This window comes from Neoarius graeffei, chromosome 26, assembly GCF_027579695.1.
Source record: "Neoarius graeffei isolate fNeoGra1 chromosome 26, fNeoGra1.pri, whole genome shotgun sequence".
NCBI classification, from domain to species: Eukaryota; Metazoa; Chordata; class Actinopteri; order Siluriformes; family Ariidae; genus Neoarius; species Neoarius graeffei.
This window is the reverse complement of record NC_083594.1, coordinates 20,162,970-20,307,148: the sequence shown is the minus strand read 5'-3', so window position 1 is coordinate 20,307,148 and position 144,179 is coordinate 20,162,970. Positions and strand designations below refer to the sequence as shown.

General features: G+C 41.7%; 2 protein-coding genes across 6 annotated transcripts; one reads left to right on the top strand and one right to left on the bottom strand.

The window, feature by feature from the left end:
• Positions 1 to 37,639: 37,639 nt before the first annotated feature.
• mmp19 (matrix metallopeptidase 19) lies at positions 37,640 to 56,339 on the top strand. The gene is made up of 9 exons (XM_060909951.1): positions 37,640 to 38,166; positions 38,324 to 38,415; positions 38,663 to 38,796; positions 39,932 to 40,141; positions 44,187 to 44,432; positions 44,842 to 44,967; positions 45,055 to 45,219; positions 49,789 to 49,916; positions 54,021 to 56,339. Exons 1-9 carry the CDS (start codon positions 38,071 to 38,073, stop codon positions 54,255 to 54,257), a joined length of 1,434 nt encoding a protein of 477 aa, XP_060765934.1. The 5' UTR covers positions 37,640 to 38,070; the 3' UTR covers positions 54,258 to 56,339.
• Positions 56,340 to 59,526: 3,187 nt separating this feature from the next.
• LOC132874445 (transmembrane protein 198-like) lies at positions 59,527 to 139,103 on the bottom strand. 5 transcript variants are annotated; one of them, XM_060910628.1, is made up of 10 exons: positions 139,046 to 139,103; positions 138,883 to 138,945; positions 87,142 to 87,290; positions 82,863 to 82,985; positions 80,021 to 80,229; positions 74,919 to 75,193; positions 67,660 to 67,963; positions 65,724 to 65,872; positions 62,024 to 62,195; positions 59,527 to 60,216 (listed from the first exon to the last, which is right to left on the bottom strand). In XM_060910628.1, exons 4-9 carry the CDS (start codon positions 82,874 to 82,876, stop codon positions 62,046 to 62,048), a joined length of 1,101 nt encoding a protein of 366 aa, XP_060766611.1. In that variant the 5' UTR covers positions 82,877 to 82,985; positions 87,142 to 87,290; positions 138,883 to 138,945; positions 139,046 to 139,103; the 3' UTR covers positions 59,527 to 60,216; positions 62,024 to 62,045. The 5 variants fall into 5 exon arrangements, with proteins under 5 accessions (XP_060766611.1, XP_060766610.1, XP_060766614.1 ...); XM_060910627.1 differs by having other exon boundaries at positions 59,527 to 62,195; XM_060910631.1 differs by having other exon boundaries at positions 59,527 to 62,195; positions 65,792 to 65,872.
• Positions 139,104 to 144,179: the final 5,076 nt, after the last annotated feature.

Here is a 144,179-nt window from a genome sequence, read left to right as displayed (position 1 = left end):
TCTCCTTAGAAAGTAGAATCTTTGCTGCAACTTGTTGCACAAATAATCCACATGAGCATTCCAAGAGAGGGCACTGTCCACATACACCCCTAAGTATTTGAATGAATCAGACTGTTTGATAATCTCCTGATGGATGACAACTGGAGCAATGGTGAATTGAGGTTGGGCAAATATGACCTCCTCAGTCTTAGCTAAGTTTAAAATGAGTGCATTCTGATCACACCAGTTGACCAGACTCCTGACACAGTCATGATACAGACCCAGTTGTTCCCTCTCTGATAGTAGTGCCACCAATGCTGTGTCATCTGAAAACTTAATAAGATGATGGTTAGGCACGGCGGCATGGTGGTGTAGTGGTTAGCGCTGTCGCCTCACAGCAAGCAGGTCCGGGTTCGAGCCCCATGGCCGGCGAGGGCCTTTCTGTGTGGAGTTTGCATGTTCTCCCCGTGTCCGCGTGGGTTTCCTCCGGGTGCTCCGGTTTCTCCCACAGTCCAAAGACATGCAGGTTAGGTTAACTGGTGACTCTAAATTGACCGTAGGTGTGAATGTGAGTGTGAATGGTTGTGTCTATATTGCCGCTTTTCCACTACAAACGCGGCTGAGTCGAGCTGAGTGGGGCTGTTGGAGTTGCATTTCGACTACAACCGCGCTGAACCGTGCTGGCTGGAAGTGGGTGGACACATTGGGTGGAGTTAGCGAAAGTGGGTGGACGTCAGGTGATGTCGTTAAGCAGCGCAAACAGTGACATCAGTGATCTTTTAAGCGGTAGTCTCACGACCCGGAGAGTAAACAATAAACATGGAGTCGTTAGTGTGGCTGGTCTTGGTGCTGTGGCTTGTTGTCACCGACAACGCGGACAGATACTGGCAAGAGCGTATAGATGAGGCGAGGCGCATAAGGCTTCAGAAATTCTCGTAATTCGTAATTCTTCTCCTTCCGGGTTTGCGGTGTTTACAGATCCCAGCACGCTCGCGGGGCGTGTGTGGGCATGTGAGGACACTCCTCCTCACCAATCAGTGCACAGGGGAGTGTCTGCTCATGCCCCCAACCTCACTCGGCACGGCTTGGCTCGCTTCAGCCCCACTCCAAAACGGTGCGAGTTTTAGGGGCTAAGCAGGGCTGAAATGAGCTGAGTCGTGCTGGTTTTTGGTAGTCGAAACGCGAGCCATGTCGGGCTGAAGTGAGCTGAAAAAGGGTAGTGGAAAAGGGCCATATGTGTCAGCCCTATGATGACCTGGTGACTTGTCCAGGGTGTACCCCGCCTTTCGCCCGTAGTCAGCTGGGATAGGCTCCAGCTTGCCTGCGACCCTGTAGAACAGGATAAAGCGGCTAGAGATAATGAGATTAGATGAGATGGTTAGGCTCCTCTATGGCACAGTCATTAGTGTAGATGGTGAACAGCACAGGGGAACTTATACATCCCTGTGGGACTCCGCAGTTTGTACTGGTCAGGGAAGAATGTGTGTTGTTAATTTTGACCAACTGTAGTCTGTTTGTAAGGAAGGAGTGGTACCAGTGGATGAGGTAGGAGTTGACCCCAAGAAGGTGCATTTTTGAAAGCAGAAAGTCATTTTTTATTGTATTGAATGCAGAGGGAAAATCGATGAACAACACTCTTGCATATGAGCTTTTGTTTGGTGCATCTAGATGTTTTGACACCAGGTGCATGAGGGTGTCCACTGCATCCTCTGTATTCCTCTTCTGTTTGTATGCAAACTGATAAGGGTCTAGTTTATCCTGGACTGAGTGAATAAGCAAGGACATAATGATTTTTTCCAGCGACTTAATTAAGACTGAGGTTAATGCCACAGGTTGAAAGTCACTGCATTCTTTAGGACAGGTTTTCTTTGGGAGTGGGATTACCTGTTATGTTTTCCAGGCTGTGGGGACAGTGTGTGTGTCCAGTGATTGCTGAAATATAGGCTGCCACGCTACAGCAAGTTCCTCACTAAAAGTCTTTAAAATAAAGCCACTGATGCTGTCTGGGCCGGAGGACTTCCGCGCATTAAGATGTCTAAATGTGCTGGCCACTTGTGTCACTGAAATTATCACTGCTTCTTCAGGCTGTACTGGGAATGGATCTGTTTTCAGTACAGGGACATTTCTAGAAACCGCACCGATTTAGCAGATAGAGAATAGGTTGAAAAATACTAGAGTATTGCTTTAATTTAACAGTCTTCGTACCTAAATGATGTTTTGAATCTGTGTTTAGTAAATAATGATTTCAGTGATGATAGTTTGTATCGCATATTCACATATTCCATAACAAATCTGGATTAAAATTCTATAAAATCTGCAAACAAAAATTCATCCATGGTCACTGGACAGTAACTATTCATAATCATACCCATTATTAATAAGCTTATCATCAAGTAATGATGACATATATTTGAAACCACCAAGAGACATTCATATTAGTGCCAAGAAATGACAATAAGATCTCTCTCATACACACACAGTGAGAGTGGACCCAAGTAATGATATTTTACACTGGATTTGTGTTACAGTTTTTGTAGTATTGCTAGCTCCATCTCTCTCTCTCTCTCTCACACACACACACACGCTTCATGGAGTCATTAGCTGCACATGTGACTGTTCATGTGCTGATCAGGAGAGTTTGACTTGCCCTCTCCATTCACCCTTTAAGGCACCTGATCAACCACACATACGTGCACACTCACACTCTCTCTCACACACACACACACACACACACACACACACACACACACACACACACACACACACAGCTAACCAAATAGTATGCATATTCACACACACTTGGAAAGCCTCATATACAGTACTGTACAAAAGTCTTAGGCACCCTATTTTTTTCATACAAACTTTGTTACAGATTTCTATTTTATGACTTCTACATTATCGAGTCAGTACAAAAACATTAGAGTCCAAACGTTCGTTTTCCAACACAAAATTAATTAATTAATCGGGGCGGCATGGTGGCGTAGTGGTTAGCACGGTCGCCTCACAGCAAGAAGGTTCCGGGTTCGAACCCAACAGCCGGCGAGGGCCTTTCTGTGTGGAGTTTGCGTGTTCTCCCCGCGTCTGCATGGGTTTCCTCCGGGTGCTCCGGTTTCCCCCACAATCCAAAGATATGCAGTTAGGTTGACGTGGGGCGGCCTTGGGCTGAGGTGCCCTTGAGCAAGGTACCTGACCCCTGACTGCTCCCCGGGCGCTCTGGTGTGGCTGCCCACTGCTCTGGGTGTGTGTGCGTGTGTTCACTGCTTCAGATGGGTTAAATGCAGAGGATGAATTTCACTGTGCTTGAAGTGTGCATGTGACGAATAAAGGTTTCTTCTTCTTAAATGTTACAGGAAAAAAAATTTGTATCTGAGTAGTATATTACATAAGAGAGCACTTTTCAGATTAAAAAAGAAAACATAATGAAGGCTGCTGGATTTTGGTGCAAAATGAAGAAGTGAGTGTGACAAAGTGTCCAGAAGAACTGTGGCTGGTTCTGTAAGATGCTCAGTAAAACCTACAGCTCATTTCCTTATAAAACTGCACTCGTCGTACCTGAGACTACTTTTTTTTTTAAAGCAAAGAGTCATCTCATAGCAAATATTGACTTTGTTTCATTTATTATGGCTTACTGCTGTTTATAGAATTTTTTTTAATGTTGAAATATTTAATTTCATTATTTTTTTAAGTGGGCGGCGCGGTGGTGTAGTGGTTAGCGCTGTCGCCTCACAGCAAGAAGGTCCTGGGTTCGAGCCCCGGGGCCGGCGAGGGTCTTTCTGTGCGGAGTTTGCATGTTCTCCCCGTGTCCGCGTGGGTTTCCTCCGGGTGCTCCGGTTTCCCCCACAGTCCAAAGACATGCAGGTTAGGTTAACTGGTGGCTCTAAATTGACCGTAGGTGTGAATGTGAGTGTGAATGGTTGTCTGTGTCTATGTGTCAGCCCTGTGATGACCTGGCGACTTGTCCAGGGTGTACCCCGCCTTTCGCCCGTAGTCAGCTGGGATAGGCTCCAGCTTGCCTGCGACCCTGTAGAAGGATAAAGCGGCTAGAGATAATGAGATGAGATGAGATGAGGCTTTTACACCATGGAGGAGGCTTTTACACAAGTGCAGGACACAAGTACTTCCTAAAAATTAATTTAACTCTGGAGTCAAAACACAGGCGAGTAAAGTAATCCAGCTAAACCTAGCAACAACAACAATGAAACAACAAAATTGTTTTGACTGGACAAGAAATTATGACTGTAAAGCATCTGTGTTTTGTTGTCTGTTTGTTTTTTTCTTGTGACAAAGTGACCATTGTTCTGGATTAAATGTGGCAGGACACTCAAAACCATTTTGAGGCCAGTTTCAGTGTTACTGCATTTAATATGGCTCACCTTTGTAGGGCAGTATAATCGACTAGTTGTAGAAATGGTTGTTGTTTTACTTGTAACCGCTTATCCTGTGCGGGGCAAGCTGGAGCCTATCCCAGCTGACCATGGGCGAGAGACACCCTGGATAAGTCGCCAGCTCATCGCAGGGCTGACACACACATAGAAACACAAACAACCATTCACACTCACAGTCAATTTAGAGCCACCAATTAACCTAACCTGTATATCTTTGGACTGTGGGAGGAAACCCACATGGACACGAAGAGAACATGCAAACTCCACGCAGAAAGGCCCTCATTGGCCGCTGGGTTCAAACCTTCTTGCTGTGAGGCAACAGTGCTAACCACTACACCACCGTGCCGTAATAATCAAACGAATGTCACAGTCCAGTAGCTGCAAATTTACTGTAACACAGTAAGAGTTTAGTTTAGATTCATACCCATTGCCACATGCCCTCATTTTTTTCCATTGACCAATACAGAAATGCAAAAACTGTAAAAAGTTAAAACAAACAAAAAAATTGGGCTATCTGTTGTGTGCAGCTCAATGTGTGCGATATAGGTGAGAAGATCACAAAATACTATAGGTCTACCAGTAGTTCTGTGCCATGCTCGGTAATGTATCTTACAAACTGCACTAAACTTTATTTTGAAAATGTTGTGTTAAAATTAACTATACATCTCCAAATATTTCAGCTCAAGCTGTTCCTCATTCCATGATATTACGTTTTAAAATATATTTACACCAGCATCACCACTAGATGACATACAAGACCAACCTGCATAACAGAATGATATTTATATCAATCGAATACATGTCGATTGTGACGTCATTCACTTTTAGATTGATTAAGATTGATGACTATTAAATAAGCTCAGTTCTATAATATCCTACTTCTCTGTTACAAATATAGCAACAACATCTCATCTCATTCTCATTATCTCTAGCCGCTTTATCCTGTTCTACAGGGTCGCAGGCAAGCTGGAGCCTATCCCAGCTGACTACGGGCGAAAGGCGGGGTACACCCTGGACAAGTCGCCAAGTCATCACAGGGCTGACACAGACACAGACAACCATTCACACTCACATTCACACCTACGGTCAATTTAGAGTCACCAGTTAACCTAACCTGCATGTCTTTGGACTGTGGGGGAAACCGGAGCACCCGGAGGAAACCCACGCGGACACGGGGAGAACATGCAAACTCCACACAGAAAGGCCCTCGCCGGCCACGGGGCTCGAACCCAGACCTTCTTGCTGTGAGGCGACAGCGCTAACCACTACACCACCGTGCCGCCCTTATAGACCCTTTTCAGTCATGTGACCTTCGTAAACGCAACCGCCATTTTGGACATGTAGTGGACTTCGGCTCGAATCAGTTTGAATGCGAGGAAGGCGACAAACGAAAAACATAAAAGAAAAAGGAGCGAGATGCAGAAAACACATTCACTATCCAGCGACGTAGGGCATTTACAGGGCGAGCAGAGGGAGAGGTATTTGCAAAAATTGAGGTTAGCAGGCTTAGAGAACGACGTTTACCTGCTTCCACCAGGATTGTTCACTGACGTACGGAAGTACACGAAGCCCTCGTCTTTACCTGACTTCGGCCCACATGATCTGTATACCTATGTCGTTAAAAACCCATCGCCATACACATACACGCTAACGTCCGAGGTTCCGGAGCGCGCGCCGGCTTGCTCCAGGAGTGCTCCGGCCGAGGTTCCGGAGCGCACTGCTTAATTTGAGGGCAACCTCGGCCGGAGTGTGCTCCGGAACCTCGGCCGGAGCACTCCGGGAGCAAGCCGGCGCGCGCTGCTTAATTTGAGGGGAACCTCGGCCGGAGCACTCCGGGAGCAAGCCGGCGCGCGCTGCTTAATTTGAGGGAGAGCAAGCCGGAGCGCACTCCGGAACCTCGGACGTTGGCTCCGGCAGCTATTTACACTGGATCCGGTGTAAATAGCTGCCGGATCATAATTACAGTAAACTAGTAAATACAGTAAAGGAAAAACTTGAGACTGAAAGGTTTTAACAGTCATCCAAATGACTGAACGTAAACATTGCTACAGTAACATACCAGCTACTTGTTGACATTAGCTAGTCAACAATAGCTACTACAGAAGAACAAAGAGGTTACAATGGGTTATTTTAGCCTATTTGGTTACACACTCGCCGCCACAGAATGTTAACAGCAATGTAATGCCTTTTCTGGCTAATTTTATTCGTCTTACCTCCAACAAAGTGGTCACTACACAAGCGTTGGTATGCCGAGGGCTGCCAATCTGTTAATGGCCGCTATCCATCTTCTCCGTCGGGATCCGATAAAATGATAAACCTTGCCTTGTTTGTTGATGGTTGCTACATCCAGGTGCACAACAATATAGTGGCATGATGGAAGTCTTGCTGAAAATAAACACTTTCTTTGCTGCCGTTCCTCAATGCTGGCTGTGGTAAACTACTGGTAGTACACGTCCAAAATGGCGGCCGCGTTTGTCGTGACGTCACGTGAAAAGGGTCAATAGCAACAACAAAATCAAATAATTCAAACTTGAGCTACCGGTAGCTCCTGATTTGTGGAACTGAAAAGTTGTTGGGAGATTGCAAGTTTGAATCCCAACAATGCCACAGCCACCTGCAAAGAGGCCTGCCCTCAGCGTGTCTTGGAGGAAGCATGCATTAGCCTTCACTCTCCCCAGTTGATAGTTGTTGCCAAATCCTACCGAGCTAATCGGTGGTAGTAGTGGGAATTGGCAAGATTTTCATCTTATTAGTAGTGATGAATATCTTGAAAACAAATATTGGTTTTGACGCTCCATTCATCTTCTGTATGCACTTGTTCCTGGTCAGTGTTGTGGTGGATCCCACTATGAGATGAGAACACACTCTGAATGGGACGCCAGTCCACAGGGTGCAATACACACACATTCACAATTTGGGGAAATTTTGTATAGCTAATCCACCTACTGGCATGTTTTTGGGAGGTCAGTCAAATGATTCAACTTGCACAGTTCAGTTCACATAAAGTGAGTCACAATATTGAGGATTATTGAGGAGTCAGTTTCTAGCTGAACTACTTGGGCCTGATGTTTTCTTAACATCCTCACATTTCACTGTTCTCTCTGTGCAAAAACAAAGAATTTTCTAATGCTTGGATTGACTCATGTTTTAGACTCATGTTAAAGTGGGTCCCTAGTTTGTGGCACAGCGCGCGTGCGTGCGTGCGTGCGTGTGTGTGTGTGTGAGAGAGAGAGAGAGAGAGAGAGAGAGAGAGGAGATGGAGCTAGCAGTACTACCAAAACTGTAACACAAATCCAGTGTAAAATATCACTACTTGGGTCCACTCTCACTGTGCGTTTATGAGAGAGATCTTATTGTCATTTCATGGCCAAATTTTTAATTAAAGCCTTTTGTGTAACACATCCAGACTGTAGGCATTCAATATGCTGTAATTTGCAACCATGGACATTTCAATTTTGTTCAAGTTCTGTTTTATTCAGATAGTTATAAAGCAATGTTGAAGAGGTCTTACTAATATCTGCATTGGTATAAATGCTGAAATTTGAGAATTCTTTGTAATGTGTATACAGTATAATATAAAGCATTTATACTATATGTAATATTAAGGCACTGCCTAAAAGTGGAACTCCTGATGAGTGTATGAGCAAAATATTTGCAAGGGCACTAAATGAACCAGAAGAGAATAATAATATTATAGCATATGAACTATCGAATTGTGTATTTCGTGTCGATAAATCGCTGCGTTGTCTTGTGACAGTGATACCAATAAATGCTACGCATCGCAGTTACGAATACATATTTATTCCTTTCTTTGACACCACGTGCCATGTGTCAGAAACAACACCACAACATTTATTAATGTGTGACTCTGCTGGGTGCCTGGTGGACAGCCGTGAACCAGCGCTTTCACTTTACATCATTATGATATAGTTACAATTCAATATTATCAGACAAAAGAACTAATCAATATCAATCTGTGGTAGTTTTAGATTATTTAAAACTAAGGAAATATGTTCATAATTGCTATTGACCTACATAATAATTATGTTTACAAGAGTGTGCAGAGTAAGAAATTGCTGAGGTAAAAAAAATCATACAATGCAATGATATGTTGCCCACTGTGGAAATACATCCATCCGTTATCTGTAGCCACTTATCCTGTCCTACAGGGTCGCAGGCAAGCTGGAGCCTATCCCAGCTGACTACGGGTGAAAGGCGGGGTACACCCTGGACAAGTCACCAGGTCATCGCAGGGCTGACACATAGACACAGACAACCATTCACACTCACATTCACACCTACGGTCAATTTAGAGTCACCAGTTAACCTAACCTGCATGTCTTTGGACTGTGGGGGAAACCGGAGCACCCGGAGGAAACCCACGCGGACACGGGGAGAACATGCAAACTCCGCACAGAAAGCCCCTCGTCGGCCACGGGGCTCGAACCCAGGACCTTCTTGCTGTGAGGCGACAGTGCTAACCACTACACACACACACACACCACACACACAGGTAAGTCAAAAAGTGTGAAAGACATCCCCCAGAATTCTACAAAGAAAGAATTCTCCAATGGAAACACCGCTTGCAGAAGTGTTTAGACTTAAATGGAGGATATGTAGAGAAATAACTTTGTTATTTTCATAAATACATTTTTTTCAATTCATCTTAGAACTTTTTGACTTAAGCCAGTATCTCACTGGGCTGCGACAGCCTGCGACTAATTGGAGACACAACAATTGCGATAAAATATGCGAATTAGCGACAATTTTCACTTGGAATCACACTGAATTGATATTCGCATATTTTATCGCAATTGTTGTGTCTCCAACTAGTCGCAGGCTGTCGCAGCCCGGCTTTCCCTCGGCAGGCAGGGAAGTAGAGGAAGCCCATACATGTCAACCTATACGGAATGTCCGTATTTTATACGGATTTGATTCAATAAACGTAGTATACTGGTGTATAAATAAAGTTATACGGCTTCTTTTAAAAAACTTCAATATTTATTTAGAGCTATAATCAATTCCCACGATGATAAAAGAGCGCATAACATTTACAAACGTACTGTACACCACAGACAGCCAGTAAAGAGTCTTATGAAATCGCACCTTATCTTGTGGTAGCGAGACTTCGTTCCACTTTTGATCATGCGCACACCGCATTGCGAGAATCCCGCCAACCGGGAAGTCATAGACATATAAACATAGATGCCGCCTTCTGCGTAGAATCATACGTCATCCTCGCCGCCATATTGGATGTGGCAAAGTGGAGATTCTTCAACCATCTCTGGTATAGCGTCTACTGTAGTAGCAGAGAATAAAGATGCCTCATTCATGTGCTGCGTTTAACTGTACCAACAGGTTTACCGTCCAAATGAGATCACATGGGATTACCTTTCACAGGTGAGACTGGAAAAATACTTTTCATTGTATTTGGTCATTATAACGTAATTTTACGAACAGATTTTCCTGACTTTGTGGCTAATATGAAGTCTTGTGCATAATAGCCGCTCGGTGAAACCTGTCTCCAAACAACGAAGTATTTCCTTCGTAACTACGCTGATAACACTTTGCGTTTTTGTCAAACATTGGAGCTTTGTATTCATTCTGAAGGTTTATTGTTATTAATATTGAATAAAAAGTAACTGGGATATATCATTGTTAATTATCATTCAAATTTTAGGTAAATTATTTTAATTTGCATCTTATATGAATTTTATAAGGGAAATATGGATTTTGGAGGTTGGTTATACAGGTTTGATTGACCAAAGGTTGACATGTATGGAAGCCTCACGGAAACTGACTTGAGAAGTGTTCGCGACGGCTTTGCGACACCAGCGACACGTGGCTATTTTGAGAGAAATTTTGTCGCACAAATTTTTTGAACGTGTTCAAAATTTCAGTGACAAAGGAGCAACACTTTGCAACTCATGCAAGGAAATTGAGAAGCCCCGCGAATGTTTCAAGACACTTTTGAAACTCTCTCGCGAATGACGTTCGCAATTTGTCGCAAGCTGTCACAGCCCAGTGAGATACTACCCTTACCCTCATATATATACAGTGGGGCAAAAAAGTATTTACTCAGCCACCAATTGTGCAAGTTCTCCCACTTAAAAAGATGAGAGAGGCCTGTAATTTTCATCATAGGTATACCTCAACTATGAGAGACAGAATGGGGGGAAAGAATCCAGGAAATCACATTGTAGGATTTTTAATGAATTAATTGGTAAATTCCTCAGTAAAATAAGTATTTGGTCACCTACAAACAAGCAAGATTTCTGGCTCTCACAGACCTATAACAACTTCTTTAAGAGGCTCCTTTGTCCTCCACTCGTTACCTGTATTAATGGCACCTATTTGAACTCGTTATCAGTATAAAAGACACCTGTCCACAACCTCAAACAGTTACACTCCAAACTCCACTATGGCCAAGACCAAAGAGCTGTCAAAGGACACCAGAAACAAAATTGTAGACCTGCACCAGGCTGGGAAGACTGAATCTGCAATAGGTAAGCAGCTTGGTGTGAAGAAATCAACTGTGGGAGCAATTATTAGAAAATGGAAGACATACAAGACCACTGAAAATCTCCCTCGATCTGGGGCTCCACGCAAGATCTCACCCCATGGGGTCAAAATGATCACAAGAACGGTGAGCAAAAATCCCAGAACCACACGGGGGGACCTAGTGAATGACCTGTAGAGAGCTGGGACCAAAGTAACAAAGGCTACCATCAGTAACGCACTACGCTGCCAGGGACTCAAATCCTGCAGTGCCAGACGTGTCCCCCTGCTTAAGCCAGTACATGTCCAGGCCCGTCTGAAGTTTGCTAGAGAGCATTTGGATGATCCAGAAGAGGATTGGGAGAATGTCATATGGTCAGATGAAATCAAAATAGAACTTTTTGGTGAAAACTCAACTTGTCGTGTTTGGAGGAGAAAGAATGCTGAGTTGCATCCAAAGAACACCATACCTACTGTGAAGCATGGGGGTGGAAACATCATCCTTTGGGGCTGTTTTTCTGCAAAGGGACCAGGACGACTGATCCGTGTAAAGGAAAGAATGAATGGGGCCATGTATCGGGAGATTTTGAGTGAAAACCTCCTTCCATCAGCAAGGGCATTGAAGATGAAATGTGGCTGGGTCTTTCAGCATGACAATGATCCCAAACACACCGCCCGGGCAATGAAGGAGTGGCTTCGTAAGAAGCATTTCAAGGTCCTGGAGTGGCCTAGCCAGTCTCCAGATCTCAACCCCATAGAAAATCTTTGGAGGGAGTTGAAAGTCCGTGTTGCCCAGCGACAGCCCCAAAACATCACTGCTCTAGAGGAGATCTGCATGGAGGAATGGGCCAAAATACCAGCAACAGTGTGTGAAAACCTTGTGAAGACTTACAGAAAACGTTTGACCTCTGTCATTGCCAACAAACGGTATGTAACAAAGTATTGAGATGAACTTTTGTTATTGACCAAATACTTATTTTCCACCATAATTTGCAAATAAATTCTTTAAAAATCAGACAATGTGATTTTTCTGGATTTTTTTTTCTCATTTTATCTCTCATAGTTGAGGTATACCTATGATGAAAATTACAGGCCTCTCATCTTTTTAAGTGGGAGAACTTGCACAATTGGTGACTGACTAAATACTTTTTTGCCCCACTGTGTGTGTGTGTGTGTGTGTGTGTTTTTTTATATATATATATATATATATATATATATATATATAAATTTTTCCCCATCAAAATTTTCCATAAAAATGTGTCAGTAAAAATCCTATTTTTTTCAAAAGCAAGTTAAAAATAAGCACTAGATAAAAATCCACCTATCTTATATAAATAAAGATACAAATTTCATTGTCTGGTGGTCACGTGTTTATAAGGTGCCTTGTACTTATGATCGGGTACCCAGTGGTGGTACACCGTTCATATGTATGTATGGATGTTGTACAGTCGCAAAAGCCATTAAAAATCAGGTTGATGCATGACCATATTCTCTTAAGTATGGAGCTTCACTTTTCATTTTTTAAACACAAAAGTTAAGAACTGTTGTTTACATGGCTAACACAGATTTTTAAAAATGGTGGTTGTATGCAAAAATTCATTCAGTCCGAAAGCACCTAAAGAGTTCATCCTACAGTAGGTGCAACTGAATGATGTTTGAGTGTAGGATTGTGGTTGACTTGTCATGCTGGATTAAAAAGCCATTCTTTTCTCCAACTCTTATTACTTCCTATATGAGTTTTTAATAGCTCACTGGGATGACTGGTGAGATAGTGGCTACTTCCACTTCTGTGTTCCTCCTTTTCTTTTTCCCACTGTAAAAGCATTCATGCAAAACCACAACAGCTTTTCCAAAATTTCAAAATTTCCTGAGTCTACACCGGAAGGCAGTTACCACATATGTTCCACATACCCAAATATAACAAAACAATTTTGAAAACTCAGTTTGAAGGTTACATTTTATTTTAGTACATATACTGTACAAAAATAGAAACACAAACGGACATAAATCTAATTTGACCTGAACATTTTTTAAGAAAGAGGTTCCATTACTGTCTACTGTAGGATGAACTATTTGATCATTTCCTGGATATTGCAAATTTACTGTATTTTGCAGTAGATTTTAAAATTTACTGGTAACAAAGTTGTTTTTTTTAATTGTTGGCAGTGATTTCGATTGTATCAGTGTCTGTGAAGAACAAATCACAGTGAAGACTTGTTGCGAAATCTTCAATTATTTTGAGAATAGGGGCTATTTGTTAATCTTTATTTAAAAATAAGATGTAGAATGTAAGAACATGCTGCCAATTCTTCTTAACACATCCATATTAAATATACAGCCCCCAAATCAGAAAAAGTTGGGATGGTATGTTGAAATTTAAATTAAAACTAAAAACAATGATTTGTAAATAATCTTTTGCCTTTATTGCGCTCAAAACAATAGAACAGCACCTTATTTGATGTTTTACCTCAAGAATTACAACCCCGATTCCAAAAAAGTTGGGACAAAGTACAAATTGTAAATAAAAACGGAATGCAATGATGTGGAAGTTTCAAAATTCCATATTTTATTCAGAACAGAACATAGATGACATATCAAATGTTTAAACTGAGAAAATGTATCATTTAAAGAGAAAAATTAGGTGATTTTAAATTTCATGACAACACATCTCAAAAAAGTTGGGACAAGGCCATGTTTACCACTGTGAGACATCCCCTTTTCTCTTTACAACAGTCTGTAAATGTCTGGGGACTGAGGAGACAAGTTGCTCAAGTTTAGGGATAGGAATGTTAACCCATTCTTGTCTAATGTAGGATTCTAGTTGCTCAACTGCCTTAGGTCTTTTTTGTCGTATCTTCCGTTTTATGATGCGCCAAATGTTTTCTATGGGTGAAAGATCTGGACTGCAGGCTGGCCAGTTCAGTACCCGGACCCTTCTTCTACGCAGCCATGATGCTGTAATTGATGCAGTATGTGGTTTGGCCTTGTCATGTTGGAAAATGCAAGGTCTTCCCTGAAAGAGACGTCGTCTGGATGGGAGCATATGTTGCTCTAGAACCTGGATGTACCTTTCAGCATTGATTGTGTCCTTCCAGATGTGTAAGCTGCCCATGCCACACGCACTAATGCAACCCCATACCATCAGAGATGCAGGCTTCTGAACTGAGCACTGATAACAACTTGGGTCGTCCTTCTCCTCTTTAGTCCGAATGACACGGCGTCCCTGATTTCCATAAAGAACTTCAAATTTTGATTTGTCTGACCACAGAACAGTTTTCCACTTTGCCACAGTCCATTTTAAATGAGCCTTGGCTCAGAGAAGACGTCTGCGCTTCTGCATCATGTTTAGATATGGCTTCTTCTTTGAACTATAGAGTTTTAGCTGGCAACGGCAGATGGCACGGTGAATTGTGTTCACAGATAATGTTCTCTGGAAATATTCCTGAGCCCATTTTGTGATTTCCAATACAGAAGCATGCCTGTATGTGATGCAGTGCCGTCTAAGGGCCTGAAGATCACGGGCACCCAGTATGGTTTTCCGGCCTTGACCCTTACGCACGGAGATTCTTCCAGATTCTCTGAATCTTTTGATGATATTATGCACTGTAGATGATGATATGTTCAAACTCTTTGCAATTTTACACTGTCGAACTCCTTTCTGATATTGCTCCACTATTTGTCGGCGCAGAATTAGGGGGATTGGTGATCCTCTTCCCATCTTTACTTCTGAGAGCCGCTGCCACTCCAAGATGCTCTTTTTATACCCAGTCATGTTAATGACCGATTGCCAGTTGACCTAATGAGTTGCAATTTGGTCCTCCAGCTGTTCCTTTTCTGTACCTTTAACTTTTCCAGCCTCTTATTGCCCCTGTCCCAACTTTTTTGAGATGTGTTGCTGTCATGAAATTTCAAACGAGCCAATATTTGGCATGAAATTTCAAAATGTCTCACTTTTGACATTTGATGTGTTGTCTATGTTCTATTGTGAATACAATATCAGTTTTTGAGATTTGTAAATTACTGCATTCCGTTTTTATTTACAATTTGTACTTTGTCCCAACTTTTTTGGAATTGGGGTTGTAAAAAAAAATTAAAAATAAACACATTTCAATTTTGATGCTTGAAACATATTTCAAAAAATGTTGGGACACTTAAAATATGTTTAGAGACTGAAGACATCAAGTGATGAAGCCTTTCAGGTGTTATTTTTTTCTCATTCTTCCTGCAAACAGCTCTTAAGGTGTGCAGTAGTCCAGGATCATTGTTTGCCACACGTTCTCTATTGGGGACAGAGGGCACAGGCACCCTCTTCTTTCACCGCCATGTCTTTGTAATGAGTGCAGAATGTAGTTTTGCATTGTCTTGTTGAAATTCTTCTTCAGACTGCTCCCACTAGGGGTCACCACAGTGGATCATCCTTCCCAATTTACGTTCCGCATACTGTATTTGATTTGGCATAGGTTTTTACTCTGGATGCCCTTCCTGATGCAACCTTCTCCAATCTATCTGGGCTTGAGACTGGCACGAAGTATGCACTGGATTGTACAACCCCAGTGGCTGGGTATTTTTACCTAATATGCATGTATTTGAACTGTAGGAGGAAATCGGAGCACCCGGGGGAAACCCATGCAGACACAGGGAGAACATGGAAACTCCACACAAAAAAGGCCCCGTTGGCCATGAGGTTTGAACCTGGAACGTTCTTGCTGTGAGGTGACAGTGCTAACCACTGCAGCACCGTGTCACCAATAAACATCATCTTGTTGAAATATACCTGGAAAAGATGTCACCTTGAGGGCAACATATGTTGCTCCAAAATCTCAATGTATGTTTCTGCATTAATGCTGCCATCACAGAAGTGTAAGTTACCTTTGCCTTGGGCACTGACACAACCCCATACCATAACAAACCCTGGCTTTTGGACTTGTTGCTGGTCACATTCTGGATGGTCCATTTCATCTTTTCTCTGGAGCACAGTGTTTATATCTCCCAAAAAAAACATGAAATGTTGATTAATTTGACCACAAAACATGTTTTCACTATGTGATGGTCAATCCCAGATGCCTCTGAGCCCAGAGAAGTCGACGGCACCAATAGGCACACTTAACATAAGGCTTCCTTTTTGCACAATAAAGTTTTAACTGCCATTTCTGGATGTAACTCCATATTGTAGTGTTTGACAAAGGTTTGTCAAAGTAACCCAGAGCCCATGTGGTTATATCAGCTGTAGATGAATGACAATTCTTGATGCAGTGCTGTCTGAGGGATCATAGATCAAGGGTGTTCAGCTTAGGCTTGTGCCCTTGCCCTTTAGGCAGGCCACATATAAGTATTTCTCATGTAAAAACACATGAGTAGAGCACCTTACAACACCTGAGCTCTTTGTAAACAAAAACAGATCCCCCCACAGCATCCCTCCCTGCTTGTTTTTTTTTCCCCTCCACAGTGTATTCCCTTCTTAAACTGGTATGCATAAAGCAGTCAGTTAGGGAGTTAGAAATCTTTTGTTTAATCTCAAAAGTAGTTGGTTTTCAAAATTGGAGTCATTCAGTCTCGCTCTTCTTTGGCTAAAGACTAATCCTGCGATACTAAAAAGCCTCTCGCAGGCTGCTGATGCTGGAAGGGGTGTTTTTAACCTAACAGACATCTTACACACAGCTGGAAAAGACTTGAGCAAGTCCATGTTATCTGCTGAACAGGACAAGTACGCATCTAGCTGTTTGGCGCCGTCTTGTGCCTTTGAACCCCTCATGCCAGAAAAAAAGTCGTCTTCATCAGATGAGCTTGACCTGTCGACCTCACCAGACTGCAATGAGAAGTCTTCAATGTGTTGTTTGATATAGTCCATTCCTAAAATATAAGAGTACATTATAAACAATAATAGTTTCAACCAGTCATGACAGTAACCACAGATTTAACATGACAACATTGTCAGTAAGAAATAATGATTTTAATGGAAATGATGGCTTTATACAGGCTAAGAAAGGGCTAATGCACTACTAATATCCATGTTAGTAAGCACTTGGTGTATGATTAATATGGGAATCTTAATTGAAAGTGTTCCCTTTCTTACCTATTTTGATTGTCTCATCTTCGTGTGTCCAATTTGTCCGGAACTTTGGAAGCAGAATAACAGCGGCCACCAGCTCTGGGTCTTCCATCATAGGGCCAAAGCGATCCTCAATGCCCACCTGCAGAGCATCGACAAGGGGCTTGCAGTATTTTAGCGGTAGCTTGATCCTGTCCAGCTTAATTTTCAGGAGCTTGACGGTTGGGAGCAGCCACCCCATCTGGACATTGGTTTCAGCTTGCAAGATGTTAGTTGCTTGGGTGACTGGAGTCATCACAACAGCAAACTCTGACAAAGTTTGGCTGGATTAAACCTGTGATGAAGACAAGAACATATTTCATTAACACACAGGATTAGGTATTAGATGATTAGGTGTAACAATAAGAGACAAAAAAACAGCATTGCTACATGATCGGCTCATTATCATGCAATGGAATGGTTCATCATTCAATGTTAATCATTCAATTCAATTGTTGTACAAGTAGACAATATGTACCAGAATTGAGCTTGAGAGAAAGAGTACAATATGATTTTTTTTAAAAACTTACACTGGAACGTTCAAATCTGTGCAGACAACTCTCATGGCTGCCTCTCCCTTCTCTTTGACGATCCTAAGCAGTCTCTCCACAGCCATGAACACAGAGTTCCACCTTGTTGCAACCGGTCGCACAAGCTGGAGGGAGCAAGCATCTTCCACAGTTTCAGCTGCTATTGAGGATCTTGACCACTTATTCCAAAGTGCATTGCACTTGCCAAATATTGAATAGTATAATTTCTTGTATGTGTCGTTGGACACTGCCATGCTGGCATCGGTAGTGGCTATTAGGTTAAGAATGTGGCATGCACAATGCTGGTGCTTTGGAAGCTGGAACTCAAAACCATCATCTTCATCCAAAAGTGAAGATACGTCAACAAACTCTACCTCCTCCTCATCTTGGTCTGCTTCTTCCTCCTCCTCCTCCTCCTGAACTTGAGCACCAGCATTGTTATTTTCATCTTCAGCGAAGACTTTGAAGGCTTTGATGAAGTTGGAGCCATTGTCCGTGGTTGTTGTGACTATCTTCCCCCGAATTTCAAACTCAGCATGGATATCATTAAGTGCGTTTGCCAGAAGGTCAAAAGTGTGAGAGCCTCTTAAACTTTTACAGGCCAGGGCCACAGAGACCCTTTTTAAACTTTCGGGGTCCAGCCAATAGGCCGTGACCCCAATGAAACTACGTCGCCTGGCTGACCAGCAGTCAGCGGTTGTTGCGATGTGGTCCACAGTTTTCATGGCCTCAATCATTTTGATCTTCATTTGTTTGGCAGCATCATCAATCCTAGATGTGAGTGTGATTCTTGACATTATTTTAGTATTTGGCACCAGGTTGAACACAAAGTCCCAGAAAGGTTCTTGCTCTACGATGCTGAAAGGCTGAAGTCCTCGGACAACATAATTCACAATGGCCTTGTCAACGGATCTATGGGGCGCTGTCCAGCTCTCTAATAATGTGGGCTGCTTGATGGAGGGGAAGGGAATTGCAGTCTTCCTCATTCGTTTAACTGATGTGAGGTCCTCATATCTTTTCAAGTGGCAGTCATGCTTGCTCTGAAACAAGACAAACATATATAGCTTTACTTTCTCAGAATTATATCATGAGCAACATAGGTGACTGTAGTGACTGCTGTGATACTATTGATAAAAGCAAAATTAATTAAATTTAAAGGGATTTATCCACTATAATTCTACATTAAAAGACTTAAGCAAGCAACCCCATAACCAAAAATCCATGATTGGTACTCTAATAATCTGTCTACTTGCAAAACCCTGTAGTGCTAGGCCTAACTTGATACATCCAACAATGCATCATGAGAAATGGGAATGTGCGAGGACCACTTGAAATGCACACTAGTTGAGATGCTTTGTTCGTCATCACTTTGGGTTCATTACCAAAAAAGTCGGAAGAGAAATGGTCATAAATTGACCTAGGCTACATGCATCACAAAATGCCCAAACAAGCCATTAGCCAAATAGCAAATTATAACAGAGTAACAGAACGTAGCTGCTAGCAGGCTAAGGTTCAAGGTCACATTCACGGCATGTCGGGGCATGCTGGTCACGCGAACGGATAACATCAAGTCAAGAGGCTACATTACAAATCGTAAAAACAGAAATCCATTAATAGGCCTACTGCCCTGCATTTACCCGCAGCAACTTTGCAACAATCAGTTAAATTCATCTAGCATTAGTTATGCCAGTACCACAACCATTAGCTAACCCTATACACTATAAAATAATGGGCTATGGGCATGTGATTAGGCAGCACGAAAAGAGACATGGTCCATGATTTATATTTGACAACAGGAGGCTATATGCCATAAAATAAGAGAAAGTTGACATTAGTGATGTGTCAATAATAACACCATTCAGCGTGGCACAGCTAGTCAGCCAGGCTTGTTCTAGTTAACGTTAGCTGCTATGTGCCAAGTGAACACAGCAGAACTGAACCTCTGTTAGCTAGTTAGCTAGCTGCTAGCGCTTACGGATAGCTCAAGCTGATGTGTCATTATGTTTCTCATCTCATTTCATTATCTCTAGCTGCTTTATCCTGTTCTACAGGGTCGCAGGCAAGCTGGAGCCTATCCCAGCTGACTACGGGCGAAAGGCGGGGTACACCCTGGACAAGTCGCCAGGTCATCACAGGGCTGACACTAATGGCCCTTTTCCACTACCCTTTTTCAGCTCATTTCAGCTCGCTTCAGCTCACTTCAGCCCGACACGGCTCGCGTTTCGACTACCAAAAACCAGCATGACTCAGCTCGTTTCAGCCCTGCTTAGCCCCTAAAACTCGCACCGTTTTGGAGTGGGGCTGAAGCGAGCCAAGCCATGCCGAGTGAGGTTGGGGGCGTGAGCAGACACTCCCCTGTGCACTGATTGGTGAGGAGGAGTGTCCTCACATGCCCACACACGCCCCGCGAGCGCGCTGGGATCTGTAAACACCGCAAACCCGGAAGGAGAAGAATTACGAATTACGAGAATTTCTGAAGCCTTATGCGCCTCGCCTCATCTATACGCTCTTGCCAGTATCTGTCCGCGTTGTCGGTGACAACAAGCCACAGCACCAAGACCAGCCACACTAACGACTCCATGTCCTCCATGTTTATTGTTTACTCTCCGGGTCATGAGACTACCGCTTAAAAGATCACTGATGTCACTGTTTGCGCTGCTTAACGACATCACCTGACGTCCACCCACTTTCACTAACTCCACCCAATGTGTCCACCCACTTCCAGCCAGCACGGTTCAGCGCGGTTGTAGTCGAAATGCAACTCCAACAGCCCCGCTCAGCCCGACTCAGCACGGCACGGCTCAGCCCGACTCAGCCGCGTTTGTAGTGGAAAAGCGGCAATAGACACAGACAACCATTCATACTCACATTCACACCTACGGTCAATTTAGAGTCACCAGTTAACCTAACCTGCATGTCTTTGGACTGTGGGGGAAACCGGAGCACCCGGAGGAAACCCACGCGGACACGGGAAGAACATGCAAACTCCGCACAGAAAGGCCCTCGCCGGCCCCGGGGCTCGAACCCAGGACCTTCTTGCTGCGAGGCGACAGCGCTAACCACTACACCACCGTGCCGCCGTCATTATGTTTATTTGCTATATTTGTAACTTACCTTGATATGTTTCTTCAGATTCGAAGGTGAATTTTTGAAAGCTGTTATTTTGCAATCTTTCAGGAGGCAGAGTAGACATTTCATTCGATACGAATTGTCTTTTGGTCCGACAAAGGAAAACATGGACTCTAAGTAGGGCCAGGGGTGGTCGCTTTCATCACCCTCGCCACGATCATTCGAAGTCGAAGAACTTGGTGTTGATGGTGGTGTTCCTGGGTCTTCTTCCATCTCGAAATAGAGCAGTAGACTGACGCTAAGTGTTCCCAATGCATGCAGGCAGCAGTGAGAAAGGCGAAAGGGGAGCATGCGGTCTTTTTATATACAGCTTGATCGCTTGAATCGCCCAATGATGAGCCAGCTTCATCAAACCTGGTGACAGAGCCATCTACTGCTCTGGCATTGATACTATGGGTTTGGTATGATTCGTAACGTTTTTATAATAGTAACGAGTAACGATTCAGCACATGAAAAATGTATCGGAGTAAAAGTATTAAATTCATCAAAAATATGTAGTGAAGTAAAAGTGGAAGTAGGAGAAAAAATAATACTCCAATAAAGTACAGATACTGCATTTTAGTACTTAAGTACAGTACTTAAGTAGAGTACTTAAGTAGTTCCACTTCGTTACTATACATCTCTGTCAAAGTCTGAGATCTCATTGAGCTTCCTGAAGTCCTTGCACCGCCTTGATGGGGCTTGACCATGGGCTGGTGGACTCTTCGATGATGCTGTCTCACCTCTTCTACTCACCTCTTCCTCTAAAGCCCAATGGTGTGCCTCTGCAATGTGATAGGGCCATCCTCCCTGGGAGTAGGGATGGGGAATGATGTCATGTTGGATCAGGTGGGTCCAACCTGGTTCTGCTGAAAAGACATCCTCAAGCTGATCCAGCAGTTCTCCCAAGCCTTGTCACTGTTTGGCAGTGAGGTCTTCACCCTGTCATACCAGGGTGCACCTTGGAAGTTCTGTGGGCACAGTTGCCAAAACTGAGAGTAGCAGAAGTGGTTCTATCCAGCATTTTAGAAGGTTATCATTTTAGGGCTTACACACTCCACCACCATGAAAGGCCCTTGTCAGCATGTGAGAAACTTGCAGTTGGTAGATGGGATCAGCAGGAGGATGTGGTTGCTGGGCTGGAATTTTTGGGGCTTGGCAAGGCAGTTGTAGATCCTGCTTTGCTCAGCCTGAGCCTCAAGCATGTTCTGGTGGACAATTGGTGCTACCTTGTTGATCCGTTCTTACATCTGTTGCACATGCTTGATTGTGGTGCAAAATGGGGATGTCTGTTTCTCCCAGGCCTCTTTCATAACATCTAGCAAGCCCCAGGGTCTCCTTCCAAACAGGAGGAGCATGAAGCATGAAGCTGGTGGAAGCTTGGTGGAAGCTCTCATGTACTACAAACAAGATGTAAGGAAGAAGATCCCAATTCCTGATGTCCTCATCTACCACATGCCACAACATCCTCTTCAGGGTCTGGTTAATGCATTTGAAAAGACCATCAGTTTGGGGATGATACATTGATGTGTGAACCTGTTTTACCTGCAGCAAATAGTAGACATCTGCTATCAGCTTTGACACAAAGGGCGAGCCCTGGCTTGTGGAATGTCCTTTGGGACACACATGCAAAAATAGCAGGATCATTTCTCCAGCAATGTTCTTGGAAGACACTTTTCAGAGGGGGACTGCCTTGGGGTAGCAGGTAGCATAATCCATGATGACAAGGATGTATTCATGTCCCCGGGCAGATTCCAGCAGGGTACCCACCAGATCTATGCCCACTCTCTCGAAGGGAACTTCGATGATGGGTAGGGGAATGAGTGGTGCTGGGGTATTTTTCTTTGGGGAAGTGCGCTGACATTGGAGGCAGCGGTGACAGAAGTTTTGCACTTCTGCATCCATCCCTGGCTAGAAGATTTGAGCCTGGATCTTTTCAAGGGTGCTCTGCACTGCCAGGTGACTGCCCAAGGGGTGGGAATGGAGGAGATGCATTCCCAGATCCACCATCAAGTGAGGTAAGAGGAGTAGCTCAGTGGGCTGGCCCTGATGCACCATGTGGTGGTACAACAGTCCCTGGTGGATGAGGAAATAGGAGGCTGGGGGAGGCAATCCCAGTTGTTAATCCCTGCCCTCAATGAGTTGTACCTGCCACCAGCAATGTATTTGTCACTGATCCTGCTTTTGTCCTCTTCCAGAATTCCCTTCCTTGGTCACATACTGAAACATACGCAAGAGTGGTTTAGTGAGGGTGTTTGACTCACCTTCAGTGGTTCTGTCAGTGTTGTTCTCATGTTTGCCAGCCAAGCACATGTCCAGGGGATGATGTGCAGTGGGATCCAGACCCCCGGCGCAGCCATCAGTGTCTCGTCCTCTTCATGGCAGGCAGCAGTTTGGGGAAGCTGGGACAATCTCACCCTCGGAGAACAGGGACAGGTAGGTCAGGAATCACACCTACAGTCAGCATCCACTGACTTCTTTCATCACAGACCCAGACGTTAGTGGCGGCCACCTCTCATGCACCCCCATGCACACAGGTGACCTTGATGGTGCCACTGTGTCCTGCAGCCTCAGGCAGGATGGGGGGGGTGGGCTAAGGTGATGGTACTGCTGGAGTCAAGCAGGACTCACACTGGACATCCCTCCACCAGCACAGTGACAATCAGAAGCAGACGGTTCTGGGGTGTGTGCACCATGTAGCCAGTGAGCCAAGGCTTCCAGGCCTGGTCTGGCAATGGTGTCTCGGGAGCGATAGGCATGGACTCTTTTCACAGGGGCATGGATGGGAATGGTCGGACTGGAGGCTTTGGCGCATCCCAATTAACCCAGAGGGGGGATTAGGAGCATTGCAGAGAAGCTGAATGGCTCTGGGAACCTCGGACTGAGTGATCTCCATTGTGGTAAGGGCACACTCCAAGGCCTCAAGTAACTCTGGGTGTGACTGATGACCCTCATCCCGATGGCCATTCACCTTCAAAAACCTCAAAGAGCCCTCAAAAACCACTCCATGGTGACCTGAATGACCAAGAGCTGGTCTGGCTAAAGCCACCTTTTGGTAGTCCTCAGCAGGGCATCTATTTGAGTGCAGGAGTTTATGTCAGCTTGATATCACCAGTGGTAGTACTCTGCTGCAGCCTGGCAGACTGAAAACCCACAACGGTTGAGAATTTGCCCTTTTACTTGCATGTAGTCATCTGCTGAGGCTGGGGGGGGGGAGACACTTAGTATGACAGCTGGGCCTCCCCAGTTAGCAGAAGATCCAGGCTCTGGGCCCACTCCTCCTCAGGCCAACCATCCCTGATGGCCGTCTGTTCAAAGATGTAGATGTAGGACTCAATGTTGTCAGCAGGGGAGCGCTTTGGCAGGAGACGATTTGGGGTTGTAAATATGTACTGGGCACAAAGTTATTGCTCCTTATCAGAATTAGAATCACTTTTATTGCCAGGTATGTGGACACACACGAGGAATTTGACTCCGGTTACACTTAGCTCTCATAGTACAAAACAGATAAAAAGTGTATACACAAAACAAACAAACCAAAAAAATGGTGCAATAGGTGCATAGTGCAAAGTAATCCAAGTAAGTCAAGTATGAAATAGATAAATATAATGTATAGAGTGTGCACAGAATGATGGTATGAGTGTGCAGATACAGTATTTTACAAGTGATATTACTGATATATGAATCTGGATTTTAGCTGTTCATCACAGAAAGGATTTTCCCTTTTGGCACAATATGGTGCATAGTGCAAAGATGAAATAGTAAATATAAATAAGTATAAATATAAATATAAGTAATAGTGAGCACAGAATGACAGTATGAGTGTGCAGATATTTTGCAAGTGATATTACTGATACAGTGGGGCAAAAAAGTATTTAGTCAGCCACCAATTGTGCAAGGTCTCCCACTTAAAAAGATGAGAGAGGCCTGTAATTTTCATCATAGGTACACTTCAACTATGAGAGACAGAATGGGGGGAAAGAATCCAGGAAATCACATTGTAAGATTTTAATGAATTAATTGGTAAATTCCTCGGTAAAATAAGTATTTGGTCACCTACAAACAAGCAAGATTTCTGGCTCTCACAGACCTATAACAACTTCTTTAAGAGGCTCCTCTGTCCTCCACTCGTTACCTGTATTAATGGCACCTGTTTGAACTCGTTATCAGTATAAAAGACACTTGTCCGCAACCTCAAACAGTCACACTCCAAACTCCACTATGGCCAAGACCAAAGAACTGTCAAAGGACACCAGAAACAAAATTGTAGACCTGCACCAGGCTGGGAAGACTGAATCTGCAATAGGTAAGCAGCTTGGTGTGAAGAAATCAACTGTGGGAGCAATTATTAGAAAATGGAAGACATACAAGACCACTGATAATCTCCCTCGATCTGGGGCTCCACGCAAGATCTCACCCCGTGGGGTCAAAATGATCACAAGAACGGTGAGCAAAAATCCCAGAACCACACGGGGGGACCTAGTGAATGACCTGCAGAGAGCTGGGACCAAAGTAACAAAGGCTACCATCAATAACACACTACGCCGCCAGGGACTCAAATCCTGCAGTGCCAGACGTGTCCCCCTGCTTAAGCCAGTACATGTCCAGGCCCGTCTGAAGTTTGCTAGAGAGCATTTGGATGATCCAGAAGAGGATTGGGAGAATGTCATATGGTCAGATGAAACCACAATAGAACTTTTTGGTAAAAACTCAACTTGTCATGTTTGGAGGAGAAAGAATGCTGAGTTGCATCCAAAGAACATCATACCTACTGTGAAGCATGGGGGTGGAAACATCATCCTTTGGGGCTGTTTTTCTGCAAAGGGACCAGGACGACTGATCCGTGTAAAGGAAAGGATGAATGGGGCCATGTATCATGAGATTTTGAGTGAAAACCTCCTTCCATCAGCAAGGGCATTGAAGATGAAACATGGCTGTGTCTTTCAGCATGACAATGATCCCAAACACACCGCCTGGGCAATGAAGGAGTGGCTTCATAAGAAGCATTTCAAGGTCCTGGAGTGGCCTAGCCAGTCTCCAGATCTCAACACCATAGAAAATCTTTGGAGGGAGTTGAAAGTCCGTGTTGCCCAGCGACAGCCCCAAAACATCACTGCTCTAGAGGAGATCTGAATAGAGGAATGGGCCAAAATACCAGCAACAGTGTGTGAAAACCTTGTGAAGACTTACAGAAAATGTTTGACCTCTGTCATTGCCAACAAAGGGTATATGACAAAGTATTGAGATGAACTTTTGTTATTGACCAAATACTTATTTTCCACCATAATTTGCAAATAAATTCTTTAAAAATCAGACAATGTGATTTTCTGGATTTTTTTTTTCTTATTCTGTCTCTCATAGTTGAGGTATACCTATGATGAAAATTACAGGCCTCTCTCACATTTTCAAGTGGGAGAACTTGCACAATTGGTGACTGACTAAATACCTTTTTTGCCCCACTGTATATGAATCTGGATTTTAGCTGTTCATCACAGAGACGGCCTGAGGGAAAAAAAAAATTCTTGTGTCTGGTTGGTTTTGCATACAGTGATCTATATCGCCTCCCTGAAGGGAGAAGATTAAACAGATTGTGACCAGGGTGTGATGGGTCCACAGAGATGTTACCTGCCCGTTTCCTAACTCTGGACAAGTATAGGTCTTGGATGGAGGGCAGGCTGACACCAATAATTTTCTCTGCAGACCTTATTGTCCGTTGCAGTCTGTTCTTCTCCTGTTTGGTGACCAAACCAAACAGTGATGGAAGAGCAAAGAACAGACTGAATGATGGCAGAGTAGAATTGTGTCAGCAGCTCCTTAGGCAGGTTGAACTTCCTGAGCTGGCACAGAAAGTACAACCTCTGCTGAGCCTTTTTGATGATAGTGACTGTGTTGGTCTCCCACTTCAAGTCCTGAGAGATTGTGGAACCCAGAAACCTGAAGCTTTCAACAGCAGTCACAGTGTTGTTGGTGATGGTGATGGGCAGCAGGGGGGGGGGGGGGGGGGGCTCCTCCTAAAGTCCACTGTCATCTCCACAGTTTTGAGCATGTTCAGTTCCAGATTGTTCTGACCGCACCACCAGACCAGCCGTTGAAACTCCCGTCTGTATGCAGACTTGTCACCATCTCGGATGAGGCCAATGACCATTGTATCATCCGCAAATTTCAGGAGTTTAACAGATGGGTCTCTTGAGGTGTAGTCGTTGGTATAAAGGGAGAAGAGCAGTGGGGAGAGCACACACCCTTGGGGGGCACCAGTGCTGATAGTCCGAGTGCTGGATATGATGCTCCCCATCCTCACCTGCTGCTTCCTGTCAGTCAGGAAGTTTGTAATCCACTGACAGGCGGAGGAGGGCACAGTGAGCTGGGTGAGCTTGGTGTGGAGGATGTCTGGAACAATGGTGTTGAATGCTGAACTGAAGTCCACAAACAGGATCTTGGCATACGTCCCTGCAGTGTCAAGGTGTTGCAGGATGTAGTGTAGACCCATATTTATTGCATCATCCACTGACCTGTTTGCCCAGTAGGCAAACTGCAGGGGGCCCAGCAGGGGGTCTAGCAGGGGGTCTGTGATGCCCTTCAGGTATGACAACACCAGTCTCTCGAAGGACTTTGTGACTACAGATGTGAGGGCAACAGGCCTGTAGTCCTTCATCTCATCTCATCTCATTATCTCTAGCTGCTTTATCCTGTTCTACAGGGTCGCAAGCAAGCTGGAGCCTATCCCAGCTGACTACGGGCGAAAGGCAGGGTACACCCTGGACAAGTTGCCAGGTCATCACAGGGCTGACACAGACACAGACAAACATTCACACTCATATTCACACCTACGGTCAATTTAGAGTCACCAGTTACCCTAACCTGCATGTCTTTGGACTGTGGGGGAAACCAGAGCACCTGGAGGAAACCCACGCGGACACAGGGAGAACATGCAAACTCCGCACAGAAAGGCCCTTGCCGGCCATGGGGCTCAAACCCGGACCTTCTTGCTGTGAGGCGACAGCACTCACAGCAAGTCGTCACTGAATGACAACGCTGTAGTCATTCAGTCCTGTGATATTACTGTGGAGCATTTGAAGCATGAGGGGACTTCACACAGCTCCATGGATCTATTAAAGATTTGGGTGAAGATGGGAGCCAGCTGGTCAGCACAGACCTTCAGACAAGAGGGTGACACACCATTTGGGCCAGATGCCTTCCTGATCTTCTGTCTGTGGAAAAGCTGACAGACATCCTCTTCACAGATCTTGAGTGCTGGTGGGGGGTCAGAGGCGGGGGGTGGCAGAGTGGCAGGGGGCGTAAATGGGTCTTTAATGACTGTAGGTGGGAGAGGTGTGAATGTGTCGTATCTGCAGTAAAACATTCAGCTCGTCAGCCAGGTGATGGTTCACTGCAGTGTTGGTGGATGATCTCCTATAGTTAATAATGTTCTGCAGGCCTCTCCACACTGACGTCGGATCGTTTGCTGAAAGGCTGTTGTAACACTTCCTGATGTGGGTGGAGCACAGAAGCACGGCAAGCGAGAGGTGATGTTTATCCAAAACTTTATTGAGCTTTTCAGCTTCCTTTTATCACTCAATCACTCACTCACTCACACACACATGCATTGTGGTTGGGGAGAGAGCTCCCTTTCTCTGCTCTTTCTCTCCTTTTATGCTCCGTCCCTGTAACAAACAGTGACACACACATTAATTGACAGCAGGTGGAATGACTTAACCACTTACCTTCCCTGACCCCACCCTCCATTCACAGACTGCTGCTTGGCCACGCCCCCACTGCCACATACCCCCACCGCCCGACTCAGGCCAGTGAGCCGTCTGGCCTGAAGCTGACTCCCCCCCTCCCCCAACGGGACAGGAAGTCCGCCACCACCATCTGCGCCCCTGGCCTGTGGATCACCTCGAACTTAAATAGCTGGAGGGCGAGATACCAACGGGTGATTCGCGCATTGGCATCCTTCATGCGGCGGAGCCACTGGAGGGGTGCGTGGTCTGAACAGAGAGTGAAAGGGTGCCCCAGCAGGTAGTATCAGAGGGCGAGGACCGCCCACTTGATGGCGAGACACTCCTTCTTGATTGTGCTGTACCTGCTTTCATGCATCGAGAGTTTCCGGCTGATGTACAGCACAGGGCATTCCTCACCCTCCACCTCCTGGGACAAAACTACCCCCAGCCCTCTGTCCGATGCATCAGTCTGCAAAATAAACAGGAGAGAGAAGTCAGGGGAGTGTAAAAGTGGCCCCCTACACAGTGCAGCTTTTACCTCAGAGAAGGCCTGTTGGCACTGCTCCGTCCACTGGACCGGATCTGGAGCCCCCTTTTTAGTGACATAGGTTAGTGGGCTGGTGACATCCAAATAATTAGGTAGAAACCTACGATAATAGCCAGCCAGCCCCAAGAACCGTCTCACCTCCTTTTTGGTCTTGGGCCTCAGGCAGGCCGCAATTGCTGCAGTCTTGTTAATTTGGGGATGCACCTGCCCATGGCCCAAGTGGAACCCCAGATACCGTACTTCCACCTGCCCAATCACACACTTTTTTGGGTTAGCTGTGAGGCCCGCTCGCCTCAGCGACTTTAGGACAGCCCTCAGGTGTTCCAAGTGCTGCGGCCAATCATTACTGTAGATTACAATGTCATCTAGATAGGCAGCCGAGTAGGCAGCGTGAGGGCGGAGGACCCTGTCCATAAGCCGCTGGAATGTAGCGGGCACCGCAAACAACCCAAAAGGGAGCGTGACAAATTGGTGTAATCCAAACGGTGTGGAAAAGGCCATTTTCTCTCGGGATAGAGGAGTCAAGGGGATCTGCCAATATCCCTTTGTTAGATCCAGTGTCGAATAAAAGCAAGCAGCGCCTAACCGATCAAGCAACTCATCAATGCGAGGCATTGGGTATGCGTCAAATTTAGACACTGCATTGACCTTTCTATAGTCCACACAGAACCGGATCGACCCGTCGATCTTGGGAACCAGGACCACTGGGCTGCTCCAGTCACTGTGGGACTCCTTGACTATGCCCATTTCGAGCATGGCCTTGAGTTCGTCCCGAACCACCTTTTTCTTGTGTCCGGGCAAGCGGTAAGGGCTGCTACACACTACCACCCCTGGGGTCGTTTCGATGTGGTGTTCTATGAGGTGGGTACGACCAGGAAGGGGTGAGAACACGTCGGAAAATTCCTTCTGCAACTTTGCTACCTCTGTGAGTTGGGCCGGTGAGAGGTAGTCTCCACAAGGAACTGGAGTGGTCCGAGATGTTATCTTTTTTACTTCCAGCCCCAGCTCCGCCTTCTCTGGGACTACCAACGCCAACACCACGGGGACCCCCTCATTCCAGCATTTTAAAAGGTTGAGGTGGCAGATTTGCCGTGCCCCACCCCTATCTGTTCGCTTCACCTCATAGTCGATGTCCCCAACTCGCTGTGTGACCTCAAAGGACCCTTACCACTTGGCGACTAATTTAGAACTCGACGTGGGCAATAATACGAGCACTTTGTCTCCCAACGTGAACTCTCTATGGCGCATGCCCCTGTCATACAGCTGGCTTCGACGTTCTTGTGCCTGCCGTAAATTCTCCTGGGTTAGGTGCGTGAGGGTGTGGAGTTTTGCATGCAGGTAAAGAACGTACTGGATTTCATTTTTACTCGGTGAAGGTCCCTCATTCCAATTTTCCCATAGCACGTCCAGAATGCCATATGGCTTATGCCCATATAATAATTCGAAGGGAGAAAACCCCGTGGAGGCTTGCGGGACCTCTCGTACTGCGAACAACAGGGGCTCGAGCCATTTATCCCAATTACGCGCATCTTCACTTACGAATTTACGGATTATGTTTTTGAGTGTCTGGTTAAATCGCTCTACTAAGCCATCCGTTTGTGGGTGATAAACACTGGTGCAGATAGACTTAATCCCCAGTAACCCATACAGCTCGCGCAGTGTGTGTGACATAAGCGAAGTGCCTTGGTCTGTCAGGATTTCTTTCAGAATCCCAACCCGGGAGATAAAGCGGAAGAGTGCTTCCGCAATACTGCGTGCTGAGATATTGCGGAGAGGCACTGCTTCCGGATATCGCGTTGCATAGTCCACTAGAACTAAAATAAAGCGATATCCCCATGCTGACCGATCTAATGGCCCAACGAGATCCATCCCAACTCGCTCAAATGGGGTCTCGATTAGAGGAAGAGGGCACAAAGGCACTTTTGGAATGGCCGCGGGATTTACTAATTGGCATTCACGGCATGCCGCACACCATCGACGGACATCCCCACGAATCCCTGGCCAATAGAATCGGGCCATTATTCAGGCTAGTGTTTTATCTTGCCCCAAGTGTCCAGCCATGGGATTAAAGTGAGCCACATGGAACACGAGTTCCCTACGGCTCTTTGGGATTAACAACTGGGTTATTTGTTCCTTGGTTTGAGTGTCCTGAGTCACTCGGTACAATTTATCTTTAATAATGGCAAAATAGGGGAAGGTCGGTGCTGCGCTTGGCTGAAGAGTTTGACCATCGATTATTCTCACTTGGTCAAACACATGCCACAGAGTCTTGTCTCACAACTGCTCTAAAGGGAAATCCCCAAGGGAATCCCCGAGGGAGGAAGGAGGAGCTGGCTGCTCCTCACTGTCATGGTGTTGATGTAGACGGCTCTGCGACAGCTTCTCCAGTCAACACCACACCGGGACCTTCCCGTGACCTAATAGTGCAGGACCCACTGCGTGTTAAATATTCCATTAGGTTTTTAAATCCCGGCCAATCAGTACCCAAAATCAACGAGTGGGTGAGACAGGGACTAACCGCCACCTTTATTCTATGCATTTGGCCCCGGAATAGAATTTGGACAGACACTAGAGGGTAATGGTGAACATCCCCATGCACACACAACACTTTCACTGCTTGTGCTCCCCCCAATGCCTCACCTTGCACCAGGCGTTGGTGAATTGAGGTCTGATTGCAACCAGAATCCACCAAAGCGTGATATGTAGCCCCTTGGATACTCACCGGTATGCAATACGTTCCGGCCCGATCGGGGGTGGTTTCTGGCACGTCGGGGATCCGAATTACAGCACCCACATCCCTTGCGGGGCTTTGACCTTGGAGATGCTCCGATTCCCCGCCGCGCCAGCACACCAGCCCAGGCTTTCCCTCTGCACTGGTGTTATGGGTGTCACTCACCTGAGGGGGAGACAACACAGACACAGGAGAGGGAAAGGGGAGGACACCACAGGTGCGACGGGCCGGCTGGGGAGGAGCCAGCCGCCACCTCCGTGGCAGGGGAACGGGGTGGGGAGGGGGGCGAGAGACAGGGGGAGAAAAGAGAGAGAGAAGAGAAGCGAGGGGAGATGCCTCATCTGCCTGCCATCGGAGCCGCCTCCAGATGGTCCTCTGCCAGCTCGATGGTTTGCTCCAGCGACGCCGGGTGATGACCCTGGACCCATTCCGCCGTTCCTTCCGGAAGTCAAAAGACAAACTGCTCCAGTGCCACCAGATCGATGATCTTGTCGGCGTCGCGGTTTTCCGCCCTCAGCCACCGCCGGCAGGCATCCCGGAGTTGCTGGCCGAATGCAAATGGCCGGCCAACTTCCTCCAATGCCAGTTACCGGAAGCGCTGGTGATGTTGCTCCAGGGAGCAGCCGAGCTGCTGCAGGATGACTTTCGTTAGGTCAGCATAGACCAGCCGGCTGTCAGCAGGGAGCTGCTGCACTGCGAGCTGTGCCTCACCAGTCAGGAGTGGGAGAAGGCGCGCCGCGCGCTGCTCCAGCAGCCACCCCCACGCCTCGGCTGCTTGCTCGAAAAGAGAGAGGAATGCTTCCAGATCGTCCTGCTGTCCCATCTTTGTGAGGGTGGCAGCAGCGGTGGTCAACTCCCCTGCTGACGCGAGCCGGTGCCGGAACGCCTGGCAATCTTCCTGCTGGGCCAGCATCAAGGCTTCGAAGCATTGCTCCTGCTCCTCCTGTTTGCATATTGTTTGTTTGCCTCTTTTTTTTTAAAAAGACATTGCACAGTATATCTACCTCTATGTTTGCACATTGTTTGCCTCTTTTTTTAAATGTTATCTTCATTTTTCACTCTACCTTTATATGTTGCATTCCATATGCACTTTATATTTTATATTTCATATATATATTTTGGTAAGCGTAGTTTGGTCGGGCAGTTGCAAAATAAGAATTTCATTACCCAATAATAAACCACTGTGTCTGTTATTGTGTATATGACAAATAAAAATCTTGAATCTTTCGGAGGGCAATCAGTGCTTGATGCTGGTTCTGCTGGGTGGTAACGAGGGCAAGGATGAGCTCTTCAAATGGTGGGGACTCCATGGGGTGGTTCTCTTCTGTGCTCCTGGGTTTCGGCACCACTGTAATACTTCCTGATGTGGGTGGAGCACAGAAGCATGGCAGGCGAGAGGTGATGTTTATCCAAAACTTTATTGAGCTTTTCAGCTTCCTTTCATCACTCACTCACACACACATGCATTGTGGTTGGGGAGAGAGCTCCCTTTCTCTGCTCTTTCTCTCCTTTTATGCTTCGTCCCCGTAACAAACAGTGACACACACACATTAATTGACAGCAGGTGGAATGACTTAGCCACTTACCTTCCCTGACCCCGCCCTCCATTCACAGACTGCTGCTTGAAGTTGCCTGAGTTTTGCAGTGAACCAGGGTTTATTGTTATTGTATATGTGGAAGGTTTTGGTAGGCACACACATAGCCTCACAAAAACTGATGTAAGATGTCAGAGTATCAGTCAGTTCATGCAGGTCTGAAGCTGCAGCCTCAAAAACACTCCAATCAGTGCAGTCAAAGCAGGCTTGTAGTTCCACTTTGGCCTCATCGGACCATCTCCTCACCGTCTTAACTACAGGCTTAGCAGATTTCAGCTTCTGCCTGTAGGACAGGATAAGATGAACCATACAATGATCAGATAGTCCCAAGGCTGCATGGGGGACAGAGTGGTATGAGTCCTTTAAAACAGTAACAATGGTCCAGAGTGTTAGAGTCCCTGGTGGGACACTTAATGTGCTGTTTATATTTTGGCAGTTCATGGCTGAGGTTTGCTCTGTTAAAGTCCCCCAAAACAATGAGCAAAGAGTCCGGGTGTTTTTTCTCCACATTGTTTATCTGGTCAGCCAGGTGTTGTAACGCCTCATTAATACACACCTGAGGGGGGATGTAGACTTCAACCAGAATAAACAAGGAAAACTCTCGCAGAGCATAAAACGGTTTGCAGTTTATGAATAATGACTCCAGATGAGGACTGCACGATTTGTTTAGAACTGTGACATCAATACACCAACCTTCGTTAATATAAAAACAGATTCCGCCTCCCCTCGTTTTCCACGTGAGCTCCGCTTCGTGGTCCGCTCGGTGCAGGTGAAATCCAGGCAGATGGAGAGAAGAGTCTGGGATGTGCTCACCGAGCCAGGTTTCGGTGAAGCACAAGGCAGCAGATCTGTTAAAATCCGTGTTAATTGAGTTGAGGAGCAGCAGTTCGTCCATCTTATTGGCCAGAGAGTGAACATTAGCCAGGTGAATAGATGGGAGCGCAGTGCGAAACCCCCGCTGCCTCAGTCTGATGAGCACGCCGGCTCGCTTCCACCGGTGTCTCCAGCGTCCTCAGCGTAATCCATAGAGAGCTGCTGCTCCTTCAAGAAGTAGCTCTGGAAAACTTTCCGGATCAAAGAAAACCGATGAAAAACTTTACTGGTGGTATTCCAATGTTTATAAGTTCTTCTCTGGAGTATGTGACCAGCGAAGGAGTGCAAAAAAACACAACAAATACACAAAAACATAGAAAGTACGAGAGACCGAAGTACCAAGGCAACCATCCGCGGCGCCATCTTGGGTGTGCTCATGCTACCTGCCATTTCTGCAATAATGGCTATAACACAACCACCCTTAAGCGTACAGAATTAGAAGAGAGTTGTCTGTGCCGAGTTACTTTGTTGGTGGTTATCAAGTTTACCAGGTTCGTGAAAAAAATCAAACAGTATATTATTCATAATATGCTTCAGAGCCATGTCATTTGATTGCATAGGCAGATGAGTATTTTAAGACCAAGGAAAATGTTTATTATTTATAATATACTAAAGAACAATGCTATTGCACTGATGTTATAGTCAAATAGGCAGTGTTTCATTATTCATTAAGATGAGGGCCCTAAAACACCTTTGCAAGATATTTCATCTGTAAAAGGACTTAGAGTACTGTGCAAAGAAATGCTGTAAAACAAAGATGCCTTCAAAATCATGAAATTAAATGTTTCTTCATTAAAAAATAAATACTTTAAAGAGCATGAAACAGTAATAAACTAAACAAAGTCAGTATTTGGTGTGGCAAACTTTTATTTATTAAATAAAAGTCTCAGGTACAATTTGTGCAGTTTTTAAGGAAATTGGCTGATAAGTTTTACTGAGCATCTTGGAAAACCTGCCAAAGTTCTTCTGGAGATTATGACCATGACACTTATGTAATATGTCTCTTATGTAATATGTTGCCTTCTTTACTGACATACAAACATTCTCCTGTATCTTTTTTTTTTAAATAATGCTTGGAAAAATATATTTTTGTACTGATTGAAAAATGCAGTCATAAAATTAACATCTATAACAAAACTTGCACTACAAAAGTAATTCTATCATTAAATTAATATCCAGAACAAGTGATTATTTGGCATTACAATGCTAAGAATATGATATAAAGTCTAAATCATGTTTGACTGATCCAGGATGAATCTGATGATCTAACAGGATTTCACAGCATTACAGATGGAATGTAGGTGCGTGTTTTCCCGAAACAGTTACAAAAGATTAAAGTTGATTCATTTGCATCGAAGCATTTTGATTTTTGACAAAATTAATTTAACATGAATGTTTGTGATTACCACGCTTGTTTTCTGCACTGGCAGACAGCTGAAGTTGAAACACTTTGTGACTCATGCACCCCACATACTTCAATCAGCAGGAATAAATCAGGCTCTCAAATACACTTCTGTTTCTTATGTTTAACCTGTGGTTTAAAATGACTTATTTGTGTATTGGTGAGAGTTCATCCTTGTGAGTAAGAACAGTTTCCTGCTAGATTTATTGTGTGATGGTAGCAACATAGATTCAAGGGTTTTTTTTGGGGGGAAATGGATGCTGAGGCTGGCAAATTTAGTAGTGGTGATTCATTTCAAAAACTCCTTAAGATGCAGATGGGCAGCTAGCAGTATTGCTGGTAGCATAGCTAAGACCCTGGACAAAAATGTGAGAAGTTGGTGTAAACCAAACATTGTGGAGAAAGCCATTTTTCCTTGAACTTTGGCAACAAGAGAAGCTGCCAATAGCCTATGGTTAAATCCAAGGTCAAATATGCAAGCTGCATCCAGCTGATCCAGGAGCTTGTCAATATGTGGTGTTGTATAGGTATCAAATTTAGAAACAGATGAAGACATTGCCACATATCTCGATTACTGACCTGCACTTTGTATGTTTCTGCCAGATTGGGAACAGCCTTGGAGAATAGATACTAAGAGCACGTATTCCATCTTCATTTTGGAGAGTTGGCCAGAAAGTGCCCCACAAACTTGCCTGGGCTCCGTTCCAGCTCTTTGGGGATCAGATGTGGTACTCTAGGGAAGAGAGGGGAGAAGACACAGACAGGTTAATATGGGCGGGAAAAACATAGGTCAACCATTGCAGAGTGTGAGTATCCAGCGTATGTGTGGGTGCTATTGCATCATAAGATGTAATGGCCTCTTAGTCTCCAATGTACCAACATTACCATGGGAAAGGGTGTAAGGTTGGGGGCATTTCCTATTTGCAAAATAAAATTTAGATTTTGTTTTTGATAAAGTTTAAATCGAAATTCTCTGATTACATTTTACATGGATCTGCAATATCACCCAATTAGTTATATAATATAAGAAATGTTTACAGTCTTCAAAGATAGTTTTGGGTAGTTGTAACATACCCTTCATGAAGTTAAAATAATAAAGTTCAGATTCTGCTCAGGGCGGCACGGTGGTGTAGTGGTTAGTGCTGTCGCCTCACAGCAAGAAGGTCCGGGTTCGAGCCCCGGGACCGACGAGGGCCTTTCTGTGCGGAGTTTGCATGTCCTCCCCGTGTCTGCGTGGGTTTCCTCCAGGTGCTCCGGTTTCCCCCACAGTCCAAAGACATGCAGGTTAGGTTAACTGGTGACTCTAAATTGACCGTAGGTGTGAATGTGAGTCTGAATGGGTATCTAAGTGTCAGCCCTGTGATGACCTGGCGACTTGTCCAGGGTGTACCCCGCCTTTCGCCTGTAGTCAGCTGGGATAGGCTCCAGCTTGCCTGCGACCCTGTAGAACAGGATAAAGCGGCTAGAGATGATGAGATGAGATTCCGCTCATCTATTCCCCCTGCACATTTTAGTGTTTTCCTGCTCTACCTCACATTAATACACTCAAACAAGGCTTGTTAATGAGTTAAGTCCAGTGTATTTGAGTAGGAAAAACAATAAAACATGAACTGCATGAGGCCTAGAGGAACAGTATGGGGAAACATAAGAGAAGAAGGGTCTAGAAGAGAAGACTAAGCTTTGAGATGCTAGAAACAGAAGATTAGAAGCTTCTGTTTATTTGCTTTTACAGCAGTAGCACAGATTTTTAGGGGTTGAACAGGTGGATTGAACCCACCTATGGTTTTGTGGCTATTCTGCAGGTCTGAACATAGAGAGAGGTTTAAATAATAGTACAAGTCACATATGGAACCTATTTAACAATGATGCTTGGGTAATTCAGTTTGTTTAAGTATGGGCTTTCTTGTCGATTTCCATGGTGGAGGCTCAAGCTACGCTTCATGGAAATGACAGCTTTGAAGACCAAATCAAACAAGCAACATAAAGGCAGCTACTTTAGCTGAAGTTATAGTGGACTGAGCTTAATGTGTGGAAATAAGGTCTTCAGTTGGCAACAACCATTCCACGTTTCTGCAAGTCCTAACACGTGGACACAAGCCCTAGCTTGTAAATCTCTTTCAGCGCTCGCTGGCTCTGCAGTCTTCCTGCTTTTTCTCTGCCAGATAAAAACATTGGCTCAAGTTTCCTGGAACTCATTTACGAACATTTCCATCAAAGAGAAATGGACCATTTGCGTAAATCAGTGCAAACCCAGCTTTATGCTCAGAGTGTTAATGTGTAACTCAGTTGCTGTGGATGTTCTGGGTTTCAGTAAGTGTTGTAAGAAAATATTTTTATTCCTGCTCTCTCCAACTGGTCAGGCAGCGTGTGGAGGAGTGAACTGGGACAGTGTAAGATTTTGCAGCTGTTCATGTCTTGGAGTGCATAACTGCTTGTAGTCATAGGAAATGCATCACTGCAGCTCAGCAGATTGGCGATGACTCACTGCGCTCTTTAACATATAAACCTCTGGAGGAACCGCTCACTTCTTGTGGCTGCACATTCTCACAGGCTCTGTGTGTCCACCCGCAAAAAAAACTTTGCCGTATTGTCCAACATTGGAGTATTGAAAAAATGAAAAACTTGTATTTATCAGTATTGCTTTTTACTATGTTCTCTGCAGTTTCCTCTTCTGTACTGCAGAGACGGATGGAATTTGTTGAGGCAATGGTGAGTACATCATTTTAATGATGGACTATTTGGGATATCATTACTGCCTTACATGATTTTCAGAGTGTTTGCCTGAGTGTTGGAGGATGAGTTGTGTAAGCAGTTATGCTTAGAATGTCATGGATAAGAAGTTCTCATGTGTGTTTGTGCAATCCAGACTTACCTGAGGCGGTATGGTTACCTCAACACACCACTGGACAAGGAGTCACAGGTAGACTTGAGTGAGGAGGCTATAAAAGAAGCCCTGAGGTAACATATCAAAAAATGCATGAATTTCCCAGTGAAGTTAATAAATATAACAGTAAATAGCATTTTACAAAAAAATATTGACAAACAATGAATTGATAACATACCATTATAGTATCTAAACAGAGCATTTTGTTAAGATATTATAATAGCAAAAATAAAGAAAATTTAACAAAACACTAACTCATAAAATTTGTTTTTATTGTATCAGATGTTGGTAATTATCTAAACCTTTTTGTGTTCATGTCAGTCTTTTTCAGAGAGTGTCAGGTTTGCCAGTCACTGGAATGGTTGACGAAGCGACAGTGTTGAAAATGAGGCAGCCACGCTGTGGGGTTGAGGATCCTTTCAATCAAAAATCCAATAAATATAGGCGATTTGGTGGTAAGCACTATTTTCCGTAGTTTATGTCCCTGGTTGATTCGCTTTATAATTGGTCCATGCCATTTCTAAAACCCGTAACTGGTAATTTCTTGGGGTGGCACGGTGGTGTAGTGGTTAGCGCTGTTGCCTCACATCAAGAAGGTCCTGGGTTCGAGCCCAGCGGCCGACGAGGGCCTTTCTGTGTGGAGTTTGCATGTTGTCCATGTGGGTCCCCTCCGGGTGCTCCGGTTTCCCCCACAGTCCAAAGACATGCAGGTTAGGCTAATTGGTGGCTCTAAATTGACCGCGAGTGTGAATGGTTGTCTGTGTCTATATGTTAGCCCTGCGATGACCTGGCGACTTGTCCAGGGTGTACCCCGCCTCTTGCCCATAGTCAGTTGGGACAGGCTCCAGCTTGCCTGTGACCCTGTTAGACAGAATAAGCGGCTACAGATGATGGATGGATGGTAATTTCTTACATCGATTGCATTTTTTTAAACCTGAACGGTCTGTAACATTTCCTACGAAGTGTCATAAACTATAAAATATTTGCTATGAACAATCATTTAGTTTTAATGAAAGGAGAACCTCTGGACAAGTAAGGTGCTGGAAGTCTTAAATGGTCAGTTATTTATTCCCTGTGGAAATTAAAATACCACATGAATGTTAACAGACTACTTTGTATTTCATTACAAGATAGAAATAACATTAATTTCAGTGAGGTAAATGGCATTTTACATATTTTAAGTGAAGGTGCAAAGCTAGAACATTTTGGCTCGGAAAACATGGAGTGTCTTTAATAATAGTGTATGTGGACTTCGATATGGTGAGAAAAACAAGTGTGAATGTAAACTGTAAAGTTTTGCTAAACTATCCATTTTTTTCTTTTGCTCAAAGCAAGATTCACTCTCAGCTAGTGAAACCTTGACATGTTTATAAAACAGCTGTTAAGAGAAGTGCTCTGTGCTAGATTCTAGGAAACTGACTCATCGAAAAGTGTGAGACTTTTTTTTTTCTTTTTACCTGTTGACATTTTCAAGATGGCAGGTTTGTCCTCTCAAAAATACACTTACAAAGTTGCAACGTTAGAAAGAGAACACAGTGTTTCAGGAGTTTTTCCACAGTGTCAGTTTACCATGCTGTTTTCATTTTTCAGGAATTTGGAGAAAAAGGAGTCTGACATATCGTATATACAACTACACACCTGATTTGGGGAAGGCTGCGACTCAGAGGGCCATTAGATTGGCTTTTAAGTACTGGAGTGATGTCACTCCATTAAGCTTTAAGGAGATTGAATATGGGCGTGCAGATATTAGGATCTCATTCCATGCCAGGACTGGCTGCCTAGCACCTTTTGATGGACCAGGTATGTCCCAGAATATAACCAATTCAATACATTATACTTAAAGAAACAATTTTGGGGGAAAAAAACTGAACTTGATCAGCTAAAAATATTTTGAATACAAAGTTTACTTACTTAGTTTTGTACTGGAGCCATGAGGCTAATGTAGGCAACAAGTAATGAAAGCTTACAGTATAACTACTAGTGTAGCACTATTCACAGGATATTTAAATTGTTACACACTTACCTTAAAAGACACAGGTTGACTCAGTAATACCATTCATACATTAACGGTTAATAAAATAACAGAATAATTCCAGCGTATGAAGATTCAGACCTGCAGTTTACAGCGTCACTGGCAGCTTCCTTTACTTTTAAACTACATTAACAAACCTCACATACCAAACATGTTCTGCTACATCTGTTAGAAGGGAAATATTGTGTAAATTTTACTTCACTATTTTATTTTTCATTAAACTATTCACATAGCCTTTAGAATGTCCATTCATGCTATATATTGCATTTTTCTATATCAAATTTGTAAATTTGTAGACATGCAGTAATTTTGCTGAGACTCACTTATGTTTTTGGAGGATCTTCTGCTGTATATTTCTTCTTTTTAGGGATTGCATAAAAATGTCACCCTGGAAGGGGAATAAAAAATAATTTAATGGTACAGGGTGTTGTTCAACAAGGCTCTAAAATGGGTTTATTTTACAAAACCATTTGACCAAGGATTTAGAGAAGTAGCGCTATATTATTTTAGAGTCAGTCAGACGTCTTGGTTGGAAAATGCAAAAGCACCAGAGTTAGCTGCTTTCCGCAAAACCAATGTTTCTTAAACGATGAGCTCAGACAGTCGGCTAGTGCCATTGGCTAACCTCTGAGAATCTTGATTAAAGGACTAGGGATAACGGAGCAAAGCCATTTCATACAAGGGTACTATTACCTTACCTGAGGGGAAAAAAGTCAGTGGTTTAAGGCCTTTAAGCACAACCTTCTCACCAGGTCTAATATTCTTATTAACCTAATTGACTACTTGGTAATTATCAGTCACATTGCTGCAGTCCTAGCAATACAACTGTAACATTAAAAAAAAACCACCCAGAGATAGTAAAAAAATTTTTTTTTAAAGCCATCTCAGTGTTGATTAATATGAAAAATTCCAATAAAAACGGAGCCTCAAAAGTCCTTCCCATGCTCATGGTAGCACAATAGTGTACACAGTAGTGATAAGCTTCATGAGTCATCAAAGGTGGAAAAAGTATGGAGAAATTATACTTATAAAAGTAAAAGCATAGATAATGGGTCAAAATCTTACTCATTTAAAAGTAGACGTATCCAGCAAAACAATGTACTCAAGTAAAAGTCAAAATGTTTCTACTTTGAAATGTACTCTTCTTTATTTGTCATGAGTGTGCAAGTATTCAATTTCAGTGACACTCAAGTAAATTACAATACTTAGAAATAGTACTTAAGTAAAATAAGGAACTAAAGTATTTTTCACTTATGAGTCACTGATTCAGCAACTCAGTTTTTAACAATTCAGTTCTTTCAAGCAAATCCACTGAAAAGTGGACAATTTTGATTGGTTTGATTCAGCATGACACTGGCTAGAACAAGTATAGAGATTTTTAAATTTAATTTTTTTGTCATATATATATATATATATATATTTTTTTTTTTTTGGGGGGGGGGGGGGGGGCTTTTTTTCACCTTTATTGGATAGGACAGTGCAGAGACAGGAAATGAGCAGGAGAGAGAGATGGGGAGAGATCGGGAAATAACCCCGGGCCGGAATCGAACCCGGGTCCCCGGATCCATGGCACAACGCCCCATATATATATATATATATATATATATATATATATATATATATATATAAAACATCAGAAAAACCTATCATTTTAATGCAGTGTGTACACTTTTTATATCATATATACACACCAGATGCCCTTGCCGAGTCCTACCCCTGGGACTGTTTTGTGTTATATATATGATATGAAAAGTGTACACACTGCGTTAAAATGATAGTTTTTTCTGATGTAAAAAAAAAAAGAGACCACGATAAATAATTACAAAACTTTTCCCACCTTTAATGTGACCTATAACCTGTACAATTCAATTGAAAAACAAACAAATCTGTTAGGGAGAAAAACATAAAAAATGTACAGTAAGCTGGTTGCATAAGTGTGCACACCCTTAAACTAATACTTTGTTGAAGCACCTTTTGATTTAATTACAGCATTCAGTCTTTTTGGGTCGGAGTCTATCAGCCTGCCACATCTAGACTTGGCAATATTTGCCCAAGCGCTCCAAATCTCAGATTGCGAGGGCATCTCTTGTGCACAGCCCTCTTCAGGTCACCCCACAGATTTTCAATTGGATTTAGGTCTGGGCTCTGGCTGGGCCGTTCCAAAACTTTTTGGGGGTCATTGTTGTGCTGAAAGATGAAATTCCGCTTCATCTTCAGCTTTCTAGCAGACACCTGAAGGTTTTGAGCCAAAATTGACTGGTATTTAGAACTGTACATAATTCCCTCCACCTTGACTAAAGCCCCTGTTCCAGCTGAAGAAAAACAACCCCAAAACATGATGCTGCCACCACCATGCTTCACCGTGGGGATGGTGTTCTTTTGGTGATGCGCAGTGTTGTTTTTGCACCAAACATACCTTTTGGAATTGTGGCCAAAAAGTTCAACCTTGGTTTCATCAGACCGTAACACATTTTCCCACATGCTTTTGGGAGAGTTGATGTATTTTTTTGCAAAATTTAGCTGGGCCTGGATGTTTTTCTTTGACCCTACCTCATAGTCCAGACATATGGAGAATACGGGAGATTGTAGTCGCATGTAGTACACACCCAGTACTTGCCAGAAATTCCTGTAGCTCCTTCAGTGTTGCTGTAGGCCGCTTGGCAGCCTCCCTGACCAGTTTTCGTCTTGTCTTTTCATCAATTTTAGAGGGACGTCCAGTTCTTGGTAATGTCACTGTTGTCTCATATTTTCTCCACTTCTTGATGACTGTCTTCACTGTGCTCCATGGTGTATCTAATGCCGTGGAAATGTTTTTGTCCCCTTCTCCTGACTGATACCTTTCAACAATGAGATCCCTTTGATGCTTTGTAAGCTCTCTGTGAACCCTGGCTTTTGCTGGAGGATGCAACTGAGTAAATGTCTGAACTTTATTTGGGGTTAATCAGAGTCATTTTAATTGATGGCAGGTGTGAACCCAAAAAGACTGAATGCTGTAATTAAATCAAAAGGTGCTTCAACAAAGTGTTAGTTTAAGGGTGTGCACGCTTATGCAACCAGCTTATTGTATGTTTTCTATTTTTTATGTTTTCTCCCCAAACAGATTTGTTTGTTTTTCAGTTGAAGTGTACAGGTTATAGGTCACATTAAAGGTGGGAAAAGTTTTGAAATAATTTATCGTGGTCTTATTATTATTTCTTTTTACATCAGAAAAACCTATCATTTTAACGGGGTGTGTACATTTTTATATCCACTGTAAGCATGTGGAAGAAATGTTTTATTGAAATGTTACTGGATTTTATTGGAAATTGCAACAAAATATAGTAGAATAACAAAATTTCCGTGGCAGAACAGACAGAATAAATGGCTAAAACAGTAAAGGTATATCCTGGCGACTTGTCCAGGGTGTACCCCGCCTTTCGCCTGTAGTCAGCTGGGATAGGCTCCAGCTTGCCTGCGACCCTGTAGTACAGGATAAAGCGGCTAGAGATAATGAGATGAGATGACATCTTGTACATAGTTGGAGGCAGAATGGAGATGCCTTTGTGTTGTGTGAACATACATTAGACTGTGGAAAATTTTATCATCATGGCTATGCATTAGTGATGTCCCACATTAGTTGAGCTCTTAAGCTGGTAGATGTGTGGGCAATGTCCCCAACTCATTACAGTCCTGTTTAATGAACTTTACTACCATACACACTATCTAACTATCTCATCAATGCTGACAATGAAATTAAACTTCTTAGTTTGAACAACACTGTTTTGACCTGAACATAACCCAAGGTTAATCAGCATAATCCCATCTTGTCTGTAGGTAATGTACTTGCTCATGCCGAAGCCCCTCCATCAGGGATCGTACATTTTGATGAGGATGAGTTGTGGACTGAAGGAAAATACTATGGCTCTAACCTGCGAATTGTGGCGGCTCATGAGATCGGCCATGCACTCGGTTTGGGTCACTCTCAATACAGTGACGCGCTCATGGCTTCACACTACTCTGGCTATAAGGTCAACTTCAGACTGCACCCTGATGACATCAGAGGCATCCAGGCATTATATGGTGAGGTTAAGGTTGTACATTTTGTCATATAAATGCAAATTTAATTAATTAAAGCCTTCAAAAGCCACCACCACGGTACAGTGGTTAGCACTGTTGCCTCATAGCCAAAAGGTTCTGGGTTTGAGCCCAGCGGCCAACGGGGGCCTTTCTGTATGGAGTTTGCATAAATACAGAGAGGAATTTCACTGTGCGTATGTGTGAAATAAAGTTGTTCTTGTTATCTCAATATTTAGCTACAAAAAGCATTTTTATGCAAACAGGGGTTAAGGGACATCTTGTTTGTGAATCACAATGATATCACACCTTGACAGGTCCCACAATAATCCCAGACATTTGTACAGCGCCTTTGTCATTGAGTAGGTTTGCAATTTTCTGGAAAATCTGAATAAATTCCACTTTCTCCATTCAGGTAAAAGGACCTCCAATACCATCACAGATGAGGACATTCATGCCTTGCGCCCCACAACCATACCACCTTTCCCACGAGTTGATGTTCCAGATCCATGTGATGCCAAACTTGATGCCATAATGCTAGGTAGGAAAGGGTGCCCTCAATTACACCAAGTTTACAGTTGAGAAGTCTAATTTAATGACAGTTAAATATCATCTCGGTTTCTGTCAGGTCCTTGGCGGAAGACCTTTGCTTTTAGTGGGGATTACATGTGGACGATCACAGATATGGGACATAATGCTCCAATAAAGATCAAGCAGCTGTGGAAAGGCCTGCCAGGGAACCTGAACGCTGCCGTGTACTCACCAAGAACCAACAAGACTTACTTCTTCAAAGGTAGCACATACATAATGTTGTTTTTATCACAGAGTGAAATTATAATATGGCATCATTCAAACAGCAGTTGGAGACACAGACAGACACTCACTCACTCATACTACATGGCCAAAAGTTCATAAACACCTGACCATCACACCCATATGGGTGGTATGGTGGTGTAGTGGTTAGTGCTGTCGCCTCACAGCAAGAAGGTTCTGGGTTCGAGTCCAGTGGCCAACGGGAGCCTGTCTGTGTGGGTTTCCACCGGGTGCTCCAGTTTCCCACACAGTTCAAAGACGTGGTTAGGTTAACATGGGGCAGTCTTGGGCTAAAGTGCCCTTGAGCAAGGCACCTAACCCCCAACTGTTCCCTGGACACTGCTCTGGGTATGTGTGTGTGCTCATTTGTGTATGCATGCCTGTTTTCATGGCTTCAGATGGGTTAAACGCAGAAGACAAATTTCACTGTGCTTGAGTGTGCATGTGACAAATAAAGTCGTCTTCTTCTTCATATACCCTTTGAACATCCCATTCCATATTTAACCCTACTTTGCTGTTATAAATACCTCTACTCTTCTGAGAAGGCTTTCCACTAGATTTTGGAGCATGGTTGTGGAGCATCACCCATTCAGCCACAAGAGAAGTAATGAGGTCAGGCACTGATGTCAGGCGAGGAACCCTGGGGCATAATCACCATTGACAGCTCATCCCAATGGTGTTCAATGGGGTTGAGGTCAGGGCTTTGTGCAGACTGCTCGAGTTCTTCCACTGCAACCTTGGCAGTCTCTGAAACTGTACTGGGGGGATGAACATTGTTCTTCCAAAAGATTGTTGGTATTTAGCGCTGTCTAACACACCATTCCAAAATTTCCCATCGGCGTTCATTTGGTGGAAATCTGGTGACTCTGAAGGCCATAGCAGATGATTTACATCATTTTTACTTTCGTCAAACCATTCAGTGAGCCCTCATTCCCTGTGAACTTTGTTGTTCTGTCACTCTGTTGATAGATAGAAAGGTAGATAGACAGATAGAAATAGATGAATATATTGGATAGAGAGGCAGACTAGATAGATAGCTATATTATTGTTTGTGCAACCGAGTTATATCTATCTGGCCGTTCATCAAAAACTGGTACATGGATGATAACTGTCTATAACCAGAAATTATTATTTTGTTAGAAAATTAGCCAGAATTATAAAAATATAGGTAGATGTATAAACAAGTTCCAGTCAGCATACCTACTAAACAGGATGTTGTGAATAATAGTTCTTGTGCCATGGGAAACGTAGCCAGGCTGTGTTCCCCAAACTTTGCGTCTCAGGAAGTTTATATGATTATTATTTAGCTGCATAATGACGAACAGATGTGAGTCACTGTGTTTCTGGATGCTATGTCCAAAACTCTGTCATGACTCAGAGATGTGTCAGAACAGAAAATGTGAATCTCATAACTGACTAAATACCCGGAGACGGACGACTGTAGTGCGCCGGGTCTCATTTATTGCAATGGAAATATTTATATGGGAAAATGAATAAACATGGGCGCTCAGACAGCAGGGTTAAATCCTAATGCAAGATTCAGGGGCTTCGTACAGCTGGGTTACAAATTTACAACATATTCCCGTCAGAGACACAACATCTGTTTAGGGTAACAAGATAAGATTTTTAGTTGATATATAGACAGATTCATGGAGCAATTGGTAAGAAAGGCTGAGAGATAAAAGACAGTCTAAAAGATATATAGGCAGATAGACAGAGACAACCACGCTTACAGATGGTCCAAAACGCTGCAGCTAGGCTCCTTACTGGTACAAAGAAAAGGCAACACATTACTCCCATCCTAGCACAGCTACACTGGTTACCTGTGAGGTATAGAATTGATTTTAAAGTATTGTTGTTCGTTTTTAAAGCCTTAAATGGTCTGGCCCCTCAGTACATTTCTGATCTCCTCACACCTTGTTCTGGTCCCATATCCCTCAGGTCTTCATCACAACTTCTTTTTTCAGTGCCCCGCATACGCCTAAAAACCAAAGGTGACAGAGCCTTCTCTGTTGCTGCCCCTAAGCTCTGGAACAGTCTTCCTATATATGTCAGATCCTCTCCCACCATTGATTGTTTTAAATCCAATTTAAAGACGCATTTTTTCTCCCTTGCTTTTGGCACAATCTGAGGTAGTAATTTCTATTTTCATTTTTTAATTTTGATTTTATTTTCAATTTTAATTGGTGATGTCAAGTCTACCCTTTTTAATTATTTTAACTACTTTTATAAATTGTTTTGTTTATTTATCTTTATATTTTACATATTTATGCCATTTTTCTACACTTTCTTGGTAGCTTCGGTTTTAATCTAGTCCAATTTTGCTATTTATTCTGTTTCCTTGTAAACGTTGTTCCAAATCTTGTGTTATGTTGTGAAGCACTTTGGGGCCAACTTTGTTGTATTTAAATGTGCTATATAAATAAAATGACTTGACTTGACCATACAAGTAGATGGATAAAAAAATGAACAATATGCAGATAGCCCTGTGATGACCTGGCGACTTGTCCAGGGTGTACCCCGCCTTTCGCCCATAGTCAGCTGGGATAGGCTCCAGCTTGCCTGCGACCCTGTAGAACAGGATAAAGCGGCTAGAGATAATGAGATGAGATGAGATGAGATGAGATATGCAGATAGGTACACAAAGACAGATGGATGGGTCAAGACATGCCAGTAGATAGACACATGTATTGAAAGAATCTGTGCTAAGGTGCATTGAAACTGTTCTTGCAGCTTGTGGTGACCCTACAGTAAATCTCTCAAAGACAGTGTGTAATTTTTCATCTTTCTGTAGAAGGACATAGACAGAGTAGTAGACAGAAGTAGACAGAAAGAAAGATGATCATGATGATGACAGACAGATATATAGACCAAGATATAGGGATAAAGTACAGTACTGTGCAAAAGTCTTAGGCACATGTAAAAAAATGCTGTAGACCAAAAATGGCTTAAAATTATGAAATTAAATGTTTCAACATTTTAAAAAAAATACTATAAACAGCAGTAAGCCATAATAAATGAAACAAAGTCAATATTTGGTGTGAGATGACCCTTTGGTTTAAAAAAAAAAAATTAGGTACAATGAGTACAGGGCGGCACGGTGGTGTAGTGGTTAGCGCTGTCGCCTCACAGCAAGAAGGTCCTGGGTTCGAGCCCCATGGCTGGCGAGGGCCTTTCTGTGCGGAGTTTGCGTGTTCTCCCCGTGTCCGCGTGGGTTTCCTCCGGGTGCTCCGGTTTCCCCCACAGTCCAAAGACATGCAGGTTAGGTTAACTGGTGACTCTAAATTGACCGTAGGTGTGAATGTGAGTGGTTGTCTGTGTCTATGTGTCAGCCCTGTGATGACCTGGCGACTTGTCCAGGGTGTACCCCGCCTTTCACCCGTAGTCAGCTGGGATAGGCTCCAGCTTGCCTGCGACCCTGTAGAACAGGATAAAGCGGCTACAGATAATGAGATGAGACAATGAGTACGGTTTTATAAGGAAAGGTTTTACTGAGCATCTTACAGAACCAGCCACAGTTCTTCTGGACACTTTGACTGTCACACTCGCTTCTTAATTTTGCACCAAAACCCAGTAGCAGAAGAAAAGTGCTCTCTTATGGAATATGCTGCTCAGATACAAACTCCCCCCCGTAACATTTAATTTTGTGCTGAAAAACAAACGTTTGGAACGCTAAAATGTTTTTGGACTGACTCGATAATGTAGACATCATAAAATAGGAATCTGTAACAAAGTTTGTATGAAAAAATAGGGGGCCTAAGACTTTTGCACAGTACTGTAGATAATTAGATAGATATGCAGTACAGGTAAATATAGTGTCAGATACACTACCGTTCAAAAGTTTGGGGTCACCCAGACAATTTTGTGTTTTCCATGAAAAGCCACACTTTTATTTCCCACCATAAGTTGTAAAATGAATAGAAAATATAGTCAAGACATTTTTCTGGCCATTTTGAGCATTTAATCGACCCCACAAATGTGATGCTCCAGAAACTCAATCTGCTCAAAGGAAGGTCAGTTTTATAGCTTCTCTAAAGAGCTCAACTGTTTTCAGCTGTGCTAACATGATTGTACAAGGGTTTTCTAATCATCCATTAGCCTTCTGAGGCAATGAGCAAACACATTGTACCATTAGAACACTGGAGTGAGAGTTGCTGGAAATGGGCCTCTATACACCTATGGAGATATTGCACCAAAAACCAGACATTTGCAGCTAGAATAGTCATTTACCACATTAGCAATGTATAGAGTGGATTTCTGATTAGTTTAAAGTGATCTTCATTGAAACGAACAGTGCTTTTCTTTCAAAAATAAGGACATTTCAAAGTGACCCCAAACTTTTGAACGGTAGTGTAGACAGACAGATAGATAAAGAAAAGACAGATATAGACAGGCAGGTAGGTACAGACAGGCAGATTTTTGTGATTAAAAAACATTAAATCATATTTTTGTTATTGTTCTGCATAGTTATGAGAAGTTAATCATATATCTACACTCAGAGCTGTGTGTCAACTCCTCAGGTTTCTGATTATTCTCTGTTCCTCTGTAGGTGATAAAGTTTGGCGCTACACAAACTTCCAGCTTGACTTCGGCTACCCCAAACAGTTGACCAGAATCCCAGCTAACATTGATGCTGCTTTGTACCTTGAGAAGAACAAAAAGATTTTCTTCTTCAAGGTAACGTGAAGCAACATGCAAATGTGGCCCTTTCAATGCCTTCCTGATTTATCTGATTAAGTAAAACCCATGATCACAAGGGGGCAGTCACATTCCAGGCAGAAAACAGAAAAAAAAACCCTCACTCTGGATTTGGGCCTTCAGTTGAGTCTGAGCTCCACTCAGTGTGATTATTTACAGAGTGAAGTTAGTGTAGTGTTTTATTGCTCGTTCCCCGCCACACACATTACTAGGTGTTTGTCAGTACAATTTACTAGTTTTTATGCCACTTTTGTTTCAGAATCAGTGTCCTTTTTTATTTTCCACACAGTGCACCATTTTAATGATTTTTCCAAAAATCATATTCACTGAATAATACATAGGTCTAGCATTTTCCTACAGAGCTCAGGATACACATTACTTTTAGAATGAAATGCTGGACCAGTCAAAAGTTTTTGACTTTTAATTCAATGGGTTTTTTTCTTTATTTTTAATTAATGAAAAGACACTTTGGGTGGCACGGTGGTGTAGTGTCGCGCGCTCATTCTCTTTTGTGTTCTTGGTCTCAGAGCTGCACGAAACAGACACAGAAGACAGAATCAACGTTTAACATAATTAACAATGGCGGCACGGTGGTGTAGTGGTTAGCTCTGTCGCCTCACAGCAAGAAGGTCCTGGGTCCCGACGAGGGCCTTTCTGTGCGGAGTTTGCATGTTCTCCCCGTGTCCGCGTGGGTTTCCTCCGGGTGCTCCGGTTTCCCCCACAGTCCAAAGACATGCAGGTTAGGTTAACTGGTGACTCTAAATTGACCGTAGGTGTGAATGAGAGTGTGAATGGTTGTCTGTGTCTATGTGTCAGCCCTGTGATGACCTGGCGACTTGTCCAGGGTGTACCCCACCTTTCGCCCGTAGTCAGCTGGGATAGGCTCCAGCTCCCTGTGCCCCTGTAGAACAGGATAAGTGGCTACAGATAATGGATGGATGGATGAAAAGACACTTCATATCTTAAAGTAATGATGGATGTTGTTTCTGTATTTAGTTGTTTGGTTCTTGACATAATACAGATTAATACAGTTGTGTTATAGAGCTATTTACTGTATATTTACTATTTGGTCTCAAATGCACTAAGAAGGCAAGAAGTTCCACTAATTAACTTTTGACGAGGCACCTGTTAATTGAAAAGCATTCCAGGTAACTACCTCATGAAGCTGGTTAAGACAATGCCAATACTGTGCAAAGCGTCAAGGTAAACGGTGACTACATTGAAGAACCCAATATATGAAATACACAATGTTTTTATCCACACACACAAGCCATAAAATTAAAAACACTGACCGGTAAAGCGATTATGTTGTTACAGTGGCACTTGTCAAGGGGTGGGATATATTAGGCAGCAAGAGAACAGTCAGTTCTTGAAGTTGATGTGTTGGAAGCAGGAAAAATGGGCAAGCGTAAGGATCTGAGCGACTTTGACAAGGGCCAAACTATGATGGCTAGATGACTGGGTTTCCAAAATGACACGTCTTGTGGGGTGTTCCCGGTATGCAGTGGTTAGTACCTACCAAAAGTGGACCAAAGGAAGGACAACCGGTGAACCAGTGACAGGGTCATGGGTGTTGAAGGCTCATTGATTCACATGGGGCATGAAGTCCAAACCTACAGAAGAGCTACTGTAGCACAAACTGCTGTAAAAGATAATGCTGACATCTTTCTGCTTTAGCCAGCATTGTGTGTATGTGTAATGTAATATATATATATATATATATATATATATATATATATATATATATAAAATAAACAATTTTTTTTTTACACAGACAACCTCAAATCAGAAAAAGTTGGGACAGTATGGAAAATGCAAATATAAAAGAGAGCACTGATTTCTAAATTTACTTTGGCTTCTATTTCATTGCAGACAGTATGAACCCAAGATATACTGATATTTTTTTTTTTCCTGGTCAACTTCATTCCACTTGTTTATATCCCTTCCTGCATTTCAGATCTGCAACACATTCCAAAAAAAATTGTGACAAGGGTATGTTAGGGCTAATAATGAGGTAAAACAAGTAGTGATGTGAAACAGGTGATGTCAACAGGTAATTGTAATCATGAGTTAGTACAAAATCAACATGCAGGAAAGGCCTAGTCTTCGAGGAGCCGAGGGCCAAGGATCTCCAGTTTGTCAACAAATGCATGAGAAAACTATTGAAACGTGTAAAAGCAATGTTCCTTAGAGAAAGATAGGAAGGGATTTGGATATTTCACCCTCTATAGTGCATAATATTAAACGACTCAAAGAATCTGGAGGAATTTCGGTGTGTAAAAGGCAAGGGCGCAAGCCAAAGCTGAACAGCCTTGATCTCCAAACCCTCAGACAGCACTGCATCAAGAACCATCATTCATCTACAGCTGATATAACCACACGGGCTCAGGATTACGTTGGCAAACCTTTGTCAAACACTAAAATATCCATAAATGCCGGTTAAAACTTTACTGTGCAAAAAAGAAGCCTCGTGTTAACTGTGTCCAGAAGTGCTGTCGACTTCTCTGGGTTTGACCATCACACAATGGAAATGTGTGTTGTAGTCAGACGGATCAGTATTCCAGGGTTTGTTTGTTTTTTGACCATCCAGCCTGTGACCAGCAACAAGTCCAAAAACCAGGATGTGTAATGATATGGGGTTGTGTCAGTGCCCTTGGCAAGATAACTTACACTTCTGTCATGGCAGCATTCATGCAGAACAGTACATTGAGATTTTGGAGCTTTAGAGATTTATGCTGCGTACAAGATGACATCTTTTTCTAGGGATATTTCAACAAGAGAATGCAAAACCACATATTCTCAACACGTTACAAAGGCATAGCTGTGGAAGAAGAGGGTGTCTGTCCCCTCTGTCCCCAATAGAGAACGTGTGGTGAATTTTGAAATGAAAAATATGACGACCCCATACAGTTAAGTGTTATGAGAAGAAATGGCAACATTACTAAGTAGTAAATGCTTTACCGTCCCAATTTTTTTTTAAATGTGTTGCAAGAATCAAAATTGAAATATCTTTATTTTGAAAAAACAATGAAATTCATGAGCCAACACATTAAATAATGTTGCTGGATTATTTTGAGTGCAATACAGGTCAAATCTCATCTCATCTCATTTCTGTAGCCAGGAGACATGCTCATTCCCGTTTATACATTTTCATTCCTGACCTAACTGGAGAAACTTCTTTTGCACCATGAAAATACTTATTGGACTCTTTCTGAAAATACTTAATTATGTTTGGGCCGAATTACCCGTTGAAGCTCATCTCATCTCATTATCTCTAGCTGCTTTATCCTGTTCTACAGGGTCGCAGGCAAGCTGGAGCCTATCCCAGCTGACTACGGGCGAAAGGCGGGGTACACCCTGGACAAGGCGCCAGGTCATCACAGGGCTGACACATAGACACAGACAACCACTCACATTCACACCTACGGTCAATTTAGAGTCACCGGTTAATCTAACCTGCATGTCTTTGGACTGTGGGGGAAACCAGAGCACCCGGAGGAAACCCACGCAGACACGGGGAGAACATGCAAACTCCACACAGAAAGGCCCTCGCCGGCCCCGGGGCTCGAACCCGGACCTTCTTGCTGTGAGGCGACAGCGCTAACCACTACACCACCGCGCCGCCCACAGGTCAAATATTATTTACAAAACCAATTAATCTCAATTTCAACATACTGTCCCAACTTTTACTGATTTGGGTTTGTAAAGTCCATACTGTGTGTTATTTCATAGTTGTGATGTCTTCAGTATTGTTCTACAATCTAGAAAATAGTCAAAATACAGAAAAACCTGTGAATAAGTAGGTGTCCAAACTTTTGACTGGTACTGTACATAAAATCAATTTTCTGTTGTGCTCAGAAACGCATTGCTTTTGCCTGTCGGTATTCTTTTTAATAACTAGGAATATTCATGCCAACTACTTTAAACTTTTGATCGAACACTACTGATCTTATATCATTTGCTATGCTTTTCATTTTAGTGTGTAATATTTGTACAATCTTTCTTTTATTTATTCATTAATAACTAGCCTATGCACTAGGTTATTTTGTAGTAAACTTATTACTGTACATCGTCTTTCCCCAGGGCTCGGGGTTTTGGCAATGGGATGAAATGGTGTATAATGACCTGAGCATTTACCCCAAACCCATTTCCCGCCTCTTTACCGGCGTTCCATCCAACCTGGACGCCGCCTTTACGTGGACCAACGGCAAGGCGTACTTCTTTAAAGGTGATAAATATTGGCGCATAAATGAGCAGCTAATGGTGGATCCAGGTTATCCGTTCAGTAAACGGGAGCGGTGGATGAGATGCACCCACTGAGAGTTTGATGAAGAGCGAAAGAGCATTTTCAACACCTTACGGCTTTAAACTGCATAAGAGTCATGGAAATGAGCACTGTTGAAACGCATGCTGTTGTGATTTACTTTCAACGAGTTCACAGAGGAAAAGTGTGCCCACTTTTTTGCACGTGCCCTTTCTTTCACTCTCTTGCAGTCTGTTGAGTAGACGTGCCAATATTACATTTTGCCTAACTATAGTTCACAATATTGCATTTTAAAATTACCGTTACATTAATCCTGGAATCTGAAAAACCTTTTAACACGCGTATAATTTTTGCACTCTCATTGTAACATTGCCCAATTGTTAGTGCTTCTATAGTTGTCAAACTGCTCCAGAGGTTACGGTACTGTAGTTTGCCCATTTGTTAATCATTTTAGTGGACAATACAAAAAAAAAGAAAAAGAAAACCATCTGAATGTGTTGTCAGCCTTCTCTAAAATGTGAATATCGTGACCACATTTTGAAGTGTCAGTGCTGGCAATATTGTCCAAGCTAATTATTGTGTTATATATTATTACAGTTTATTGACACATCTCCAGTTGTGATAAACGTTGTAGCAGATCATCAGGGAGGAGGAAAGGAGTGATAAATTTGTCTCTGTATCTCAAACCATTTCTATCATGAACTTAGGTTTAGTTGATGAGCAACTTTTCATTTATTCTTTCAGTAAAAGAGTGTATAAAGAGCTGGGTTCAGTCTATTATCGTCTATCCCTAGTGGTTTACATTTTGGTGTTTAGCTTCCTTTTGAAAATGTAAAGGCTGTTCTTTCCCAGAAGAAACCCCCACCACGCATGGGCTTGGTGTTTGGTCTGGTGCTTGGTGAGAGGAGGAGATGTGTGCATCCTCTCCTTGTGTTCCTGCTTAGATTTTTGAGAATATAATTATTATTAATGAACATTTCAGTTTCAGGGGTTTATTTGCTCAGTTTGAAGTCATGCTTTTGCTAATTTCAGGGACTATACTGTACTGTCAATGCACTGAGAGAGAAAACATAGGAGGTGCGATCAAAAAGTTCCAGGACTGTTCCTGTTGTGAACGGAGTGTGGCAAGGGTCATGTGCATGCAGCAGGAGCGAACAGTACCTCTCTTGAGTCAATATGCCATGTAACATCATGCTGTCAATATCAGGACGTGCGTCATGTGCATCAAGAGGGGCCAAAGGTCATCCTCCAGTGATGTCTTGAAACGTGACTGCCACTCAGAACACCTCGCCCAGCTTATTGCTTCATTGCCGAAGACTTTCTGAAGCATTTCCAGGGTCTCCATTGCAGATTCCTCACGTTTGATACAAAATTTGATGTTTGCTCTCTGGTCCATAGTGAAATTGATAACATACATGTGCACATAGTCACAAAAACATGTGCAACACATGTCCCGATACTGGCAGGGCGAGGTCACGCTGCATGTGCATGACCTTGCCACGCTACGTTCGTTTGCAAGAGGAACAGTCCTGAAACATTTTGATCGTAGCTCGTACAAGTATGATTTACATTTTAGTGCCATGAGATCATGTAGCAATACACACATCTGCAGCCGAAATGGAAAATATCGATGCATATTCAAGACCAGCAACAGAGTGGGCACTACTGAGGCTTTGACTCCTGCTGTACATGCTTCTCAGGTGAAGATAAGACAGTATAAAAGCTAGTTTTTTTGTTTCTATGTTTTCTGCATAGATCATCTGAATTATTTAAAACCAATCTTGCCATCTGACTCCATTAGAATCTGTGACCTATAATTATTTATACAAAACGTACACATTTGGATATGCGACAGCTCTATAGATACGTGAAGATCTTGTCCAAGTGTAAAAAATTGGTGGTGGGAAGTTTTCTTCATTTCATTGTCTATTTTTTTTTCTTTTAAGAATTCAGTAATTATTCATTCTGTCCTATAATAAATCATTTCAGTTTAATTTGATACCAGACCATGTTCCCATTTGTAGGTGCAAAAATGCATGCTTCTTTCCAGACTATTTTAACTGTATGGACCAATTTTGTACTTCTGACTTGTAATGAATTGTTTCAAGTTTGATTTGATATGATATCAGATCGTGTTTCTAAGAATTTCATTTATATTACTAATAAATTTTAACATAAGAGCACAAATTGTTTTTTTCTTTTAAAATTCGTTCATTCTACAGCTTGCTTAATTAGACTTATTTTATATATATATATAGAAAAACTGGAATTAAATATTTTATTGTACAATGTATTATTTTAAAGTTTGGCTTAAGTTTAATTTATTCTTTTTTTTTTAATACAAGTGGAAGGGGATTCACCATCTCTAACTTAAATTTAAAGTTTTTGTTAGTACTTTACTATTAACAGTACAATTAACAACTGCTAATTTTTAAAAAACTTTTCTTTCCTTTCATTCTTTGACTGCACACTTCCACTCATTCCCAAAAATTAGTCAGAGCATGACATCACTGTAATGGCTCATGAGAAACGGCAGATAAAATGTGAGTGTTGGATGTTTAAGGATTTCAGACCCTCTCATACAGTGATAACCTCAAACCATACGACCTCCAAACCCACAGTGCAGTGGAGCTTTCTCTGTCAGGGATAGTTTCCATTTTACATTTCTTCATTTTACACATTCAAAGAATTTATTCAAAAGAAGCCTTTCAGTAAAAACAAAATTTAATAAACTAAACTATACACACACTAATTCAGTATTCATCAAAAATGAGACTCAAACACTTAGGAAGTTTATAATTTCCTATAAAAAAATTATACAATCTAAATTTGTATAATTGACTGGAAAAAAACCACCCCATTAGCTATTCTTAATGACAGTTCATGCTGTAAAGTGTGTGTGTGTGCATATTAGCAAGTAGCAAAGCAACAGGAGACCATTATTTTAAAGTTCACATGGAGCAACAGCAACAATATATTGGGCAAAAAGCAAATGGATATCTTTCTTCTTTTTAACGTAAAATTAGTTACGACTCAAAAGTGACAATTTAAATTCCGTATGAAATAAAGTTTACTGGAGCCAATCTCCGATATCCCTAAAATTGTCCTCTCAGTTCTAGTAGGTTTCTAGTCCCAATTTCTACCATTTTATCAGAATAAGACTTACAGTGGTGCCTGAAAGTTTGTGAGCCCTTTAGAATTTTCTATATTTCTGCATAAATATGACCTAAAACATCAGATTTTCACACAAGTCCTAAAAGTAGATAAAGAGAACCCAGTTAAACAAATGAGACAAAAATATTATACTTGATCATTTATTTATTGAGGAAAATGATCCAATATTACTTATCTGTGAGTGGCAAAAGTATGTGAACCTTTGCTTTCAGTATCTGGTGTGACCCCCTTGTGCAGCAATAACTGCAACTAAACGTTTCCGGTAACTGTTGATCAGTCCTGCACACCGGCTTGGAGGAATTTTAGCCCATTCCTCCGTACAGAACAGCTTCAACTCTGGGATGTTGGTGGGTTTCCTCACATGAACTGCTCGCTTCAGGTCCTTCCATAACATTTCAATTGGATTAAGGTCAGGACTTTGACTTGGCCATTCCAAAACATTATTCTTCTTAAACCATTCTCTGGTAGAACAACTTGTGTGCTTAGGGTCGTTGTCTTGCTGCATGACCCAATTTCTCGAGATTCAGTTCATGGACAGATGTCCTGACATTTTCCTTTAGAATTCGCTGGTATAATTCAGAATTCATTGTTCCATCAATGATGGCAAGCCGTCCTGGCCCAGATGCAGCAAAACAGGCCCAAACCATGATACTACCACCACCATGTTTCACAGATGGGATAAGGTTCTTATGCTGGAATGCAGTGTTTTCCTTTCTCAAAACATAACGCTTCTCATTTAAACCAAAAAGTTCTATTTTGGTCTCATCCGTCCACAAAACATTTTTCCAATAGCCTTCTGGCTTGTCCACGTGATCTTTAGCAAACTGCAGACAAGCAGCAATGTTCTTTTTGGAGAGCAGTGGCTTTCTCCTTGCAACCCTGCCATGCACACCATTTGTTGTTCAGTGTTCTCCTGATGGTGGACTCATGAACATGAACATTAGCCAATGTGAGAGAGGCCTTCAGTTGCTTAGAAGTTACCCTGGGGTCCTTTCTGACCTCGCCAACTATTACACGCCTTGCTCTTGGAGTGATCTTTGTTGGTCGACCACTCCTGGGGAGGGTAACAATGGTCTGGAATTTCCTCCGTTTGTACACAATCTGACTGTGGACTGGTGGAGTCCAAACTCTTTAGAGATGGTTTTGTAACCTTTTCCAGCCTGATGAGCATCAACAATACTTTTTCTGAGGTCCTCAGAAATCTCCTTTGTTCACGCCATGATACACTTCCACAAACGTGTTGTGAAGATCAGACTTTGATAGATCCCTGTTCTTTAAATAAAACAGGGTGCCCACTCACACCTGATTGAAAACACCTGACTCTAATTTCACCTTCAAATTAACTGCTAATCCTAGAGGTTCACATACTTTTGCCACTCACAGATATGTAATATTGGATCATTTTCCTCAATAAATAAATGAGACAAAAATATTATAATTGGTCATTTGTTTAACTGGGTTCTCCTTAACTAGTTTTAGGACTTGTGTGAAAATCTGATGTTTTAGGTCATATTTATGCAGAAATCTAAAAAATTATCAAGGGCTCACAAACGTTCAAGCACCACTGTAAGAATAAGAAATACGGTTTTCAGAAAAATCAGAAAATATTTTCTGCATTCAAAAAAGTAAACATTAACTTCTCTTGAATGACTTATTCACATGAGTATACATGCTAAACTAGCCAGCTATGTTTATTTGATCCACATTCACTGGATATGAGCAATCGCGCACTCTGATTGGCTAATCTACTACTAGGCTATCAGCTCATACACAGTAGAGAAAAACAAAATGGCGGCGCGTGTTGTTGAACTAGCCGAGGATGAAATAAAACCCCCCAAATTATCAAGTATTTAAAAGAAACAGAAATGGCTAAAAGAATAAGTTTGTTCTTCCCCAAATATCTCCTGTTCCACACTCCAGTCCAGTTGGTGGCGGTAATGCAACTTTCAGCTGGTTTGCCAACCACCAAAAAACCCTAAAGGCGAAGAAAACCCAAAACAAAAAAATAACAAAAAAAAAAAAACCAAACAAAAAAATATGGAATTAAAGTATTTGATGGTAAAAATGTATCTTTAATTTCTCAATTATTATTATAGCATTTTTCACTTTTGCCGGTTTGTTTACATTCTCAGCAGAAATGATTGTCAGGCATTTTGTATAAAAGTTTTTATTTATCAAATTTGCAAAAAATAAAAATGCTCCGTTTCTCAAAATCCAGCGAATGTGGATATAATAAAACCATCATTCCACTCAATCTCATCATTCAGTACATGGCTTATAGCCAACTTGGCACTACACGCCTCATCGGCTATCAGCTCATATACGGCTGGATTTCATGGAATGTGTTAAATGTGATGAATAAATACAGCTTGTTGAGAATTAAATACAGATACAAGTCACAATATAAATCAAGACAGAAATACTGAATTTCCACTGGCGTTTATCTGCGACAAGTCCAAGATAAATGTGTTAAGATATACTAGATGTCTTGTATATTTAGTTGTGTTGACAGTACACAATCGATGATTCTGTACAGATTATTTTAATGGTTTAAAAATGACATGTTCAGGGATACTGGAGACCCACAAGAGACAAACCTGGAGTGGCATCATCAAAATTGTCACTTTCTAGGAAGGAGTCACAGAAGCATCTTATACAACAAGATGACCAGAACAAAAACAGAAAGCACACAGACTGGTCATTTAGCTTCATCTAACCTAAAGGCACTGATTAACACAGCTTTAAGTGTAGAAACTCAACTCCCACTAACAGTCTCTAAAGGCTCATTACATTATAAAGAGCGATATGAAATGAGACAAGCTGCATCTCCTTGGAGAAATCCTATGATTTAAAAAAAAAAAAAAGGAAAAATAAGAAATTAGTATGACAAAGGTTCTAGCAAGTAATAACAGTAATTGTACTGCAGATTCCTCTTGCACTCGTGTCCAGACAGACATTCTCCTTAATACAAAAATGCTTTGTGAAAATAAAAATCACTGATCAAACTCTCAACATGTTCACAGAACCACTACTGTGGAAAACTATACACATGCATCTGATAAATGCTACAGACATGAGTAAAATCAATCAATTATACTCTATTGTACAAACCCATAGTTAAAAAAAAAACAAAAAACGCAGACACATGCACAAAATGCTTTTTGTGTCATTTCACAATGCGCTGACTGATTTTGAAGCAAAGCCATAATCATTCACTCAGATCACTGACAAAACAAAACTCTTACTAATAAGGTAGACCTTTCAGGCAGGAGGAAGGGGGAAGAAAAGAGAAATCCTGGATGTCCATGATCTGTCTTTTCTCATGTTCACCTCACTTGATGCTACATTAAAGACTTTTTAAAAGTGATAGTGTATTTCCCAGAGGATAAGATGCACCCCTAAACTGTAAAATTGCTTTGCTGTATAAAAGCACATTGGTGTACTGTTTTTTTTTTTTTTAAATTACATTTATATTTAAAGTGCAAGTTTCCTGCTTGTAAAGACTGCTCATGTTTTTGTAAATCATCAGCTGGAAATGACCATGACATCACTTTGTAAACCAACTTCACACACACACCCCAAAAACAACACACAGAACAGAAAAGATGACTTCCACACTTAACAGTAGGGCTGGTGATCTTCAAGTCACACTTTTTGTAGTATTTACTGAAATGACATGAACACGCTAATGATCATTAACATTCCTTTTCCCCCCATTTGGCTACAATTTGGCCAAATATCTGTGAAGACTGCCACTTCACTATAAAAATCTCAGCATCTGTTACGGGGATTTTATAAAAAAAAAAAAAAAAAAAAAAAAAAAAAAAGCATCTTATGGTCAGGGAAATACAGGATTTTTTAAAAAACTAAACCTATGAAGACAACAGCAGGCCATTATAAAAATAAATACTGTAATCAGTTTGCTGGTTATTAGTTGGCAAATGAAGAGCCAACTACTGTTAAAGGCCTACCAAGTCCTTTTACTCCCATATACAGTGATCTACTGAAGTCCTAATGATTCAGATTAGACAATTTATCTCTCCATACAGTCAGGTCCAGAGTTCAAGTCGATCCAGAACTGTTTTTGCCCCACAGGCTATAGAAAACTGACACTTTTACACCGAGACTCCTACCGATTAAATAACGGATACTTACTTCAGGTCATTTGATGATGTTTTAAATCACTGTCTAGCCTATAGTCTGGAAAAGTTTCACTGTATGGCAGCGACTGGAAATCAGTGTTCTTAAAATTGTGTTTTTCTACGGCTAAAATATACAGCTTCAAATTTCAGCTTTAAAACGGGCCAGATCCTGGTGTGTACCTGTCTGAGAAATCCACTGTGTAAAATTCAAATCTAGATAAATGTCCTGTTCTCACACACTTTATATTCATACATTTTATCGTTCAATGCTCATCATTCCTACTGCATTCAATTAATAAAGTCTTTCACTGTCCAATACTGGTGAATGACAGAGTCTTAATTTGAATCAGATAGAGCTGCATTTAGGTTTTAAAAACGATGAAATTATAACCGTTCTTGGCAGTGGACTTCTGGACCTAACCAAAATCTCATTCATACAATCTGACTTTACTACGAAGTACCACACAATCTTGTTTTCTTCTTATCTGGACAGTGAGTTCTTTTACCACGGATGGCTGCAGCTTATCTTCAGGTGCGTGCTGTTGCTGTGGTGTGTGTGAGTGGAACTGTAGATCCAGTATCATAATCCATGTCCACCATGGTATGGTTGGCGGTACTCAGGCTGCTCAGGGATGTGCCTGTGCCCATCTGACGCTCCCGGAGACTTTGCAGGTAACTCTAAAGCGTTAAACCAGACAAAGGCAAAACAAGGAGAGTTAAAATTGGCACAAAACGCACAAGCAAGCAACTGGACAGTTACTGTATTATAATAATTGCCTACAAAGCAATTACTACATTAATAATAAATCCCTCAGTTGGAGTGACAATTTGGTCCACTGTGTTTTTTTTTTTTTTTAAATTCACGGACCTGTTGTCCACACTAGCTAAAAGTTTTCCATGTGACATTAGCAGATCTGTTCATGTGGTTTCGGAGACACCATAACAGTTATAAATTGAACACTTTCTTCCTTGGCATATAATTTGGTTTTATGGCGCATAGACTCAGGTAGGTGATTTAACCCAAAGGTTGACTTATACACTGGTTGTGATATGGAGGAGAATATAATACCATATACCTAAAAATATTTATTCTGCTTATTATATGAAAATATATACACTCACCAAACACTTTATTAGGAACACTACACTAATACTGGGTAAGGCCTCCCATTCTCTCCCTTCTACAACATTTTCAGTGCGTTGTGGTATGGATTTCATAAGATGATTGAAAGATTACTTTGAGATTCTGGTCCATGTTGACATGATTGCATCATGCAGTTCCTGTAGATTTTTCAGGTGCACTTTCATGCTGTGAATCTCCCGTTCCAGCGTCCCAAAGGTGTCCTGTTAGATTTAGATCCAGTAACTGAAGGCCACTGAAGAACAGTGAACTCATGGTCATGTTCATAAAACCAGTTTGAGACGACTTTTGCTTTGTGACATGGTGCATCATCGTGCTGGACGAAGCAGTCAGAAGATGAGTAAATTCTGGCAATGAAGGGATGCACATGGTCAACAACAATACTCAAATAGGCGGTGACATTCAAGTGATGACTGGTTCAAAGTGTGCCAAGAAAAACAACATTCCCCACACCATTACACCCCCTCTACCAACCTGGACTGTTGACACAAGGCAGGTTGGGTCCATGGATTCATGCTGTTGGTGCCAAATTCCAACCCTACCATCTGTGTGCCTCAGCAGAAATTGAGATTCATCAGACCCAGCTATGATTTTCCTGTCTCCAACTGTACAGTTTTGGTGAGCCTGTGTCCACCTCAGCCTCAGCTTTCTGTTCATGGCTGACAGAAGTGGAATCCACCAATGTCTTCTGCTGTTGTAGCCATAAAGTTCCACGTGTTGTGCATTCAGAGATACTTTTCTGCTTACCACAAGTGTAGAGTGGTCATCTGTGTTACTGCAGCCTTTCTATCACCTCAAACTTGTCTGGCCATTCTCTGTTGACCTCTCTCAACAACAAGGCATTTCCATCTGCAGAACTGCTCCTCACTTGATGTTTTTTCCTTTAGTGCACCATTCTGACTAAACTCTACCAGCTGCAGTGTGAGAAAATCTCAGGAGCTCAGCAGTTATAGAAATACTCAAACCAGTCGGTCTGAGACTGACAATCATGTCACAGTCAAAATCACTGAGATCACATTTTCCCTATTCTGATGGTTGATGTGAACATGTCTCTTCACAAGATTCACCTTGACCAAACATTTTTGTTTACCATGAACAAGCTTCTGGCAGAATTCTGGTTGGATATTTCACAACTCTTCATGGTAGAATGGGTAGAGTTCAATTAAATTTGTTTTTTTTTTTCTTGGCATGGACTCGACTTTTAAGCACCGTCCATATATTTTCAACAGGGTTGAAGTCGGGACTTGTTTTAAGCTTAATGTTAGCCTGCTTTATCCTCCACAAACAGCTCTAATGCGTGTTTGGGTTCATTGTCCTGTTGTAACGCTCAAGTCATGTTCAAGTTTCTGATGGTTTATGCTGAAGAATTCTGAGGTAGTCCTCCTCCTTCATTATTCCATCCACTTTGCGCAATGAACCAGTTCCACTGGCAGCAAAACAGCCCCAGAGCATGATGATCCTACCACCACCACCAGCTGGTACAGTGTCCCTCTGTACATGGTGGTCATTGTGGCCAAACAACTCAATCTTTGTCTCATCTGACCATACAGCTTTCCTCCAGAAGGCTTTTTTTCTTCATCCATGTGGTCAGCTTCAAACTTTAGTTAAGCTTGAAGGTGTCAATTTTGAAGCAGGGGGTTATTTCTTGGATAGCAGCCTCTTAGTCCACGGTGATGTAAAACTCATTGAACTGTAGACAGTGAGCCATCAGCTTCCAGTTCATGGCAGGGCTGTGCCATGGTGGTTCCCAAGTTGTTCCTGACCATCCAAACCAATTTCCTTTCAGCTGAGGGTGACAGTTTGGATTTTCTTGAAGCAAAGTGGCTTGGCAAAGTGACTACATCTCACAATAATTTGCATACTTGAACATACATGTTTGACCTGATCTTGGAATTTGCAATTGTTTAGAAATGGCTCCAAGAGACATTCCGGAGTTGTGTACATCTGCGATCCTCTTTCTCAGATCTGCACTGAGCTCCTTGGACTTTTCCATTGTATTGGGTGTTGGTCAATCAAGTGCTGTAAACAAACCCTTTTTATGAAGGCACAGAGAAGCTACCAGCTGTAGTCAATCATGATCACTAACAGGAAGTTAGGAGACCTCGGCTTTGGCAAGATAAAAGACATTATGGAAGTTTCAGCAGCTCTGAATTAATAATCTAAGTGAGCGTATATAAATTTTTGACCCTGTGTCGATTTCAGAAAACCCAAAGAAAATTAAAACTTGTGCACCAAATTCTAGTGTTGTTTTTTTTTTAAACAAAGATGTATGCTGTATAATCATTCTGCCACAGAAAAAGAACAGTTCAAAGAAATTACTGAAAGTCCGAATATTGCCATGACAATCATATCCAAGACGACATTCATGTCACTGTATGCAAACTTCTGACCACAACGGTATACAGGTGTTCCTAATAAAGTGCCTCATGAGTGAATATGTACAAATGCTATTAACGAATCAAATAAACAATATCTTGGAGTGAGAGATGATTTACACATCCAGTTTGCATGATGCTAAACTGTAGGCTATAAACTTGACTTATTGGTGACATTATTTTATGCTGGAGTCACCAGGCTAAAGAACTAAACCTCAGCCTGTTTGATGACTGATCAACATTTCAGCTAAAGGGTCCCCATTCGACATTTCCTTTCTGGCTGAATCATCCCTTTATCTGTACGGGTCTCCTGATTGGCTGGTTATGGACCTTTACTGAGCTGATCCTCCTGAGCCTCTGAATAATGCCAGTGTACAAATCTCTTTCCTTGCACCAAATCTCTTATTAACATACCAAGACATGTTGTTTGGGGAAAGGCTTTTGCATTGCCTCTAGTAGGATTTGTGACACACGGAAATTAAAATGTTATTGGAGCAGCAGCAACTGGACAAACAAAAGCAAAATGACATTTCAATACTAAACGCTGCTATGGTGGTTGAAAGGAACTCAACCACAGAACATTCTGAACAACCAGTTTGGTCATCTACAGTCCAACATCTGGAAACGACTCACATTCATATTTTTAAGAGATTAAATAAATAAAATCAGTTTGGTTCTATTGAAACTAACTGGAGCTAGAAGATCTCCAGCGTAGCGTTTTACAGGAGTGGGTTTACGGCGATACGTCCCCTCCTGACCTGCAGGCAGCTGCAGCTTTTTCACATCTTTCTGTCTTATTCTCATCAGCTGCAGTCGCTTCTGCCTTCTACTGATGATCACTGAGAAAGAGAGGAAGAGTAAAACTAAGTAAACGAGGGTGAGGCAACAGAATGAGCTGAAGATTTGTATTTTTTTTAAAGGTGGGTCAAAACTGCAGTTAATATAACATTGTCTATTCAGTATTATTATATCCACATTCACTGGATATGAGCAATCATGCACTCCGATTGGCTACTCTACTACTAGGCTATCAGCTCATATACTGTGAGTAGAGAAAAACAAAATGGCGGAGCGTGTTGCTGAACCAACCGAGGACGAAATAAAAACTCTCCTCAAAAGCAAAACCCCAAAAATTGTTAAAAATATTCGAAAGAAACAACTAAAAGAATATAGTTGCCCCCAGTATCTCCTGTTCCACACTCCAGCCCAGTCAGTGGTAGGGATGGCGAAAACTAAAAAAAATCTTGACCGACCACCGAGCCTCATTAGCCGGTTAAAGTCGGTTAACCTAGGAGTTTAAAATTCTAGAATTGGAATTATTAGAATCTATTCTAAATCGAACCGCGAGCATCTGCACATTCAGTCCCAGTCGCTGCCCTCCACTCACATTACCTTTTCTACAGCGCGAAACATTTAGTCAAACGCGGCACTGATGTCGAGGGGTTTGTATTGGAGCGGAGGACAAACGGCTCCAGCTTAGAGACGGTTTCAGTTGGCCATGATGGCGTTGAAAATAAAGTCAAGTGCTAGAAGAAGTACATAACATTCAGTGATGGGAATAACGGCGTTAAAATAAAGGCTGTTATAACGCCGGGTAATCTAATTAATTAGCTACAATCGTTACAACGCCGTTACCAATATCAACATGCCATTACTGCATGGTATTGAAGTTGCTCTGAAGCTGTCACCGACTTGGCTCACAGGCATAAAAGCTGCGTTTGTCACTCCCCCTTCAGACACCGCTGTCATTTCATTCTCTCCCCTTCCCTCCAAAAGTCGGCATCTGCGTCTTTAGTTTGTGTGGAGAGATCTGATCTGCAATAACATGCATTGTTGGCTACAGACCGAAACATACTTTCAGAATGCACTGGCCAAGGCAGGACTAAACTCGATGTGCCTTCTAATAATAATTAAAAAAAAAAAAAACAGAATAGTAATTTGTAAGCTAAAAAGCCTGTGTCTACACTTTTCTTTCGCCGAGTGGCAGCTGTGTTCAACTGGGGCGGGACATGACTGAATGGGTGTTTCTGATTTGTCAGCTGTCGTCCTTACACCGCATGGCATGCCCCAAGCGTTTACAACACAGAATTCCAGGTTCTCCGCTCCAAAATCGGCAGCTTCAAAACGATTGATTTTTTTTTTAACCAACAACCAAAAAAAAATTAACCGGTTGTCGTTGATTCGGTCAACCATCGGTCAAACGGTCATCGGTTAACATCCCTAGTCAGTGGCGGTAATGCACCTTTAAAGTTGGGTTGCCAATCGCCAAAAAACCCTAAAAAATAAAAATGGAAAGTATTTGATAGTAAGAATGTATCTTTTTAATTTTTCAAAAATTATTATTGCATTTTTCAAAATTGCTACTGCTATTTTGCTGGTTTGTTTACATTCTAAGCAGAAATTCTTTTGTTGGACATTTTGTATAAAAGTTTTTTTTATCAAATTTGAAAAAAATAAAAATGCTCCGTTTCTCAAAATCCAGTGAATGTGGATATAATAAAACAGCTATTCCACTAAATCTCGTCGTACATGGCTTATAGCCAACATCAGCTCATGTACGACTCGATTTTGTGGAATAACTTAAATATAATCAAACACTACTGCATTCAGTTGTAGCATACAATACCTTCCGTGTGTGAAAAACCTTCGGCTGTGAGCTTCCATTGCACTAATGCTCCCATAACGCTAAGCAAAGGCCAGATGCCCAGGATGACCCAGCTGTACCAGCAGAGTGGTGCGGGAGCAGGGATGAGGCGCAAACAGTCATAAATATGTGTGACCAGCATCAGCAACTCCACAAAGTAATCAGCGCACACAGTCATGATGGCGGCGCCAAATACAGCTGTGGAGATGATGGTGAAAAACTTCTGCCACTGAAGAGTTAAAACGGCACACAGCATGCCAGTGCCGAGGAGGACACCTACGGGCACCTGTATCTCACACACACACACACACACACACACACACACACACACACACACACACACAGAGCGTGGGACAGCATATGTAACTATATAACCATGAATCATTGGGAACTTTTACCACTTACTGCACTTTTAGTATATTTGCCATTTGGTCTGATTCAGTTTCACACTGTGTATATTTAATCAACCAAAACACTAAAAATATTTATTAAGAACTATGTAGGAATGGATGGAGTAGGAAATGCACACAAAAGTTTGATTTCAGAAAATATAAACACATCCTTTCAAGCATGCATATAGAAACATGTTTATTAATTCACATATATTAACGTGTCTGGAAACAATTTCAGGCTGGATATGAACAGATTTATTCATAAAACTGTTCACACGAGATATTTCACATTCCTGAAAATCCTACAAATTCTGAAAAACATTTGTATCTTACTCGTGCTGTGCGCGCACAAGTTTATGCTTAAAGATAGTCACGATTTATATTCACAATTATTGGTAATTAAGACTATAATCAATTTTAAATAAGTATACAGGAGGAGGGCCTAATATAAGCGATAAACGCTTTTTCCTTCCTCCTGCACTTGTGGTTTTATTATTATGTTCTTTTTTTGTTGTTCAAATAAATAAAATAAATAAATAAATAAATAAATAAAAAGATGACTGACTAATGTAAACCTTGACTGCTCAACTTCAAAGCATGTAAATCGATGAGCAACTGCATTTTTATATGGAGATTACACTCAAGTTTAAATAGCTTATGTATTTCATTTACACTCAAATCTAATGAATATTTTGTGAAACAGTCATTTCATGTTTTTAAAAGGCATTAACTAACGAAACAAAGCGGCTAGAGATAATGAGATGAGAAAATTAAGAAAGCACACATAAGCCTACAAATTCAGACAAAATGGTCAGGTCATTCAATTAAGAGGAAATGCTGGTCAGTTCCATTTTCCACAGCATCTCTTTTTAACGCTGTGCAGCACGTTATGACAGCGAACAACCAGGGAGGCTACAGGCTAACACATGAAGATGTCTGTGAAGATTCTCAATCATCCAGGTCATAGTAAACTGTGGGTGGTAGAAGTGGGCAACTGGACTTGCTTGAAAAATCTTGAAAACGTTTCACCTCTCGTCCAAAAGGCTTCCTCAGTTCTGTCTGACTAATAGGGAGTATCAGATATTTATCTTCTCCTGGATCAGAATCAGAATTCTGATGACCAGCTCATCTCAGGCCCTGTCCACACGGCAACGGATTCAGGTGACTCCGATACAATTGCTTATCGTTTAGGCCTGGCGTCCACACGGCACCGGCGTTTTGGGTGCCCAAAACGCAATCTTTTTGAGAACGGGTTCCAGAGTGGAAAGATCTGGCAACGTTGCCGTTGTGAAGTCGTCTGGATGAGTAGAACGGATTTGTTTACGATGACGTCACAACCACATGACCGTCAGTGCTTCACGCCGGGTAGAAGTGTAACGAACTCGATGCGAGTTGTCAACAAATCCTATAACTTGGTTCATGAAACGCGCTTACAAAATATTTTCACTGTGAATATTTATTGTGTAATGGTGCAAAGTGAGAGAGAGAGAGAGAGAGAGAGAGAGAGAGAGAGAGAGAGACTCTGCGCAGAGTCAATGCCGCCAGCAAAAATAGGGAAAAAAAAGGAGCGATCTCACCTCTTCAGATATTGGTTTAAGTCCTACAATACATTCCTCAAAAAGGGTGTAGAAGAGCAAATTAATCCATCAACGTGTAGCGTTCAATTTATTCCGGACCATTAAAGACGCCGCCTTCCGCGTAGAATCATATGTCATCCCCGCCGCCATATTGGATGGGTCAAAGCGGAGAATAAAGATTCATGTGCTGCGTTTAACTGTACCAACAGGTTTACCGTCCAAACGAGATCACATGGGATTACCTTTCACAGGTGAGAAGCAACAAATTAACCCATCAACGTGTAGTATTCAATTTATTCCGGACCATTAAAGACGCCACCTTCCGCGTAGAATCATACGTCATCCTCGCCGCCATACTGGATAGGTCAAAGCGGAGAATAAAGATTAGCTGCGTTTAACTGTACCAACAGGTTTGCTGTCCAAACGAGATCACATGGGATTACCTTTCACAGGTGAGACTGGAAAAATACTTTTCATTGTATTTGGTCATTATAATGTAATTTTACGAACAGATTTTTCTGACTTTGTGGCTAATATGAAGTCTCGCGCATAATAGTTTATGCGCATGCATCCTTACTTCTTCTATTGTTCTGGTGTCTCTGAAGGGACCGTCTTACAGCGCCCCTAGAGGTGTGGCATGTGTATTGCATCGTTTTCAGCAAGCGTTGCGTTGCCATATGGAGCTGATATTTTACTGATCGTTGCCCATTTGGACGCGATATATTTTTAAATAACATCTCGTTGCCGTTGTGGATATAGCCTAAGGTGTCATTGAGGCATCATGTTGGTGTGGGTTACTGGAGGCTGGGTGTGAACAGCGAGTCATTAGGGTGATCAAAGGATTGCCCGTTAGGGTGATCAATGGCAATCTGACTCTCTCTGTCCTCCTGTGAGTCACCGAAAACAGCTTTTTCAAGCAAGTCCAGTTGCCCACTTCTACCACCCACAGCTAACACATGAAGCCAGCCAACCACAGCCATTTTGAACTTCTGCTCATTCTAGGCCACCGGGCAGTGCAACACACGCGGAGGAAAGCGCTATCTGCCCTCCACCATATACATGAACTCACAGACACCACAGACTGGCTAGTCTTGTGACTGATAGGGGAGAATGAATATGCAACTCCTCCCACCCAGAGAGCACAGCCAATTTAGCAATTAAAAATGAATTAAGGTAAGGGCTAATGTGTGCCTCCAAAACACATGAAGCCAAAAAAAAAATCCTTTTGAATTGCTGTTCTAAATGATCATCACAAAATGATCATCGACCCCTTTTACACAACCGGTTCAAGGCCGAATTCTTAGGCCTTTATTCCACCTGCATAAAACGTCTGAGTGCGGAACGGAGGGTCTGTGTCGTTCTACTGCCAAGCCAGAATGATTGGCAGTAACAGGGTGAAATAAACGTCTGTGTAAAAGGGACAGCCAGCATGGCAGAACAAGTGCGTGATGCTGACATTCTTTTGACATTTCTTCTTTCCCAGAGCAGAGCAAATTCAAATATCTCCATCTAAGGTCCGCGTAAACATGTTGCTTGCACGAGTCTCTCCACTCCTCTCTCTCATTATCTCCCACCCCCAACTTTTTTTTTTAAATAAATACGAGAGGGGGCACATTTTACTTCCCTTAAACGTGAATTACTTAACAGAAGTGATTACATGTTGCATATGATGCTCAGCAACTTGTCTTGTATTTGAAGAGTGGTATAAATGCGCACGGCTACCAAAATCACCTTTGTCAGTTCACTGACTTTTTTTTTTTTTTAATTAAAGCAGCACCGATATGCTCAGGGTATTCAGATTTCCAACATATCAATACGTCACCCTAGATGCTGACACTCTGTTGTGACACGTCACGCCTATGGTTTCAGAACATTGGTTCGCAATGTAAGACTACACACTGGCACGGGTTCGTGCTGGCTTTATTTATTTCAGTGTAAATCACTAAAGCCGGAATATTGAGGAGTCTTCTTTACACCAGTATTATGGAATACCTGTGTAAAAAGGGCTAGTGTGTGCGAGAGAGGCGGATGCAAGTGCAGAAGTGTTCAATATCATACAGTGCAATTTAAACAGAAAGTGCATGAAAAAAAAACACACAACGGCAAAACCGAATCAGCAGGCAAGGTCATAAACAGGATAACAGGCAAGAGGTCAATCGAGGCACGGACACGACATCTGAGGCAAAACAAGGACGAGGAGTTGAGAAACCAGGAAATCAGCAGGAACAGGAAACAAGGCTCAGTATGCACACGAGATGCAGCATAATACTTCGCGTAGCATTACCCTCGGCACAATCCTTAAATAGCCCAACATAGTTCACTGATTGAAAAACAGGTGCGCCTTGTTCACGGCACACGCGCTGTAGCCCACTTGGCGCGCGCGGCCCGAGGCACGCCTTAGGGTGCACTTGCCAAGGCGCTCAGGACGGACATAGAGAGTCACAGAACATGCCAACTGTCTCCATACACATTTGCTGCTTAAAACAGAAATCTACAGTGCTGCATGCATCATCGGACTATTTCAGGAATTTATATTTGCAGGATACTTGTGTTTTAGTTGGCGCTGATGAAGTGCAATTACATTAACATATTGGATTTTTTTTTTTTTTTTTAAGTCAAATGGAAACCGTTCAAAAGGAACAAACCGTTAAAACTGAATCCTGAATGATTTCCTATAAACTACATACACACAGACGTGTAGTGTTGCCACCTTACAGCTCTAAGGTCTTCAGTACAATCCTGAGCTCAAGTTACTGTCTGTGTGGAGTTTCACATCATCCCCCTGTATCTGTGCAGGTTCCTCCCAGCTTTCAAAAACACGCTGGTAGGCGGAGTGGCTACTCCAAAATGCCTGCAAATGTGATCGAGTGTGTGAGCCCTGTGTTGGTTTGGCGTCTCATCCAGAGTGTAATTTTAGCTAAAAACATGATCTGCAGTACATTCATGGCATGTTCACATTTCAGGAAGTGTATTGTGTCTGTTCCTACAGGGTGAAGGGTGTGTTGAGCTGCTGAGATTTATATGATGTGGATTCATAGCTGAAGAGAATGAATGCAGCTCATTCTGTTCATATTAATATATTTACAGAATTTATATTGCCATATAACACAAAATATATATTATTTACATTAGTAACTGAAAATCAGTCATGCAGACAATCTCTTCTTATTTTAGTTTGAAAAAAAAAAAAACCAAAAATATACTTTGATCTGGGTGTGTATACCTTTATGTTTAGTTCAAAATCACACCTAACACTTTTTTCTTGAAATAAACATTCATATATTTCAGGAAGTGTATAGTGTTTGTAGTGACAGGGTGCTGGTATGTAGAGCTGCTGATTTTTACTTAAAGCAGATACGCAGAACCTTTATTTTTAAATACATTTCTGAGTGGATAGTATATCCATCCTTGACTTTTGTAGAATTTAAAAAAAAATATATTTTTGAGAGTTAAAATCGACCGCAAAGTTGGCATTCGAGCTGCGCCGCTGAGCCAGCCAGCCCTGAGCGTGTGACGTCACAGCAGGAACCGGTTTTAAGGCCGAGGCCTTTGACAGCTATAGACCAAAGTCATATAAATAAAAATTTATGGTGAAAGTAAGAAATACCGTTACTGACTTGCTCAACTAAGACTGATTTGACTTCATTGATTGTGGGTTGACTCTCATTAAAACAGGATAGGGGTTATAACTTGCGCAACGTACATGTACATGCATGCATTTTCACTGATAAAACGTAAAAGGCTAATTAAGTAATCAGATGAACTGAGACGATCACATTCTGAAGCAAATTAAATAATCTTATACCGGTAACTTAAACATAATACAAGTTACATGTATTAATCTAAATGCAGGTAAACAACGTGTTGTTTTATATCCAAATGAGTGTCGGAGCTTACCCGTCTGTGTTCTCGCTTCTTGAAGGCCGATCTTGTGGCCGACTGTTTTGAAACAATCTGACTTTCAGTTGTTCGTTCAGTTCTCCGTTCATTTGCTTCTTCCACATAAGGGCGAGATGGCAGCAATATCCAGTTTAGAAATCAGATGGCTGGTCCACTCATTCTCTGTTTTCTTCATACTCAGTACTCCGCCATTACTGCTCAGCTCAGGCAATTACTAAAACCTGGGACGGAACGGGACGTCACCGGTTTTAGCAACAACCGCGGGGAGATCACTGCCCGAGCGATACATCACATCCCATTCCGTCCCGGGTTTTAGCAACAACCCTCGGCTCACTCCGGGAGAACTGGTGCAACTGAACTCACGTAAATAAATAAATAAATAAATAAATTTTCTTGTTTTCTTTTTCTTTAAATTATTGGTGCTGCACCCTCTTTCAATACGGGCTTATAGCAAACGCTCCTCAACAGATCAGAGGTCTCGTACGAGTCTTCAGTAAAACGTGCAGAGCAGAGGACAGACCACTTCGTAGCCGCCCAGTGTGCCCGTGAACTTCTCGCAAAATGCGTCCAAATCTTTGCAGTTTGAACATTCTTGGGCCATGAACGCAATGTAAATCCAGCTTCTGTCGTGTTGCTGCACCGGCCAAAAACACATCTACGTGGCATGGCGATAAATTAGCTCAAAATGGAGGATCGGAGTTGCAGTCAGCTCTGTGTTTTAGTATAGCGGAAATGGCGACGAGACCGATACCCTTCCTGCTGTGACGTTACGGACATCAAGGTCCTTCACTCAGACCGCTACCTATATAAATCACTTTAATCGGAAAAATTACTATATTAGATTTCTTGTTAACGCTTAAAACTATTCCTGTGCCATTCTTGAGGTCTCAAGGCATTTATAAACAAAAAGTGAGGCTGTGGTTCTGCGTATCTGCTTGAAAAGATGTGCATTATCTGAATTGGTGCATGCTGTTCATTAAATTGATACAGTTTTCCTTTATATGTAAATAAGCAAAATTATCTACATTTTCAACTCAAAGCTGTGTAAACACCAAATTCATTTCAAAAAAAGAACATTTGTTTGACTATATTTTAGGAAGTATATTGTGTATGCATAGTCACAAAGTGCTGGGTATATAGTGTCGAGTATCATTTAAAGTGCAAAATATAGTAAGCAAGCTATAGCTAGATGCTTGGCATGAATTTTGAAACTAAAATCACCAATCCTTTGCATATTTCAGGAAGCACAGTGTGCCCATTCCCACGGAGTGCTGGGTGTAGAGGCTGCCGAGTTTTCTTTAAGGTGTGTTCTTGGTTGAAAATACTGTATGGAGTGTGTTGGCATATTTCAGGAGGTGCATTGTGTGCTTACCCACAGGGTGCTGGGTGTGTACAGCTGGTGTGTGAGCAAAAGGCCAGCAATGGCAAGGAGCAAACCGAGCAGGATGCCCGTCATAAAAAGACCGACGCTGCGCACTAGCATAGTGACGAGGCCACACAGAAGTCCGATGCCCAAGCCGATTCCAGCGCTTGCCTCAATGCTCAGCTGGGTGTCTAACACTCGCTCCTTATAGCACAGCAGGAAGATGATCACGGAACCAAACAACAGCCCCGACAGGAACATGATGGCTTTGAAGCATCGATAACCTGCAAGAGAGATTTAATAATAATGGTTGGGAAAAATATTTTCGGCTTGGTTGCCATTCAAGCACATACTGCACTGTTCCCTATATGTTGGCTGCATTGCCAAGTCTAGTTCCTGTTAATTTGGTATATTGAGTTATTAACATAACGGTATGGATTATTCCTTGAAGCTGCAAGAGAACTGTGCATCTTAAAGGCTGAAAAGGCCAACATGAACAAAGCACTGCATCATAACTGTAAAACAACAACATCTCATTTTCATCCAAGTCTCAACTTAAAATAACTAAAGTCGAGTTTTGGTTTGACGTTCTCCAGTTGCATGAGAATTTAACAACACATTCATTTAACTGAAATGAATGGGAGTGGTTGAGGTCAAACAAAAGTGACTGCCCTGAAATAACAGCACTAGTTCCCATAGAACACACACACACACTATGTGCATTAGTACATTAAAATATGCAAGTTAGTTTAATGTATAAATAAGTGGTGCACCTCACTACAAAATGAGTCCAGCGCTGCAAACTTCATTCTGAAATATGACGAGTGCCTCAAAAATAAAGCCCCACATACAATTTCTCTAATTTTGACAAATACATTCCTTAATCTATAATGTACGTATGTCACCAAAATATTTTACTGTTAAGCAACTTATAAATATGACTTTGTAGGCCAAATAAATGTGCTGTGCATTCATTTCAATTTACACATCAAATGTTTACAGCTGATTCTGTTAAAGGGCATATTCTGGACCAATTTCGTGTTTTTTTTTTAATATGAAAGTATGTCCCTTTACACACTCATCCAGAAGGTAATTTTGCACAAGGCCATCTGTCTACAGCAGAAAAAAATAAAATAAAACGCGTCTGGAAAAATTCCAAGGGAGTCTGGAGCCAGATTCGTGACGTTATCTGCGGAAGCGCCAGCAGGCTGCGCGAGCTTTGCACGGTTTCAGTGCACAGCCTGTGTAGACCAAGCGCTCCCATTTCTCTCTCATTGTCCGGTCTTTTGGAAAACAATGAGTACTAATCCCATCAAGATTGGTGTTGCTACACCCTCCTACGGTACATCTGTTAACCATTTTAATTACGTGATAACGTTGAAGAAATTTGCATAAAACCACCAGGTCGTTTTCTCATAAACAAACCAGCGCTGACGTAGGATTCAGAAGGAGGCGTCACGCACGCGACGTCACGAAAATCAGTCAGTGCGTTTACATGCACATCCAAATCGAGCTACTGTCAGTAATCGAGCTAAGGGTCCCAGCAGGGGTGCCAGAGAAATCCAATCCTACATGCACACAAAGAAATCGAGCTATTGTGTGAGGTACATTGTGCACCCGAGCCACAGGTGGCGCTACACGCCCCATCGTGTTGGTACACTTCCGGTTGTCGTCATGAAGAAGAGCTATTCAAGAGTATAAACAAAGTTATCAGTTCCGTGCTCACAAGAAGAACGACCACGAGGACAGAAACATCGAGATATATATATATATATATATATATATATATATATATATTTTTTTTTTTTTTTCAACTCCTTAAGCTGAATGAGCATGAACTCTATCTCCTCATTGCTCCAGAAGTGCACGTTTCTAGTTTCTACTACTGTTGTCATGCCGACCGAGGCTGTTGTGTTTCCCGCTTATGGTCTCGTCACTCCCGGAAGGGGCAGTGCTGAAGTAAGTAGCTTGACTACGTAGCTCGATAGGGTTTACATGCACTAAGTAGCTCGGCTACAATTGCATAATCTAGGTCGTGTAGCTCGATTACGAGAAATCCAGTTCGGTTCGATTTCAGCTGAGCTAAGGTGTTTCCATGGCATTTAGAACTTCGATTTCAGTCGAGCAACGGCAGAAATTCGATTCTCTCTCTGTGCATGTAACACTCTCTGAGTGTTTCCCGGGAAATCCAAATGCCAAGTTTTTTCAGAGGCGGACCAATTCGCCTCAAATGGCTTGATTTCAACTGAATTTTTCTGGTATTGCGCAAGGTAAAAAATTGCACAAAATGCAAAATGTGACAGATATTTGACCAAAGTTTCAGATAAAATAGAAGAATTACATTGATCTTGCTCCTGAATTTACATTTCTCTGGATTAGCTGCGCCAAATTCAACAAAATCACCTCTTAAAGATAATTAATTCTAGATTTACAACATCCAATAATGCAAATTGTATTTTTTTTTTGACCAAGTGGACTTTTGTGGTGACGCTCCACATATTAAATTGGGGGGGGGGGGGGGGGGGGGACAACAAAAAAAACCACCCTTATTTAGTTATTTCAGTATTTAATTATGCACAGTGTTATTTGGGTATTTCCTTATACCCTAAAAAACATGGATTTAAAAAAATAAATTAAAAAGTAGCCCTAACACAGTGCGCAAAGAAGTCTTGCAAGTGTGCTGCTTTTACTCTAATATGGGCAGGAGCGGGAGGTCAGTTATGTAGATCGGGGGATTAAAGAGAGAGACAAGTCAGTCATTCATAATAACATTTAACACAAGACCATTAAAGCATTTTTATGCCATTAAAATGACTGTATAATGGAGACAAGTTAGCTAATTGAGGTTGGCAGTTTAAACCCATTTTATACTCAAAGTGACACTGCTCTAGTACGGTGTATTCCTTTGCAGCGTCATCGTTCATTATTAGTGAAGACGTGCAAATATCTGCTGTCAGGTTACACTGAGCACCAAGTTCATTAATCCAGTGAGATTTTCACAAAGTTTGAATTTTAACCGCCAGTAACCTACAGGCTGAAACGCTAAACTGACATTCATTAAAGCTTTTGCTGTGTTAATTGCATGTGCTTTCATCAACATACCTGCGGTGGAAAAATCATTATGACAAATTGAAGACTCCGTACCCTTATTTTTCCCTCTCGTGGTGATTTACTGAATACCCATTAATTCTTAACAATAACTTTTTTTGTACATTCATATATTAAGATGAGACAGAAGGTGCATCCATCTCATCTCATTATCTCTAGCCGCTTTATCCTGTTCTACAGGGTCGCAGGCAAGCTGGAGCCCATCCCAGCTGACTACGGGCGAAAGGCGGGGTACACCCTGGACAAGTCGCCAGGTCATCACAGGGCTGACACATAGACACAGACAACCATTCACACTCACATTCACACCTACGGTCAATTTAGAGTCACCGGTTAACCTAACCTGCATGTCTTTGGACTGGGGGGGAAACCGGAGCACCCGGAGGAAACCTACGCGGACACGGGGAGAACATGCAAACTCCACACAGAAAGGCTCTTGCTGGCCACGGGGCTCGAACCCAGACCTTCTTGCTGTGAGGCGACAGCGCTAACCACTACACCACCGTGCTGACCAAGGCGCATCCATAAATTTTGTATTTATACACCAACTCAACAAACATCATGCTCACTTTTAAGTACAACAGAAGCCCAACCATTTTAAGCCCACAGCTAATTGAGAGAATATATGTGGGAGGGAAAACAAAGCAAAGTAGAATTGAGGGAGTCTAATATAATGCTTTAATATTAATGGCTGTGGGCCCTTCTATCAGCTCTGATCGATGATGTTAACTGACTGAATTATTTCGTGGCATACACCCAGGGCTCAGCATGAAAGTGAAATAAAAACAAATAAATGTTGGGGGGAAAAAAAGAACTGTAATATATCATTTGTTCATTTAAGAATTTAATTATTCACATCTCAATTATTTAACAATTCGTATAATTTTATTCCATACAGGAACCATTATCCCTCCACACACACACACGGTCTGAAAGTGGAATTCGATTTTTAGTTATACACGTGAAGGGCAGAAAACAGCTGTCTGCATGGCAAACATTCATATCGGGTGGCTTTAAGCTACTATGCTACTAATGCTAACCATCCACTTACACATTTTCATAACATGAGCTGGTTAAATTCTTTTCATGTTACATTAAAGAGTCTCGAAGACAGTTGGGACTTTAGAAGACAGTTGTCCTTATGTCACCTTTTCAAGAGTGCGGCCCAAATACTGTGGAAAAATGCTGACTACCGAGAAAACCTTGTTTCAAATAAAGCAGTGCTGGTAGTTCAGAATGTACTGTATAAGCAATAATCAGCACACTTAAAAGGAGAACTGAAGGCAAATTTATCACCATCAAAATTCTATTCATCTCATTTTATTAAATATAGGAATGCATTTATTTTTGATAGGTATTTTGTCATTGCTATAGCAAGTTATGAGTGTTTGAAATACGCTATGTAATACATCAGTCCATACGTCAAAGCGATGGCCGTAAACGAGATTCGCTGAGACCTGTGCAAGACTTCGTAGGACGGAAGTAAAACGTACAGCAGAAATCAAAGTGGCCAACGTTGTCAAAAGACGAGCGTGCCCCTCTTTCGAATGCTGATGTAATCAAGCCGGAAGTTTTGACTGTTTTGATAGCGATCAGGAAAGTTTGAAAAAAGTAGGCAGTAATCGTCATTTAAACTCGTTTTTGTGCAATACTTCGTTTGGAAAACAGTTTTCAAAATGGCGGCACTGACACTTCACGTTTCGAAGTCTCGCGAAGATCGCAAGGACAAGTGACGCCTACCGTGGACCAAGCGAACTAAATTCAACACGGCTAAAAACCGAATAGGCTGATAAGTATAATATTTAATTGCAATTAGTTGCCAATACGAGTCACGATATAAGGTTACTAAAACCGAAAACGTAATTGAATAACACTTTAATGAAGAAATAAAGCAAGTTTAAAAATGACTTCAGTTCTCCTTTAAGTGTGAATCCCTTTAAACAGATTTCAGTAGCACTTTCAAAAACCTTAAAAAATGACAATTATTTTTAATCGCAACTTACCAAAGAAGCAGTAGATAATTCCAAAGAGGCAGCATGTGGAGGCGATAACAGCAGGGACAATTTCATACTTCCTGTCTATTTCCAACAGACACGGATCCAGCTCTCCTGGGCCTTTCGCCGTCTCATCAGAGACAAGCCCGTCCATTTTCACAGGAGAAGGGCGTCCACAATGAAGCAAAAGTTCAGTTATGGTCCTGAAGTCATCGGGACTGAAGACAAAAAGTATTTTGTTAGTCTGGCTTGTACACACACACACACACACAGCTGTCAAAAGGACCGTCACTATTCAGTTGCCCTGATTTTTCCAGCTTGTTGGCACACTAAATTGTTGGGATATCCCAACATTAGGGTGTAATATTCAGTCAAAAACACCTGAAAAGTTCCATTTGGAAACTTTTCAAACATTGTGGTATTTTAAAACTTGTTCCCCCACACACACACCCCACACACAACTGTGGTTTGCAGAACCTGGTGTCATTTTACCAAAAGCAATTTGAGAACACACTTGCTGACTCTGCACCCTGGCCAGTTCCAGATAGCTGATGAGTCAGAGGGAGTCGACTCTAAACAATAGCACCAGATAACGCATTTCTCTCCTACATCCATACATGGATTACCCATCACGCACCACAATGCCGTCACAAGCAACCGAGCTACCTTCATTTACAAAGCACTCAAAGATAAGCCCTGAACATCTCAGTCTATTGAAGACAGGCAACTTATCTCTAATAATTCATATTCAACTGCAAAACATTTATTAACTACTGCATTTTTGTGAACAGTGTCTGCCAACATTAAAATGTAAAGCTCATTTCACATTTTATGTTCCGTGTCTAAACAGGTGCGATTCTGCCACTTTGACAGTTATAGCAATTCTTACATTTGCAAGTGCAAAAAAAAAACAACAACCCTCAATCACTTTAACACAGAATAAGAGAACGTCGGTTTTAAGTGAAGTGTCCTTGACCTGCCATGAGCTAGAACCTCAGGGAACAACTGGGTAAAGAAACTCAAACAAATCTCAAACAAAGTTCATGCTATAAAGTACGTCTTCATTTGAATGTCACTTTTCACCCCCGGGAAAGTAACCTCTGGTCTCTTCACCTTCTGTTTTATATAACATGAGCTTGAATTTCTGTTTGTCTGGGGTAAGTATTAAAAAAAAAACAAAAAAAAAAAATTTTTTTTTTTTTAAACACCCAAATAATAATTTAAAATGAGTTGAACACAAACTTTAAAGGTCACTGAAAAGCGTTGGGCCGCCACAACAAATGGTCATTTCTCACAAGTTCAAAGAACATTTAAATCTTTATTATAAATACCAACGGATTAGAGCTGGGCGATAAATCGATTTTATTGATTAATTCGAATTTACAGTTAAGGACGATGTGTTTTTATGAAAATCGGTTTTCTCTCAGTTTTAACTTCTGCCACCGACGCTCCCCTCTGCGCATGTGCAGAACGGATCGGGCAGCAGGGACGGCTCGGGCACTGACACTATAGCCCTCCTCCCACGCACTTGCCATAGACACACACAAACAACATGGCAACGATTGGGGGAAAGGTGCAACTTGTGCCCAAGAAAGGAGTAACTTCCTCCGTGATCTGGAATTGGTTCAGTTTTACGGTGTCGGACGCAGAGTCGCAGACCAAACAAGTCCTCGTTGTAAGGCGTGTTTGAAAACGGTTGTTTCCAAAGGAAGCAGCACAACAAATTTATTCCAACCCCTTAAACAGAAGCCTGCAGCGGAGTGGGAGAAGTGCTGCTCCCAGCGGAATGAAAACAGCCGCAGCACTAGCACACCATCCAAAGTAAAGCAAGCAACCGTCCCGGACACGTTTTCGAACTGTGTGCCTGATGATAAGAATGGGGCGCGGTGGAAGGCAATCACAGATGCTATTGCGATGTTCTCATCTACAAACTTGTCTTTTGGCTTCTTTTTGGTTTCTGGTTGCACTTTAACCCCAAAGGGGAAATTTAAGTGAAAACAAAATAAAGGTAAAACTTGTTTTGAACCATTTCTTTGTCATCTGTAGTTTGATTTTTAGTAGGGGGGAAAAAAATCTATTAAAATCGAAAATCGGATTTTTTGTAAAAAAAAAAATCAAAAGATTTTTTTTTAGGCCATATTGCCCAGCTCGACTACTGATCATGTTTAAAGGACATGGGACATGGATTTTTTTCTGGGTATAATTATGTATAAAGGACATAAGAAATGCCATCTAAATCACTGCAGGGTGTCAAAAATGTGAAAATCACCACATTATTCAACTTTTTTATACATCAGCGTAAAACAATGATTCGTTAATTAGCTAAGCGGTCACGTGACCCGTGACATCACAAAAACTTTCCAAGGAGCCAGCGCTTGGGAATCTAATGTAAACAGGTTACCGAAATGGACACCATCGACAGTGACATTCCCGATGTTTCACAGAGATGTGAAGTTAGACCCTATCAATTCGAACCGATAGCTGGAAATTCACATGAACATGGATCTTGTCTTTACTCTGACGGGTCAGATGATTCTGAGAGTGAGAGTTCATTCAATCCCCATGAAACTGAAAGCGGTCGGCTCGATAACACTTCCTGGTAAGTTAAAAACAATTCTGCTCAAAGGCTAATGATCTGTTGAAAGAAGTATTATTTTTGTATCATACATTGAAAGTTCATCATAGATCTAGCTAAAGTCCGTTGCAAGCTAGTTTTTTTTTTTCTGATATTTTTCAAGATTGAGATACAATGCTTCCAGAGTCCGAGATGAAAACATTCAAAATGGCGAAACGAGTCAGAATTATGATAATCAATAATTGATACACCCAAAATTATAATACTAATCCTTACCGCATGAGGCCCATGGTAAAACCACACTTCCAGGAGGGGCTGCCGTCTGCCTCCCAAGCCGGCCGAGAGCGCTCCTCGTCGGGCACGGCCAGGCGGGCGAATGCCCTGGTCCGTCCGCCCTGTCTAAAAAATAATGGTACAACTCCGAGTGAAGGTATCAATGCGCTGTCGAAGCGCGCAGAAGGTGTTAGTACGCCTGTCATAGTGCCGACTTTCCATAGCATAGAAAATCGCCACGTTTCAATTTGTGTAACTGAACTTTGTTTCATGTCACTGGTCATGTCACGCCTGGCCGTGCCCGACGAGGAGCGCTCTCGGCCGGCTTGGGAGGCAGACGGCAGCCCCTCCTGGAAGTGTGGTTTTACCATGGGCCTCATGCGGTAAGGATTAGTATTATAATTTTGGGTGTATCAATTATTGATTATCATAATTCTGACTCGTTTCGCCATTTTGAATGTTTTCATCTCGGACTCTTAAACAGGAAAAACGTGGAAGAGTCTGGTCACATCCAACTACAGCCCCAAAAAATACCATTGGCCATGCTGAGCCTAGCTACATTGCTAACAGGAGTGACAGCACGTCTGACTGACTGGGAGGTCGCAATACACCATGATGTTCAATGTACGTTAAACACTCTAAAAACGAAACAATTTTCTTGTCATCCAAGACACAAAAACTATTTTGTCGCATTCGTCATCATCACGATTCACACTTCTCCATATTCATCTACCCGCTTGTGCTGTACCCGAAAGTTTTTGTGACGTATGATCACGTGACAGCGGCTCTTCCGGTTGTAAAATATGCATATCGGCGCTCGAGCAGAAATGCCATATAATCATCGCGAATATAACGATTTTGCTGAATTTAATAGATAATTTTGTATTTGTTGATGCAATAATTTCATATTTTTAATGGAAAGAAACTGATATAGCGTGCATTTATGTTTCATGTCCCATATCCTTTAAAGATGTTTGATGGATTTTTTTTTAATGGAAGTTGCCGAGACTCCAATTTAATACGAGCGATTGTATTTCGCCACTGTGCCATGTTTGATGAAGCCTGTATGTTAATCACCAATCCTCCCTCCAAACAATTTAACACACAGCACACTAGTTCAGCTCCAGGTCTGTATGTGACAAATAAAGGCTTCTAATTCTAAAAATCTAAATCAGAAATTATCTGCAACCATGTGATTTTTACAGGCAACAAAATCCACAAATCAACAGACTTCACTTTCATGAAGTTTAAATCTCACTTAGCTAGATAACGCATATGCAGCATTGACACAGATACTAACAAGTGTTACCAAGCAAAACAAACCTCATCCAGTAGAACTTATGATGAATATGAAGGAAGATACCACGAAAAAACGATTTGGACCTTGACCTTGCGTGTGAACATACTTGGCTAACAAACATGGTTCTGGTTCTGATTCTCTGCTGCTCTCAGCCAAATCAGAACACACCGTACATGCAATTGTTACACTCTTACAGCATGATGACATAGTGGCTACCTACTCTATATGAAGCAGTAGCCACAAAATCCTTGACCCAATGACCCCCAAATGCTGGAGGTTCTATTGGAGACCAACGCCCAGCTATCCTGAAAGTTTCGTCCAGCTGTTTTCCCGTAATATCATTAACAAAAAACAAACCCCACCGAAAACAATACCTCGCCCCCTGGTGGACTCCGTCCTGGGAGAGGTAATGAACAATCCCACTGCCACAGCAACGTGATTCTTGCTGTCTAAAAAGATGACTTTTCTTAGTGAATGAAAGCAAACAAAAAATGTCACACAAAAACAAGGAAATTTTTTTATTTTTTGGGAGGGGAAATTAATAAATAAATTTAAATTTCAAACAAACAAATAAAAATTGTGACCACTGATGGATTTTATAGGCAGGAAAATGCTCCCAAAGTCTAGGTGGGGTGTGTGTGATTGAGCTTATTTTTACACAAACACTTGACACTCGGGCATCGTCAGGGTGCAGAACGACTTTAGGTTTGTGCGAAAAGACCAGATACGAGGGAAGAACACAAAAAATTCCCTCAACTGCTGTTAAACAACTCTCTCCAGCACCAGCAGCACACACCAATCCAAAATCTTGCAGATATTCAGTGAGGCTGAGATCCAGTGACTGCACTGGCCATAGTATATGATTTATACCATTTTCATCATCAGTGCATTCTTGTTCCCTGTGGATGGGGGCAGAGTTTTCCTGGAAGGGACCACTCCGATCATAATAAAAATGCTTCATAAATGCGATCAGTCGCAAGTATTTTCCATCCTCACTCTAAGGAGACAAACCACGACCCAAAGCATGCAAATGTTTGCCTTCCACAGAGTCAGTGAACCCCCTCACTGTAGGGGGCATGCTTTCAGGCCTGTACGGTACGCTGTGTTGTGACACATGCACTCACCCTCTGGAGATGATGGACAACTCATCTAAACATCACTCTTTCCCCCCCAACTCTATGGACCAGTGTCTATGGTTCTGCACCCCTGAAATCCAAGTACATTAAATGTACTTAATGAAATCCAAGTACATTAAATGAGAAGTTTATGCACTGCAGAACTACTAAAATATCCGTCTCTATATAAATTGTGCGTGCACTGTACTTGCTGACAGTCATGTCGTGCATTCACATTCTCATGAACAATTGCCCTTTCCCTCCCATTTATATACGGCGCACAAGCAACACAGAACAAACTAAATACTGTAAATGTTCCACACAGTGCCCACTATCCTTCCATGTAAATGAACGTGGCCTTTTTTCCCCCCCGTCAAGATTCAGATCTGACCACCCACATAAAAGTAAAAACTGCAGCTCGTGCAACTTTTTTTTTGGTTGGGGCCCACAGGATCCCAGTCCTGAAGTCCACCTCTGGTCAGAAGTCACAAACATCACTGCCTAATTATTATTTAAATGTTTGGTGACAAACGTATAACTGCACTTTCTTGTGCTCACCCAGCTGCTCTCAGCAAAACTGACGCACATCACTCCACTTTCCTCATGAGATTTGGAAGAAGAAACCTTTATTTGTCACATGCACACTTCAAGCACAGTGAAATTCATCCTCTGCATTTAACCCATCTGAAGCAGTGAACACACACACACACACACACCCAGAGCGGTGGGCAGCCACACCAGAGCGCCCGGGGAGCAGTCAGGGGTCAGGTACCTTGCTCAAGGGCACCTCAGCCCAAGTCCGCCCCACGTTAACCTAACTGCATGTCTTTGGATCGTGGGGGAAACCGGAGCACCCGGAGGAAACCCACGCAGACACGGGGAGAACATGCAAACTCCACACAGAAAGGCCCTCACCGGCCGCTGGGTTCGAACCTGGAACCTTTTTGCTGTGAGGCAACCGTGCTAACCACTACACCACCATGCCGCCCCCTCCAAAAAAAAAAAAAAAAATCGGTCCGTATGGTGAAATACCGTGACCTCGGCCTTGAATACTGACTTCGGCCCAGAGGACCTCATGTGTGAGATTCAGCACACACATGAGCACGCACACACTTATGACTTGTCTGCCAACTGTTGCTTATGGGCATAGTCATCCTTTGGTAATATGTTTTACAAATTGAAAATTTTTCAAGCAAATATACATGTTGGGGAGTTAGGAAAGAGATGACAAACTGTTCTGGGGGGGAATACATCTCCAAACACTTTTTTTTTTTTTTAAATATCCATCTCACACACAAAGTTACTTTGTTCCACAAGACAGCAATGCTCCCACCCCTCCTCATTAGGTCTGTACTGCCGATAGATGACTTGCAACCACGTGATCGAGACGTGCTACGTCATGAGCATCCGTCATGATGGTGGATATACAAAACAACGAGGATGGTAGCCGCTGAAAGCGTCTGTAAACAATGCTGAATTTTCTCAGTATTGCGACGATTTGAATGGTCGAGCGAAGATTCGATACAAAGAAGATAGATGTGTGTGGTTTTGACCCATATTATTTTAAAAAGTCAGACTTTTCTGAAGATAAAACGCTTCTACCGACCATCAAGTACCCAGATATCACGTTTTATCTGGTTTGGCTGTCGAAGAATCAAGTCCGACCTTGGACGAAACATGGTCCATGTTCTGAGTGGGTGCCCAGTCTGGACTGTTTCTATCGTATAATTTTGCTGGCGCTCCTAGAAGCGAAACGTGTTAAAATTATAACAACGACCAAGTGAACCACGACAAGAGAACACTCATTTTATAGCAACATGAAATAAAATTCTTCCATGATATTATTGAGAAAGCTTTTGAATCTCACCTGAGATAAAACAATTACTGTAAACACGAGCTGTTTTGGTTTTCGCCTCCGTTAGATCAGCCCTGCCGATGTTGTTCAACCATGCTCGTCTCCTCTCCGTACTGAGCCTCGGAGTTTCCTCGCCCTCTTTCCGAATCACGGACGGAATTCTAAAAAAAAAAAAAAAAAACAACGGAACGTGCCACGGTCATGAGTACTGTTGTGAACAAAACCATATGCAGCACAAAAGGTATGGCAGAGCTAAAAGAACGCTTAAAGCACTGGAAAAACAGAGTTGCCCATGCATGAATATGTTTTGTATGGAATGTCGCTTGACCCCGCATTTGTACAGTACATCCACCAACATGGCCGACATCCGGGTTTCTATTTAACTTTGACGTCGCTTGCAAGTCAAAGAAAAAATTACTTAAAAAGGTTCCGACTGCAAAGTTGAATTCCGGGCAAAAACGTTCCATTTCTATTGCTGTTGGAGTTTCGAGAAGTTTCGTGTTGATTTGAAGTTGAAATTGAGGCATTTCGCTGCCGCACACACCATGCATCCTGCTTGTAAGTATTCTGCCGAGATAAAAAGCGTCCCGCATTTTACAATTCTGGAGATTGCCGAAGCAAGCGTACAACAATATCACGTGATCACCATGGGGTGAGTTTGACTTACTTTTAATCAAAACAAGTCAGCGTGGGCAAACATGGTGGTCTCTGCTCTCCTGCCAGCTAAAAGCCAGCAGAAAAGAAAAGGAAAATACGAAAGCAAATAAGCTAGAAAGTGCGCCAGAAAAATGATGGAAACCACAAGGTTGTCTGCAAGAATTTTCGTGAAGGGACAGGTCGACCGCTGGAATTGACTGAAGGATGAAACAGGCGTGAAATCTGATGAGGAATTTGCAGCGCTGGTCTTGGATTGGAGAGTATGGAGTTATACACCTAATGTTTTGATCTTACACAGAAAGAAACGATAACACAAAAGCAGTAACAGAAAAGATATATTCGTCTTTTGTTTCACCGATCTATTCGCGAATGTCAGCCACAAATTACATCCCTGCGACTCAAAACTCTGAGGTCGATGCAGAGTCACGATGTTTTCCGCACGTCGCCATCTTGGTGTGACACAGTTCCATAGTTATGCTAATTAGTTAAAGCTCCTTGCATTCGGCCATTTCCGTCGGGCCGTACTGTTTACGTTGAGAGGTAGGAAAACGATCCCAAGATGGAGAAAAGCAACCCTCAGCACATCAAAATGACCACAGCTCATCCGCATGATATTGTTCTTGTGGGACATAGCGCAATTTAATTTTTTTTTTTTTTTAATTTCAGATGACTTTGCAGTCAGCATGTTCAGATTCTACTGGTGTAGTCTAGGTCAGGATTTGCTAACTCTAATCCACAAAGCCCAGTGCTGTACACAGCTTAAAGTTTCCCTAACTCCAAACAAAACTGATCCAACTTATAAAGGGATTAATGATTTGCTCATGACCTGGATCAGGTCGGTTTTGATCAGAGAAATATTAATACTCTGCAGGGAGTTTGCAGCTTCAAATCCTGACTATGCCACAGCCATCTATGGCCAAAACCCAATGGAGCAAAATCTACCGTGCTCTCTTGGTGGGATGGATGGCATATTGTCTTTCTCCTGTCAAATCACAGCACCACTAAGAAATCAAAGGCGTCTGTGAGCACATTTATGCCGATGAGGGTAGATAGGGCTCTCCTCCGGGTGTATTACACAGCCCTGTGACACAGCATGATCAGCAGTTTGAAAAGATGCAGTTTGCTGGCTTCATGTGTCCCAGAGGAAGCACATTGCTAGCCTTCCCCCTCCCTGGTTGATAGCTTTCATGATTAGGGAAGAGCTGACTGTTGGGAATTGGCAGGTGACCAAATTGGGGAGAAGCTGAAGCAGGAAGAACACAGAATATCTGCAAGGAAACTGAGGGAGGAGGTGGACTTGCAAGTTGTCAAGGTTAACTGCAACACGTATTAGCTTTTAACACACTTCATACTGTTTAAAATATTCAGAAATAGGCAACATGCTTTGTGTGGGGAAAATTTTAAACAGCAAATATTCACATCAAACCGCATTAAATACAAGAAAAACTCCTAAGTCACCCACTACTAGGCTTAAAGGAAAACTGGGATTTTTTTTTTTTTTTAAAGCTGTGCCCCATTTTCCCCATCTCTTTGGGTCTAAATATTTAATTGGGACAAAAATGATTGAAAAAAAAAAAAAGTCAGTCAAGTATTGAGTTATGCTGGGCATACACTGTGCGATTTTTGGCCTGATTTTGACACGATTTTCAGTTGTGCGACTATTTTGGAGATCGGGCCGAGTTTTGGCTCAATCGTGCAGTATTGAGGTATTTCACTCACGTGACCAAGTCATGTGATGCTGCCATTTTGGACGGCACGGCTCGAATCAGTTTGAATGCGAGGAAGGCGACAAACGAAAAACATAAAAGAAAAAGGAGCGAGATGCAGAAAACACCTTCACTATCCAGCGACGTAGGGCATTTACAGGGCGAGCAGAGGGAGAGGTATTTGCAAAAATTGAGGTTAGCAGGCTTAGAGAACGATGTTTACCTGCTTCCACCAGGATTGTTCACTGACGTATGGAAGTACACGAAGCCCTCGTCTTTACCTGACTTCGGCCCACAGGATCTGTATACCTATGTCGTTAAAAACCCATCGCCATACACAGGTATTGATCTGAAAGCGTATAAGAGTTTGGATGCCTACAAATATTTTGTGTCAGGCTGGGTAACATGCCTACATCAGCGGGTCGTCCCTGGAGCCGGTGGTCGCCATCTTATTACAGCTAAGGTTTGTTCACATTTTCATTTACTTTCGGTCCTCAGGATAAACAAAATGTTATTAAATGTCATTGAAATAACTTCTTAGTCTGTTGAGACATGGCCCGTTATAAATTTGCTGTTACCAGGCAATGACCAAGAACTGTATTATTAGGGTCGGTGTCTGTGTTGTAGCAGTGTACTAGCAGCTAGCTGTTAGCACTAGCTAATGTCAACAACATCGTAGCTAGTATGTTACTGTAGCAATGTTTACGTTCAGTCATTTGGATGACTGTTAAAACCTTTCAGTCTCAAGTTTTTCCTTTACTGTATTTACTAGTTTACTGAGCTAGCGCGCTCGGCCAAACCGGGAGCCATCGCGCGCTCTCCGGCCGGGCCGGGAGCCATCGCGCGCTCTCCGGCCGGGCCGGGAGCCATCGCGCGCTAGCTCAGTAAACTAGTAAATCCAGTAAAGGAAAAACTTAAGACTGAAAGGTTTTAACAGTTATCCAAATGACTGAATGTAAATATTGCTACAGTAACATACTAGCTACGATGTTGTTGACATTAGCTAGCTTGCCGTCCAAAATGGTGGACACCGGGGCGTCACGTGACCCTGTGACGTCAGGTGAAATACCTCAATACATGGGGTAACGACAAGTGATTAACACCTCACAACCTCCTCCCGATCGATCGGATGAAAATCAAACCTGTTTGAAATCCTGAGCATCGGATTCGAGCATCGCATCCAAGCATCGGATCGTATAGTGTGAGAACAGGAATCTTAAGCTGCGTGCTGTTTACCCCTGCGATTCACTCATACAGTGTGAGCAGCAGCTGAATACCACGATTGGAAAAAAAAAAAAAAAAAATCGCACAGTGTATGCCCAGCTTTAGAGCACGATAACCAGCAACCACAAATAACACAACTTCAGCATGTCCCCCAAAGGCAGTCTGTGAAAACCAAGAGTGCAGTGACTCATTTGTTTTGCCACAATTTGGAAATGCGCAGACAAATCTTTAAACAAAACAAATAAACAAAAAACACCTTTTAGATCACAATAAGTTGTACATGTGCATGTACAGTGGTGCTTGAAAGTTTGTGAACCCTTTAGAATTTTCTATATTTCTGCATAAATATGACCTAAAACAACATCAGATTTTCACACAAGTCCTAAAAGTAGATAAAGAGAACCCAGTTAAACAAATGACCAAGTATAATATTTTTGTCTCATTTATTTATTGAGGAAAATGATTCAATACTACACATCTGTAAGTGGCAAAAGTATGTGAACCTCTAGGATTAGCAGTTAATTTGAAGGTGAAATTAGAGTCAGGTGTTTTCAATCAATGGGATGACAATCAGGTGTGAGTGGGCACCCTGTTTTATTTAAAGAACAGGGATCTATCAAAGTCTGATCTTCACAACACATGTTTGTGGAAGTGAATCATAGCGCGAACAAAGGAGATTTCTCAGGACCTCGGAAAAAGCGTTGTTGATCCTCATCAGGCTGGAAAAGGTTACAAAACCATCTCTAAAGAGTTTGGACTCCACCAATCCACAGTCAGACAGATTGTGTACAAATGGAGGAAATTCCAGACCATTGTTACCCTCCCCAGGAGTGGTCGACCAACAAAGATCACTCCAAGAGCAAGGCGTGTAATAGTCGCGAGGTCACAAAGGACCCCAAGGTAACTTCTAAGCAACTGAAGGCCTCTCTCACATTGGCTAATGTTCATGAGTCCACCATCAGGAGAACACTGAACAACAATGGTGGGTATGGCAGGGTTACAAGGAGAAAGCCACTGCTCTCCAAAAAGAACATTGCTGCTCATCTGCAGTTTGCTAAAGATCACGTGGACAAGGCAGAAAGCTATTGGAAAAATGTTTTGTGGACAGATGAGACCAAAATAGAACTTTTTGGTTTAAATGAGAAGCATTATGTTTGGAGAAAGGAAAACACCTGCATTCCAGCATAAGAACTTTATCCCATCTGTGAAACATGGTGGTGGTAGTATCATGGTTTGGGCCCGTTTCGCTGCATCTGGGCCAGGACGGCTTGCCATCATTGATGGAACAATGAATTCTGAATTATACCAGCGAATTCTAAAGGACAATGTCAGGACATCTGTCCATGAACTGAATCTTTAAATAAAGAACTATAGTAGTTATTTAAATTTCTTTAATAACTACTATAGTTCTTCTAAGAGCACCACACAGTATTACAACACTGACTCATTGATCAATACATGCAAATCAAGAAAAAGCAATTCTCTCTCTCTGTTTCATTTAAATGTAAGGAGCCTTCCGTGCCACTTCGAGCAGCTCAATGAATACCTATACTCTATAAAACATAGGTTCTCAGTAATTGCTCTCACAGAGTCTTGGCTAACTGAAAATACAATCCACAATTATAACATACCCGGGTATAAAAGCATTCATCACTGTAGACTGAACAAGGTAGGTTGGGGGGGGGGGGGGGGGGGGTTTCTCTATACATAAGAAATGATTCATCTTATATAGAAAGAAACGACTTGGAATTTGTAATTGATGAATCGGGCACGCAGTGCATTTTTGTTGAACTGTTTTCAAATAGTAATGAGGGGAAAAAAAAATAGTCATTGGCTGCGTATACCGTCCTCCTAATACAGACATTCAACAATTTAATAACCAATTGACAGAACGCCTGAATAACATCAACAAAGAAAAGAGTACTTGCTACATTCTTGGAGACTATAACATAGACCTACTTAAAACCTCGCATTCCCCTACTATTGATCACATTAATAACATTTTCTCTAACTCCTTTTTCCCTCTTGTATACAAGCCTACCAGGATTACCCCACACTCTGCTACCTTAATTGATAACATACACAAACACACTTAACATCGACTACACGGCTGGGATTATGGTAACAGATATATCGGATCACTTTCCGATATTCCTTATATCTGATTTAGTGGAACCAACCAGGAAGACAGACAAAATATCTTACCGTCTCATTAACATGACAAACATTCAGAAATTCACAGAATCCCTATCAGGTATAGTTTGGGACAACATACTTAGCGAGGCGGACACAGAGAAAGCTTACAATCAGTTTCTTGAAACATACGGATCTTTATATGAAAAACGTTTTCCTAAGAAAAACACAAAAATTTTCAACCATTCTTGAAAAAAACCTTGGTTAAGTAGCGGAATATTAAAATCAATACGCAGAAAAAAACTTTATGCTAAGTACGTCAAGAACCCTACACCCCTTAACCACAGCGTCTACAAAAAGTACCGAAATCAGCTAAATCGTCTCCTTAGAACTGCAAAGAAAGTATACCATCACAGAAAGTTTACTGAAGCCGCTTCTAATACAAAACAAACATGGAGAATGATAAATGATGTCTTAAATCATAACAAAATAAAAACACCCGGTCCAAACAAAATTCAAATTGGAAATAAAACTATAGAAAATAAAGAAGAACTATGTGATGAATTCAATGATTTTTTTTGGTCAATATTGGGCCTTCACTAGAAAGCAAAATACAAAAAGGACCACAGGACCCTCTGAAGTACATTACCTTACAAGTAGAATCTAATTTATCGACCTTTATACCACCAACTAATGCCGAAATCACAGACATCGTCAAAAACCTAAAAGATTCAGCTGCTGGGCATGATGAAATAAGCGCTAAAGTTCTAAAACTTTCCCTGCCCTATATCATTGCCCCTCTTACACACATTCTTACTCTTTCCTTGCAAAATGGAGTTGTCCCTCACTCACTAAAAGTTGCAAAGGTAACTCCCATCTTTAAAAGTAGTGATCCACTTAATATAAACAATTATCGACCCATATCTGTCCTCCCCTGTATATCTAAAGTTCTCGAAAAACTAATATATAACCGTCTTCTGAAACATTTACATCATAATAATATCCTATACAAACACCAATATGGCTTCAGAAAGGGCTATTCCACCTCTATGGCACTGATTCAGTTAATGGACGAAATTTCCTCAGCTATAAACAACAAAGAGTACACCATTGGGATTTTTCTCGATTTATCTAAAGCATTCGACACAGTAAATCATTCTATTCTACTAAGCAAACTAAAACGATATGGCATAAATGACTGTGCATTAAAATGGTTCTCTTCTTATCTATCTGACAGACAACAATATAACAATTAACACCACTAAATCTACACTTAAAACAGTACAATGCGGAGTACCACAGGGATCAATTTTAGGACCTTTACTATTTCTAATTTACATCAATGAGCTTGCACAAGCTTCCACAATCATCTTTTTTATCTTATTTGGAGATGACTCCAATCTTTTCCTTTCACACTCAAACTTTAATACTCTAATAAAACTAGCTAATCAAGAATTAGAAAAAGTTATCTGGTTCGAGGCTAACAAATTATGTCAATGCCAAAAAAAAACATACTTCCTTATTTTCTGTAATAAAAATAAAACCTGCAATATAAATAATGCAAAAATCTTACTAAAAAGTATGCCCCTTTCTCAAGAGTGTCAAGCTAAATTCTTAGGCATAATAATAGATGACAAACTGACCTGGAAACCACACATAGCCATGTTATGTAATAAAATATCTAAAATTATTGGACTTATGGGAAAAATCAAACATCTCACTCAACAAACCATTATCACCATACATAATAGCTTAATATACCCATATCTGACCTACGGAAATATTGTATGGGGATGTGCCTACAAAACTACGCTACAGCCCCTAATACTACTACAAAAAAGATTTGTTCGTATGGCCACCGGATCCAGTTTTTATGCCCATTCTTTACCTCTATTTACGAAGCTTAAGATTTTAAATATTATTGAGATCAGTAGACTTCAGCTAAATATCTTCACTTTCCAATTTCTTAGAAATTCTCTTCCAGACACGTTTGATAGCTTTTTAAATCTTAATTCCCAATTTCATGCTTACCAAACTCAACAAAGCGACCAACTACATATCCCCCTAGTGCGAACATCCCTAGGTCAAAAGAGTGTTCAATACAAATGTGTAATTGAATGGAATAACCTCCCCCTCCACATTAAAAGTTTTACATCCATGATTAGTTTTAAACGTAATCTCAAAAAACACCTATTTTCATTCCCCAGCCACACTTGACCTTTATCTTTAAATATTCAGTCTTGGATCAAATTGTAAATTATTACACTACACCATGCACCAGGCTTCTGTTATTAGTACAATATTCATTCACCATTCGAAATCAATCAATTATACTTTTTTTCCCTTTATGTATAGATCCTAGGTTACATTTTATTCGTTTATTTTCACTCGTTAACTTATATTTTGTTATCTGCAATTTACATTGTTTATATTTATTTCAGTTATGATACCAGTTACAGTTATGTAGAATTTTGTTACCAATTATTATATTATCTTTGTTATTATTTACGACTGTTAATATAGTTATTCTCTAATTTGTTACATTTGTATTAATTAGTTGTTAATTTAAATGGGGGAAGACTTAGAACAAGCCATTGTGCTTTTTTCTTCCCCAGCACGTTTTCTGTTTTTGTTCCATTTATGTTTTCTTGTAAATCTCTTTTATCATGTGCAAATAAATCAATATAAATAAATAAAAATAAATCTCAAGAGAAGGTGGGTCACGAGCAATTCCAGCGTTATGGACGTGACACTTGAACTCAAAATGGCAACAAATGACCCAGTGCATGTTTTATTGTCTCCCAGTATTTAAACAGGTGTTGCATATTTTAAGGCTGTACCATACTGGAGAAGTGATAGAACAAGAACAATTCCCATAGTACATCTAGGGCATGCCAGAAAACGCCAATAAAAGATGCGTTATGGATGTGACAGAAAAAGTATCACTTTTCTTGGGTGACTGTACATTTTTATCAAACTCTGTGAAATTGTAAACCTAATGTCGAAATGGAGATATCCGTTTGATAGAGGGGTCCAAGGTGAATATTAAAAAATCTTTGTTTAAAATATTTTGTATTTCATGCAGAGTTTCGGAAGGAAAAGTCAGCGTTATGGATGTGACGAAATTCCGTTATGGATGTGACGCGTCTGAAATAGACATGGCGTATGTTTAGAAAATCAGCAATTTAACCACCATAAGCCTTTGAAAAACTCTGTAAATATCAGCTAAAACTATCAAAGTTCTTAAATAATATTTAGGATAGCTATTGTTTTGCTGTTTTGTGGATTTTAGCATACATTTCTGTGGCTTGTGGCAATAATACAGAATTGTACATGATCAAAGTTGATTTTAGCTTGGGTTTTACATTATAAGAAAGAAAGACTGACAGTGACATATTAGGTTGGTTACAAATTGGTTCAACTTATTCACATCTGTAAAATACAGGCCTAGGTGATATCTCTGGGAGTGGTTTTGATGTATTACATGCTGCTTTATTTTTGCATGGCGAGGTTGACATTTACATGGAATTGCCCTCATGCAGCAAGACAACGACCCTAAGCACACAAGTCGTTCTACCAGAGAATGGTTGAAGAATAAAGTTCATGTTTTGGAATGGCCAAGTCAAAGTCCTGACCTTAATCCAATCGAAATATTGTGGAAGGACCTGAAGCGAGCAGTTCATGTGAGGAAACCCACCAACATCCCAGAGTTGAAGCTGTTCTGTACGGAGGAATGGGCTAAAATTCCTCCAAGCCGGTGTGCAGGACTGATCAACAGTTACTGCAAACGTTTAGTTGCAGTTATTGCTGCACAAGGGGGTCACACCAGATACTGAAAGCAAAGGTTCACATACTTTTGCCACTCACAGATATGTAATATTGGATCATTTTCCTCAATAAATAAATGACCAAGTATAATATTTTTGTCTCGTTTGTTTAACCGGGTTCTCTTTATCTACTTTTAGGACTTGTGTGAAAATCTGATGTTGTTTTAGGTCATATTTACACAGAAATACAGAAAATTCTAAAGGGCTCACAAATTTTCAAGCATCACTGTAGATCATCAACTCTAACTCCACTTTTCAATGTTTACACTGTTGCCTTCAGGCAACAACCCAACTCCTGTGAGATTTGAGCAGGATTTCAGTTATGTTAGACAACGGGTCTCTCTTCGTAAGGATGCTTTCCATGTTATTAGACACTTGTTCATGTTGTCGGAATCAGCTAAATATTCAGGCAAATTCTGTGGGACTTCTTTTGTAGACATCAGAAAACAGCCGCCCTGTGATAACTGACTACAGGCACTGAATGGAGAGCTGCGTCAGAGACCAGAAGAAAAGAAAGGTAAGAAGTTATCTTCTACAGTTTCTTTACAGTTATTGAGGTAAACAAATCCAGGTGTATCTCTTCAGGGATCCTTTCCATCTTATCAGACACTTAGAAACATTATGAGCTTGTCAGTGGCGAAAACAAGCGTTTTACTTTGACCCGGATGTTTGCCCCGTAGAATTACCTCATATAGCCGTTTTGCAGCTGCTGGTTACAGTGTTCTAACTCAATACTGGACCGATTTCAAATCATTTTTGCCCGTAGCAAATATTTGGACCCAAACAGATGGAAAAACTGGGCCCAGGTCAAAAATAATCCTGGCGTTTTCCTTTAAGTCACACCAACTTGATTCCATGAAATGACCTCCAGCCTGACCAGTCCTGTTCATCATCACAGTTTATTACAAATCCGCTCCAATCGTCTTATTTTACTGAAATGGTTAAAGAAATGTTGATGGGACTAGGCGTGGGTCATACGGCAAATATCATGCTTGACGGCGTTTTCTATAAATACACACCGTATGCATCATGATATTTGGGTTGGCCAATAAACTACCTGCAAGGCAGTAAAGATTGAAGTAAAAACTAAGGCCCAAAAATGTCTCATTTCTGATTCTTGTTTTCATGCACCATTATTTCCCGACATACAAATACATTCAAATCACAGTTCCAAATCAAATCCTGAGAAGTATTACAAGAAAAACAAATTAAGGCAAGCCAATTTTTACACTTTTTCCTACCGACACTGTTCTCACACAAAGGAAAAAATAGAGCAGTGACAAAGCACACATGAAGGATCTGTTTATAATAAAAACAGAGTGAAATAATGCCCTTAGGAGATGTAACCATAGCAACAAAACACAACTGGGTAGCCATTTCTTTTTTTTTTTTTTTTTTAAAGATATTTTTTTGGGCTTTTTGCACCTTTATTGGATAGGACAGTGTAGAGACAGGAAATGAGCGGGAGAGAGAGACGGGAAGGGATCGGGAAATGACCTCGGGCCGGAATCGAACCCGGGTCGCCCGCATTCATGGTATAGCGCCTTAACCACCTGAGCCACGACGCCCCCGGTAGCCATTTCTGACACTAAACAAGCATGTAGGAAAGGATACTGTCGGTGTGTGTTAAGGAGACACTTTTTTTGTCCAGGATTTGACATTTAAAAAAAAAAATCATTGCAGAGTCTGCCTGGAAATCAAAGATGAAACAATTGCTCAGGCAATTTAGGGAAATTTGCACATTTCTGATTCAAATATGAGTGAATTATGTCTTTCAGCCAATCAGGAAGCAGGAGAGGCGAGCATTTTTTGAACACTGTTCGCTTGTCCAATCATAATCATTCTTCACACTTTCTCAGCAGGCATCCAGCTTAACGAACTGATGGGGTCATGGGCGGCGATCAAAGCTTTTGTATCACCCTATAATGGCTTCATTCTCCTCCATATATAGAGATAGAGGCACACACGGCTTGCTTTGTAAGGCAAGGCCAGGGACTAGGAACTGGTCCAAGAGAGAAAGAAAGAGAGAGAGAGAGCCTGCATTATGCTATTTAATAATATAATGTTGATTCTCAACTACATTTTGTGCCCAAACGAACATGCAGGTACATACTGAGTCAAAGCTCATACTAAAGAATGTGATTTATTTGAAAGTTCTGGATACTTTGTGAAACTAAATCCTTGCCACTGAGAAGTACCCAATTGTTTAGTACAAACTTTATGGCAGCACCTTTGCTAGCAAGGGATAAAAACCAGATGGTCATGGGGGAAAAAATAGTCGCGAGACTGGAGAGATAGCAGAGCCTGACTCGGAGCTCCCCTCCATTTCCAGAAAAAGGCTCACATTTTCTACTCAGCCCTCATTCTAATACAAATCACGAAGCGAGTGAACACTAAAGGAGAGGGAGTGAAAGAGGGACAGAGAAGCAGAGAGATTAAAGCCAGGCGTTGGCTGTTCATTCTTTGAGGAAAACATGAATTTATTGTAATCGGATCATGACAGGATGAGATCACCAAGCCTTATGAAAAGAGAAGGAACACTTTTCAACCCCCATTCGCTCAGTGTTTACACGCAACTCAATCCGTTGCACATCTCGTTCTGCTGGTTTGAGATCTGGCTCTTGCTGGTTTATCAGATGTTCCATTCGCACATGAGCTCATTAAGGGCACGTTTTGTGAAGCATTGCTTTAAAACTAGAAGTTCTCTGACGCCAAGATAATGCCATCTGCTACTCGAGGTCCCCAAAGAAGCAGCGAACTGGTACAAATCCACATACTTAAGAGTCTGGATGGTTAGATTAGCTGTCCCAGGAATATACAGCAAACATTTTAGACCCGACTGGACTTTTGACTCCAATTATTCATACCCTGAATGAACAAGGTTAGTCTGAAGAACTTCAATGTGTTACCAAATTGCAGAGAAACTATTTTATAACCATTTTGAGTTTACCAGCAGAGAGCCAGAAAAGAAAAGAAAGGGGAAAAAAAACCTGCCTGATCAAAACTTACTGTTCTTATATGTAAACTTGCAGAGCCTCTGCTTGTCTCATATTCATTGTTATTTTGGAACAGACACATTTTGGTGTTTTTTTTTATATATACACACACGGATGTTTGTGTATGGCAGGGGGCTAAAGGAAGTGCATACAGTCACCTGAGAATCAGAGTAACAGCTGGCTGACAGATTTCCCCTCTTGTGTGAAGCTTGTTTTGCGCACGCGAGTCTAGCCACATGTCGTTTGTCGTTTCATCTCCATATGCTTTAATTTAAATCTGGAATGGCTTATTTCCGGAAACTCCTTTTTATCCGGGAACGGCATGGTATAGAAGGACCGTATAATAGCTCCACCAGTGTTCAAAATAGGGCCGACATGCACAGGGGTATTCGAGGCCATCCCAGTTGCAATAATATTTTCGTGATCAGAGAGCTTGATGTTAAGAAACTGAATTATGTTTTTCGATGCATTATGCAGCAATGTATTTGAGTTTAGCATTAGCCTGTTTTTGCAAAATTGGCCAAAAGAGAACATCAAGACAAGGCAACATTTAAAAACTACCCAATAATCAAAAACAGGGATTTTGTCAATAATTTCACCCTGCAAACTACCCCCAAAAAATGTAAGCTAGCTAATGTCAATTAAAGGAAAACTGAAGACAAAATAGCAAGTTATGAGTGTTTGAAATATGCCATGTAATATACCAGTCCATATGTCAAAGCGATGGCCATAAACAAGATGCATTGAGACCTGTGCGAGACATCGTAGTACGGAAGGAAAACGTACAGCGGAAATCAAAGTGACCGACATCCGCCAACGTTGCCAAAAGACGCGCGCGCCCTCTTTTGAATGCTGACGTAATCAAGCTGGAAGTTTTTGTTTTGATAGCAATCAGGAAAGTTTGAAAAAAAGGTAGGCAGTAATCGTCATTTAAACTCGTTTTTGTGCAATACTTCGTTTGGGGAAACAGTTTTCAAAATGGTGGCGGTGACACTTCACGTTTCGAAGTCTCGCACAAGCCTCGTGAAGATCGTGCGGATAAGCGACGCCTGCCGTGGACCAAACGAACTACATTCAACATGGCTAAAAACCGAATAGGCCGATAAGTATAATATTTAATTGCAATTAGCTGCCAATACGAGTCATGATATAAGGTTACTAAAACCGAAAACGTAATTGAATAACACGTTAATTAAGAAATAAAGCAAGTTTAAAAATGACCAGTTCTCCTTTAATGTTATTTTTACATCTAGTGGTTCACTTAGCTGTCAGCAGAGTCGGTATATACAGTGGGGCAAAAAAGTATTTAGTCAGTCACCAATTGTGCAAGTTCTCCCACTTAAAAAGATGAGAGAGGCCTGTAATTTTCATCATAGGTACACTTCAACTATGAGAGACAGAATGAGGAAAAGAAATCCAGAAAATCACATTGTCTGATTTTTAAAGAATTTATTTGCAAATTATGGTGGAAAATAAGTATTTGGTCAATAACAAAAGTTCATCTCAATACTGTGTTATATACCTTTTGTTAGCAATGACAGAGGTCAAACGTTTTCTGTAAGTCTTCACAAGGTTTTCACACACTGTTGCTGGTATTTTGGCCCATTCCTCCATGCAGATCTCCTCTAGAGCAGTGATGTTTTGGGGCTGTCGCTGGGCAACACCAACTTTCAACTCCCTCCAAAGATTTTCTATGGGGTTGAGATCTGGAGACTGGCTAGGCCACTCCAGGACCTTGAAATGCTTCTTACGAACCCACTCCTTCGTTGCCCGGGCAGTGTGTTTGGGATCATTGTCATGCTGAAAGACCCAGCCACATTTCATCTTCAATGCCCTTGCTGATGGAAGGAGGTTTTCACTCAAAATCTCACGATACATGGCCCCATTCATTCTTTCCTTTACACGGATCAGTCGTCCTGGTCCCTTTGCAGAAAAACAGCCCCAAAGCATGATGTTTCCACCCCCATGCTTCACAGTAGGTATGGTGTTCTTTGGATGCAACTCAGCATTCTTTCACCTCCAAACACGACAAGTTGAGTTTTTAAAAAAAAAGAGTTATATTTTGGTTTCATCTGACCATATGACATTCTCCCAATCCTCTTCTGGATCATCCAAATGCTCTCTAGCAAACTTCAGAAGGGCCTGGACATGTACTGGCTTAAGCAGGGGGACACGTCTGGCACTGCAGGATTTGAGTCCCTGGCAGCGTAGTGTGTTACTGATGGTAGCCTTTGTTACTTTGGTCCCAGCTCTCTGCAGGTCATTCACTAGGTCCCCCCGTGTGGTTCTGGGATTTTTGCTCACCGTTCTTGTGATCATTTTGACCCCACAGGGTGAGATCTTGCGTGGAGCCCCAGATCGAGGGAGATTATCAGTGGCCTTGTATGTCTTCCATTTTCTAATAATTGCTCCCACAGTTGATTTCTTCACACCAAGCTGCTTACCTATTGCAGATTCAGTCTTCCCAGCCTGGTGCAGGTCTACAATGTTGTTTCTGGTGTCCTTTGACAGCTCCTTGGTCTTGGCCATAGTGGAGGTTGGAGTGTGACTGTTTGAGGTTGTGGACAGGTGTCTTTTATACTGATGAGTTCAAACAGGTGCCATTAATACAGGTAACGAGTGGAGGACAGAGGAGCCTCTTAAAGAAGTTGTTACAGGTCTGTGAGAGCCAGAAATCTTGCTTGTTTGTAGGTGACCAAATACTTATTTTACCAAGGAATTTACCAATTAATTCATTAAAAATCCTACAATGTGATTTCCTGGATTCTTTCCCCCCATTCTGTCTCTCATAGTTGAAGTGTACCTATGATGAAAATTACAGGCCTCTCACATCTTTTTAAGTGGGAGAACTTGCACAATTGGTGGCTGACTAAATACTTTTTTGCCCCACTGTAAAAACCTGAGACTGTTCAAATTCTTGTAGCAATTCTCAAGACTGCAAGAAATGTTGGGATAATGAGAAAACAAGGTTAGAACGCCTTCAGCCTTCAACTCCTGATCAAAAACACGATCAGGACACTGCTACTAGCCTTTTGCGACTCCTTATTCCGATTGGCATAAAAGACTGCCAGTTTATTTTTGGCAAGAATAACCAGCGACCTAACCACTGCACATCAGGATGTTAATACTACCACACCATGTGACATGGAAATCAAGGCAAGAAAAATATGTCATATAGTTAATGAACGTTTCCGTTAACACTCTCTGACCTTTAATCAGGAAGGTGACTTTGATTGTGACCCCTGACCCTTCTCTCCTGATCCCAGGACACACTAAGCAGGAAGCAGGTTAGCTCTGCTTAACCTTTCCCCTCAGACACAGGAAGTTAAACAGGAAGAGTGGAACATGCGAGGGAAAACTTCATACCCTGGAATCTCACACACTGTTTCTGATAAGCACTCACACAGCAACTTTTCCCACAAAAGCTGCCAGTTACAGTAGATATAAAAACATCCCTGTTAAGTATGAAAGATTTTTTGTGACATCTCTCATTACGTGCGTCAATCGATACGTCAATAAACCCATTAATATAATGTCCGATAAATATCAATAAATCTTTTCATGAAATTTTTTGTAATAATAAATGAATCATGAAATATTAATTGACATTTAATGAAGGTTGGAAGGATTATAATATGCAAATTAAGGCTGTTCTGATTGGTCTGTAAATGCGCAGTGGCGTGGCTAAACTGTAAACCTGCAATCACAGAAAGTGGAGAAGAATTTAACCGATATGCTACGGGAAGCAGAAGATAGACTTAAAAGAGGAGCACAAAACCGGTAATATGCAAATTAACCTTACTACTAAAATCCGTCTCTCACCGTGTTATACAGTGTTTTGGTAATTAGAACAAGATTCACTTGTCCCCTTTTCTGGTAGTACAGGGTCATGGTGCCAACAATAACCGTAACTTTCGCAGCATGGAGTCGCGATGTGTTTCTCGTGAAGGATTCGTTCGTTTTGAACTTGTATGACTCGGGAGTAACGAGTTGTCTCAGTGAGCGATTCCTTGATTTCTCCCAAGGGCTGCACATGCGTGCCACTCAGGCTCAGCTTCATTCACAAACGGGTCTCTCTGGCACGAGTCTCGCTTTCACTTGTCACGTGACCACTATGGAGTTTTATTCCCATCTTTAATCAAAAGCGTGGTTTTTCAAATTTAAGAGCAGTACTTATTCATTCCACTTTCAGATTTTGCAATGTTTCCTCCCCCTCTCTCAAACAGCCCCTGCTCACGTGCAAATGTGGTCAAATTTTATCTGTTGCTTCACGCTGCATATCAGCTGCACTTCATTTTGTCCGTGATTACAAGTCCACAGTTTGGCCACGCCACTGCACTTTTACAGACCAATCAGAACAGCCTTAATTTGCATATTCAAATCCTTCAATCCATCCTTCATTAAAGATCAATAAATCATGAAATGTAAAATGAAAATGTGTTTTGTAATAATAAATTGAAAGATTTATTGATACATTTATGGATGGATAGATTTACAAAGAGGTCACCAATAAATAAATCCTCCATAGTTAAAATGGCAGGGTTTTTTTATGTGGCGAGAAAGGTGGTGGTGGTGGTGGTTATTTATAATTGGGAATGTGGCAGTGTTCAGAATCAACCAATCACATTCAAACTCGTTAAATGCTAATTTGCATACACCTGCCCAGCAATTAAAGTGACTAAACCCCAAATAAAGTACAGCTGTTCCTATAGGATTTTCCTGGCATCTCCTTTCTGTGTGGAGTTTGCATGTTCTCCCCGTGTCCGCATGGGTTTCCTCCGGGTGCTCCGGTTTCCCCCACAGTCTAAGACATGCAGGTTAGTTTAACCGGTCGCTCTAAATTGACCGTAGGTGTGAATGTGAGTGTGAATGGTTGTCTGTGTCTATGTGTCAGCCCTGTGATGACCTGGCGACTTGTCCAGGGTGTACCCCGCCTTTCACCCGTAGTCAGCTGGGATAGGCTCCAGCTTGCCTGCGACCCTGTAGAAGGATAAAGCAGCTACGGATAATGGATGGATGGCATCTTGATAACATCCAACTGGAAAAGGCCTTGGGCTATAAAGAGCTTACAAAGCAGGTACAGGATCACAGTCTTGAAAAATATCAATCAGAAGAAGGTTGCAAACGTTTTTCCAAGGCATTGGACACACCTGGAATACTGGAAAGACAATAATCAAGAAGTGGAACAAATATGGCACAACATTATGAAGAACAGGACAGCCCTCAAAAATTGAGAAGAAAACTGGCCAGGGAGGCTGCAATGAGGCCTACAGCACCAAAAATAATAATAATTTGCAAGTACTGGGTGTTCCCTATACCTATGTGACAATCTTCTGAATTCTTCATATGTTTGGACTATGGGGTTGGGTGGCAAGACAGAAGCCTTTTCTTAACCCTAAAGAGCCCACAAATCCAAGCCGGAATCGTGTGGAATAAATGTATTCTGGTCTGATAAGACCAAAGCTGAACTTTTTGGCCAGAATACCAAACGATACATGTTTGGTGCAAAACAAACAAACCAACACAGCAGGTCACCAAAAGAGCATCCCCATGGTGAGGCAACATACTTTGGGGCTGCCTTTCTTCAGCTAGAACTGGACCTTTAATCAGGGTCGAGGGAATAATGAATAGCTTCAAATACTAGTCAATTTTGGCGCACATCCTTGTGCTAAAAGATGAAGAGGAATGCCACCTTTCAGCACCGTACCAACCAGAAGCACACCTCCAAATCAACGGCTTCACCAGAACAAGATCATAATCATTATCAAATGGACTCTATTTTGCTGTTTACAATAAACTGGAAATTCCTCCCTAAAAGCCTTGAAACTGTGCCTCAGATAATGCGTCATCATCATAAGTCATCTTTTATAGAAATCCCTCCGTTTGCTGAAATCCAACCCCAGTGAAGAGACTTTGGGAAGTCAGAGTGTAAACAATGAGCGCGTGTTTGTGACCAATAAAAATCGACTCCACATAATGACCACGAGCGCCAAGCTTTTGACCAATCACAGTGTGTCTTAAAGGAGAACTAAAGGCAAATTTATCATCAAAATTCTCTCTCATTTTATTAAATATAGGAATGCATTTTTGATCGCTGCTATAGCAAGTTATGAGTGTTTGAAACATCCTATGTAATATATCGGTCCATATGTCAAAGCAATGGCCGTAAACGAGATTCGTTGAGACCTGTGCGAGACATCGTAGGACAGAAGTAAAACGCACAGCCGAAATCAAAGTCACCAACATCTGCCAACATTGTCAAAAGACGCGCGCGCCCTCTTTCGAATGCTGACGCAATCAAGCCGGAAGTTTTGTTTGTTTTGATAGCAAATCAGGAAAGTTTGAAAAAAGTAGGCAGTAATAGTCATTTAAACTCGTTTTTGGAAAACAGTTTTCAAAATGGCGGCACTGACACCTGGCTGACACTTCACACTTCGAAGTCTCGCACAAGTCTCGTGAAGATCGCGCGGATAAGCGACGCCTGCCGTGGACCAAACGAACTAAATTCAACATGGCTGAAAACCGAATAGGCCAATAAGTATAATATTTAATTGCAATTAGTTGCCAATACGAGTCACGATATAATGCCGCTTTTCCACTACAAACGCGGCTGAGTCGGGCTGAGCCGTGCCGTGCTGAGTCGGGCTGAGCGGGGCTGTTGGAGTTGCATTTCGACTACAACCGCGCTGAACCGTGCTGGCTGGAAGTGGGTGGACACATTGGGTGGAGTTAGCGAAAGTGGGTGGACGTCAGGTGATGTCGTTAAGCAGCGCAAACAGTGGCATCAGTGAGCTTTTAAGCGGTAGTCTCACAACCCGGAGAGTAAACAATAAACATGGAGGACATGGAGTCGTTAGCGTTGCTGGTCTTGGTGCTGTGGCTTGTTGTCACCGACAACGCGGACAGATACTGACAAGAGCGTATAGATGAGGCGAGGCGCATAAGGCTTCAGAAATTCTCGTAATTCGTAATTCTTCTCCTTCCGGGTTTGCGGTGTTTACAGATCCCAGCGCGCTCGCGGGGCGTGTGTGGGCATGTGAGGACACTCCTCCTCACCAATCAGTGCACAGGGGAGTGTCTGCTCACGCCCCCAGCCTCACTCGGCACGGCTTGGCTCACTTCAGCCCCACTCCAAGACGGTGCGAGTTTTAGGGGCTAAGCAGGGCTGAAACGAGCTGAGTCGTGCTGGTTTTTGGTAGTCGAAACGCGAGCCGTGTCGGGCTGAAGTGAGCTGAAGCGAGCTGAAAAAGGGTAGTGGAAAAGGGCCATAAGGTTACTAAAATTGAAAACGTAATTGAATAACACGTTAATTAAGAAATAAAAAGTTTAAAAATGACTTCAGTTCTCCTTTAATTGGCCTGGTGTGGCGGTATAATCATCTCTGCGTGAACCAAACAGTGGTGAAGTCTAAACTGGCAATTTTTTTTTTTTTTTGAGCGAGCTTCTTCAATCACTGAAGATGAATTAAGGGCCAAAACAGCCACAGGGGAGGCACACTCGGAGCCCCAACCGTCCCCAAACAGCGTCAGTAATACAGGGGTCAGTTTAAAAAAAAAATCAAACGCACACTAAACTGAAAGCGCCATCAGCCGGCAAGCGACCGAAGGGAGCTCCGCTTCTGAGCGATAGCCCCTGGGGAATTTTCATCCTCAAAAAGCGTGACAGATTAAATAGAAAACAACTGACTTGGAGGTCATCTGGGATTTTGAATGTTGTAATATAATAATGTAGCATAGAATGCGTGTCTTTGTGATCCTAAAGGAGAGAGATGTGTGAGAAATGATATTTTTATTAAACTGATTAATTTTACTAGTGACATTAAGTCAGTCGGCACGTGCCTCAGTTTCCTGAAACATTATAGGAGTTGATAAAAATAAAAGAGTCAGAAACTGAAGTGAACAACAAATTTAAAACGAAGAGCAGTGCAAAAATCAGTAATAAAGATGTCATAACCTGTGAATGTGTGTTGGTGATGATATTTCTTGTAAAGTTAGATATAACCTCGCTAATCTATCTATGCCAATCTCCCTTAAAAAAAAAAAAATACAAGCCTCAGGAAACCTGGACTGAGCCCCCGGTCTGTTCAATAGCTCGAATAGAAACGGACTCTATTTTGCTGTTTACAATAAACTGGAAATTCCTCCCTAAAAGCCTTGAAACTGTGTCTCAGATAAACCCACGTTTCCATTTTTCTCGCCTGTGGTTCACGGTGAAGGGCTTCAGCCTTTTTAATTGTACTGTCCTATTCTCTGCCTCGCACCCTTTTATTCCCCTAAACTTTGAGACCACCGAGCTGATACACTGGCCAACAATGGGCTGACCTATCGAGGGCACAGGCATGTGCTACATTAAAAACTTTGTTTATAAGACCATGATAAAATACTCATTCATTTTCCTTTCGTCAGTATTAATGGTCTTAATGAGCAAACCATCTCGTAATATTACGTTACTTTAGCTGCATCAGCATTAGGTTTCTGGCCAACTGAACGCATGCTCTTGGTGATACACAAAGAACTTTGGTGTGTTAATGGGCGTCCTGGATTTGGTGTGGAGTGGAGATGTTGGAGTGTGTCCTCGTGAGCTGCGTTTATTACAGACTGGAGGAAATACTGAATCGCCACTATTGTTCCTCACAGAGGGAATAGAGAAAACCTACTGAGGAGCTGGCACACACTCCAACCGCCTCTTCCATCACTCGTGTACAAACATACAGAGAGAGATGCAGAGAGAGGGAATAAGAAAACGACAGACACAGAAAAGTTTGGCTCTGGCCTTGACTGCTGAGCAAACCCTTTCAGGAAAGGGAGAGAGAGAGAGAGAGAGAGAGAGAGAGTGTGAGAGCGCACAAGCATGCACTCCACTAGTTGGACTGTGATCTGAGGATACTGTGAAACTGTTTTAGAGAAGACAGGGAGAAGCAGGGACAGTTCAGAAGACAGCTGTTCTTAGACTGATCTGAAATGGGACAATTCTCTCTTCCTCACACTACTACAGATATTAACTATTGAAATGATAACGGCAACATTTTAAAAAGCAACACGGTCCAGGGTTGAACATCTCAAGTTACTGTACGAGCGATTATTCACACGTCCATATTCTTTTGACCGTACCACCCTATTTCAAAGCTTTTTTTTTTTTTGGGGGGGGGGGGGGGGGGGGGGGGCTTTCCTTTTGGCCACATTCCTGTGGACTACGCAGGTGTCAAGTGATGCGACCCCAATTAACATTTATTTGCATCTAGTACAAAAAACCCCACAACCTTACATTGTATTTACTGACGATTATGCAAATGAGTCATACACTGTAAAGGGCGCTGAATCTGACCGGACGTGTTCCCCCTCCTTCTCGCGCGTGCGCGCACACTCCCAGTTTCTCTCTGCAGCTGAAGTGGTGAACAATAGCCGCCTGTCTGTGTGGAGACTGAAGAGATTCTTACTGCGGATGAGGGGAAACAAAAAGCGTCGCACAATAAAAGGTGTTTTGTTCTTTCCTTGCATGTTGAACACACAAGCAGAATTCAACTGTACTGTACTTGCAGGTATACAAGCTCAACAGTCTGAAACACACCTGCGAGCGAGTAGTGACTGGGTCACACCGGTTACGGCAGAAATTAAAGGAACCGAGATGAAAAGATGCATCAACATGACTGACTGCCATTCAAAACGAGCAGGTCACGGGTGTATAAAAACCTTTGACACACCCTTATAAGCTATTATGCCTTAGATAAAGTTCATCGGAAATTAATCCATTCGAATAATTCCCTAAAGAGGAGGCAAAGAAACCAAATGCTGCCTGTACAGTTAGAAACTACACACTCGTATCATTCCAGCATGCTGGTTATGGAAGAATATTTAAAAACAATGCTGTTACTGTGGACTGGATTGTGTATAATATTGTTTCGGGGGTCTTGCCTGATGGCATCCACACCCTCGAATCTATGAGATCAGGGTGAAAGAGCTTGGCAGGGGAAACGACCCCATAATCCACAACATTACCCTAATTATCTCATTCAGGATTCGGCTGCCTACGTAGGGTTCATTCTGGGGCTACGCTCACAAAAGCCCAAGAGCTATTCTAAGATTATTTATTCATTTAATCACATGTTATTCTGAGAGAAAACGGTCCAATTGTTCTTTTTACCAGCTGAGCATAAACAAGAACGTTTGAAAAACATGCAGCAGAACCATCAATTCAGTACAATTACAACACAAGTTAATTTTATTACAATATTGTATTATTAATCTGATTAAAAAGGCTGTGTAATCATCATCATAATAATCATGGAATGCTGCAAATATATAACGTGTGCAACACTGATGTCAAGTGGAGGGATTCTAATGACCATACAAACCGCAATATGCATTTTACTAATTGTTCCCATCAAGTCACCACTCAATAACGTCCAGAAAAACTATAAAATAACCTACAGTTGTAAAAGGCAGTCTTACAGGAAAGGGAAACAGGACATGGATAGTCATGCACGATACATAAATGCACTACATTTACCATGTCGTTATTTTACTCATCATTAGACACTATCATATTAGTTTCACAGCTGTTTCACCATCCAAATCTCACCTGGTCACTTGACCACACCCATTCCACGGGGACGGACATGGACACAAGCCAGACCTCCGTCACTGGGACAGACAACAAAAACTTTACTGGGACTGGCACGTCTGTGTGCCCTTTTGCAACAGACACCCGGATCCATTTTATAACCAATGTCCGATACACACTGTCCTGAATCAATGCAGCTGAAATAAAACCATCACATTGATCATATAGAACAGGAAGAAAGGAGAAATTTATCTAAAGATTCTGTTACCGGGACTCAAGACAGCAACAGAAATAAATAGGAGAATGAATGAAAGCTGTTACACAAGTTACTTGTTATAACCAAAAACAATATTTTTTTCGCAGTCAAATTTTTTCCATCAAATCGTGCGCTCTGATTGGCTTGCAAGCGGTCTGGAATCCTACGATCCGGACCCCGGTTACGGATCTTTGGCGACTCCGCTCGTTCACAACAACAAACATGGCAGCAATTTTGTGTCAACGTTTATTTTCGCATTTCTCAGTATAACAGCATTAATTTTACAGCATGGATAGCGATAACGAGTGTTCACAGCGAAAGCGAGTTTTACTACCCTGATGAAGACGTAATAAAAGAAAACATTTCAGGAGAAAGCCGAAAACCTGTAACTGTTGTGCTAATGCCGAGCAAATCCAGCAGTTTACTGAGGAGCAAAGGGCAGAAAATACAAAAAAAAAAACCCACAACCTCAATGTCTTTGGTAAGTTCTGTCGAAACCTAAATGAAGGTCAAAAGGTGGAAGCCATAACTGGCGAAGAACTAAACATGTTGCTGTGCAACTTTTTCATGTCCGCAACAAAGAAAAATGGTGATGTGTACGAGCTGTCCTCGCTCATGTCTTTCCAGAGAAGTATCCAGCGCTATCTGAAATATGGTTTGTTCTAAATATGGTTTCCCTTCTGGGTGCTCTCATTTTATGGTAGAATTTGGTAAAGAAAAAAAAATTATTATTTACCAGCTTAAGGTCGGTCCGTATCGTGAAATACCGTGACCTCAGCCTTGAAAACACTGACCGAGGCCTTTGGCATTTCAAGACCTCGGTCACGGTATTTCACAATACGGATCTCCCAGCTGGTAAATTTTTTTATATATATATATATATATATATATATATATATATATATATATATATATATATATATATATATATAAAATTTACTACACTGTAATCTTTGGTCTCGTTAAGGTCATAACTCTATGTATAACGATTTAAGAGTCACATATATACACGAATACATAAAGATATGCACTCACCAACCACTGTATTAGGAACACACTATCTAGGGAATTGATACTCCAGTGGAAGACACATCCAAGATGGCTGCAGCTGTGTTTCTCTGAACTTATGGCTGGTTTTCTATCCAACAAAAATCTGAGGAATCCTACTTAAAATTCAAAATATATGCTGCCGTTTCAAGTAAGAAGAATCTAATCAAATATCTATAGTAAAATTGTGGCCTTTGTTTGTATTTTGTGAAGTGTTTCTGGGACTCTACTGCTCAATCTTCAGGCCTAGTAGGCCTTGATCATCAAACAATGCCACCTAAAGCTTCTAACCACACCACCGAGGAATATGTTACCATGGCTCAAGTGCGTGAATTATTGGATCAGCAAAAGGACTTTTACAGAACTTTGCTTGAACAACAAGAAAAAAGCTTCAAATCTTGTGTACAGATCATAGTTGATTCTTCTAATAAGAGGACTGATGATTTGTCAAAGCAAGTTTATGATTTTAAGGTGAGTCTGGAAATGACTCAAAAGGAATTTGATGATTTTAAAATCTCTTGTGGCACTTTGTCTAAGAACTGTAGTGAAATCAGGACAGATCTGGACGCAATTTGTAAAAGTCTGATTTCAGTCTCAGACAAGACTGGATATCTGGAGGGACAGACAAGACGGCATAGTATTGTTGTGGATGGCATCAAAGAGTCTGTGAAAGAAAAGGTGTCTGAATCTGAAGAAAAAGTGAGAAAACTATTCAGTGAAAAATTACAACTGGATCACTTGAAAATAGAGCTGGACTGGGCTCATAGAACTGGGAAGCCAGTGACACCATCAGAAAAGCCCAGACCCATTGTGGTCAGATTCCTGCGGCTGAAGGACAAACTTGCTGTTCTGGATAAAGCTAAAAACCTGAAGGGCTCAGGCATCTTTATTAATGAGGATTTTTCTGAAATCGTCCGACAAAGGAGGAAAGATCTACTCCCTGCAATGAAGGCAGCTCGAAAGAGAGGTGACATTGCATATTTGAGATATGACAAACTTATTGTTCATCCACCTATTCAAAACCCTCCACAAAAAAAATCTGTACATTACATTTACACCCTATGGACTACTGCAACACATCTGACTTTGATGACCATACTTTTAAGCCTTTTGATTCCTCTGAAATTGACTCTTAAGGCCTCTGTATGCTCGTGCGACAAGGCTTTCGCAGATAGCTTTTCGCAGACAGTTGTAATTTATTGTTGAGCGGGGATAATAGGCGTGCGCAATGTTATTCACCGGCACAACGCAAGGGGGCGCGAAGTCGCTAGGAGTAGTTGGTGGGTGTGGTTAGTGGAGTGTTTATCCTCCGGTTACTTATAATGACTAGAACTTTTTTTTTTTTATAATGACTAGAACTGGAGTCGTATAGATGTACGCACTTCCTCAATCAACCGCTCTTCATGCTGCTCCATCTTCGCTCGTGTTTTTAAAAACGCCAGTCGTGAAAACAAACCAAACCGGGAAAGTAGGGAAGCGGAAGTGCGTATACAGCGGATGTAGAGTGGACCAATCAGAGCCCTCTTGTCTGCGGCGCTGTCTGCGAGGCTTCTGCGGTGGTCACAATTTTTGGGAGGTGCGCGCAGAGCGTCTGCGAAGGTGGGGGGGCTACGCAGACACTGTCTGTGACGCTATCTGTGAGGACTGGGTTGTCAGCATAAATTGGCCTTTAGGCTACATCCACACGACAACAGCAACGAGATTTTTTTTTTAGCGGGTAAAAAAATATCGCGTCCACATGGGCAACAGATCAGTAAAATATCAGGTACATATGGCAATGCAACGCTTGCTGAAAACGTTGCAATACACATGCCACACCTCTACGTGTGCTGTAAGACGGTCCCATCGGAGACACCAGAACAATAGAAGAAGTAGGACGCATGCGCATAAACCCCTTCTTCTACCCGGCGTGAATGAGTGAGTGCTGCTTGTTCTAGTCATGTGGTTGTGACGTCATCGTAAACAAATCCGTTCTACTCATCCAGACGACTTCGCAACAGCGCCGTTGCCAGATTTTTCCACTCTGGAAACCGTTCTCAAAAAATATCGTTCTGGGGCACCCAAAACGCCGGTGCCGTGTGGACGCCAGGCCGAAACAATAAAAAATTTTATCGGGTTCACCTGAATCCGTTGCCGTGTGGACAGGGCCTTACAGTTTTGATGCTGACCCAGATCTACTTTTTTTTTTTTTTTTTTATCATTTGATGCCATTAATCTTTGTAGATTTTATGATGAAACTCAGTTTAATGACTTATGTGTTTCTATGCCTTCTAATATATTCTCCACTTTCCACCTGAATACAAGAAGTCTTCCTTGCAACCAGGACAAATTTATTCATTATCTTCAATTAAACATAATTTCTCTGTTATTGCCTTATCTGAAACATTCTAGAGAAATATTTAAATTACCAAATTATAATTCAGTTCACTACGTAAGAGAGAATAGATCTGGAGGTGGAGTATCTTTGTTTTTTCTTGGTGACTATGAATTTAAAGTTAGGGATGAGCTTTCCCTGAAGTCAGTTAGGGTTGAGGTGGAATCTGTTTTTGTGGAGCTCTCTGGTGTTTTTGATGGAAAAAATGTTATAGTTGGTGTTATTTATCACCCACCTGACTCTACTGTCAAAGATTTTAATGAAAGTCTGTCCAGTTCTCTTGACTTGATAAACAAGGAGGATAAGCTTTGTTATATTTTAGGAGATTTTAATATAAATCTCTTAAAACATAATTTAGATACATTAACTGCAGATTCTCAATATTCTTTATTCTAGTTACTTTTTTCCTCTTATTTATAAATCTACAAGAGTAAAGAAAAATTCAGTAACTTTGATTGTTAACGTCTTAAACAACTTGAGTGAAGGAATGAAATCTGGGGTTTTGTATTTAGATTTGTCAGATCATTTTCCTATATTCCAAAATTCTTAAATCAAGTCTAATAAAATTAAACAAAATAAGAAAAAGATGCACAAAAGAATTACGAGCAAGTCAAATATTTCTAAATTTAATGATATGCTTGCCAGTATTTCATGGAATGATCTATATAAAGAAAATAATGCTCATTTTGCATATCAAAATTTTATGAAAGTTATTAGTTTTAGTTTCAAGAATGTTTTCCAACTGGCAGTTCTACTAGGAAATGCAGTCAGGATTTTAGTAAGCCTTGGTTTACAGTTGATTTGCGTAAGCTGCTGAGGAAAAAGAATAAACTGCACAGAAAATATGTCTCAAATCATAAATCCCTTACCCATAGTGTTTATAAATCTTATAGAAATAAATATACTCATTCCATTAGATTTGCAAAAAAGAAAATTTTTCACAAAAATATTAAGAGATGTTCAAATGACACTAAAACCACATGGAAAGTTATAAATCAGTTGCTGCATAGAGAAAAAAAAAACTCACCCAGAGTTACCTTCAATCTTCTTAGATGGTGTCAATTCTTTTAACAATTCATTTGATATAGCTCAAAAATTTAATGATTTTTTTTTTGTTAACAATGGTTATGAATTGGCTAGTAAAGTTCCTGCTTGTTGTGGTAATCCATTGGATTTTATTACAGGAAATTATCCTTCCATCTCTTCTTTTAAGCCTCCTGATGTTCAAGAAATAAGTGACATTCATCTCATCTCATTATCTCTAGCCGCTTTATCCTTCTACAGGGTCGCAGGCAAGCTGGAGCCTATCCCAGCTGACTACGGGCGAAAGGCGGGGTACACCCTGGACAAGTCACCAGGTCATCACAGGGCTGACACATAGACACAGACAACCATTCACACTCACATTCACACCTACGGTCAATTTAGAGTCACCAGTTAACCTAACCTGCATGTCTTTGGACTGTGGGGGAAACCGGAGCACCCGGAGGAAACCCACGCGGACACGGGGAGAACATGCAAACTCCACACAGAAAGGCCCTCGCCGGCCCCGGGGCTCGAACCCAGGACCTTCTTGCTGTGAGGCGACAGCGCTAACCACTACACCACCGTGCCGCCCCAGTGACATTATTGATGAACTAAAAACATCTTCAGCTGGCCATGATAACATTTTTGCATCCCTTGTTAAACAGGTCAAGCAGTCAATTTTGAAGCCACTGGCTTATATTTTTTCTCTGTCTATGAAAACATAGGCATTATACCAGAGGATTTAAAAGTTGCCAAAGTTATTCCTCCGTTTAAAGCGGATGATCCGTGTTGTTTTAAATTATTAATATAGACCCATATCTATTTTGCCATGTTTTTCAAAAATATTAGAAAAAAATTATTTACAAAAGGATTATTTTTCACTTAGATTCTAATTAAATTCTTTACAAACATCAGTATGGTTTCTGGAAAAATCATTCCACTTGTATGGCTTTGCTTCATTTGATTGACAAAGTTACCTCTGCATTAGAAAATGATGAATTTACCTGTAGTATATTCGACTTTTCAAAAGCTTTTGATACAGTTAACCATCATATTTTATTGAAAAAACTGCATAAATATGGTTTTCATGATTCTACGTTTGAATGGTTAAAAAACTATGTCTCAAACAGAAGACAGTTTGTTTGTATTAATGGATGCTATTCCAACAAAGCTACACTACTTTGTGGGGTCCCACAGGGGTCCATTCTTGGACCATTATTATTTATTTATATTAATGATTTATCAAATGTTTCAAATATTCTTTTTCCAATAATGTTTGCAGATGATACAACTCTAGTTCATTCTCACTCAAATTTCAATTCTCTGATTAAAAATGTTAATGTTGGTTTAATTACATATGCTGCATGGTTCAGATTAAATAAGTTCTCTGAATATAAAAAAAAATCTAATTATATAATTTGTGGTAAAAAATCATATTCTAAGGACTTTTGTAAAGTTACAATTCAGTCTGTTGAGATGCCTCAAGTCTCAACAACAAGATTCCTGGGAATTTTTGTTGATGAGAGTTTGAGCTGGAAAACACAAATTGACTGGGTTAGCGCAAAAAAAAAAAAAAAACCAAACAAACAAAAAACAAATCTATTGATATAATTAGTAGGATTAGTAATCTTGTTACCACAAACTGTCTTCTTACACTTTATTATAGTTTAATTTATCCATATCTTTCATATTGTAATATAGTTTGGGCAAGCACTTTTCCTACTACACTTCACAGAATTTTGGTCCTGCAGAAACGTTTTGCTAGGATGGCAACCCAATCCGAGTCACATGCCTCATCTGCACCTCTTTTTCAGAAACTCCAGATACTTACTATTCATGATATTAACATCTCTCAAATGTGTGTTTTTATTTATAAGGTATATTCAAGTCATGAAAATTTTCCAGAGCGCTTTAAGACTTATTTTAAATTTAATTCACAGATCTATTTTTATTCAACCCGACAATCTTTAGATCTTCATCCTCCAAGATTTCTTACATGCAGAGGTCAATTTACTATCAAATTTAGGGGTTCCAAATTATGGAATAGTTTTTCCCATTTGGGAAAGAACTGCTTCTCTATAAAATGTTTCAAAAGATGTTTAAAAGCCCATTTAACTGCTGTTTTGAAATTCTAATTCATACATATGTAACACACTTTTATATCATTGTTCATATTTAATGTTTTTTTACATTATTTTTGTTACTGTCATAACTTGATGTTATACATGTGTTTTTTTCTATTATTAGTTTGTTATTATTTTATGTAGTTATCTCTGTATGTTTTTTTTTATTCTTTATAATTATGAAATTTTAACTACAGGTGGAGGCTTTTAAATAAGCCCATACGGGTTTTTTGCCTCTCCCTGCACTTTATATTATTTTGTTATCTTTATTTTTTATGTAATTTTAACTGTGCAAAAATAAATAAATAAATAAATAAAACACCTGTCCACCTGCACTTTTATGCAATTATTTAATCAGCCAATCACATAGCAGCAACACAATACATAACGTGATGCAGGCGACGAGATTCAGTTAATGTTCTCATTAAACACCAGAACGAGGGGAAAAAAAATTCACCTTTGTGACTGATTGTGACATGATTGTTGGTGCCAGAAGAATTTCAGAAACTGCTGATCTCCAGGCATTTTCTAGTGTCTAGGTTTTACAAAGAATGGGGGGAACCCAGCAAGCAGTAGATCTGCAGTGAGATTAAAGGTTGTATTCAGTCACATGACTTTTGCTTGCAAGTTTATTTCCAGTGAATGAAATGGTGGTCAGGCAAACCAATTTGGCTGCCGTTACGCAAAGAACTCGTGAAGCGGTCTCCAACTATTTTCGCAGTTTAGAGGCCAATGCACGTTTAAGATATCTTCAGAAAGTTGCTATTTGCAATGGGATAGATCCTTATACGTGAAAGAAGGATTTTTCCTACGAGTTGGCAAATTGTCCATCCGTCGAGTTCCCCGACATTTCAAACTACCTGGTGCTGCAGACATCGTTCTACAGGACAAACAGGTGAAAACCTGGAAGAGTATGGAGGCGTACAACTTTTTAATATGTGGCTGGGTTAAAGTGCTGATGACACGTTTTTGACATCTTTGGCGATGTTTTATAACATAAAAAGTAATTCCCGATGATCCATATATTAATTCACGAAGGCGCCTATTTTACAAGTTATGATAAAAAACGCGGCTATTTGGGCAAATTTGACGGGGCTGCAGCACCCAGGAGACGAAAGAGGAGGAGGAGCTATATGATGTCAGCGAAAGAACCTTCCTCCTAACTTACCAGTTTATTGTTGATGCGACAGGTGTTCAGTTTGTCATTATTAGTATTATTATTATACATAATATATGAGTGATTCCACGCTTATGGGTACTGGAATGGGGACATGAACTTATTTTTAAAAATTCACCTAAAACCATTTCTTTTTTTACCATCAGGTCACAAAACATGTAATCTTTAATGAATGATATGTTAAAAGATAACTTTAATTTTCTGAGATGTAATAAAAACATATTTATATGCCAAAGTCAGAACGTAACAGAAGTGTTGTGGACATATATATTCTCAATTTTAACAATGTAGAATTACTTTTTGAAACATAGGAAGGTGATGTTTTAGCAAATATAATTAATAAACATGTGTAGTAGAATAAACATACACATTCTTTCAATAAGATTAACATGGTATATAGCGAGATTGTAATTAATTTGTAACAGACGCGAGATGGACAATCGTAACAGAAGTAATGTAACAGACATCATTTTGGAACTCATAGGCTTGACTTTGGCATATAAATATGTTTTTATTACATCTCAGAAAATTAAAGTTATCTTTTAACATATCATTCATTAAAGATTACATGTTTTGTGACCTGATGGTAAAAAAAGAAATGGTTTTAGGTGAATTTTTAAAAATAAGTTCATGTCCCCATTTCAGTACCCATAAGCGTGGAATCACTCATTATATATATATATATATATATATATATATATATAGTTATTATGCCTTCGCGTTGTGTTGCCGGCTTTTGCTCCAAAGCCCACAAGGATGGGGTAAGTTTATTCAAGTTTCCCAGAGATCCCGAGCTGCATGCGAAGTGGGTGAAGCAAGTCAGGCGCACTCGTGACAAGTGGGAGCCCTCACCAACATCCGTCCTGTGCTCTGAACACTTCGATCTGGATTGTTTTGACACCCTTCCCAGCTTAAAAGAATCTCTTGGGTGTTCAGTTCATCACAAACGTGTGTTACTACCATCAGCAGTGCCTACACAGTGTTGCCAGATTGGGATTTTTCCTACCCAGTTGAGCGGTTTCAAGTGCATTTTGGTGGGTTTTGAACATATTTTGGGCTGGAAAACGTCAGCAGTATCTGGCAACAGATACTGCTAACGTTTTCCAGCCCAAAATATGTTCAAAACCCACCAAAATGCACTTGAAACCGCTCAACTGGGCGGGAAAAATCCCAATCTGGCAACACTGCCAGTATTCCGGAGGGGGTCTACTAGTAGCTACGCCGGATCCAAAGACAGTCCTCCTGTCAGAACGTGTTGTGAAACGACATAAGATAAAGGTACGTAGAGCTATAGATTCTACATGATGATCATAAATGTAATCATAAAGTCGGCGTGATATCAGTCATGTATTTGCTTGTGAAAGCTTGCGGCTTTCATGTAACTGCCGCCTAGCAACGAGAGGCAAAGGGTAAAGAGGGTAGGCTGTCACAGATTCTATTCGGAAGAGATCAACACAATTCTAGACTCCCAGAAGAGGAAGAGCTAGCACTAGAGAGTTCACCGGCGTTTTCATGCGCCATTTCCATTGAGTAGAACCAGAGTAGAACCATAGGATGTCTATGAGTAGAACAGCCAGTGAACCGCAGCGTGTTCTCCCGCTGACGTCACATGGCCGCGAGCCACGGACCCAGTTTTCTTGCGCTGTGCAATTAAAAGTTGGATACAGTATTTGCGTAACAACAGCTTCTTTTCACGTAATTATAACAGAAATCTAACATGTTTGCCATGTTGTATAGTTTATTTAAGAAATTGCATAGAGTCATGTTCGTGTCATCAGCCCTTTAAATATCTGTGGATCAGGACACTATACAATAAATCCTGTATCGTTTATACCTGGTAAGTAACATTTTGGGGCTTTTTGTATGTCTTTGCGATGGCTGCTAGGACGCTACGGGTTTTAGTATCGAGTGTAAACAAACCACAGCCGCTCGATTCTCAATCCTCCCTGCTCTTTTCTTCCAGGTAAATCGTTCACCAAAGTCCACAGAAACCCCTTTAAAGACGTATTATATACACATTAGGCCCTGTGATGACCTGGCGACTTGTCCAGGGTGTACCCCGCCTTTCGCCCGTAGTCAGCTGGGATAGGCTCCAGCTTGCCTGCAACCCTGTAGAACAGGATAAAGCAGCTAGAGATAATGAGATGAGATATACACATTAGCTTACAATATGGCAACAATACAATAGTATCCTCTCTCTTATTTGGTTCCAATTTGTTATCTTTTGATAACAATAGAAAGTTATTTTCATATGTCCAAACTTTTATTGAGGAATCTAAACGATTCCACATACAGGAATAGTTGGGCCAATTGTTTGCTTACATCCCCCCCCCAATCTTTTTCGTTTTCCAATGTAAACTTTTTCGCTTCCATTTGAGAGTACGTCATGCGCATTCTGGCTGCCGCTTCTCTCCTTTATTTTTTCTTCTGTGTGCTTGTGTAGCTTGATGTTTGTTTGTGTGTTTTGTCTGCCAGTTGTGGTGTAGCCCCAGTTTTGGGCGTCGGTTCGCTGTGTGTGAGGCCTGTGCTCCCAGCTATGGACTGCAGCGAGCTCATTGCTCATTTTAACATCGTGGTTGTCCAGCACTCTGTGCTTTAGGCTACGTTTACACTAGACCGTATCTGTCTCGTTTTCTTCGCGGATGCACTGTCCGTTTACATTAACCCCCCTGAAAAAGCGGGGAAACGGGAATCCGCCAGCGTCCACGTATTCAATCTAGATCGTATCAGCTCCGGTGCTGTGTAAACATTGAGAATACGCGAATACGCTGTGCTGAGCTCTAGCTGGCGTCTCATTGGACAACGTCACTGTGACATCCACCTTCCTGATTCGCTGGCGTTGGTCATGTGACGCGACTGCTGAAAAACGGCGCAGACTTCCGCCTTGTATCACCTTTCATTAAAGAGTATAAAAGTATGAAAATACTGCAAATACTGATGCAAATACTGCCCATTGTGTAGTTATGATTGTCTTTAGGCTTGCCATCCTTCCACTTGCAAGTAATAAGTGATATGCGCTGGGATCTCACACACAGCGGCTCAGTCCCGAATCGTGGCTTGTTCACTTCACTCGCGCGCTCTGTGAGCTGCGCAGGGCCGGAGTGCGCACCCTCCAGAGGGCACTCGCTGTTCAGGGCGGAGTGATTTGGAGCGCAGGATGTCTGCGGAGCCGAGCGTATCCGCGTATTGGTGTTGCTGTGTGCACGGCTAACGGTTTTAGTGTAAACGCGAATCGTTTTAAGAACGTTAATCTGATGATCCGCTGATTCGACGTAATGTAAACGTAGCCTTAGTGCTTGGTGTGATGTTCCGAGCGATGTTGCTCGGTGGCATAGCAGCGGCTGTGCACATACCAGCGCTCTGTGTGGCGGTGCTTCTGTGCTCGCTTTGTGGATCCATGGTGTGGTGATCCAAGCGATGTTGCTGGCGGCGTCACGGCGGCTGTGCTGGAGGTGTGGGACTTGTTTTTGTGTGCCTTTTGGTGGGACTGTGGCTGCTACACCACTGGAATGACATCCTGACCTATTTGGTGGACTTTTTTTTTTTTGCCTATAATTATAACGCGACCTTGGGTTTTGAGAAAGGTGCTATATAAATTGAACATTATATATATATATATATATATATATATATATATATATATATATATATATATATATATATATATATATATATATATATATATATATATATATATATAAATAAATAAAATGTGTGTGTAATTCGGAGTAAGCCCCCTTAGATGAGCTTTAATGCTCTAGGGGCAAACTCTGACCCCAAATATGTTTACATTTAAATAAATAAATAAATAAATAAATAAGGTGACCACACTCAAACAGTAAACAAACAAAAAAACCCATCCAAGGACTTGCGCATCTCTTGAACTTGAAAACATCACAAAATAACAGAAAAATGGTGAGAAAAGTAATTTGCGAATCCAGACGAAATAAATCGGAGGAATTCACAAACCTTCCCCGAAGTGATCACTGCAAAATTGAGCGCTCTTCGACTCAGCTCTCTTCCATCACAGCAAAAGGTTCAAGAGCCACCTCTCTCATTGTCTTTTGGTAAAATCCTTTGCCTTTTCAACCTTTTGTTAAATTGCTCCATGGAAAACCCGGAAGAAACTTCAGTTTCATGGTTTGTTCGATTCAAACAGCCCACAACAACACAAGCGTAGGGTATTTTAACAACTAGCAAGGTGGCCTAGTAATGCTTTGTGAACAGTAAGCTTAGCTGACCACCACTTCATGTCTTGCATATCTAAATGTAACGTTGGATGCAACCCAGCAATACCCCCTCGCTTCATTAAGCCACACTGATCAGTCTGTTGGGAGACATGGGTCGCAACTCAATTATGTGTTCTGACAATCACTCCATTTTGGTTCCTACAGGGCTCGGGACTCGACACGTTGCGTTACACTGTGGGATGAAGCGACCACACTGTGCACTTAAAGTTCATGTGGAATTCACAAATGTACAGTTGCAGGATGCAGTTACTAACTGGCAAACTGACAGAACAGCCATTCCAATAAAGTCAAGTTAGCTGTGGGTGTGTGTGTCCACTGTAAATATGATACCACACCTGTTCAGTCTGACACACACAGAGATGAGTAGAGTGTTCAGCCACTCATTCGTTTCAATCCTAATTTTAATACAAAAAGCAGCCTCTTTTGACCCTATAAAATGCCTCGTTACACAGCAGGATAATGCAAACGCATCAAAATCAGTCACTTCCCCCGCATTTCAACTGAGTGAAGGCTGCTTCACGGAGACGTACAGAAATACTATGACAAAGAGTTGTTTTCTAAAGTTCTCCATTTGTGCTGTCGCAATTAGTTTCAAGAAAAAAAAGACAGCTTGTGATTTTGGGGCAGAAAGCAAACACTTGTTGAGGCAGTGTCACTTACATGGCTTTTTTAAGTCAAACAGAAATTGTGGCAAACATTCGAGACTGTCTGACCCTGACATTACCTCACTCCCACCCACATTAGCGCAATAACATCCCACAACCTTTCCTTTGGGTTCTGATTCACACACTTGTTATAATGCACCACAGAATAAAAATCAAACAAACACTGAATGACAGTAGTAGACATGTAGGCATAGGCTTAGCTAGCGAACTTTGTAGCCGTGTTTTACACGGCCAATTCTCAAAAAAACACGGCCGTAAATCCCCAAATACGGCCTATAAATTTTATACTAACCTGTGTGAACCAAAATTTCGCTGTTTTGTGAAGTAATTTTGTGCATTTCTGTGGGCATTTTTGTTGACGGTCAGCGGTTTCCTGGGGCATGCATGCTTGCCATATATGGAAGTTAAATCGAGAAAATCAAATTTACCACCAAAAATGTAGCGTTCTTATTGGTCAGACTTCGAAATGAGGCAAAATACTACGAGTTTTGAGAGCTTCGCCGGCGAAGCTCAGCAGATTTAGAATGAGTATCTCATGTATTTAGATAAATATCTTTGCAAGTTTATCATACAAGCATGGTGGACATATTGACAAACTTTATACTTTCCTATGTGCCCACTGCCAAATAATATTCTAGTTTTTAAATTCCCTAAATTAGATGAAACATGTCACCTTCCTCAGTCACACCAGACTCGGCGCGCTGAGTGCCCACTTCCACATTCGTAAAAAAGACTGTTCCCATGGTAACGGCATGATAATCACTTTCACTCTTTCGGTTTCGAATGGTTTCTCTTTCGCCAAGATTCACATTATCTTAAATAGCACCTTCATAAACTACCATTATTATTGAATTTTTTGTATTGTTTACAGTATTTATATTTCAAGTAACTACAGGAAAATTTCCTTTCATTCGTAACTTAATTTCACTTATTTTTATCCTCTTTATTGCACATTTTAACAGAATCAAAATGATTCCTAACATTTTGTGATGTAACATTTACCTTGTGTATATTTCAGAAAATTAAAACTTGTTAAAAGGCATCGATTATTTTCAGTTGTACACATTTCATAATAGTAATCTTCAGAGTTGGCCGAATCTCATTTGTTATCTTTGTTGTATGTAGTAAAGATGCAATCTGTGTAATAAGACTTGATTGCAGCAATGTGTATTTTGTTTTTTGTCTTAAGGCAGATTCTACCATAACAGAGGCCAGTTAAGTCCCATCTCCTTAAATTGCTGAATTGATTATTTTGATCATTCTATTAAGTTTTTCTAGTAGCATTTGGGGTCTTGGACATTCATAGTAAATTTTAGGACAGTAGTCCTGGTAACTAATTAATAAAAGCCGTTTTAATTAACCCGTGTTTCTACCACCATTCTGACAGACAAAATCAGTCTTTATCTGACAGACACTCTCCCACAATTTTGAATCTTTTTCATGGAGGAAAGTCATGAAAATCATATAGAATGTCTGCCAGAGTATGATATAATCATATGAAGCAAATATATGTTCCACAATTAAAAAAAAAAAAAAAGTTTCTCTCTTTGAAAACCACCATTTCTATTGTCATTTGTTGGTATTTCTTTGGGTCTTTTTCTTTAAGTTTTTGTCGATATTTGCTACTTCGAGATGACATGCTAAAATAGTTTTAAAAATCTATTATTAATTTTTTTTTTAACCTTTTTTGTCATATTATTTTCTACTTAACTTTAAGTCAACTTAGTTGCAAAACAAAATAATGACATAAGTTGACATATTTAGTATGGCTATAATAGATAGGCCTATATACAGTATTTAATGCAGTGTACTCTGGTAGGCCTAATGCTTTATCCATGACTGTAAAGGCATGATATTGATGGTAGTAAGGCCTATGATGATGGATCATAGGTAATAAACCCCTAGGAAAAAACCCTGATGGAAATAAACCCCTAGGAAAATAACCCCATGGAAATAAAGCTCTAGGAAAAAATCCCCCCCCCCCAACATAAAATGTGGAAAAAAATTCTATATGATTTTTAAGAACAATTTGAAAAAAAGGGACAGTATAAACAGTAATTACTGAGTTTTAAAATTTTTCCTTTCATGAACCTTTCCATTATGATCTATTTAGACTGTGAGGGGACCGTTAATTCCATAATTCACTGACCGTAACCTTTATTGTTTGCTAATTACTGACATCTCTCATTTCCCAGGAAAATGAAATGGTTTATACAAGGAAAAATTTTAAAACTCAATAATTACTGTTTATACAGGAGAAAGGCAAAACAAAAATTATATGTTTGTAGCATAAAAATACAGGCCTTATACAAGGCTATATTATTATACATAACAGAATTCATTCATATAAAATGTGGCTAAATTAAATTTCCAACCATTCCTTCTTCCTTTGAAATTCTTTTCTCGTTTTGGATATTTAATGTGGGTAACTCTACTGATTATCAAAAGAGATTCTGACTGATCAAGGCACCTCGTTTATGTCACGGACACTGAACGAACTGTATAGGTTATTAGGGATTAAGCTGATCCGCACCAGCGTGTATCACCCACAAGCGGACGGTTTAGTTGAAGGGTTCAATGTGTCAATCACCAGTCTGCTACTATTGGACAAAATAGTTCATCCATATTTCATCAAAAACTGCGACTGGAATACGGGACGGGAGCTGTTCCTCGTGGGACAAATTAAAATTCACGACGTCCCGGGCAAATCGGGACGGCTGGCAAGCCTACTTGCGACCCTTTCAGCCGACAGGCCATTTCAATGTGTTATTTCCCCGCGAAAGTGACACAGTCGTGTCTATCGTCACTGTTCTGACAGACTGAGATTGCTATCGTTAGTATATGACCGACAGGTGTGTGCTATCACACTTTACAAGGTCTGTCATTTTTGTGACGATAGCACACACCTGTCGATCATATACTAACGATAGCAATCTCATAGTCTGTCAGAACAGTGACGATAGACACGACTGTGTCACTTACGCGGGGAAATAACACATTGAAATGGCCTGTCGGCTGAAAGGATCGCAAGTGGCTCTGATTTATCTCAACTTACGATAGTTTTCCTCCAGAAAAATTTTAATATGAATGCACAAATATATTCTCAATGTTTCTATCGTCAAAAATTTCTATCGTCAGGATAGCTGACTGAAAATCTTACCTTGATTTATTTGATGAAATCTAGCTGTCAGAACTCCAAGTCTTGCCCGGAAGTAAATGTCTGCTGTCACAAAAATCATGCGCAGTAGAATTTCCTCTTTACGTCAGTCAACATGTGCGTGGTGAGGGCTTGAATTTTGCTATCGTCAGGTGCGTTTGACTGACAGACTGACGATAGCATTTTTTAAAAAATAACTGTGGGCTTCTCTCGTGAACGAAATAGTTTTTTCGCTGTTAATCTATTTCAACTCTATCTGTTGGCACCCAAAAATTATAAAGCCTGCTTCCACACGATAACGACCAAAGATCCATAATGGCTGAGTCTATCGTCAGGTCATCTGACAGAAATTCACTGACGATAGCAACAGGGATAATGAAAGTGATTTTTAAAATGGGAGTTATGTCTGTCAGATATGTCAAAGAAATAGAACTTTATTCTTTAAAAATCTTTTATTAATATACTCAGTGTATTTTTAAATGACGTGCTGTTTTAGAAGACCAAATACCATATTTTCAATCTTGAAAATATTACCTCACTGAAAAAAGGACAAGAAAAATTTCTTATTTTGTGGGCAAGTGGTTAATGGATCCAGTTACAGTAGAATCTGCCTCAAGTGCACTCGAAATCGTAATTTAAGGTTTCTGCTTTTACTGCAGGGATTTGTCAAAGATTTTATTGATACAGTGATTTGTAAAGTTCTGGTTAATGAATTTTAAACTTTATAAGATTATGTAACACACGCACACACACACACGATCGCAACCAAGTTACACTCCCTACTTTCAGAAAAACACTCCCAACCTTCCCAATCCTGGCTAAGCCCCTGCATGTAGGCCATGACAAGTAGTCCTGGAATGCTTTTCAATTAACAGGTGTGCCTCGTCAAAAGCTAATTAGTGCAATTTCTTGCCTTCTTAACATGTTCGAGATCAAGCAAAAATAGTAAATAATAAAGATAAAGTCAATAGCCCTATTCCACTACTGTAGTAATCCATATTATGTCAAGAACCGAACAACTATGTAAAGAGAAATGACATCCATCATTACTTTAAGACATGACGTGTCAATTAACAAAAGTAAAGAAAAACCACTGAACTAGAAGGTGTGTCCAAACTTCCAACTGGTACTGTAGATGTAAAGTGGATATGGTAACTGACTAACCAGTTGACGGTAGCCTCACATTAGAGAGCATCATTTTTCTTAGTAGCTGCTTGAAATTTTTGTGAAATGAAGGTCCTGAAGTGACGATGCATGACAAAGTTAATCCTGAAAAGGTTTATTTACTCTTGGACTGGCCAACATGGAAAATACAAATGGTCATAAAATGCCATGGGTATAATTTAAACTGTGAAATCAGTTTTTGTGACCAACAAAAAATCTGCTGCAGTGTAATCATCTCATCTCATCATCTGTAGCCACTTTATCCTTCTACAGGGTCGCAGGCAAGCTGGAGCCTATCCCAGCTGACTACGGGTGAAAGGCGGGGTACACCCTGGACAAGTCGCCAGGTCATCACAGGGCTGACACATAGACACAGACAACCATTCACACTCACATTCACACCTACGGTCAATTTAGAGTCACCAGTTAACCTAACCTGCATGTCTTTGGACTGTGGGGGAAACCGGAGCACCCGGAGGAAACCCACGCGGACACGGGGAGAACATGCAAACTCCGCACAGAAAGGCCCTCGCCGGCCACGGGGCTCGAACCCGGACCTTCTTGCTGTGAGGCGACAGCGCTAACCACTACACCACCATGCCGCCAGTGTAATCATTCATTCAAAAATAAAAAAAAATTTAAAAAATTGAGATATCCCAATTTTGCCTTAAGCCGGTTTTATACTGCGAGATTTTGGCACTCACTAGCGAAAACAGCACAAGATGATCCCGATAAAATCTTAGCCAAATTCTATTACTGACTCTGTGATAATGTTTTCTCCACGCCAGAAAATGAAGAAGATCCTTCAACAAAAAACGTGCAATTAAAAAACACTACACTCGACTCATGTCATCAATCCAGGCTTGTTCAGAAAACAGGATGACGGAAAGAGAAAGATTCTTCCAAGTCTTCTTGAGATATTTTCTGCCACTACTGTATCTACAGGCTAGCTGTCTCCTGAACTGGGTGTGATCCTCTACCGTGTTCCTGTAGGTGACTTAAGCGGGAGTCACAGCAACAACCACATGGATTTTTTTTTAAATATATTTTGTTGGGCTTTTTTCACCTTTATTGGATAGGACAGTGTTGAGACAGGAAATGAGCGGGAGAGAGAGACGGGGAGGGATCGGGAAATGACCTCGGGACGGAATCGAACCCGGGTCCCCGGATTTATGGTATGGCGCCTTATCCACCTGAGCCACGATGCCCCTAACCACATGGGTTTTAATCAAAAATTTCTATCAGCATCTTTTCATCTACACTCTTTGCTCACAATGGTAATAAACTGAGCACCAGACAGCACGTCACGGTATGCCTTCGAAGGCCACCAATCTCAACTCATCACTGAACAAGTGTTTTATAAACAACAGTGACCGCAAAAATGATCCAGTCAAAAATCATACAGTGTAAATGCTGTCTTAGTTCTGCTCTGGAATTTGTATTCAGGTTAAACAAATTGCTTACATGGCTTCTGACACTGTAGGACACTTAAAACACAATGGATAAAATCTGTAAAAACATAACCGGGCTATCATTTTAGAACCGAAAAACCCTTAAATCAGCCTTCGTTTTAAAATATAAAAGCCTAAAACTGGTGTTTTAATAAAGCTAATAGTATATTATTTAGCGGATCAAATATCATATGAGGCAAGCGTGTGATTACTACACAAGTATGAGTGTGGAAAGAAAGGAGAATTTGGACAGGAAATGTGCATTGGCTGAACGAGTACGTTTGAGATCAGCAGAGAAAAATGTGTGCAAATCAAATTTGCACACAAACAGGTCCTTTATAGCGAAGCTGAAGAGATTATTACTGAACAAAAACTACAACTAAAAAAGGTCTGAGAGGACAAGAGCAACATCTGCTTTTGACTACAAGTCCTCGGTGACCTCTCCCTCTTTCTCAGGAGAGGGACGGACTGTCTGTGTTTCTCCTACAGTACTCCAGCGACAGCCATCTGCTCCAAGCCAACTGGTGGAAGGTGTGTGTGTGTGTGTGTGTGTGTGTGTGTGTGTGTGTGTGTGTGTGTGTGAGTGAGAGAGAGAGAGAGAGAGAGAGAGAGAGAGAGAGAGAGAGAGAGACAGTGTGTGTGAAATTGGAGATGCAATGTGACTTTACCACAAAACCCTAAATTATCTCTGCACCAACAAAACAGAGTATCCTGACACACACTTGGATGAATATGAATGACTAAAACTCCCAGATTGTGATGATCTTACAATGACGGGGGGGAAGACTTCGTCACATGGTTTAAGATTGGTCTTAATTTCAGCTAAATTATTTACACGTGTTGAATCCTGTGAATGTCATGATTCATCTGAACATAGCTGAAAGTGTAGACAGTCTGGCTAGAGAGAGAATTCATAGAGAGTTTGGTGTTGCAAAGATAAAATCAAATCATAACTTCTTTTGGCTGTTCCTGATTAGGGGTCGCCACAGCGGATCTTTCGTCTCCATTGCGCCACCTTCTCTACCACTTTCATATCCTCTCTTGCCACATCCACGCATCTCCTCTTAGGCCTTCCTCGTTTTCATGTCCCTGGCAGCTCCATCCTCAACATTCTCCTTCCAACATGCTCTGCATCTCTTCTCAGGATGTGCCCATACCATCTCAGTCTCATCTCTCTTAGCTTAATTCCCAAGCTCTCCACATGTGCTGTCCGCCCCTCTGATGTGCTCGTTCCTTATCCTGTCCAACCTCCCATCGCAATCCTCAACTCCGCCTCGTCTCTTCGTTAAGCGTACGGTCTCCAATCCATACATCACAGCTGGTCTCACTACTGTCTTATACATCTTACCTTTCACTTTTGCTGGGACTTTCCTATCACATATGACTCCCGAAATCCTTCTCCACCCTGCCTGCACACACACTCTCTCTCACCTCACTATCGCAGCCGCCATTTTCCTGCACAGTTGACACCAGGTACTTGAATTCACCAACTTTCTTTATGTCGACTCCTTACATCTTCACTACACTCTCACTGCCATTCTCATTGATGCACATGTATTCTGTTTTGCTACTCCTTCGTTCCAATCCATACCTCCATCTCTCCAAACCCAACTCAACCTCCTTTCACTACACATCATCCGCAAACACGTTCCATGGTGACTCTCGCCTCACTTCGTCCGTCAAGCTATCCATCACTACAGCAAACAAGAAAGGACTCGAAGCAGATCCTTGATGAAGTCCTACCTTCACCTCGAACCATTCAGTCATTCCAGCTGCACACCTCACTGCTGTTTCACTATGGGAGCGTTCGCTAAAGGCCAATTTATGCTGACAACGCAGTCCTCGCAGACGGTGTCGCAGATGGTGTCTGCGTAGCCCCCCCACCTTCGCAGACGCTCTGCGTGCACCTCCCAAAAATTGTGACCACCGCAGAAGCCTCGCAGACAAGAGGGCTCTGATTGGTCCACTCTACATCCGCTGTACACGCACTTCCGCTTCCCTTCTTTCCCGGTTTGGTTTGTTTTCACGACCGCCATTTTTAAAAACACGAGCGAAGATGGAGCAGCACGAAGAGCGGTTGATCGAGGAAGTGAGGAAGTACGTACATCTATACGACTCCAGTTCTAGTCATTATAAGTAACCGGAGGATAAACACTCCACTAACCACACCCACCAACTACGCGACTTCGCGCCCCCTTGCGTTGTGGCGGTGAATAACATCGCGCACACCTATTACTCCCCGCTCAACGATAAATTACAACTGTCTGCGAAAAGCTATCTGCGAAAGCCTTGTCGCAAGAGCATGCAGAGGCCTTAAGACGTCACGAAACGATCACGTGACGTTTTGGTTGGCAAGAGGCTATTTATAAATGGCCGATCGGCGTTATCGGGTCATTAATTAATCACGGTAGTGTCGTGTTATCAAATCTGTATGCACAGCCGATAAGCATGATCCCAAGAGCTTTTACCGCATACCAAAGAAACCTGAAGCTCGCTGAAAGCTTTGGATCGCAGCAATTAAGCGTGACAAGTGGGAACCTATCGACAACGACCATGTTTGCTTTCGACACATGATTATTTTGTTTTGCAGTTTAATATTATATTACATAAAATTTCCTCATCAGAAATAATCTGTTGTGCTATGACACTGCGTAGATATCAACCAAAAGATGAGTAAAAACGCACAAACAGCTGATTTGTATGCAGTACACGAGTATGATTTCCACAAACGCACTCGCGGCAAATTTATGTACTTTTTGCAGTACAAATATTTGACATTAGAAGATTGGTCAAACTTTTCATGATATGTATTTGAAGATAAATAGCATAGCCTGGATTTAAAACACTTCTTGTGCATTCTAAATGTAGAACTGGCTTAAGTTTAGTACTGTATATCTTTGGTGTGTGCGTGTGAAGCAACAACATTATGTTTCAAAGATTATATTGTGCCCATTTAATCTTTGTCTTTTTATTATTAAGCACAAAAAGCAAATATAAAATGAGTATTTCAATAAAACAACTGAATAACACTTGTTTGCATCAAGAGACTTGTAGGCTTTCATTGATTCTTTTGTGTATATTGAAGGCGTGTCAATCACATACAGGTAGAGATCGGCGAAGGTCATGTCAGGTGCCTGGATTTAGGTCCCATTTGTCCGTAACTACGTAAGGATCAGGCAAAGCTTTGATGCCACTGTTGTACAGAAGCTTTGCTGCATATCTTTGCTTCGCATCAGTTGGCAACGAACTTGCATACTGCAATAAATCGCTACGAAAACTAGGTGATGATGCAACTTTGTTGGCTATTGTGAATGGTTCTTGCCAACCAATTTTATGTGCATGCGCAATATTACGTCACGCTCTAGTTTGGCGAACTCTGCCATTCTCATATATGGGTCCGTCTCAGAAACTGGTCTCTCATTTGGGACATTATGGTCAAAAAATACATTTTCTAATTGTACTTTTTTTTGCATTTACCAACACTCAATGTTTCTTTTGTCATGTTTAATAAGAATAAAGATCGTATCTTGCTTTATCTGGCCTCCACTGTGGAAATTTTTTTTTGATTACAATTCAAAGGCTTTTGTAAAATTGATTTACATATAAAATAACTACATCATGAAGAATTAAAGCCCCTCCTTCACAGATGAGTGAAAATATTGAATAAATTTCCTCTTTTTGATTGCTTGGGTTAAAAATGCCAAGTTATGATGACTGAATTGATTATTCACTTAAGTATGAATGATACATTTTGGGTATTTGATATGGCGAAATAGGACACAATGGAAAGATAAGAAAAACGGTGGTGGTAAAAGAACAGCGACTGTACCGGCTGAAGGTCGCGCGGGTCTCTGCTGCGGCGCATGAGCAACGGGACATCACTACCGCACCGGACGGAGCGGGGCAAAATGACTGGCCGTAGATTCTATCAAAAGTTCAATCTAAATTGACCATGGTTGCAAAATATTGGCCAAAAATACGCAAACACTACGAAATATGAAAGTAAGATGAAAAAGAAACATTCTATTGCCTTATACTGCAAGACTAAAACAAAATAAAACTGTCAAAACTCACCTTTTCAGCGATAACGTCCGGATAGATCACCCGCATAACAGAAAGACCGCAAATGGAAGCTCGATCAACTTCTAACTGTTGGAGTGGAAGATTCCATTCTAAACATGCAAATTGTTAATGTGTGTCCTTCCCCGCACACAAATAACACGCTACGGTAAAAAATAGACCACAACTCATTTTATAGCTCAGGAATTCATACAAGACCAGCTACCATCGTAACATTCTGTAAGAAACATTCTATACCTAACTTTCAGCTTTCGTTTTAAAAAACAAAATCGCAGATTTATAACTAAATGTTTATATGGCGTAGTGATTTTAAGTTACTACTTTTGGTGAGGTAGTGACCTCGACCCTGAGGCTTTCCGTTTAGATCAAAACACACGATCGCATTGGTTTTGGGTCTGCGGAAAATGGAGTTACAACGGTGATCAAATATTTTGCATGATGTTTTATTACGGTTATGATTATTCTGTGAGCGCACCAACCCTTAGGTGTATAAAATTACAACTTAAAGGGCATATCACGGGTAAATTCAGGAGCAAGATCAATGTAATTCTCCTATTTTATATTAAACTTCAGTCAAATATCTGTAACATTCTGCATTCTCTGCAATTTTTTTACCTTGCGCAATACCAGAAAAATTAAGTTGAAATCAAGCCATTTGAGGCGAACTGGTCCACCTCTGAAAAACCTTGGCATTTGAATTTCCCGGCAAACACTGATTTTCGTGGCGTCGCATGCGGGACGCCTCTCTCTGAATCCTACGTCAGCGCTGGTTTGTTTATGAGAAAATGACCTGGTGGTTTTCTGCAAATTTCTTCAACGTTATCATGTAATTATTAAAATGGTTAACAGATGAAGAAGAAGAAACCTTTGTCACATGCACACTTCAAGCACAGTGAAATTCATCCTCTGCATTTAACCCATCTGAAGCAGTGAACACACGCACACACACCCAGAGCAGTGGGCAGCCACACCAGAGCGCCCGGGGAGCAGTCAGGGGTCAGGTACCTTGCTCAAGGGCACCTCAGCCCAAGGCCGCCCCACGTCAACCTAACTGCATGTCTTTGGATTGTGGGGGAAACCGGAGCACCCGGAGGAAACCCATGCAGACACGGGGAGAACACGCAAACTCCACACAGAAAGGCCCTCGCCGGCCACTGGGTTCGAACCCGGAACCTTCTTGTTGTGAGGCAACCGTGCTAACCACTACACCACCGTAGGAGGGTGTAGCAACACCAGTCACGATGGGATTAGTACTCATCGTTTCCCAAAAGACTGGACAATGAGAGAGAAATGGGAGCGCTTGGTCTACACAGGCTGTGCACTGAAACCGTGCAAAGCTCACGCAGCCTGCTGGCGCTTCCACAGGTGATGTCATGAATCTGGCTCCAGACTCCCTTGGGATTTTTCCAGACATGTTTTATTTTATTTTTTTCTGCTGTAGACAGATGGTCTTGTGCAAAATTACCCTTCTGGATGAGTGTGTAAAGGGACATACTTTCATTAAAAAAAATTGGTCCAGAATATGCACTTTAAAATACAATTGTGATAACTGTAGACTTTTCAGTGGACTACAACCTTTCGAATGGAATGTGGCTTGATCATGTCCCAGATCAAGCCGCCATTTTTCCACAAATTTGCAGAATTTTTGCCAAATTCTGAATATTCGCATCAAAGATTTAGGTTTACCTGTATTATTTCTTTCACCATTTTATTTCGAATTAAAACCAACACCATTCAAAACCGTATAGTTTATTAGAGATGAAAGTGGAGCAAAGAAAAAAAATCCTAAACCTTTGAAAGTCAAACTAAGATGGGGGGGACGTCCCCCGAAAAAATTGTAATAACATAACACGCAAAACCCTGCACTCTAGTGCATTTTAGTACTTATTTTCACTAAAACAAGTTATAACTTAAGCCTTTTTCTTTCATGTACATTAATGATTAACATGTCAAAAATATCAATTATTCATTAACTAAGGGAATTACATTTTTCAGGAGTGCATTTAGAAAACGCAGTGATTTTCCTGGCTACAAAGTTAATTACTTTGAAAAAAAATCAGACAGTTGAAGGTAGTCAGCAAAATCCCTAAACAGTACTGTTAAAAAGTAAAGGTCTGTTAGAGTTTCTAAAGCTTTCAGGTTTCAATGTTGGGAACATTGATAAACAAGGCTCAATCTTTTAGTCGAGTTGTGCGTTTGCATAAGCTAAAGTGAACTAAAAATTTCCAATTCATATTTATGCGAGTTGAAGCCCATTGTTGACATTAGTTCATATTGTCTGTAAATTTAAACACACCAATGAATACAAAATTTCTCATGTAAATCAGGGGCGTAGCTAGGATTTATCAGGGTGTGTGTGTGTGTGTGTGTGTGTGTGTGTCACACACTCACTGGCAGCCTGAGTGCATTATGTAACAAAAAATAAAATTACCATTGCTAGTTTTAGGTAGCTTAGAAACCGGCTCTTCCATTATTGCTGTTTCTTCCACGTTTTGTTGATGATGTGTTCTAGAAACGGCACTAAAACTTAGCTTCGAAGCCACAAAATGCAACTTTGATGGAAAAAATATAGAATAAATTGCTTACCTCTCGTCACGGCGAGAGAAGGAGGAAAGTTTTGCTTGTTTTGACATGGCGAATTATTAACACAAGAGGAAATACTTGTAACTCGTAACTAAAAAGACTGCAGCTACACTGGCAGCTTGACCATGCTTTCTAGTGCGATTTTGTTGTGCTTGCGCAGAACGGGGTCAGTCCTGCGTGCCTTAGCACGAGCACCTGAAGGCGCGCCTTGGGTGCGCGTGCCTAACGAGCTCCGGCACGCGCGCCGTTAACAAAGAACACCTGTTTTTAATCAATGAACTATGTTTGGGCTATTTAAGGACCGCGCCCATGCAAGGACGATGCGAAGTATTGCGCCGCATCTAGGAAAGCGAACAATCCGAAAAATACATTTCTCCATTCGGAAAACCGGAGATTTTCAAGAGTTTTGTCAAATATCCAGATTTCCGGGTAAATCCAGAAGACTTTCATCCCTGCTAGTTTTAGGTAGCTTAGAAACTGGCTCTTCCATTATTGCTGTTTCTTGCTCGTTTTTTTGACATGGCCAATTATTAACACGAGGAAATGCTTGTAATTCGCAACTAAAAAGACTGCAGCTACACTGGCAGCTTGACCATGCTTTCTAGTGCGATCGTGTTGCGCTTGCGCAGAACGGTGTCAGTCCTGCGTGCCTTAGCTCATGCACCTGAAGCCTTAGCTCGTGCATCTCAAGGCGCGCCGTTAACAAAGAACACCTGTCTTTAATCAATGAACTGTGTTTGGGCTATTTAAGGACTGCGCCCATGCAAGGACGATGCGAAGTATTACGCCGCGTCTAGGAATGTGAAAAATCCAAAAAATAAATTTCTCCATTTGGGAAACTGGAGATTTTCAAGAGTTTTGTCAAATATCCAGATTTCCGAGTAAATCTGGAAGACCTTCATCCCTGCTAGTTTTAGGTAGCTTAGAAACCGGCTCTTCCATTATTGCTGTTTCTTCTACATTTTCTTGATGCTGTGTTCTAGAAACGGCACTAAAACTTAGCTTCGAAGCCACAAAATGCAACTTTGATGGAAAAAATATATATAATAAATTGCTTACCTCTCTTCACGTCGAGAGAAGGAGGAAAGTTTTGCTTGTTTTGACATGGCGAATTATTAACACGAGTTTGAAATACTTGTAACTCGTAACTAAAAAGACTGCAGCTACACTGGCAGCTTGACCATGCTTTCTAGGGCAATTTTGTTGCACTTGCGCAGAACGGTGTCAGTCCTGCGCGCCTTAGCACGAGCACCTGAAGGCGCGCCGTTAACAAAGAACACCTGTCTTTAATCAATGAACTATGTTTGGGCTATTTAAGGACTGCGCCCATGCAAGGACGATGCAAAGTATTGCGCCGTGTCTAGGAACGCGAACAATACGAAAAATAAATTTCTCCATTCAGGAAACTGGAGATTTTCAAGAGTTTTGTCAAATATCCAGATTTCCAGGTAAATCCAGAAGACTTTCATCCCTGCTAGTTTTAGGTAGCTTAGAAACCGGCTCTTCCATTATTGCTGTTTCTTCCACGTTTTCGTGATGTTGTGTTCTAGAAACGGCACTAAAACTCAGCTTCGTCTCGTCTTCTTCCGCTTTATCCGGGACCGGGTCGCGGAGGCAGCAGTCTAAGCAGGGAAGCCCAAACTTGCCTTTCCCCAGACACCTCGGCCAGCTCCTCGGGAAGAACACCGAGGCGTTCCCAGGCCAGCCGAGAGACATAGTCCCTCCAGCGTGTCCTGGGTCTTCCCCGGGGCCTCCTCCCGGGGGGACATGCCTGGAACACCTCCCCAGGGAGGCGTCCAGGAGGCATCTGAAAGAGATGCCTGAGCCACCTCAGCTGATTCCTCTCGATGTGGAGGAGCAGCGGCTCTACTCCGAGCTCCTCCCGAGTGACTGTGCTTCTCACCCTATCTCTAAGCGAGCGCCCAGCCACCCTGCGAAGGAAACTCATTTCGGCCGCTTGTATCCGCGATCTTGTTCTTTCGGTCATTACCCAAAGCTCATGACCGAGAGTTTTGTCAAATATCCAGATTTACCCGGAAATCCAGAAGACTTTCATCTATAAAAGTTTATTGACAGTAGATTTATGCCGCTTTTCCACTACAAACGCGGCTGAGTTGGGCTGAGCCGTGCCGTGCTGAGTCGAGCTGAGCGGGGCTGTTGGAGTTGCATTTCGACTACAACCGCGCTGGCTGGAAGTGGGTGGACACATTGGGTGGAGTTAGCGAAAGTGGGTGGACGTCACGTGATGTCGTTAAGCAGCGCAAACAGTGACATCAGTGAGCTTTTAAGCGGTAGTCTCACAACCCGGATAGTAAACAATAAACATGGAGGACATGGAGTCGTTAGTGTTGCTGGTCTTGGTGCTGTGGCTTGTTGTCACCGACAACGCGGACAGATACTGGCAAGAGCGTATAGATGAGGCGAGGCGCATAAGGCTTCAGAAATTCTCGTAATTCGTAATTCTTCTTCTTCCGGGTTTGCGGTGTTTACAGATCCCAGCGTGCTCGCGGGGCGTGTGTGGGCGTGTGAGGACACTCCTCCTCACCAATCAGTGCACAGGGGAGTGTCTGCTCACGCCCCCAGCCTCACTCGGCACGGTTTGGCTCGCTTCAGCCCCACTCCAAAACCGTGCGAGTTTTAGGGGCTAAGCAGGGCTGAAGCGAGCTGAGTCGTGCTGGTTTTTGGTAGTCGAAACGCGAGCCGTGTCGGGCTGAAGCGAGCTGAAAAAGGGTAGTGGAAAAGGGCCATTAGTAGGGTTTCTGAGACAGACCCATATATATGTCTTGCACCACTCTGATATACTTCTCCTTCACTCCACACTTTCTCATACAATACTATCACTCATCTCTCAGCACTCTGGTCTACAAACACACACTGTAGGTTTCTCTGGGCTTCCCATTAACATTCTTACAGCAAAAATTTCATCTCATGCTCTTCTTTGGTATAACTTTCAATTAACACACACACACACACACACACACTCCTCCTGCCAACAGATGGATGAAGTCATGCAGCAGGTTTAAGCAAAAAGTTTGCAAAAGAAAAAGTTTGAAACTATATAAAATATCAAAATGAATGCACACAGATGGCACTGAAGCACATAAAAATCCCTGAGGTAAAAACTGAAGCTTTTCCACCACACAGCTGAAACGCCACATCACAACTACACACACATCATTTCTGCAGAGAACACATGAATTTTCGACGAAATCGGCTCCTAATCATTAAAATACTTTAAAATAAAGTCTTTAGGATTAATCTCAAGCCTTCATTTCTGACATTAATATAAAAACTCACCGTCGTGGAGCCTGGAATCGATAAACCAGAGGAGGAAAAACCGCCGAAAAGCTGGTTTTCAGCCTGAAATGAAGAGCTACAAGTCTGAATACATCACAAAAAGACACCGAACTACTTTAAAAAAAATCACCATAGTTGTTTTTTGTTTGTTTTTTTTCTTTACTTTCTTCTCCACCTCTGCTGTGGGAAAAGTTTGACAGACTTCCAGTCAGCGCCTCAGCGTCGGTTTGAAAGGATGCAGCGTTTCAGCTAAGCTAATCACAGACCGGGTTGCCAGATTGAAATTAAATCCTCCATCCGTTACCAAGAAGTGTTTGAAATTTGACCCAAACGTGGAAAACATTCCCAAAGTCGAAGAGCAGTGAGTAGAGTGTGTACACCTCCTCCATCCGGATTTGCATCAAAATCTAAAGCAGAACCATGGCCTGCCTTTTTTGTTTATAAATGCCTTGAGACATCAAGAATGGCACAGGAATAGTTTTAAGCGTCAACAATAAATATAACATACAGTGGTGGTCATGGCCGTAGCCAGCTATGAGGCCACCGCAGTCCGGACCTCGATCATTTTTAAGAGCTGAAAATACATTTGTACGCTAAAGTGGTGTAGTGGTTAGCGCTGTCGCCTCACAGCAAGAAGGTCCGGGTTCGAGCCCCGTGGCCAGTGAGAGCCTTTCTGTGCGGAGTTTGCATGTTCTCCCCGTGTCCGCGTGGGTTTCCTCCGGGTGCTCCGGTTTCCCCCACAGTCCAAAGACATGCAGGTTAGGTTAACTGGTGACTCTAAATTGACCGTAGGTGTGAATGTGAGTGTGAATGGTTGTCTGTGTCTATGTGTCAGCCCTGTGATGACCTGGTGACTTGTCCAGGGTGTACCCCGCCTTTCGCCCGTAGTCAGCTGGGATAGGCTCCAGCTTGCCTGCAACCCTGTAGAACAGGATAAAGCGGCTAGAGATAATGAGATGAGATGAGATTATCTCTAGCCTCTTTATCCTGTTCTACAGGGTCACAGGCAAGCTGGAGCCTATCGCAGCTGACTACAGGCGAAAGGCAGGGTACACCCTGGACAAGTCGCCAGGTCATCACAGGGCTGACACATAGACAACCATTCACACTCACATTCATACCTACGGTCAATTTAGAGTCACCAGTTAACCTAACCTGCATGTCTTTGGACTGTGGGGGAAATCGGAGCACCCGGAGGAAACCCACGCGGACACGGGGAGAACATGCAAACTCCGCACAGAAAGGCCCTCGCCGGCTGCTGGGCTCGAACCCGAACCTTCTTGCTGTGAGGCAACAGCGCTAACCACTACACCACCGTGCTGCCATTGTTAATTATGTTAAACGTTGATTCTGTCTTCTGTGTCTGTTTCGTGCAGCTCTGAGACCAAGAACACAAAAGCGAATGAGAGCGCGACTCGGGGGAAGAACGCAGTGCGGTAGACACAGGGTTTTCATGGTCACCATCAGCGCACTTTCATGAAGCTGTTAAATTTACATTTTCAAAGCAGCGCAGTTTTGTCCTCATTGCTTGGGCCAGATCAAACCATTAAACAAGCTTAAATTATTCTTACTCTTGCCACATTCATGATGTTTTTTCCAAAACTGATGATATTCAGTTCAAACACCATTAAAAGTAATTTCAGGAATAGATCTCGTGTGGCATGTAATTCACCCCTCTCATTTAAATATGTCGAAAAATTTTCACCCCGCGCTTTGCACGCGCATCACGGACCTGGTGGTGGTTGAAAGTTTGTGAAAGCTTTAGAATTTTCTAGATTTCTGCATCAATTTGACTGAAAACATTATCAGATTTTCACACATGTCCGAAGAGAACCCAGTAAAACAAATGAGGAAAATATTATACGTGGTCACATATCTGTGAGTAGAAAAAGTATGTGAACCTTTGCTTTCAGTATCTGGTGTGACTCGCTTGTGCAGCAATAACTGTAACTAATGGCCCTTTTCCACTACCCTTTTTCAGCTCACTTCAGCTTGCTTCAGCTCACTTCAGCCTGACACGGCTCACGTTTCGACTATCTCAAAACAGCACGACTCAGCTCGCTTCAGCCCTGCTTAGCCCCCAAAACTTGCACGGTTTTGGAGTGGGGTTGAAGCGAGCCAAACCGAGCTGAGTGAGGCTGGGGGCGTGAGCAGACACTCCCCTGTGCACTGATTGGTGAGGAGGAGTGTCCTCACATGCCCGCACACGCCCCGCGAGCACGCTGGGATCTGTCAACACCGTAAACCCGGAAGAAGAAGAATTACGAGAATTTCTGGAGCCTTATGCGTCTCGCCTCATCTATACGCTCTTGCCAGTATCTGTTGGCGTTGTCGGTGACAACAAGCCACAGCACCAAGACCAGCAACACTAACGACTCCATGTCCTCCATGTTTATTGTTTACTATCCGGGTCGTGAGACTACCGCTTAAAAGATCACTGATGTCACTGTTTGCGCCGCTTAACGACATCACGTGACGTCCACCCACTTTCGCTAACTCCACCCAATGTGTCCACCCACTTCCAGCCAGCACGGTTCAGCGCGGTGGTAGTCGAAATGCAACTCCAATAGCCCCGCTCAGCTCGACTCAGCACGGCACGGCTCAGCCCGACTCAGCCGCGTTTGTAGTGGAAAAGCGGCATAAAAGTTTCTGGTAACTGTTGATCAGTCCTGCACACCGGCTTGGAGGAATTTTAGCCCGTTCCTCCGTACAGAACAGCTTCAGCTCTGGGATGTTGGTGGGTTTCCTCACATGAACTGCTCGCTTCAGGTCCTTCCACAACATTTCAATTGGATTAAGGTCAGGACTTTGACTTGGCCATTCTAAAACATTAACTTTATTCTTCTTTAACCATTCTTTGGTAGAACGACTTGTGTGCTTAGGGTCGTTGTCTTGCTGCATGACCCAACTTCTCTTGAGATTCAGTTCATGGACAGATGTCCTGACATTTTCCTTTAGAATTCGCTGGTATAATTCAGAATTCATTGTTCCATCAAATGATGGTAAGCTGTCCTGGCCCAGATGCAGCAAAACAGGCCCAAACCATGATACTACCACCACCATGTTTCACAGATGAGATAAGGTTCTTATGCTGGAATGCAGTGTTTTCCTTTCTCCAAACATAACGCTTCTCATTTAAACCATAAAGTTCTATTTTGGTCTCATCCATCCACAAAACATTTTTCCAATAGCCTTCTGGCTTGTCCATATGATCTTTAGCAAACTGCAGATGAGCAGCAATGTTCATTTTGGAGATCAGTGGCTTTCTCCTTGCAACCCTGCCATGCACACCATTGTTGTTCAGTGTCCTCCTGATGGTGGACTCATTAACATTAGCCAATGTGAGAGAGGCCTTCAGTTGCTTAGAAGTTACCCTGGGGTTCTTTGTGACCTCGCCGACTATTACACGCTTTGCTCTTGGAGTGATCTTTGTTGGTCGACCACTCCTGGGGAGGATAACAATGGTCTTGAATTTCCTCCATTTGTACACAATCTGTCTGACTGTGGATTGGTGGAGTCCAAACTCTTTAGAGATGGTTTTGTAACCTTTTCCAGTCTGATGAGCATCAACAACGCTTTTTCTGAGGTCCTCAGAAATCTCCTTTGTTTGTGCCATGATACACTTCCACAAATGTGTTGTGAAGATCAGACTTTGATAGATCCCTGTTCTTTAAATAAAACAGTGCCCACTCACACCTGATTGTCATCCCATTGATTGAAAACACCTGACTCTAATTTCCCCTTCAAATTAACTCCTAATCCTAGAGGTTCACATACTTTTGCCACTCACAGATATGTAATACCGGATCATTTTCCTCAATAAATAAATGACCAAGTGTAATATTTTTGTCTCATTTGTTTAACTGGGTTCTCTTTATCTACTTTTAGGATTTGTGTGAAAATCTGATGTTTTAGGTCATATTTATGCAGAAATATAGAAAATTCTAAAGGGTTCACAAACTTTCAAGCACCATTGTCGTAATTTTTACGATTAAAGTGATTCATATAGGTAGCGGTCTGAGTGAATGACCTTGACGTCTGTAACGTCACAGCAGGAAGGCCATCGGTCTCATGACCATTTTCGCTATACTAAAATACAGAGCAGACTGTAACTCCGATCCTCCATTTTGAGTCAATTTATCGCCATGCCATGTAGACGTGTTGCTGGCGGGTGCAATAACACGACAGAAGGTGGATTTATACTGCATTCATGGCCCAAGAATATTGCAAAGATTTGGACGCATTTTGCGAGAAGTTCACGGGCACAGGCGATGAAATGGTCTCTCCTCTGCTTTGCACATCTTACTGAAGACTCGTATGAGACCTCTGATCTGTTGAGGAGCGTTGGCTATAAGCCCATATTGAAAGAGGGTGCAGTACCAACAATTAAAGAAAACAAGTATTTACTTATAAAAGGAAAGTAAGTTCAGTTGCACCAGTTCTCCAGGAGTGAGCCGAGGGAGAAACCCGGGATGGAACAGGACGGGACATATCGCTCGGGCAGTGATCTCCCCGCGGTTGTTGCTAAAACCAGTGACGTTCCGTTCCATCCCGGGTTTTAGTAATTGCCTGAGACGAGCAGTAATGGCGGAGTACTCAGTAATGGAGAAAACGGAGAATGAGTGAACCAGCCGTCTGATTTCTGCACTGGATATTACTGCCATCTCGCCCTTACATGGAAGAAGCGAATGAACGGAGAACTGAACGAACTGAAAAAGTCAGATTGCTTCAAAAACAATCGGCCACAAGATCGGCCTTCAAAAAGCGAGAACACGGATAAGCTCCGCCTCTCATTTGGATACAAAACAACAAAAACACTACGTTGTTTACCTGCATTTAGATTAATACATGTAACTTGTATGGTGTGTTTAAGTTACCGGTATAAGATTATTTAATTTGCTTCAGAATGTGATTGTCTCAGTTCATCTGATTATTTAATTAGCTTTTTACATTTATCAGTGAAAATGCATGCACATGTATGTTGCATAAGTTATAACACCTATCCTGTTTTAATGAGAGTCAACCCACAATCATTGTAGTCAAATCAGTCTTAGTTGAGCAAGTCGGTAACGGTATTTCTTACCCTCACTATAAATTTTTATTTATATGACTTTGGTCTATAGCTGTCAAAGACCTCAGCCTTAAAACCGGTTACCTCTGTGACGTCACGCACTCAGGGCTGGCTGGCTCAGCGGCGCAGCTCAAATGCCAACTTTGCGGTCGAGTGTAACTCTCAAAAATATATATTTTTTAATTCCCATTTATGCAGCATACAAGAGTCAAGGATGGAGATACTA

What these genes read in the sequence shown, in the direction of transcription:
- mmp19 (XM_060909951.1), top strand. Translation starts at nt 38,071, where the DNA reads ATGAAAAACTTGTATTTATCAGTATTGCTTTTTACTATGTTCTCTGCA. An exon ending in TGGAATTTGTTGAGGCAATG is followed by an intron (nt 38,167 to 38,323) that starts GTGAGTACATCA and finishes TGTGCAATCCAG; the next exon opens with ACTTACCTGAGGCGGTATGG. An exon ending in AGGCATCCAGGCATTATATG is followed by an intron (nt 44,433 to 44,841) that starts GTGAGGTTAAGG and finishes TTCTCCATTCAG; the next exon opens with GTAAAAGGACCTCCAATACC.
- LOC132874445 (XM_060910627.1), bottom strand. An exon ending in AATTATCTACTGCTTCTTTG is followed by an intron (nt 75,194 to 80,020) that starts GTAAGTTGCGAT and finishes TCTCTCTTGCAG; the next exon opens with GTTATCGATGCTTCAAAGCC. An exon ending in AGGTTTTTCACACACGGAAG is followed by an intron (nt 65,873 to 67,659) that starts GTATTGTATGCT and finishes TCTCTTTCTCAG; the next exon opens with TGATCATCAGTAGAAGGCAG.